General features: G+C 40.8%; 1 protein-coding gene across 5 annotated transcripts; it reads left to right on the top strand.

The window, feature by feature from the left end:
- The first annotated feature begins 34,771 nt into the window (after positions 1-34,771).
- LOC126248033 (R3H domain-containing protein 4-like) lies at positions 34,772-130,784 on the top strand. Of its 5 annotated transcripts, XM_049948642.1 has the most exons (7): positions 45,429-45,660; positions 51,322-51,485; positions 58,884-58,999; positions 88,668-88,838; positions 91,392-91,533; positions 96,279-96,331; positions 125,417-125,552. In XM_049948642.1, exons 1-6 carry the CDS (start codon positions 45,587-45,589, stop codon positions 96,329-96,331), a joined length of 720 nt encoding a protein of 239 aa, XP_049804599.1. In that variant the 5' UTR covers positions 45,429-45,586; the 3' UTR covers positions 125,417-125,552. The 5 variants fall into 5 exon arrangements, with proteins under 5 accessions (XP_049804598.1, XP_049804599.1, XP_049804601.1 ...); XM_049948641.1 differs by lacking the exons at positions 45,429-45,660; positions 96,279-96,331 and adding an exon at positions 34,772-34,952 and having other exon boundaries at positions 125,417-126,065; XM_049948644.1 differs by lacking the exons at positions 96,279-96,331; positions 125,417-125,552 and adding an exon at positions 130,297-130,784 and having other exon boundaries at positions 45,430-45,660.
- Positions 130,785-144,179: the final 13,395 nt, after the last annotated feature.

Genomic DNA, 144,179 nt, shown 5'->3' with positions numbered 1-144,179 from the left:
AAACAAATCACTGTTTATTGTTATTAGGCATGCTCTGGCGATAGTTTACATGAATGGTTCAAACAATCCACCCTGTGCCTCAATACTCATTGCAGACCTCCTTATTAATGCCTGTCCAACTCTGGTGAGGAACTCAAGATTCTGTTGAAGTTGGTGGAATGAATCAGTGACTTGAGCCATCAGTTCAGCTCCAGTGGCAATTTGAGTAATGTAAACCGTACTCATGACAAGACCCCAAAGAAATTCATTAAGGAAGGTCCAAGTCAATTGACTGCACGGGAAACCCAAAAGCCGGCCACTGTGGTAGAGCTGTTCTAGGCACTTTAGTCCAGAACCACGAGGCTGCTATGGTCGCAGGTTTAAAACTTGCCTCGGGCATGGATGTGTGTGATGTCCTTAGGTTAGTTACGTTTAAGTAGTTCTAAGTATACGGCACTGATGACTTCAGATTTTAAGTCCCATAGTGCTTAGAGCCATTTGATCCATTCGAAACCCAAAAGGTCTTCCTCATCCTATCCAACATTCCCCAAATCAACAGTTAGCTGTGCTCGCGCATCAACAATGAAGTGTACTGGAACCAGAGACCTATGAGCACAGCAAGCGGTAATCTGCCCTGCAGTTCCAGAAATGTAGTCTGCAGTATCTGTAACTAATTTACTCCAGTAAATGTAGCTGGCAGCATTACACATCCTAGAAGGTGATTATTCACAATACCCCTCACATGTTTACAGAGAACCTTTGGTGGTGCGATTTAACAGCAAACCGCTTGAAGGTTCTCATAGTCCCAGATATGCACAGCAAAACCTACACACGTATCATCTTGACAAGAGTAGTAGGCAACTGGCGGTTCTGGTGCTATTTTGATATCAAATTGATATCCAAATTAATTAAATTGATCAATTAATCACCTCCACCCCCGACCAAGCCCACCTGCACCCAAATATGATGTCAAGTGTTTTATCAGCTGCATGTGTGGCACAGCCCCCTCCTCCCCCTCCCCCCTCCCGCACCCCAACCTACCCCACTGGTGGAAATTTGGAATTTTGGCGGAAATTTGGAATTTTCGCCGAAATTTGGAATTTTGGCCGAAATTTGGAATTTTGGTGGGAATATCGAATTTTCGGGGGAATTTCTTTGTCCCAGGGTTGTGCTGATGTTCCTACCCCACCCCTCCACCCTCACCCGGGAATTGTCGGGAAATTAAAATTGGCAGTACCCTTTCCAGGACTCGAACCCTGGTCCCCCTGGGTGGAAAGCCCACATACACCCTCCCCCCCCCCCCAACACAATTAAACCATCAGAGGTACTTTAATTTCATGGAAAATTAAAAATAGTGGTGCCCTTTCCAGGACTCGAACCCTAGTGCTCCTGTATGCAAAAGTCCAAGTGCACCCACTAACATATGGAAACTGCCCAGATGTGGGAGAGGAAGATTGGGTTAGTATAATTAATTTATTTTAGTTGGGAACATGAAGCAAATATCGAACCTAATTATGTAATTTATCACAATGATCGCTCCTAATTACACAACTATGTGCATAGCGCTACACAAGGACAGCATAAAATCGCAATACGCCGCAAAAACTGATGATACCATACAACTGGTGTTATCCTGCGAGGAAAAAATTTCGCAATACCACTCGAAAGCAGCGACAAAAACACTCAAACTCTGCCCTACACCTACAAGCTGGCGGAAAAAAGGCTGGGGTGAAGGTACTATCTTTATTCTTTTTGGTGGGAAATATTTTCAACTGACGAGATGTTGGTGTTGGACAGAGAGGACTTTAAAAAGTGTATACCTGTAAGCATACAGTATCTATCCCTGTTTGATGTCAGAGTTCGCTATAGACGCCTACTAAAATATACCCAACAGACCAACTAACACAGCTATCACAGCTGAAGGAAAAAATGCGTTGCAGTTCTAATTACACTTCGAAATTGTCACGGAAAAATCAACACTCATAATGAACAGCTCATAATGTGCGGCACATTTACTGGAGAAAATCATAGTCCTAAAAGACTGCAAAGGGGGTGGTAGTTGAATGTGCATTCTCCTTGATGTACAATCACAAACTGCCGAAAATCGAGGTCCTCTCCCCTCATTCCACCTACAGGGTGGATGGACGGAGGGAGAGAGCTACTCCACCAGCAGCCTCGTGGCTACTGTCCGCATTGAGTCGATGCTCCTTCACTGATACAAAAGCAGGAGTAGTTAACTAAACATTGGGAGATAAAAGAGCGGCTGTTCCGAATGCAGCCTTGTTCGCCTAAGCATAGTAACACAGCTGCCCCTAATGGTTAGGGGTCCCACCTGCAGTTAGGACCTGACACAGACTGGGCAGGTCCTCAACACCTCCAATAGACCTCTCGTTCTGCGATGGAAAACTATTTTATTTAACGTCAACAACTCTTTCTTCCAATCTGTTAAAAGTATTTCTCGTAATGACTGGGGCCCTTTGAAACAACAACGAAATTCCAGAGAACGGTCAAGATGGCCGCCCGCACTCGGCTTTCCACCATCTGCCCACCACCTTAAGGCGACGCCCCTATGCCTGAACAAAAGTGTGTGTAGTCAGCTAAACAACTGGATTTAAAAGGATGGTCGCCTCTCCAAATGCAACTTGTTTATCTAAAATATAGCGACAGAGCCCCCACGCACCACCCCTCCTAGACAGAGAGCAGTTGCGTCCGGCGCCCTTTACTGTTTTTCTGCCGACCCTCATACAGCTGCAGGCCCTCTGTGGCACTAGCGATATGCGCCATGCCTTCAGGCAGCGGTCCTAGACAACACAAAAGGGAAATTAAATGGCATAACCACGCCTATCCATATGACGCTCGAGAAGTGGGCTGTTTGCAAAACAGAAAGCCCCTGCCACAGTGCCTTCAGTACAGAACGCGGCTCCGGCGTCACTCAGAACCGTGACTAATGACCGCTATCCCGAGAGCCACGGCCCCGTAGGTAAATCGCCCGCCATTCTGAGTGGGACTATTTCACATCAACTTGATTCCTATAATAACTGGTGACGACAATAAATAGAGAAAGTCCATTTTTATTTCTTTTTATGAGCAAAATCGGTATAGTTTTTACGTTCGACTGCAGCTGCATCTCATTATTTTGTGATGTCCAGCGAAGTGTACCGCCATCGATCAAAAATGATCAGCAGAGACATAACCACACTGCGTAAAATCAGGAAAAAAACTTCGACTATTTTGATGCAAAAACTACTGATCACTGCAGAATGTCCTCGTTATTTCGAAATTAAATTGATCGTGAGAGTCACTTTGCATGGCGAGTAATTTTTGTTTTTGTTTTTTTGTTTATGTAGTCGGATTACACTCACCAGGTAGGTCAAATGGGAATCCATGGAGGGAATACGATGTTCTTTTCCAGTAACACTATTGAGAAATAACATCTGAAGCTCTGACGTGATTCTACAGCCCACAACATACACCTCGCATAAGGACCGTGCTATTAAAAACATGATCATCGTGGCTACGTTACTGTCGCCCTGCATAAAAAGCGGTCTTGAGTGTACAGGTACACACACGAGCCGCTGATAGTGTAACCCTTTCTGGTAGAAATTCCGTCTGCGATTTGGAATCAAGTGTATCCATTACACCACTTACGTGTGTAGGATCCTGTAGAGACATCCTTTAATCATCACTGCCACTGGTGAATCATATTGTGGCACACTCATATCTCGAAACGAGTCACCTGTTTTGAACCTATCGGCTAAGGCTCCCAGGCGGCAGAAACTCCAACGCTGTTTCTTTGAAAGTCCCTCTGCATCTTGTAACTGCACCTAAGTCTGTGCCCCAGCCATCGATGCAGCTTAGTGTATGTGATCGCCCCAATGTAAATCTGGCCTGTTCGGAAATTGTAGAGTGCTATATCTAAGACCTTCTGCATCGTGTATGGAAACATGACGAGCTGAGTTAATGCGACTGAAGCGCGTGTTGACCACTCAATAGAAATGGGACCACGATGTCATATCTCCGCCAACTGTGTGCAGTGTGTAAGACCAGCACCGAACAAAGCTTTCCCCTGCAACACGAGGTAGTGGGAGAGATAGTACGAGCAGTTATTGTGATGTTTCTTGTTGGGGAAAAATTAGGAAGACTACACATCATACATGGCATGGAGGAAGGACGAACATTTTGCGACACATCTCCAAACCATAATACAGGTAGTCTGAAGGAGATCTGTATCTCTCAGGGTGCATTCATGTCTATCACCCAAACATATGTGGCGATCCTATTAAATAAACAGGTATTGATTCATTGGGACAGGTGGTTAGAGATCGAAGTCACTTCCACAGACCAGTGTAAAGGTTCATCACCTGTACTGTAAGAGGATCATATCCAACAGCTTGTCAGTCACACGAGAGTGTTCCTGTACTGCTCCTTCATATGCAGTTATGACCTATACAGTTAATTCCACAGCGACGGGGTAGTAGTTATCTGTTGTTACACCAAGAACCACTCAAACTACTGTTGTGCAACAGTCTGATACTACTATGGACACCGACCACACCGTGCACAGTACTGCCAGTCAAGTGTTGTAACTACCATCGCACAGAAAGTAGCCCCCAACCAGAAAAGCATAACAGGCATTCAGATCAGACGAATTCGATGGTTAATTCGATGTTTCATCAAACGAAAGTCAATTACATGATTAATGATTAATGTGTGTCGGTTGATGGATATCTAAAATTTATTGAAAAGCGCTAAAGCATTGTTTACTAACTTCGACTGGAACGAGCACGCTCATGTGCTATACTGGCCTGACTGCCGGCCGCTGTGGCCGAGCGGTTCTAGGCGCTTCAGTCCGGAACCGCGCTGCTGCTACGGTCGCAGGTTCGAATCCTGCCTCGGGCATGGATGTGTGTGATGTCCTTAGGTTACTTAGGTTTAAGTAGTTGTAAGTCTACGAGACTGATGACCTCAGATGTTAAGTCCCATAGTGCTTAGAGCCATTTGAACCATTTGAACCGGCCTGACTCACTTCACGACATCAGTGTGACACTGCACTCCTAGTTAAATCGGAGGAGCGAACTTATTCATCCTAAATATGGTGTCATCACTTGAGCTGTATGGGAGCCAAACGAAATCAAACTGAATGACAGATGAGTTGCCAAAGTGGAATGCAACAGGTCCTATACTTTTGGTTACTTCGAGAGAGTAAATATGCAGTTAAATTCTGTCTCTGATTACAACACCCATCTGTTGGTGAAGAGACTCTTATGACACCCCGTACATAGTATTACAGGGAGGGAGATACTGCTGCTGTCATCGAGATCAGCTAGTGGCATCAGTTATAGTGTAAATTGAGGATATATAGTGGGGTACAAGGCTGGACGTAACTGAAATAGATTGAACAAGACTGTGCGGTAGGCATACAAATATCGAAGGCCATTGACAGCTTAAGTACAACACACTCTATCTCTGCATTTGCGTCTTTGGCCGCAATAGTGCTAGTGTATCATTTACTCGCGGTGCATGCTACAATGAAATTAGCAGCTATAGAGGCTACACATTGCGTATTTCTAAAGCATCAAACACACATGCACCACCGTGGTATACTCTGTTGTAAGGGACTCATCTTGTACAAGATGGTGGATATTAGGAGAGAGGGTTTTTTTCTGATTTAACACAGGGTGGGTATGTCTCTGCTGATCACTTGTGATCGGTGGCGGTACACTTCGCTGGACATCACAGAATAATGAGATGCAACTGTAGTCGAACATAAAACCTATACAGATTTTACTCATAAAACTAAATAAAAATGGACTTTGTCTATTTTCGTAGAAAGGACATTTATTATCGTCACGAATATTTTTTTCCTTTTTTAAATAGTTGCTTTGTTATAGGACTCGAGTTGACGTGAAATAGTCCAACGCAGAAGGGCGGCCATCCTTTTATCTCCTATTGTTTAGCTGACTATACACACTTTTGTTCAGGCATAGCGGCGTCGTCTTTAGGTGGCGGGCAGACGGTGGCCAGCTGGACAGTTCTCTGGGATTTCGTTGTTGTTCCAAAGGGCTCCGGTCATTCTGAGGAATACTTTTAACGGATTGGAAGAAAGAGTTGTTGACGTTAAATAAAATTGTTTTCCATCACAGAACTAGAGGCCTTTTGAAGGTATTGGGGACCTGCCTAGTCTGTGTCAGGTCGTTGCTGCAGTTGGGCCCCAGCTGTGTCACTATACTTTAGACGAACAAGCTGCATTCGAGACAGCCGTTCTTTTATCTCCTATTGTTTAGTTAACTATACATGCTTTTGTGTCGGTGAAGGACCATCGACTCAATGCAGCCAGCAGCCAGCATGTGCCACGAGGCTGCTGGTGGAGTAGCTCCCTCCCTCCGTCCATCCATCCTGTAGGTGGAGAGTGGGGAGAGGGCCGCGATTTTCGTCAGTTTGTGATTGTAGATCGAGGAGAATGCACGTTCAATTACCACCAGTCTTTTAGGACGACCATTTTCCCCAGTACCTGTGCTGCATTGGTTCAAATGGCTCTGAGCACTATGGGACTTAACTTCTCAGGTTATCAGCCCCCTAGAACTTAGAACTACTTAAACCTAACTAACCTAAGGACATCACACACATCCGTGCCCGAGGCAGGATTCGAACCTGCGACCCACGTGTTGCATTATGACCCATTCATTAGGAGTTCTGGTTTTTTCATGAAAATTTCGAAGTGTATTTAGAACTGTGACGCATTTTTTCCATCAGCTGTGATAGCGTGTACTGGATTTGGTTAGCTGGGCTGCAGGGTGATTTGTAGTTGGCGTCTGTAGCGAACTCTGACGTCAAACAGCGATAGATGCTGTATGCTTACGGGTAATACACTTTTAAACTCCTCTCTGTCCAACACCAGCATCTCGTCAGTTGAACATATTTCCTGCCAAAAAGAATAAAGATAGTACCTTACACCCCAATCTTTTTCCTGCCAGCTTGTAGGTGTAGGATAGAGTCTGAGGTTTCTGTCGCTGGTTTCGAGTGGTATTGCGAAATTTTTTCCCAGTAGGATAACACCAGTTGTATGGCATCATCAGTTTTTGCGGCGTATTGCGATTTTATGCCGTCCTTGTGCAGCGCTATGCACATAGTTGTGTAATTAGGAGCGATCATTGTTGTTAATTACGTAATTAGGATCGGTATTTGCTTCAGTTTCCCGACCAAAATAAATAAAGTACACTAACCTAACCTTCCTCTCCCGCATCTGGACAGTTTCCATGTGTTAGCGGATGCACTTGTATGTGTGGTCCAATATACTCTTCCTAGACATTTGTCAGTACCTTTTGGTAGGATTCCATATTTCCTTGATACTCTCACTGCTGGGGAAGTGTGCCAAGTCTTTCCTGAGTACATTAGGAAATCTTCAAAAAATCTCGGACTCCTTGGGTTGAGCAATATGAAATTTTCTTGCGTGAGACACAGGTACGTTCGTTGCATTAGGTATTCGAATTGTGATTATTGCTATTACAATGTAATGCTGAAAATCAACATTTGCACCCCTATAGCTTCTAACAGCGGCAGAACACTTACGAGGTGCAACAGATCCACTAAAGAGACGTCTACATTACACTTGTGCGCTCGCTTCTGGAGTATTGCTGCGCGTTATGGGATGCCTACCAGGTAGGATTGAGAGAGGACATCGAAAAAGGTCAGAGAAGGGCAGTTTGTTTTGTATTTTCACGAAATGGGGGTGAGAGTTTGTCACGGAATTGATAAGGCGAGTTGGGATGACAATCAGTAAAACAAAGGCGTTTATCGTTTTCAATCACTAAATTTCTCTTCCAAATGCTGACACCCACCTACATTGGGAGAAACGACCATCACTACATAAAGAGAGAAATCAGAGCTCGGACGGAAATATTTAAGTCATCGTTTTCCCATATGCTGTTCGAGACAGAAACAGAAGAGAATTAGCTTGAAGGTGGTTCGATGAACCCTCCGCCAAGCACTTAAATGTGAATTGCAGAGTAGTAACATGGATGTACATGTATCACTGTCTATATGCAGCTAACAATGCCAGAATAACAAAACGAAGAGTTCACTGAACATTAATGAATGGGACCCTGAGGGAACAGCATACCGTTGCCATTGCTGTTGTCAACAGAAACTACCTTGTGTGAATGGAACAAATCTGCTGCCAAACAAATCACCCAATGCACTGTGGTCGTCATTTGCGCTGCGCTGTTAAGCAGGTATTGTCAGTGCACTACAGATAGAAAGATAAATTGAGTAAGATATAAAATGAAATGAAATTACTCTGTAACTTCTAACTGGAGACAATGTTCCCTAATACTAAAATATTCAGAAAATATCTAAGAACAAACTACTAAAGCTTTTTCGTTGCGTTTAGGTTCACCTCGTATATAACATTCTCATTACTTGGTTGGATTAATTGCTTGAATTGCAGTATCATTTGAGTTTATATTATGACAAAAATGTAAACATGATGAACCTAGTGGGAGTGTATTAATTATTTCTATTTATTGCCTTTGTTTCTATTGACTCACGCCAGTATGATGTTAATACGCTACATGAAACCTCCAATGGAACTCAATGATTAAAAGTATGACGGTCTGAATCACCATATATGGCAGCATTTCTTAGGGTATTTTGCTCAGTGATATGGAGTGTAGTAACTGAAACCATTGTTGGGTTTCAGATTAAACAGTAGTGCAACAGTGTGGTAGGGAAATGAATTATGGGCTAATAAGTCTCAAGTTCATCAATAATTTGATGTTCTGACATGCAGTCATATGTTTTCAGTATTTAAGAACATATTGTAGTTCTGTTTTTCTTTTCCCAAGACAAACTGCTACAAAGTGCCCTCTGAACGAAGTGTTGTCTTTTATTTTAGTAGTGTTAATGACAGATACATCAATGAAAAGTCTTTTAACCAAACTATGACGATTTTTTCTACTAGTATTGTTACTCTAGACACAAATAAACTGTACTCCAATATGGAATAATTACGATATTTGGAACAGATGAGTTTTACGTTTTTAACAATAGTAACACTGTCTTCTTGTCTGAAAGTCACATCAGCAATATAGAATTAAACTTGGACAGTGCAAGCTACTTGTGTTACCGAAATGTCAGAAAAATCGTTAAACAGATGTAAACTGGAGGTCCCAAGACAGAATCAAACAGGCATTACATCACTTCTTCAACCTACCTCAGCGTCTGCACATTGTCAGAACTCCAGTAACACAGAATTCCTACAATCATGTGTTCAAAATTGGTGAGAATTGCACAACAGACTCCATATGATTTCCGAAACCTCTCTAGGGAAGCTTGTTGATGAAATACCACGTAATAGACAAAATACGCTCTCATTTGGCGAGACGATAGTTAGCATAGCCTTCAGCTACTTCATTTGCTACGACCTAGCAAGGCGCCATTAACAGTTACTATTGATGCTGTAAAACATGTACCGTCAAGAGCGATGTTCACCATTTATGGATTAAAGTTAAGTATTCCACAGTTACGTCCTTTTTGCTAGTCTCATTTTCTTGACCTGTTCCAGACCTCACGCCAGCCTGCGTGATCTAAAACGCGTGCCTTTCGGCTTCCTCTCATAGTGGGTTGGCTTTCTTGCCAATCCACAACATTCTTCTCTTCGAACATGATAATACCAACAATACAATCTGCAAACTGCCTGTTCAAGAAACAAGATTTATATTGATATATATACAGTTAACACTGATACGATAAGAAACTGCAAAACCTTTTTTTTCAGTACATCATTTATTCATTTTTTGGTTCCACAACTGTCTTGACTTCACACAGGAAATATTCAGCTGTCAAAGCTTCTGTTCAAGTGTTTCACTCGGGAGCGAGAATTAATATGAAAACTAGTTGTACAAAAAGGAGCAGTAAAGGAGTTTTTGACAACCAAGAGGGAAGCAACCACGGGTTTCCTACGTTTAATGAAGACAGTGTTGCAGTTCATGTGGATGAAAACAAAATAACGACACCTAAAATATTTCAACATGTAGAAATTGCTCTAGAGCTGTTTAAGTTCTGCACCATACCACTCATCCGACCTCGCTTAATTGTGCTCTGTTTCTAATAGTGTCATTGGCAGACAGACATTAAGTCATTTCCATGTACACTACGTCCAGTATGTTTCGGTCGCACTGGTTCACCCAGAAGACATAAACCAACTGGGACTGAATGAAACTACTACTCAAGTCCACAAGACATTTTAACTTTAGGTCCTTCAGCAGAGGAAGCCATGACAGTTTTTATCGCATTCAAGACCCACAAATCTTCCAAGTCCTTAAAAATTCAAAATAGTTTTCTTCAGCTACAACTGATGAATTTTAAAATTGAAAGACAAAGATTAAAGTGAATAGAGATTTCTCTTCTTCTAAAAATGTAAAACAAATATTCTTACTCATTTTCAGAGTCTCTTAAGTGGCAACTGCTCTTGGTGGCCTATAGATGTAAGACTAGGCGATTAACAGCAAATTGAAAAGTTGTCTACCAACAGGGAGTGCTGCACAGCATGTTTGAATGTGGATGATATACTGTTTATCACTACAGTTAACAAGGTTAGGTGCACTTAAAATAATCCCCTGGGGAATGCCATCTTCGGATTGAATATTTCTGCAGAGCAGGTGAGATAGGTCTTGGTCCCTGAGTTGATTCCAGACTCTCTACTGAAAGCAGAAATTTACAAGAAAAATAGCAATAAATCGTTGTGGTGACTACGAAGGGAAGAGAAGGAAGATAAGGTTTACATCGTGTCAGTAACTTGGCTGAAAACCGGCAAGCCAAGTGGCAGGTCTCTTTTCCATTAATATGAGAAAAACACTCTACTTAAAGGATAACGAGGAGGCAGAACATGATGATAATGTTTATAAAAGGGAACTGGAGTGCTGTGATTGTTCCTACTAACTTCCAGCTAACTTCAAATCTTAACTATGTACATTTGAAATGGTTGGATCTTCTTTTCTTTTTGCTTTTGAGAGTGCGTGGTAACAGGGCAGGACGCTGGATGTGAGACAGATACAGCAGTGTCTGATGTAACGAAAAAAGCGGATTGTGACATCCGCAAAGATAGACAGCTTCAAGTGACTCCATGAAGAATACCCTAGCTGGGCAAGCTGCTGGGGCCAGAGCTATTTTGCATTTGCAAACTGCTCCCAACCCTATGGGTGAGCAGAGGGCAGGGAAGGAACCTCATTAGTGGGAGACTGGCGCTTTCCCGTGTTCTGAAGAGTGCCTTCAGCAGATAACGATTTTACGCTTTCCCAAAGAAACATGGCATGCACGAAATAACACCCTAGCCTAGGGGACAGTTTTTTACTTTCAAAGGAGCTCTAATGTATGGCTAGTTCCTTGGAGTGAAAACATGATTCGTAAAAATGTCTGTGACGTCACGAAGACGGAGTAGAAGCAGTAGCTTCTTGAAAAAGACGGGTGAATCAAAAAGTCACTAGCATATTAACACAAGGTGATTTCTTGGTGAGATTTTTGTGCAAGAAGGAATAATGCTATTTGGTGGTTGAGTGTACTTATTCAGCAGTTGGCGAGCATATCCTCTTAGGTAGGAAGAACAGAGCAGTCTGCACAGTACAGCCAGAAAATAAAGAATTTATTTATGGGTCCCAGATGTGTATGGATCGAAGAGTGTGGGGAAGAGTGGGTGCGCTGCACATCTTGACAGCTGATCGGGGTGCAGAGTTCATGTTGGTGGAAGCACAGCCCTCGCCCTGTGCCGCAGAGAAAGGGACAGTGGCATCTTTCTGCATGTCACATGCTGGACATTTACTGTGAGCGTTATTAGCAGTACCAGCATCGTAGGGCAACTCTTTGTCTGCATTTGCTCAGATTATTACAGTTATCTATCTTCCTGGCTAAAGTATGTTGTCTGTTTTACCATTTTTATTTCCGTTTCAAACCTATTTTTGCACGTATCTCAAACCCTTTTACATATCATTTTATAAATACATTTCAGTCGTGAATATCGTATGAGCCTGAGATATTGCCACAAGTTTACTATTTCCTATATTTAGATCACAGTTCGCCTCAGTGATATTAGAATGCTACTGTATGTTTCCAGGACAGTCAATGCAATACTTCATTCTCTCTTGCTTAGATGTGTTGGAAGAAACCAATCAGCGCTAAATATTGACGATCATTCCTTTAAAGTTAGAGTGTACGACATAACATGTAAACCTTAACAGACTCAGTGATGTGCATGCTGTCTACAGAAAGCTTCCAGCTCCAGTCTGCGGCAGATCCACGATTTGAGCCTCTGACTTTGCAGGGGACTCGGAGCCAGTTAGCAGCGACCTTCCAGCAGCACAGTCGACTCGTGCCTGGAGGCAGGGGGTCACATTGTGGCTGCTGCAGAGGACACTCACCAACGCTGTCATGGGGAGCGAGAAGTTTTGTAATAACCGTAGTGAGATTTGTAGTATGAGCAACCTGTCTCACAGGGGTACAAATCCTCATTCTGTGGTGTCTGTAAGATTTGTGGGCCATTCAGCGCCTTGTACTGAGTATGCGCCAGTAAAGTGTTATACACTCCTGGAAATGGAAAAAAGAACACATTGACACCGGTGTGTCAGACCCACCATACTTGCTCCGGACACTGCGAGAGGGCTGTACAAGCAATGATCACACGCACGGCACAGCGGACACACCAGGAACCGCGGTGTTGGCCGTTGAATGGCGCTAGCTGCGCAGCATTTGTGCACCGCCGCCGTCAGTGTCAGCCAGTTTGCCGTGGCATACGGAGCTCCATCGCAGTCTTTAACACTGGTAGCATGCCGCGACAGCGTGGACGTGAACCGTATGTGCAGTTGACGGACTTTGAGCGAGGGCGTATAGTGGGCATGCGGGAGGCCGGGTGGACGTACCGCCGAATTGCTCAACACGTGGGGCGTGAGGTCTCCACAGTACATCGATGTCGTCGCCAGTGGTCGGCGGAAGGTGCACGTGCCCGTCGACCTGGGACCGGACCGCAGCGACGCACGGATGCACGCCAAGACCGTAGGATCCTACGCAGTGCCGTAGGGGACCGCACCGCCACTTCCCAGCAAATTAGGGACACTGTTGCTGCTGGGGTATCGGCGAGGACCATTCGCAACCGTCTCCATGAAGCTGGGCTACGGTCCCGCACACCGTTAGGCCGTCTTCCGCTCACGCCCCAACATCGTGCAGCCCGCCTCCAGTGGTGTCGCGATAGGCGTGAATGGAGGGACGAATGGAGACGTGTCGTCTTCAGCGATGAGAGTCGCTTCTGCCTTGGTGCCAATGATGGTCGTATGCGTGTTTGGCGCCGTGCAGGTGAGCGCCACAATCAGGACTGCATACGACCGAGGCACACAGGGCCAACACCCGGCATCATGGTGTGGGGAGCGATCTCCTACACTGGCCGTACACCACTGGTGATCGTCGAGGGGACACTGAATAGTGCACGGTACATCCAAACCGTCATCGAACCCATCGTTCTACCATTCCTAGACCGGCAAGGGAACTTGCTGTTCCAACAGGACAATGCACGTCCGCATGTATCCCGTGCCACCCAACGTGCTCTAGAAGGTGTAAGTCAACTACCCTGGCCAGCAAGATCTCCGGATCTGTCCCCCATTGAGCATGTTTGGGACTGAATGAAGCGTCGTCTCACGCGGTCTGCACGTCCAGCACGAACGCTGGTCCAACTGAGGCGCCAGGTGGAAATGGCATGGCAAGCCGTTCCACAGGACTACATCCAGCATCTCTACGATCGTCTCCATGGGAGAATAGCAGCCTGCATTGCTGCGAAAGGTGGATATACACTGTACTAGTGCCGACATTGTGCATGCTCTGTTGCCTGTGTCTATGTGCCTGTGGTTCTGTCAGTGTGATCATGTGATGTATCTGACCCCAGGAATGTGTCAATAAAGTTTCCCCTTCCTGGGACAATGAATTCACGGTGTTCTTATTTCAATTTCCAGGAGTGTATATCTAAGACAATAACGGATATGCACCCCATTCTAAATACGTCTGAGACTTTGAATCACTTGGGACACTGCCAGTGCTTTGCGACCGTGGGTCTGATGAGCAGTTATCATCATTTAGAAGTGACTCCAGAGGAACGTCCGAAAACTGAATTCTCCTCACATGGACGTCACTACCAAAACAGAAGGATGCCATTCAGTTTAAAGAATGCTCTCACAATGTTTGAGAGATTGTTGGACAGTGAATTGAGTGGTTTGAAATCATGGCAGTGTCTTGTATACCTAGACGTCATTATAGTATTTTAGATTAGCATGGAACAGTACAGGCAGCGTGTAAGGGAAGCGTTTAAGAGGTAACGAGTGGCATGTTTGACATTGTGCCTGGGGAAGTGTCATTTTACATTGGAAGAGGTAAGATATTTGGCACATATTATTAATAACGATGGAGTGCAGATGGATCTGAGGTTGGTACAGGCAGTGCTGCATTTTCCAGAACCTAAATCAATTAAAGGAGTTCAGTTCTTTCTCAGGATGTCGAATTTCACAGAAAATTTGTGAAGGGATTTGCCGACATGGCATGGCTGTTAACACGGTTGTTGCGAAAAGGTGTAAAATTTGAGTATATGGGGGAGTGTCAGGAAGCATTTGCCAAATTAAAGGAAGTGTTGACATCGAGTCCGGTTCTTATTTTCCTAGTATTTGAGAGGGGATTTATTCTGGCATGCGATGCACCTAATCAGGCACTCGGGTGTGTTCTTAGCCAGGAAACTGATGGGAAGGAGCATCCTGTGACCTATGTATCAAGACAATTGAATGCAGCGGAAAGAAATTACTTGATGACAGAGAAGGAACTGCTTAGTGTGGTTTATAGGGTTACATTTTTAGGTGTTATTTGTACTGGAAAAAATTTCTTGTGGTAATAGACCACGGCACTTTGAAATAGTTACTGAGACTAAAAATTCCACCTAACAGGCTCGCAAGGTGGACTCTAAGGCTTAGTGAGCTCGACTATGAAGTCAAACACAAGCCAAGGAAGAAGCACGGTAATATGGATGCACTAAGTAGAAAAGTGGCAATATTGAAAATCCTGGGTCAAATCTTGCGATATGGCGGAAAATGCAGAACACTGATGACGATTGTAAGCAATACCAGACACAGTTGCAGTTTAACACGTGTGATCGACGTCTGTGCAGAGAAACAAGGTTAGATGCCAGGAAAGTTGAACGAGGAAGTACTAAGAGAAGCGCATGATCATCTATTGTCTGGTCATGGTGAATGTAAGTGGACAAATAGGAAAGTAGCGGAGAGGTGCTGTTGGAAGTGAAGAAGGAATGTCATAGACCAGTATGTGAAGAATTGTGTGCAGTGTGTGCAAAGGGTCGATTTGAGTCAGAATTGTGTGCAAAAAGAAATGGCTCTGAGCACTATGGGACTTAACGTCTGAGGTCATCAGTCCCCTACAACTTAGAACTACTTAAATCTAACTAACCTAAGGACATCACACACATCCACGCCTGAGACAGGATTCGAACCTGCGACCGTAGCGGTCGCGCGGCTCCAGACTGTAGCGCCTAGAACCGCTTGGCCACTCCGGCCGGCAGAATTGTGTGCAGTGTGTGCAAAGGGTCGATATAAGTCAGAAGCAGGTACAACAGCAGAGACTGCAAGAAGCGTCAAATCCATTTTCTGTGTTGGGGATTGATGTCATAGGACCATTCAGTCAAATTCCAGCAGGGAAGAGATTAGTTATGACGATAATAGGCCATTTTTCTAGGTTTGTAGATATGGTAGCCATACCAAATCAGCAGGTGACAATGGTCGTTCAGGTTTTGGCGAACAACTAGATTCTGAAGTGTGAAATAACTGAAACAATTATTACCGACCAGGGCGCCAATTTTATGTCAGATCTATTGAAAGAACTTTGTCGGTTTCCGGATGTAAAGAAGTTCAGGACGAGTGCGCTGTATCTGGAGGCAAATAGGATGATGGAACGTGTGCACAGAACGATTGGTAAGATGCTGGGTTACTATGTAAACTTACATCATCAGGACTGGGGCGAATATGTGGGGGTAAGTTGTTTGCAATTACAACTCAAAGGTCCACACGAATACTGGGTTATCTCCATATGAGATAGTATACAGACGGAAAATGCCATCTCCATTTGACCTGGTAAAGGTAGGAAAGGGAAGAAACAACGAATAAGTGTGAAAGTTCACAAGAACGATTTGGGAAATGTGGAAATGAGTGCACAAAGCAACTACAAGAGCTTTGGAAAAGCAGGAGGAGGCAGTGAGATGAATGTCGAGTTTGCCACAGTACAGAGTGGGGCAATGGGTGTTGCTGTCCAGCCCCTACGCGCCGAAAGAGAAGACCAAGAAATTCATCACCAGGTATCAAGGGCCATATCGGGTAGTAGAAACCACCTCACCTGTCAATATTAAACTTCAGTTCCTCACCAAATCGACAATTGTGCACACTGGACGTCTGTGGCCATTTATGGGCTGTCTAGATATAATTCTGGCTTTTTCACAAGGGGATAAAGGGAAGAAGAAAAAGCGAGAAATAGAAAGGAAATTTGTGGTAAGTTCCTATGGGACCAAACTGCTGAGGTCATCGGCCACTAGGCTTACACACTACTTAATCTAACTTAAACTAACTTACGCTAAAGAAACACACACACCCAAGCCCGAGGGAGGACTCAGACCTCCAACGGGGGGAGCCGCACGAACCTTGGCAAGGCGCCCTAGACTACGCAGCTACCCCACGCGTCGGAAATAGAAAGATATGATTGGGCGATAGCATTAGGTACCATATGTATTGCGATCTGGGAAGTAGTAGGAAGTAAACGCAATTTTTTCTATTAATTAGTAGTGAACGACCAGTCCACTTTGTTGTAATTTAGTTATTGTTGTAACCGCGGCCGGAACGGTCGCGGGGTTGCTGAGAATGAAGCGCGGTGGGACCAAACAGGAGTGGCTCAGGAACAAACAAACGAACAGGAAAGGACAGACGTGGACAGCAACGGATGACTGAGCAAGACCTTACGAACAACAAATCGCAAGAAGCAACGGGGTCACAAGCGACAACCTCACGAATCCACAACTTCTACTCGTACACGGAAACAAAGTAAAGTAAACACTCTGTCAGTAGGCGAAATGTCGATAGACTCACGATAATATCAGACTGCCTCGCTGAGCTAGAGGCAGGCTCGTAAATACAGGATAGGGTACGTTACTATTGGTTGCATGGGGCCATGTGCTCCACCGTGGAGCCCTCACGTTATACGCAGGCCAGGAATGCGCGTAGCCACGGCTTACGGCGCGACAGCTGCAGAGATCTCTAGTGGTAATCGAGGTCGATGACATCTGGTGCGGATTCGAAACCCACAGCGCTTGGTACTAGATCCTTCCCCCTAGAAACTTACGCATAGGATCGGAAATGCCCTGGACAGTACAGAGGTGGTCGGCAGATGGGAGAAGGCCCATGCTCGTCAACTGCCGTTGGTGGAGAGGAAGGGATGTCCGAGGTGTCCATGATGGCTGACCCAGAGGCCAGGGTGGCGGAGGGAGCCGCCGATCCACCTGGGGGTGGGGAGGGCTGGCGGCAGGCCCACAGGGAGGCAGCAATCAGAGGCAGTGTCGGCGACTCGAGGATCACGTCTGTAACTGAAGGAGGTAGTAGAGGAGGAGGCAGTGGCGGTAGTCCCAGGGGGGGGGGGGGGCACACGGATGGAGCTGGTTATGATGGCGGCGCTCCAACCCTTAAGACCTCTGCACCGACGTCACACGCCACCCGTGGGCCGCGACGACTGTGGCGGGCATCCAATCTGCCTTGCTCCCGGACACACGAGCCCACACAGCTGCGCCGGGGGCGTAACGCTGTGAGGGCTGGGAGTGGGGGCAGGAGGGGGACAGCATCAGCAAATGGAGCTGGGTCTGCAGCTGTCGCCCACGGAGGAGCTCCACAGGACTACGTCCGTCATTTGGCATGGTGCGATAGGTGCTCAAAAACAGGGTGAGGGCCAACATGGTTGGAGATGTGTCGACTACTTTTGTCAACTGTTGTTTAAATGTGTGGACAAGCCTCTCCGCCATGCCATCGGAGGAAGGATGGAAGGTAGGGCTATGGATATGTTTGATACCGTTGGCCTAACAGAAGTCGTGGAAGGAGGATGCCGTCAATTGGGGGCCATTACCGGTGACCGATGTGTGATGCAGGGCCAGGGGCACGAGTGTGGCCTCTGTGATGGTGGACGCCATGTGGACGACATATGGGTATTTGGAGTAGGCATCAACGATAAATAACCACATGGACCCCAAAAACAGGCCTGCAAAATCGACACGGATGCAATCCCAGGGCCTTCGAGGCACAGACCAGAGTGCAGACGAGCGAGGGGGGGCTTGCCTGGTGATGCACACACACAGTGCACCTGTTGACCAGGTGGTCAATATCGCCATCGATGCCGGGCCAATACATGTGCCAGCGAGCCAAAACTTTGAATCGGAACATACCCCAGTGCCCGCAGTGTAACAAATTGAGCACTTGATGTCTCAAATCTGGAGGAATGACCACCAGATGGGCATCCAACTCTGTGGCCAACAGAAGGACATCATCGACCACAGAGAGCCTGTGGGACAGGTAGTGCCAGGGGCTGAAATCGGTCCGCATCCAATGAGTAATGTAGGAAGGCCACCCGTGGACCACGTAGCGGAGAACCTGCTGCAAGATAGGGTCTCGGCGTGTAGCCATGGCTATGTGAGCAGCCATAAGAGGCAGACCATCCAGCGCATCCCGGCGGGCAGAATCACTGTGAAAGCAGAGGACCTCCTGCTGGTTAAACGCAGGATCGGGGCCTGCTGGGAGACGTGACAAAGCGTCCACGTTAGCATGGCGGGCGGTGGGCTTATGCTGGATGGTGTAAGCGTAATTTCCTAAAAATAACGCCCAGCGCTGGAGACGTTGAGCCGTCCGCTCTGGAAGGTGAGAGTGAGGTCCTAAAAGCGTAACTAAGGTTTTATGGTCCATCAGGAGGGTGAAAGTTGCCCCAAAGAGATAGGTGTGAAATTTTTGGACGGCGAACACGATCACCAGGGCCTCCTTTGCAATCTGGGAGTAGCTCCGTTGGGCTGGGGTCAAAGTCTTAGATGCATAAGCGATGGGCTGTTCCGAGCCATCAGCATTCTGATGAGCGAGGACAGCCCCAGTGCTGTATGCCAACGCATCAGCTGCCACAACCAAGGGGTGGTCCAGAGAGAAGGGAGCAAGGCAAGGGGCGGACTTCGGCATCGCCTTTAAACAGAGAAAAGCCTGATCACAGGCAGGGGTCCAATCAAAAGGCATCCCTTTGCCACACAAGAGATTGAGGGATTGAGCAACAGAGGCAGCCTGCGTCCGCATTACCATGTTGAGCTGTCGGATGATACACAATCTCGTACTGGTACTGAGACAATAACAAAGCCAATCTTCACAATTTTTGGGCAGTTCGTACAGGAACTGGCTTGGTCGAATAAAACAAGGATTGCAATGGCTTGTGATCCATTACTAAGTAGAATTTTCTTTCATACAAAGGGTGGTGGAATTTGGTGACACCACACGCAATAGCCAATGCCTCTTTCTCTATTTGTGAATAGTTATACTGAGCTTTGAACAACACTTCTGATGGGAAAGCAATAGGCCTGTCTGTCACTAAATCTGTGCGAAAGCACTGCACCAATTCAGTAAGAGGAAGTATCGGCTTGCAATGCAACTGGTTTGTCAGCATCAAAATGAATCAAGCATCGATCACTGAGCGATGCATCTTTAAGTTTTTTTACAACCTTCTTCGAACTCATCTGTCCAAACAAAGGGGGTATTCATGTGATGCAATGGAGCCGCCATTAGTGCAGCATTCGGTATTACCGAATATAATAGTTCATTTTGCATAAAACTGACTGCAATTCTGTGATACTGCAAGGAACCGGCAGGTCACGTATGGCTAACAAATGTGACTGAAGAGGGTGTACACCTTGACTGTTTATGAAATGACCAAGATACGGCAACTCAGGTTTAAAAAATCACACTTGTCCAGTCCACACTTTAGTCCTGCATCAGATAACACACGAAACAAAGCACACAAATTTGCAATGTGTTCTTCAGGTGTATCACCTGCTACGACAATGTCGTCCAAATAGTTTGAACAGTTTGATACTTGAGCAGTCAGGTGTTCCAAATACCGTTGAAAAATGGTGGGTGTGGAAGCACTGCCAAAAGGCAAACGCAAATATTTAAACAAACCGAAATGAGTACTGACTACACACACTTTTTGAAATTCTTCATCGAGCGGCGTTTGAAGATCACGTGTCGCAAATCAGTTTTTGAAAAATAGCGTCTAGCGCCTAATTTGTCCATGAGATCCTCTGGGCGTGGCAATGGATAAGTATCAATGAGAGTTTTTGGGTTGACTGTAGACTTAAAGTGAACACAGAGGCGAATGCGACCTGAAGGTTTGGGGAGAAAAACCAGTCTAATTGCCCATCAACTAGCTGATATGGGCGCAATAACTCCGTTATCTTGCGATTCGTTAAGTTCAGCAGCCACTTTGTCCCGTAATGCAATGGGAACAGTTCTGGCCCGGCAAAACTTAGGCTGAGCATTGTCTTTTGTAGTAATATGTGCAAAAAAATTATTAGCCTTGCCTAAATCTTCGGAAAAGTGTTCAGGGAATTATTTTAGCAAGCTAGGTACACTGTGTTGTCAGTGAGTGCATTCAGTGCTAAAAACATTGTCCTGAATTTTAAAGCCAAACAAATCAAACGCATCAAGGCTAAATATGTTCTCACAATCGTGTGATTGTAGCACAGCGAAAGTCACAGTTCGCATATACATGGCAGGCAAAGTACTTTTTCCAGTAATGGTAATGTCGTGTCCATTATAAGCCGTCAGGTGCATGCTAGTTTTAGACAGGCATGGGGAGCCTTATAGTTCATATGGGTTACTATTCAGCAATGTAACAGAGGCACCTGTGTCCAAATGAAATTTCATATGTTTTCCACTGCGATACAAATGAACAAAACGTTTTTTCGACTGCCGTAGCACTGACGAAACATTTGGCTTGCTAGTTTTACAAATGCTTGCAGCAGGCTTTAAATACACAGCATTTATTACATGGGCCTTGTGACTAGATTTTTATGCGTGGGCAGAATGCGTACATTTGTTCCATTGCAAATATACGGGTTGATGGTAGGAAGCAATTTCGGGGTGAGGCGAAACACTGCATTTCCTACCGTGGCCAAAAAGTAGTACAGTTTCACAGTACCTGGTACATAGTGAGCAGTTACGTGTACATAGTGAGCAGTTACGTGGGCTTCAAACTGTTGCAACCACTTGAGCCACTCTTCTTCTCTATCATTAAACTGGCGAAAAGGCGGTACGGCACTCGGAGCTGTAGGTAGTGATTGTTGTTCTGTATTGGTTGCTCAAGTCGTCAGAAGCTGCTGTACCATGTTTAGCAGTGTTGATATTTGTTGGGTCTGAAACTGAAACATCGGCATTAGATAAGTTGAATCTATCGCTTGCAGCTGAGGTGCCCGAGCAGGGGGTGGGAGAGGTGGGTTGCTCATTTTGGAAGAGACAAATGCAATAAACAGACAAGGCAAGCAATAAAAATAACTACAAAAGCAAAAACAATTCCGCAATGTGCACCTGAAAACACTGATTACCAAAAACACTGTAAGGGACACTATTAAAGCAGGTAAACACTCTTCTGTGAGGAAAAGACAATGTACAATTAAGGCACCAACAAAACACAAGAACCCATGAAATGAAAACAGTGAGTCTGTGGAGGCTGTCAGCTCTGGGTCCTTTTGATAACTCGTCACCAATGTTGCATCCTGCCTACTTGTCAAATATGGGGTGCCTAGGAAACCTGCTTTCTCAGATCGCTCAAATCGTATTAAAGAGTTTTATTACACAATGAATCAATGACAATACTTAGCTTTGATAATAATACAGAAGTGTCACAAGCAAAAGGCGATATGCAAATAAGGAATCTCTTCAGTATATACAATTCCTATTACAAGTGTAGTAACACAGCTGATGCTTCCCGCAGGTCGCTGGTCTTGATGCTTCTCACAGAACTCACACAACTGGCCACTACCAGTCGGGTGCAGCACTTATGTTCTCTTTGCGAAGAGGGCACTCAGCACTGCCATCACGTTGTCACCAAGAGAGGGATCAGTCCCCATACAATTGGCTGACGTCTCCTCCACAGCCCTCTCTGCTCTAATGTTCCTCACTGGCGTGCCAGCGCTTCACTTTACGCTGGAACATATAACACGAATCCATAACTTTAAAAACTAGCAATGCGGATTGACCCTTCCCCTTAAATGAACAAGTGCTCAATATTCTAGGTCACGTTCTTCCCATCAGTATCTAATCACAGAAATAATGCGAGAATGTGCTGCGATGCTCAATGCGTCAATGGCCACTCATTCAACTTGTGTGAACTGCAAGGCTGATAGGGCTATGGCCAGAGCTGTGTATATTACCTATTTTGCTCTCCTACTCCATGACAGGGTCCCCAGCCGGCTGTTGTCGTCATTCTATTATATCGATCGGGTGTGATGTTAGTGCAACTACAGCAGCGCGCATAAACGACACGATTCCGCGAAATTACCTGGAGTTCTAGATAAGGTATACAGCTCCTCCGCAATTACTCCGTATCGCCCAGTACAGAGTACTGCATCCTTATCGGATGGACACTGAAAGGCAAGTGTGTCATCTCTACCAAAATCTAGTGTGGCGTGCTGCTCCGCTGCTGTGGCTGTAAAATCATAACATTTCAACAAATTTTTCACCAATGAGCGTTACTCGTGATCGACTGTGAGTGCGGGAGAAGCTCTGCTGACATTACATCGATCTAGCTAATCGCAGTCGCCTGTGGGAGTCGCCGCACATCCGAAAAATTTTCCAGATGCTTCCTTGGCGCCAGCGTCTGAACGGACACATTCTGCTCCTCTGTCCCATGCTCAAAAACTGTGGAGTGGGGGATTCACAGAGGTAATTACTTGCAAACGATGTCGCCAGCGACGCTTTTGCGAGCCCAGGGACACATGACATAATGTGTACCCCAACGAACATCTGATTTATTACAAAATCATCTCAGGAAAGCAAGATTTATATCTTAAGCACCAAAGAGAGGCAAGACACAAAACCACATTGAACCTAGAGAAAATGAAGATTAAATGTCTTTCCAGACAAGAAAAAATTCTGATTCAGCATCAGAAAATAGTGTGCCTCGAAGTTTTGATGGTAGTATAAATGTTTATGAGGGAAACAATTAACCTGCTAATAATGCTAAAGATTTAGAAGTAGAAGCCTTGATTTTTGGGCTGATACGGTTCTTGGCTCCATCGAAACAGATGGTGAATGAACTTTATGTTAGATACATAGTAACTGTGAACGATGATAATTATTTCCGTAAGTTAATGAGAAAAAATGCCAAATGTGAAAGAACGTTTTTTTTTTTTTCATTGATAGGGAGTGGGGCTTCAAAAAGAAATATGTAGTGCAAGTGTTATGAGCTTCGACATCTGCATTTTTTCTGTACACTACATTTGTGTTTGATATAAATAAAATAAGATTATGTCCATGAAAAAAATTTCTCAAACATTTTTAAATGACATAAATTTTAAACGTCATAAATAGAACAATAAATTTGCAATTTAATGTTAAATATATTTTATGAAGGAAACACACACATAATACTGGTTTTAGATTCTACAGTTTTTGTTATTTATTTCTCAAACTGGTTTTCGGCTGTCACGCTATCATCAGGTAACACATACTTATCTTTGTACCTCATGATGGTAAAACACCCAAAAAACGGCTTGTGAAATAAATAACAAATATTATAGAACATTATGCCAGCGTTGTGTATGTTTCCATTCACAATGTATAAAATATTCTACCAAAAACCAACCGAACAGTCAATCAAAGCACTTAAATATACACTCCTGGAAATTGAAATAAGAACACCGTGAATTCATTGTCCCAGGAAGGGGAAACTTTATTGACACATTCCTGGGGTCAGATACATCACATGATCACACTGACAGAACCACAGGCACATAGACACAGGCAACAGAGCATGCACAATGTCGGCACTAGTACAGTGTATATCCACCTTTCGCAGCAATGCAGGCTGCTATTCTCCCATGGAGACGATCGTAGAGATGCTGGATGTAGTCCTGTGGAACGGCTTGCCATGCCATTTCCACCTGGCGCCTCAGTTGGACCAGCGTTCGTGCTGGACGTGCAGACCGCGTGAGACGACGCTTCATCCAGTCCCAAACATGCTCAATGGGGGACAGATCCGGAGATCTTGCTGGCCAGGGTAGTTGACTTACACCTTCTAGAGCACGTTGGGTGGCACGGGATACATGCGGATGTGCATTGTCCTGTTGGAACAGCAAGTTCCCTTGCCGGTCTAGGAATGGTAGAACGATGGGTTCGATGACGGTTTGGATGTACCGTGCACTATTCAGTGTCCCCTCGACGATCACCAGTGGTGTACGGCCAGTGTAGGAGATCGCTCCCCACACCATGATGCCGGGTGTTGGCCCTGTGTGCCTCGGTCGTATGCAGTCCTGATTGTGGCGCTCACCTGCACGGCGCCAAACACGCATACGACCATCATTGGCACCAAGGCAGAAGCGACTCTCATCGCTGAAGACGACACGTCTCCATTCGTCCCTCCATTCACGCCTGTCGCGACACCACCGGAGGCGGGCTGCACGATGTTGGGGCGTGAGCGGAAGACGGCCTAACGGTGTGCGGGACCGTAGCCCAGCTTCATGGAGACGGTTGCGAATGGTCCTCGCCGATACCCCAGGAGCAACAGTGTCCCTAATTTGCTGGGAAGTGGCGGTGCGGTCCCCTACGGCACTGCGTAGGATCCTACGGTCTTGGCGTGCATCCGTGCGTCGCTGCGGTCCGGTCCCAGGTCGACGGGCACGCGCACCTTCCGCCGACCACTGGCGATAACATCGATGTACTGTGGAGACCTCACGCCCCACGTGTTGAGCAATTCGGCGGTACGTCCACCCAGCCTCCCGCATGCCCACTATACGCCCTCGCTCAAAGTCCGTCAACTGCACATACGGTTCACGTCCACGCTGTCGCGGCATGCTACCAGTGTTAAAGACTGCGATGGAGCTCCGTATGCCACGGCAAACTGGCTGACACTGACGGCGGCGGTGCACAAATGCTGCGCAGCTAGCGCCATTCGACGGCCAACACCGCGGTTCCTGGTGTGTCCGCTGTGCCGTGCGTGTGATCATTGCTTGTACAGCCCTCTCGCAGTGTCCGGAGCAAGTATGGTGGGTCTGACACACCGGTGTCAATGTGTTCTTTTTTCCATTTCCAGGAGTGTATTTAATTACTTTTTAGAATCTCAAGGATGAAGTATCACTTGAGTCATATGGTTGTTTTAAATGAGTGGCTCAAGTATACTCATTTTCTGGGTAACTTTTTAACAAACATGCATTAACCCTACATAGTGATGACTAGTGCACAGCAAGACTTATTACATGAAAGATAAGTGGAAATATCCCAGAGTATAAATTTTTTGTAAGAGCAATCGAGACTTTTGAAGTAGCTGATGTATCCCCAGTCTACAGTTTGTAACTATTATATACAGAACAGTTTCGTTACACAAAAACATATGCACTGACAAAACATGAAAGAGAGGTGATTGACATTTTGATATAAAATGTCTTAATTTATCCGGAAAAGATCGCATAAATGATGCATGAATTTTGTACAACAAACTATCATACATACTAGAAAGTATATACAAGACAAGAACGGCAAGATGGCGGAGCGTATAGAAATTGTAGTTAATTAAATTAAGTAAATTACTTAGCATCACTAAAGTGCATGTTATCAATAAAATCGTGTCAAGTGGCGTCAGAATGTCCTCACTTATGCAGAAATGGTATCATTCACATTGATTCGCGAAAATAGACCAACAAGTTATCTCGTGCGCATGCAGTACGAAGTGCAACGGTCGTTAAGCCGCGATTGAAATGTGCAGTGTGCGCCGTGAACTTAAAGTGCTAGTAGAATTGTAAGACGATAAAATACTTATGCAGACCACCACATCAAGGTCGAAGAAATATCCAGATTTACAGTGACCCAAAACATACAAAATCTAAATCTATTTCAGAAGCATTCAAACTTCCTTCAGGAGATAGAATCCTAAATTTACATTTAGTCGACGAACCTAATACTGTTGAGGCTTGCGAATCAGGTAAAATGCATCAAACGGGATGCTTTAGGCAACAGCTAGCTCACAGTACATTAGTAGAACCCGACTGTCGTAAAGGAAAGGTAAACAAACCATTTAACAACAACACTCAAATGACAAAAAATAATACTAATACAGCTCTACTTGCTGACAGCCAGGACAGAGGAATTACAGGCATGCTTAGATACCAGCAAAACGTAAATACTCGTATTACGTGAAACATGGGGCTGGATGGCAGAGGATTCTGAAGAACTACAACAACAAAAATAGTGTATTACAAAATCAGTGTCTCGTGATTCTAGGTGGCGCAAATGATGTGTACAAAAACGAACTCAAAATTGCAACCACAGTTATAAGACACACACTGAGTAAAATAGACGATCAAAACGGGATTGTGATAGGCATACCACATGGGCATGACCTTATGACATCTCCTCTTATAAACAAAGAGATTCAAAAGGCCAACATGATTTACAGACAGATTTGCCAGTCCAATACAAATGCTTCTTTCCCCAGCATAGATGACCTGCAAAGAAAACACTTTACAGCATTAGGCATGCATCTGAATAAATGAGGCAAATAATTACTTAGTCAGAGAATTAAAGTGTTCCTGGAAAGTATTCATCATAGAAATGAGAACTGTGCATGCAAACATCATAGACAACCAAGGCCATCATAGATCTGCAGCATCCTTCTTTACCAGCTGATCCTGAGGACAAGGAACCTGTCACTGTATATCCACCTGCACTCACAACAACAATAGGATTAGAGCACACTGAAGCACCACCAGCAGAAGAAGAGGAAACAACTGTAAGTCGATCTGCACTCACAGCAACAACAACAGTAGAAGACACAGAAACACCACCAACACAAGAAGAGGAAACAACTACAAGTGAAATGTGTAGTGTAACAAGCAGGCGAAAAATAGTGCCACCATCCCATCTGAAGGATTTTTTAATGTCAGGCCCAAAGAGGAGGAAACCACCACATTAAGTAGAACTAAATGTTAAACAGTATTTCATCAAAATATACAAGCCATAAAGAATAAAGTTCAGTAACTAGAATCTGTATAACCAAACATTGGTGGTGTTGTTGTTGTGGTCTTCAGTCCTGAGACTGGTTTGATGCAGCTTTCCATGCTACTCTATCCTGTGCAAGCTTCTTCATCTCCCAGTACCTACTGCAACCTACATCCTTCTGAATCTGCTTAGTGTATTCATCTCTTGGTCTCCCTCTACGATTTTTACCCTCCACGCTGCCCTACAATGCTAAATTTGGTGGTAGGAAGATGAAATTGTATATTTTGCATTATCATCCAATGATATGGCCTGTTCCTATAATAGAAATGTGAAAAAAGTTGTTGTTGTTGTTGTGGTCTTCAGTCCTGAGACTGGTTAGATGCAGCTCTCCATGCTACTCTATCCTGTGCAAGCTTCTTCATCTCCCAGTAACTACTGCAACCTACATCCTTCTGAATCTGCTTAGTGTATTCATCTCTTGGTCTCCCTCTACGATTTTTACCCTCCACGCTGCCCTCCAATACTAAATTGGTGATCCCTCGATGTCTCAGAACATGTCCAACCAACCGATCCCTTCTTCTAGTCAAGTTGTGCCACAAGCTCCTCTACGCCCCAATTCTATTCAGTACCTCCTCATTAGTTATGTGATCTACCCGTCTAATCTTCAGCATTCTTCTGTAGTACCACATTTCGAAAGCTTCTATTCTCTTCTTGTCCAAACTATTTATCGTCCATGTTTCACTTCCATACATGGCTACACTCCATACAAATACGTTCAGAAACGACTTCAAGACACTTACATCTATTCTCGATGTTAACAAATTTCTCTTCTTCAGAAACGCTTTCCTTGGCATTGTCAGTCTACATTTTATGTCCTCTCTACTTCGACCATCATCAGTTATTTTGCTTCCCAAATAGCAAAACTCCTTTACTACTTTAAGTGTCTCATTTCCTAATCTAATTCCCTCAGCATCACCCGAGTTAACTCGACTACATTCCATTATCCTCGTTTTGCTTTTGTTGATGTTCATCTTACATCCTCCTTTCAAGACACTATCCATTCCGTTCAACTGCTCTTCCAAGTCCTTTGCTGTCTCTGACAGAATTACAATGTCATCGGCAAACTTCAAAGTTTTTATTTCTTCTCCATGGATTTTAATACCTACTCCGAATTTTTCTTTTGTTTCCTTCGCTGCTTGCTCAATATAAAGATTGAATAACATCGGGGATAGGCTACAATCCTGTCTCACTCCCTTCCAAACGACTGCTTCCCTTTCGTGTCCCTCGACTCTTATAACTGCCATCTGCTTTCTGTACAAATTGTAAATAGCCTTTCGCTCCCTGTATTTTACCCCCGCCACCTTCAGAATTTGAAAGAGAGTATTCCAGTCAACATTGTCAAAAGCTTTCTCTAAGTCTACAAATGCTAGAAACGTAGGTTTGCCTTTCCTTAATCTAGCTTCTAAGACAAGTCGTAAGGTCAGTATTACCTCACGTGTTCCAATATTTCTATGGAATCCAAACTGATCTTCCCCGAGGTCGGCTTCTACTAGTTTTTCCATTCGTCTGTAAAGAATTTGCGTTAGTATTTTGCAGCCGTGACTTATTAAACTGATAGTTCGGTAATTTTCACATCTGTCAACACCTGCTTTCTTTGGGATTGGAATTATTATATTCTTCTTGAAGTCTGAGGGTATTTCACCTGTCTCATACATCTTGCTCACCAGATGGTAGAGTTTTGTCAGGACTGGCTCTCCCAAGGTCGTCAGTAGTTCTAATTGAATGTTGTCTACTCACGGGGCCTTGTTTCGACTCAGATCTTTCAGTGCTGTGTCAAACTCTTCACGCAGTATCGTATCTCCCATTTCATCTTCACCTACATCCTCTTCCATTTCCATAATATTGTCCTCAAGTACATCGCCCTTGTATAGACCCTCTATATACTCCTTCCACCTTTCTGCTTTCCCTTCTTTGCTTAGAACTGGGTTTCAATCTGAGCTCTTGATATTCATACAAGTGGTTCTCCTTTCTCCAAAGATCTCTTCAATTTTCCCGTAGGCAGTATCTATCTTACCCCTGGTGAGACAAGCCTCTACATCTTTACATTTGTCCTCTAGCCATCCCTGCTTAGCCATTTTGCACTTCCTGTCGAACTCATTTTTTAGTAGCTTGTATTCCTTTTTGCCTGCTTCATTTACTGCATTTTTATATTTTCTCCTTTCATAAATTAAGTTCAATATTTCTTCTGTTACCCAAGGATTTCTAGCAGGCCTCGTCTTTTTACCTACTTGATCCTCTGCTGCCTTCACTACTTCATCCCTCAGAGCTACCCATTCTTCTTCTAGTGTATTTCTTTCCCCCATTCCTGCCAATTGTTCCCTTGTGCTCTCCTTGAAACTCTGTACAATCTCTGGTTCTTTCAGTTTATCCAGGTCCCATCTCCTTAAATTACCACCTTTTTGCAGTTTCTTCAGTTTTAATCTACAGTTCATAACCAATAAATTGTGGTCAGAGTCCACATCTGCTCCTGGAAGTGTCTTACAATTTAAAACCTGGTTCCTAAATCTCTGTCTTACCATTATATAATCTATCTGATACCTTTTAGTATCTCCAGGGTTCTTCCATGTATACAACCTTCTTTTATGATTCTTGAACCAAGTGTTAGCTATGATTAAGTTGTGCTCTGTGCAAAATTCTACCAGGCGGCTTTGTCTTTCATTTCTTCCCCCCCAACCCATATTCACCTACTACGTTTCCTTTTCTCCCTTTTCCTACTACCGAATTCCAGTCACCCATGACTATTAAATTTTCGTCTCCCTTCACTATCTGAATAATTTCTTTTATCTTGTCATACATTTCTTGAATTTCTTCGTCATCTGCAGAGCTAGTTGGCATATAAACTTGCACTACTGTGATAGGCGTGGGCTTCGTGTCTATCTTGGCCACAATAATGCGTTCACTATGCTGTTTGTAGTAGCTTACCCGCACTCCTATTTTTTTATTCATTATTAAACCTACTCCTGCATTACCCCTATTTGATTTTGTATTTATAAATATGTAATCACCTGACCAAAAGTCTTGTTCCTCCTGCCACCGAACTTCACTAATTCCCACTATATCTAACTTAAACCTATCCATTTCCCTTTTTAAATTTTCTAACCTACCTGCCCGATTAAGGGATCTGACATTCCACGCTCCGATCCGTAGAACGCCAGTTTTCTTTCTCCTGATAACGACGTCCTCATGAGTAGTCCCCGCCCGGAGATCCGAAGGGGGGACTATTTTACCTCCGGAATATTTTACCCAAGAGGACGCCATCATCATTTAACCATACAGTAAAGCTGCATGCCCTCTGGAAAAATTACGGCCATAGTTTCCCCTTGCTTTCAGCCTTTCGCAGTACCAGCACAGCAAGGCCGTTTTGGTTAGTGTTACAAGGCCAGATCAGTCAATCATCCACACTGTTACCCCTGCAACTACTGAAAAGGCTGCAGCCCCTCTTCAGGAACCACACGTTTGTCTGGCCTCTCAACAGATACCTCTCCGTTGTGGTTGCTCCTACGGTACGGCTATCTGTATCGCTGAGGCATGAAAGCCTTCCCACCAACGGCAAGGTCCATGGTTCATGGGGGGGGGGGGGGGGTGAAAAAAGTATTTCATTTAAAATCAGAAAAGATCTTGTAGCAGTGATTGAAGGCGAACATTCTGAATTATCAGCAGTTGAAATATCAAAAAAGAGCATTAAAAAATTAATTGTATTTTGTTTGTATAGATCCCCTAATGGTAATACCGGCATTTTTTTCTCAAAACTCAATCAGAGCTTGGACGAGGCATAGCTAGTCGCAAAATTAACATTCTCATAGGTGGGGACTTAAATATCAACACATGGAATCAGATGATATTAGTAGTACATACTTGAATATCCTCTGCAGCTTTGGTATAACATCACTTGTGAACTGTCCAGCTAGAGTGACTAAACAATCTTCCTCAATAACAGACAATGTGGCAACAGACATAGAAAGAAAGCACTGCAGGTTACTTGTTCAAGATCTAGGCCTATCAGATCATCTCTGTCAGATGTTAAAAACAAACATTTATATAGAAAAGTCTGCAAAACTGAATGCATACAAAAGTGTCTTCTCAGAACCAAACCTATGTCTGCTCTCATTCCAGCTACAACATGAAAAATGGAAGTGTATGCAGAAACAAATGTAAACAAAATGTTTAATAAGTTCATGACAATATTTGAACTAAAACTTGAGGAAGCATTCTCCAAAACATTGCATTCCATTGTAGCATAAAAAAAACGTATATGGTTGACCGGAGGTATCAAAAAATCGTCTGAAACTCTAAGGTATCTTACATCCATCGAAAATAACCAGACTGACCCAGCCTCTTCAGAATTTTACAATAATTACAAGAGTAATTATAGAAAGGTAGTGGTAAGTACAAAAAAAAACTTGCAAACAGTAAAACATTAATGAAGGCAAATGACACAAGCAAAGAAATCTAGAACGTAATCAAACAGGAGACAGCAAATGTTGGACCAACACACCTGGAAACACAGATTAAAAACAAAGATGTGCAAATCAGCAACCCAAAGGAGCTAGCAAACTTCGTGAATGAATACTTCAGCGGCATCGCTAAGAAACTGCAAGAGAAATTTTCAGACACATGTGTTCTACACCACCAGGACCAGCTACCACACTCAGTGGCACTCCTTCCACCAACAGAGAAAGAGGTGCCACTGGTAATACACCAATTAAACAATAAAACATCCACAGCGTTAGATGAGAGCCCAGTCAGCGGTCTTAAGAAATGTATAAACAACACAAAAAACCTTAAAAACAATGATTAATGTATCTTTCAGATCCGTCTGCTTCCCTGAATACCTGAAAAAAGCAAAAGTAATACCAATAATAAGAAATGGTGATCCAGAAAACAATTTCTTTATTATCTCACATTTCCAAAACAACAGAAACCATGATGAAAAATTGACTAATGATGTATGTATATAAATACAACCTCTTATGCAACGAACAATTCGGTTTCAAGCTCACAAGAAGTACACAGCGAGCTATAGCACAGTTTACTACAGTTGTACTTGAAGCATCAGACAAGGGCAAGAATGCAAAGGGCATTTTTTTGGATCTATCAAAGGCATTCCACACAGCTGAGCACAGAATTTTACATCAAATATTAGGAATAAGGAGTATGGCACAGAATTGGTTTAAGTCATATTTGGAAACCCATGTGCAAAGAGTTGAAGTCTTACATATTTCGGAAAGACTAGTGGTAAATCACTTATCAGATCCTAAATATATTAACATAGGTGTTGCCCAGAGAAGTATATTGCGCCCAATGCTCTTCCTTATATATATAAATGATTTTCCGCAGAGTGTCAGATATGGAGGAAAGATGCTGTTTGCTGATGACAGCACTGTGGTGATTACAGACAAAAATTTAACTCGGTTTGCAGAAAAAGCCAATGAAGCTCTCAGAAACATTCATAACTGGTCATTAAGGAATAGAGTAACTTTAAATTTGAGAAAGACAAACGGTATAAACTTCCGTGAAAATTTTGGCAAAGAAGCTATCCTCGGCATCTTATGCCCTGCGAATCCGTGCACCTGTGTGCAGCACTTCACGCTTCAAAGTAGCCTAATTTGGATATATTAATTCAGTCCTCAATTATGGGATAATATTTAGGGTAATAAGTGATGGAACATACAGACTGATTTCAAGATACACAAAAGAGCTGTATGAACAGTAACAAATATCCACAGCTCGTGGTCTTGCTGTAGAATTCTTGCTTCCTGAGCACGAGGTTCCAGGTTCGATTCCCAGTGGGGTCAGAGATTTTCACCTGCCTCGAGTTGACTGGTTGTTGTTGTGTCGTTTTCATTATCATCATTCATCTCCATTATTGTTGGAGGAAGGCAATGGCAAACCATCTCGGCTAGGACCTTGCCTAGTACAGAGGTGTGTGTCTCCTGCATCATCCCCTATGCTCTGTCAAGGAGTATGGGACTTCATGACCATCAATAGCAACTGTAATGGGCAATAGTAGCTTAATGGGGCACACTGTAAACATTTACTCAAAAAGCTAGAAATTCTGACAGTTCCTTGAGAATACATCTATTAAAACATCATGTATATAAGAAAAAAATCTTAATCTTACACCACAAACAGTACAATACATGACCATGGAACCAAACTCAGACAGTGTTTACATCCAAACAGAAGAAACCTGTCAATAACTCAGTATAGTGTATTAATTATCGAATAAAATTGTACAACAGACTGCCACAAGAAATAAAAGATGCACATGATCCCCACACCTTTAGCTACTACACTGTAAATGAACATTGTAAAAAATTATAGATTGTAACTTAATTTCATAAACATTGCACATAAACATTGCACTATGTAAAAATTGTGTGATATGATTAGAAAAGTAGAACCAAGTAAACTACTGTAAGAGGAATGTTTACACTAGTAATTGAACAGTAATAATTGTACAAACATTTGACGTCATCCATAGAATGTATATTGTTCTATGGATAAATGAATCAATCAATCAGTCAAAATATAGAAATAAATTATTTGTCAACAAGGATTTTTTCGACTAATAATGTGGGCTACATGTATAAGCAAAATGAATACTTCTTGTCTGAATGTTTCTGTTGTTCATTTCCCAAGGATTGCACTTCACATTCAACTGCACAACACACTACTGAACCAAGGCTTGTAATGGAAGAAGAGGAGTCAGAGATCCATGCGAATGTTTCGCAGTGTTGGATTTCTGGGATATAAATAAATAAATAAATAAATAAGTGATACGATGAAATGCTGTACATATATACTTGTTAGAGAGCTAGGTGGCCCAGTGGTTTGCACATTGGACTCGTCTTCGGGAGGACGACGGTTCAAACCTGCGTCTAGCGATCTCAGATTTATTTTTTCCGTGATTTCCCTAAATCGCTCCAGACGGATGCCGGGACGGTTTTTTTTGAAAGGGCACGGCCGATATCCTTCCACATCCACATCCTTGACACAATCCGAGCTTGTACTTCGTCGCTAATGACCTCGATGTCGTCGGGGCGTTAAAACCCAATCTTTCTTCCGTTTTATATACCTGTTGCGGTTTTGTGTGTAAATTGAAAACTGCAGTATTGTAGTCATCTTGTACTGACGTTTGTAATATGCTTACATGTGTTTGTGTAGCTTGTCGTGCCCAATACCAGTTTGTAGTATGATAAAAAAATATATATATATTACCACTACTTTTCCAACTGAAGCAATGGGCTCTCACACTTCTGGATTCAACTTCGTCTGCAGGTACCAAGATATTTATGGCCATGAACGAAGATTAAAAACTCTCAAAAATATAAACGCTTTTTATTCAACATCCGCTGTTCATGAACTAAGTACATGCATTTTTATTTCCCGAAAACTGAACAATATTAATTGTATATGAAACGACATGAATCTTTGGTGTCAACTGCTCAATGACACCGATGTTGATAAACAGGTTGCAGTAGCTAGGAGACTCTCCGTTCTGCTAGGAACAGGAACGAGATATACGTTTGGTGTGTAGTGGAAGGAAATGGGTGTGATTAAAAAGAACGATAGTAAAGTCAGCATATTTTCACCGACATCGGATGATTCATTGCAGTAAGTTGAATGTTTATAAAATTATTTTAAATGATAGTTTGTTGTTATAGAGTTATGGAGATCAGTTTCGAAGTCGTAATGCAGTATTTACCATTTTTTTCTTCCAGGATCGTAGTAGAACTTGAGCGTTCAATCTGTTTTCATTCTCATTTAAATTTACATTGAAACAATTTCTTGGAGCTCAGTTGATTATTATCATACTCAGTGTCAACTGGAGGCCTCTCGGGCCAATACAAATATTGGTGCTCTTTTTTTTCCGTACACTTATAAAAAAAATCTTTGAAGTACCTACAAAGCTTTCGTTCTATACTATAAAAGATGACACAGTGGGTTCTTTTTCTTTAAAAGAAAAAAGTTACGTGTTGTGTTTGTGTGTGTGTGTGTGTGTGTGTGTGTGTGTGTGTGTGTGTGTAGGGAACCTAATGCTAGTTTAAAATTTAACTTATTTCATGATAACTTACTGAGTATATTTGAAAACTGTTTCCCTAAGAAAACAGTAAAACATGGTTGTAAGTAACCATTTAAAAAGCCAAGGCTTACTAAAGGGATAAAAAATCTTGTAAACAGAACAGGGAAAAGTATCTTATAGCTGGAAGGAGTAATAATCCATAAACAGTCAAACATTTTAAAAACTACTGCATTGTACTAAGAAAAATTAAAAATCCAGAAGTATGTTCTTTATGTCTGAGATTTGTACCTCTTATAATAAAATTAAAACAGTTTGGAATATTGTTAAAAGGGAAATGACAACTGAGAGCACAGGAAGACCATATTTCTATCCCACTCAATGAAAAGTGTATGAAAAGTCAGAAGTAGAAAATATTTTAATAACTGTTTTAAGAGTTGTAGAGAAAATGGGATCCAGCCCACCTCTCATACTGAAATTAGGAAAAAAATAAATTCACTCAAAACAGAAAGTTTGCATGGAATTCCATGGCATTTCCAACAGAGTACTAAAAGCTTGTTCCCAACAGATAAGTAGTAGGCCTATTCTCAGCCACATATGTAGTAGCTCACTGTAGCTGACTGAAACAGGGTATTTTTCCAGATATACTGGAGTATGCCACTGTTAAAGCATTGCATAAAAACGGGGCCAGGTCTGATGCCAACACTGCCCAATCTCAGCTTTATCCAAAATTCTTGAGAAAGTGACGTATTCAAAAGTAGCTTCACATATTTGTAAAAATAAAATACAAACAAAATGTTGGTTTTTCAGAAAGGCTTTTCAACAGAAAATGCTAGCTATACTTTCATTGATCAGGTATTAAATGCTCTGAATACCTGAACATATCCCACTGGGATATTTTGCAATCTCTCAAAGGCTTTTGACTGTACGAATCATGAAATTCCTCTGGAGAAGTTAAGTAATGTGGTATGAGTGGGATGGTGCACAAATGGTTTAATTCATATTTAACTGGAAGAATGCAGAAGGTTGAAATTAACAGTACAGATAGTCTGCAAAAATTGAGTCCTCTAACTGGGGAGGTATCAAGAATGGTGTCCCAAAGAGTTGTCCTGGGTTCCTTATTATTCTTTATATATATAAACTTGGCACTCTATATTCATTAAGATGCAAAGCTAGTTATTTTTTCTGATGGTACAGGTATAGTAACCCCACTGAACAAACAAGAATTACCTGAGGAAATTGCAAACAATTTTTAAGTCGTTCTCTGCAAGTGAACCTTCACTAAATTTTGCGAAAACACAGTATATATTATTATGTACAGTAAAGAGTATAACACCATTCATAAATATAGATCTTGAACATTGTTGCTAAGGCAGAATATTCAAAATTTCTGGGAATTACATTGATGAGAAATTGAATTTGAAGAAACACATTGCTGATCTGCTGGAACGGTTAGGTTCAGCTACTTACGTTATTAGGATTATTGCAGATATAGGTGATAAACATATCAGTAAATTAGCCTATTATGTCTATTTTTGTTCACTGCTGTTGTAAGATATCAAATTTTGGGGTAATTCCTCAATAAGTCAAAAATTATTCATTGCACAAGAGCGTGTAATCAGAAGAACAGCTGGAGTCCACCCAAGATCACCTTGCAGACATTTATTTAAGGAACTCAGGATATTCCTAGTACCTTTGCAATACATATACTCAGTTATGAAATTAATAACCCATCCCAGTTCAAAAGTAATAGTGAAGTGCATAGCTACAACACTAGAAGAAAGGATGATCATCAGAACTATTCTGGGTTAAATCTGACTTTGGCACAGAAAGGTGTGAATTATGCTGCCACAAAAAAATCTTTGGTCATTTTCCAAACTAGTGTGTGTGTGTGTGTGTGTGTGTGTGTGTGTGTGTGTGTGTGTGTGTGTACACACTGACATGCTGCACATCACTACGAAAAGTAGTATTCATGATCTACGGAACAAGTATTAATGTAATGTAAACACAAATGAAATTTATCACAGTGCAGTAGTGAGAAGTTGCAATCATTTTATGTATTTATTCATTCATTTGTCCTTTGACCATTTGATGTGGTGGTATTGTACATGTCACACATAAGAGAAATAATGTAAGCACATATAGAAAATTCTGAGAAAGATCTATGGGCCAGTTCAGAGACAGGGGATCTGGATAAAGAGACCAACAAAGGAATTGTACAAACAGGCAGAGACAATTACAGACAATATCAGAAAAAGAAGGGCAAAATTCTATGGGCACATTAATAGGATGAATGAAAATAGGCTGACCAAGAAGATTTTTAACATAGTGGTGACGAATAAGGTGAAAACTAACTGGGTAAAGGAAACCATGGAAGACCTCAAAAATCTAAACATCTCCACAGACGAAATATCAAACAGAGGAAAATACAGAGAAAAAATCAACAAACAGAAATTCGAAGAAACACCAAAAGAGAAGAAATCAGGAAAGAAATGGACAGAAGAGAAGAAGAAGAAACACAGTTAATTTAGGAGAGGTTTTTGGGAAGAGAAAAGAAAGAGACAGAAAAAAGTGCCATGAATTTGAAATGTACCAATTTATGTACCATATTGTCATTGTGAATATTGTGTTTTAACACTCTCCTTAATGGGGAATTAACGATGATAATAATAATATAAGCACATATGGCATTGTCAAAGGAACCATCCCAGCATTCGCCTTAGCAGTTTGGGAGAACTGTGGAGAACCAAGTCAGGCTGGCTGAACAGGACACAAACTTCTCTCCTCCCAAATGCGAGTCCAGTGTGTTAACACTGGAAAGGAAACCACATTTACCTAGTATACAATGAGCTAACATCATGCACAGGAAGTACAATAAGTGAAATAACTAAAACTTGAAACTTTGCTGTATTACACTTCTGAAAAACTGTAAGCAAAAGAATACATAATAGAACAACTGCCAATTTGATGTCCATCAAAACTAGTCTTACAACAGCTTCCCTTCCATGAAGAGCTGTATTGCAGTGAATCTGAGACAGGAAACCAGCAAGAGAAACATTGTTTTTCAAACACATGTAGAGCATAGATGGTATGTCTGTTAACAGATTAAAAAGTACCTGACAATGAGGGCCTATTATTTCTGTAAGCCAATGTGTTCACTGTAGAAACACTTATCAAAATAAATGTTTTTAACTCTGCTGTAAGTGTTATCCTTCTCCAGCCACTTTACGTGCATTTGCCGTGTGTTATAAAGAATGACACAAAAGTGGTTTACATGTCTTTGGGTGTGAGTTGCTTTTGCCCACTCTACATGGAGGAACTTACTGTTACCAGTGCTAAAACTATGGTAATCATTAGTTTGTAGGACTCCAAGATTAGCTCACGTCTTGAACACACTTTTGTGTATGTATACATAATATACTTAAAGTCCACATAGTTTTTTATAAAGGGGCTTGCAGTGAGCCCTAGTAGATCTGCACGACAAGATTGAAGTAACCATTTTCCATTGTGTTAAAATTTCATTAATTGACTATTAGTTTCACCCCAAAAAACTATTCCATAAGCTACAAGGGACTGCAGGTAACCAAAGTAAGCCATTCTAGCACCTTCTGAGGAGCATACTTTAGAAATGATTTTTCATGTGGTGTTTTAGTCATTTTTATTTCCTTCCATTCACTTTGGCTTCTTTTTTCTAAACTTCATTGTCATGTGAGTAACCTCTGTGACACACGCTACTTTTTCCGGACTTTAGCCTGCAAATTTTCTAGATCTAAGTGTTCTCATTGTACGTGCTTACAAAAGACCTCGCAAAGAAATGATTGGAGTGTGCTATGCTGATACCAGGATTCTGCTAATCACTGAATATTTCTGTATAGGCTTCAGTTTTCTCATTTTGAGAGCTCTGAAAGATGATCTGCTTTAGTTGGAAAAATAATTCAACAGCCAAGTATTTTTTAATTTAAGACAACTGGTTTCAATGGACATTTGCTGTATCTTAAGGCTTTGAAACTCTTTGTTGTGAAACAGGTTCATTTTACGCTTGACCTCATGCACAAGATGTCAAGTGGGTAAAACTCAGCACATTATAAAAGGTTTATCATTGCTGAAATATTTAATAACATAAAGCACCTTGTGCAAAAGGCCATGTCCGTATACATGCTGCTCACAGATGCTTGTTAGATCATGCAAACACTGTACACAAAAGCACATCAAAAAATGATGCCTGAAATGTTGTCATTGCAGAGTGTAAACAGATCGAAAGGCATCAATATTTTATTATCCAAAGGCCTCTGCAAAATAGCATGAGCTACCATCTTTAAGCTGTTTCTCCAACAACAATAACAACAACAACAACGCAATGAGGTTTTTCATCACTGGTTGCAAAGAAATCCTACTCAACATATATACCAAACTCCTTTTCATACAGACTTAAACTGATAAAATTCTTGTAATGTTTATATTGGGCAGCAGATCCATCACTGAAGTATTGAATGTGCATGATTTCATCTATTGTTATCCTCAAATATTTAATCAGCCTCATTAGAATGCATGGTGAAGGCAGTCACTGGTTACACGAACACTTACATCCTGTAGTTCTTTACTACCAAAGTAAAGTGCAAAGGGGTGTAATGTAGTGTGGTTTTTCTCCCTGTGAAACTCTTGGACAGCATTTTGAATGACAAAAGAATAGTTCTCAGCAAAAGCCATCAAAATAATCACCATCTGCAGTATTTTCTTTCAGGTAGATGAGATTAGATGTACTTTTTATTCCAGTTGACCCATAGTGAGGAGATCCTCTGGGCTGTGGAACATGTCAAAAGACAAAAATATACAATAAATATTAACAAAAGAACAGATATGCTAATGTACCTTCCACAGATCCCAAATGACATTGAAAATCATATTTACATTTAAGAGACTATAAACTTGTCACCAATATTTATTCTTTCTATAGGCTTTTTAATTATTAGTCCTAATTTGATTAGAATTTTGTTAGGATGACATGGTTTGGGTTTGGTTTCTTATTGTTTAGTTATTTATTATCAAAATGTAAAATCTTATAGTGCTGGTATATTAACTGCACTTTCTAAAAATGTTTAACACACTTAGGTGCATAAGATAACTCGTAAACTGTTGTAACAATGCATCATCAATTAAGAAACATTTTACAGAACTTATTTGCAATGATGATCACATCACTGCACCAAATTTGTGCAGAAGTCAGATTGTGCACAATATTCACATTGTGTGATATTATTAACGTATGCGCATCAGTTGGTGCTGCTAAGATAGTTCATCAGTGTGGTAGGAGTTAGACACCAATAAATCCTTTACTCTGTTCTCAAACTGAACTTTACTACTAGTTAAACTTTCTATGGGTGCTGGCATGTTACTGAAAATGTGTGTTGCTGAATAGTGGACATATTTCTGAACCAAAGTAAGTGACCTTAAAACTTCGTGAAAGTTATTCTTACTTTCAAAAGACTCTCACAGTTATAGCTTTCGGCCATTAAAGCCTTTGTCAACAACACACAAGCACACACGGGCGTGCGCGCGAACGAATGCAACTCGCACACACGACTCAGCATCTCCGCTATATGGTGAGTAGCAACTTTCCTTCTCATGATATTGTTACATTCCATCCAGGATTTTCCATTGTTTCATTAGTCTTACGCCCAGTATTGCTTCCATGAACTGAGCTGTTGGTCTGAAAAGATGTATTTATAATGACAGTTTTCTTTAAGGAATAAAAACATATTGGGAAGCACTAGTTAGTATCCACAGTTCCTTAACGCCCTTAGCAGGATGTTCTTAAGTTTGCACAACAAATAATTAATATTGCACATTTTTGGGCTCGGAAAACTTGCTTGGCTTGATGAGTTACCTCAGAAAATAATCCTGTATGACATTATGGTATGAAAGTAAGATACTATGCCAACTTTTTTATTTTTATATCACGTATGTCTGACAATATTTGCATAGGAAATAGATATTCATTTAGGTGCTTCAGCAGTTTTGTGGTCTGTTCCTCCTAGGTGCTCACACATGGACTTTGGTTTGTTTTTAAGTGAAATGGTGGCTTTTCAGACCATGTGATTTTGGAACCAGTTCCTCACTCTTCTACAGCTGCATGCTGCAACTCTAGTGTATCCCCCTCAGTATGAACCCACAGTGTGTGTTGTATAATTTATTCTGGATCATATTATTTGAAAACATCTACCAAATAAGCTTCCAGCTCAGGTTTTCCAGGACATTATTTATTGATTCCAAGCAGCACACAGTTTTCTTGAATAATTTCTTGTAGTTATCATTCTTGATAGGTGTTGCAGCCAATGTCAGTTTGATAGTGTGATGTATTACATGTACTCAAACTGAGCCTGTACTAGCTACATGATCTGTAAAACGCTACTTCAGCCTGGGTTCACAAAATTTTGAGAAGCTCAATTCATTGACATTTTGTTTACTATATGCTGTAAACATTTATTTCAAGTTACAAAGTAGGAGCTGTTTCTGCTTATGAACTTTGTCAGCATTCAACCTTACTGCTATGTAATAACTTTTCCCTGGGCACAGCCGAGAAAATTTATCACCTTCAAAGAACCTGAGGACCTTTGTGTCTGATCTTACATGTAAGCCTTTTTCCCCCTCTTAATTTTTGGGTACTGCCAAGATGCAAGCCTCCATCTTTAGTTCCTCTACCTGCTTCACCATTCTCACAGAATCACTAAATTGTTTTTCTGTGTGTTCTGTACTCCAGCTGCTTGGAGCCAGGGTTAAAATTTGACTTGAATGATGCACTTAAGTTTTAGTTCATTAATTAAAATGTCCATATCCTTAAATTTCTGGCAGTGCTTCACTATTCGTGTTTCCACAGCATCAGTGGAGCTCACACCAGCAGCTACTGCAACAGGCTTGGTGGTGATATCTTGTACATCCTGAACTTTGTGCCTTGTGTAACCCATTGAATCCCATTTGCCAATTCGTTGAAGCCTTAAAGGCAAATCTCAGAGACACACTCGTGAGGTGTTCATTGTGTAACAAGCTTTAACTTATTCCATATAATCAGTAGGCATTAATTCTTGCTCATCCAGATTCTGTAGTTGTTTATGAGCAGATTCTTGTCTACATCTTGGACAAAGCTTGCTCGAAAACTGTAGAAGTCGACAATTTCAAATTTTTGTCATAAGAGACGCCAATTGATACAAACCCTTCTCAACTTTATATTTGTTTTTCCCAAATGGATTACAGCATATATTTTGCAGAAATTGAAATTCTGTCACCAGCAGGGCGTTATAGTATGAACAAATTTGGGCACCTTCTGTAGAGTCAAGTTCAGCTACAAGTTTTAAAAGCTCTTTGTCCAACAGTGATAGTTCATTCACTGGCTCAAGCTGACCACAGTAAAATGGTGAAGGCTTACTACAGTGCCATCTCATTAAAAAAGGGGGGGGGGGGGGGGGGAAGCATCAGACACTTCTTGGGTCGTCATTTGTGTGGGAAACAAATTAGTTCAGTCATAAACTTTTCGAAGAGCAACACTAGCGAGGAACTGACAGTTCAAAGAAAATATGTATTCCTTCAACAGTCGGGTAAAAATGTTTTGGCGATGTTTTCAAGAATTTAATAATGGTGTAAAAAATGCAATAATTAATTTACAATACCTTTTGGGGCAATTTCCTCCATAAGTAGGCATAGGTCTAAAATTTAGCTGTGTACTGTAATTTCTGAAGATACTCAACAATTTTTTTTGTGTCTTAAGAGAAGTTGTATGAGTTTTATTCAGGGATGAATTTTTAAAGTAGGCATGGATTTTCATTTATTTGTTGCTGCTTGCTTGCTCATAACTACACTTGCTTTTATTCAGATAAATGCAGTTTTCACTGGCTTTACTTTCTGTTTCACTGGTTTTATTTTACTTTCTGTTCCACTGGTTTTACTTCCTGTTCACTCATTGTCACATTAGAACATGCACACTGTGTATGAAAAGTAATCACTTCGAGCATTTATTTTCAACCATAATCACGCATGGGCCAAAAATTAAAATATATAGCTACTGAAGCTTACAGAATTCTCTTACAGGATATAGTGAAATAAAAAGGATTAAAGACTGAGATTAAGAGTGAGATATGGGCCCCAAAGCTACCCACAGTTTGGCTACCAAAACGTTTTAATGAAATTTGCAGGTGCATATATTTTGAGGAAGGACAGAGGCTATTATACACAAAGAGCAAGATGACAGAATGGCTGTGTGTCATATTACCAATTCCTGGCCAAATCTGTCCATAAAATTGTTACGGCTGGTTAAAGATTGGCTCTCCAAGTCACACAATGAATTTGAAGAATTTCAGATGTCACCAGTTATATTTAAAAATCTGATCCTTATTATATTCTTATTTACCACAAAAAGTTTATTTAAGTATACAAAAGTGGAGGCTTGTAAGTTAAGATTAACTGTCATAGGAGTTATCCAAAGTTGGCATACATAAAGGTGTTGCCAACTTGGGGCCCCTACCTATGAGAGTCTGTAGAGATTGAACCGATGGAGATATTGAGCCAAAACTTTGTGTGTTGATCCTTGGACATTGTGGAACTTTTTGATAAAATTTCATGACATTTGGAAATGGTCAAGTGGGGACTGCCGGTTCATTTGACAGAGACTGAATTGTATGTAACGACACATTCCGTGTCTGAGTAGCTTCAGCTTAGGTCTGTGGAACATCAGAGACTCAATAAAACTATTCAGTAACTAGTGTATATGCACAGACTGTTCATCTAGGTTTCTCTTCTATACTAATCTGCAAAAAATAACGTTTATGCAGAAATAAAATTTCAGCATTTGTGTACTGCTGTAAAAACATAGATTTGGCGAGAGTAATGAGTTCTCTCTAAACATAACATTTCTTTAAAAAATGAACCTATTTTAGATTGATGCAGGTACACTTGTTAGTTGATGGAGGGTTGGAGTAGAAGTCCTTCTGCCATAGTTAAATGAGCCTGCTAACAATGGACTATAAGTCACTGTTATGTATCACTTAGTCTCGACTGCAGAGGCAGATAGGAGGCTCCATATTGGCAGTTACTGAAGTACACTCAAAGTTGAACATACTTAATCCTAAATATATAGATGACAAAAACTGGATGCAAATTTTAATGGCACAAACATCATATTAATTCTACACTACATAAACAGTCCGCATAAAAACTGGATAGTAAATACTTTGTGTTGTGCACATGCACACCCCAAACCTCTTGAAGAAAACAATTATGTATCTATAAATCCTTAAAACTGCATTGCAATAACTATTGATAACACAATAAAAAATAGGGACTTTGGTATCAGTCATGAATTTTATGTCAGGAATTTTAAAAAAAGTCCACGTTGCACATACTCTTGCTTCGGCTCTAATACAACAAATTACTGGAATGAAGTACTATTTATAACTACAATTGGACAAAAGAATGTAAGTACCCACATAATATGAAGTAGTCACATTTGGCACCTTAAAGAGCTCAAATTTGAAGATGCAGTCACCCCTGGGGTAATGTCTGTGCCGTTGAATGCAAGCAATTCTTAAGTGTCTTTCCTTCTACTGTGGCCATAAGACTCGTTGGAAACAAAGACAATGAGCACACATACCATTGCAGACCCTCCACCATTCCTCGCAATTCGAAGAAGATTGACTCTGTTGTACACATCCCTCAATACTCCTTGTCTGTTAAAACATCCTGCTTTAGGTGTCTGGGTAAAAGCAGGATCATTGAGAAACTGCATTTTTTCCCATTGCTTGGTAGGCCAGATACTGTGCTTCTTGCTAAAGCCTCATGTTCTCATTCCTTTAGGTCACAAGAGCCTTGGAAGTAGCAGCTTTACAATGTTTGTAGCTGCACAATTTTTAGTTGATGCCATAGGGTCACATTTAGTTTAGCAATCATTGTAGAAACAAAACTTATCTCGCTGAAGGTAGCAGTTGTTACTTCCAGCTGTGTTTATCAGTAAATTTTGTTTTTGTTTTAGGATTGTGGTGAGCAGATTTCCTGTGAATCCTGTACACTGCCATGACATGAAGTACTCATCTGTTGCCACAGATTTGATTGATTTATTTATTTTTCTCAAGTTCCAAGAGATTGTGTGAGCCAAAACAACTCAGTTACGGATGGAGTCCCTACGTACTACACAGAATGATGACAAAAAATTACAAAAATTGAAGATTTGTAACAGTATGTAAAGATGAATAACATATTAAAATGGCTCACATGCCACATCATTATTACGGTACGGGACAAAACCGACATCCGGTATTGGTAGGTTCAGCTGACCATTAGGAAGTGTAATCTAGGTGCAGATAATTTTCTTCTTGAGTGTTTATTAAGTGAATGCTGCAGTTCCTTCTGATTATGTACATTATTAAACACAAATCTCATGTGGGGATACATGTACAGGGAGGGCAGTCAGAATTCAAAGGTGCTTGAACAACTGACCATCCTTTCCTGGGCTAATGACCATTCATAATGCAGATTTGCCACAAAATATTACACTGTTGGAAATGATAGAGTGAAAGTAAGTAAAGTGTGTAAGTTTCCACATTTCAGTCACAGTGACAGTACAGATTTTTTTTTTTTCTACAGGTGCAAGCAGTGAGCTTGTAGACAAGATCCTGATTGTGATTCATACATGTGATGCATCTCAGTAGGATGTCTGTAGGAGGTCTGTAGGGTCTAAGACAGCACTGGTAAATTGAATCAGCACGTGCTTACTTTGTGCTTTTCACTTGAAATATTCAGTACATAAACCAAACTTATTAATCTTTTATGTGAAAATCAAATGTTGCATGATGATTGACTAGTCAAAAATCATCCCAGCTGCTAATTTTTGGATAGGTGTGTTTACTAATTGAAGTGTTCACCAGACCTTCATGAGATCCTGATATTCTTCACAAACCTGGTGAATCGTGCACGATGACCCCCTTTCTAATGACGAATCATTACTTTGTTTCATTCCCTCATGGCAGTCTCTGCATAGGTGGCATAGAGGTTTAGGGGCATCCACCACTTCTCTAGTTTTTTCAACCATTTGTCATTCAACCTTTTTTCCCCACACAAGAACAATGAAATTTCTTAGAAAAGCTACATTATTCAATGAATGTGTGGTAGCAGCAGTTGAAAATTGTTCCAGACCAGAACTGGAACCCAGATATCCTGTTTATCATAAGCAATCATTGTAACCATTAGGCTATCTGACTGCACCAAATGAGTGACAGACTGCAAAGTTGAATTTGGAAACAAAATGGAACAGTTTCTTCTTGAAAACTTTCTATTCTGTAGAAATTATTTCTATTTTTGTAATTTGTAAAAGGCATAGATAGAAATTACTCACATGTATATTAAAAAAGACTTGCAATTGCTCAGCGTGTAGCTGTATGTATAAATAAATATGTACTGCAAATGAATGACTTGGTCTGTGTCTTTACAATTAATCATATAAATGATGGTTGAAGCTAATGAAACTAACTACAGTTCTAGTTCTGACTCACTTTCATTGTTAAGTTAGTTTTATGTTCCATCGATCATCTGCATGATAAATCATCATGATGTGGAATCAGTCATTTTACATTCAAATAACAAATTAATTTGTAAATATGCTTACATGCTGATCATTTGAAAGTTTTTTTAACTATGCAAATGTGGGTTAGTAATTCCTATCCACCACCTTTTACACATTGGTCGTGGTGGTGGTGGTCGTAGTCTTCACTCCAAAGACTGGTTTGATGCAGCTCTCCATGCCACTCTATCCTGTGCAAGCCTTTTCATCTCTGAGTAACTACTGCAACCTACCTTCTTCTGAATCTGCTTGTTGTTGTGGTCTTCAGTCCTGAGACTGGTTTGATGCAGCTCTCCATGCTACTCTATCCTGTGCAAGCTTCTTCATCTCCCAGTACCTACTGCAACCTACAACCCTCTGAATCTGCTTAGTGTATTCATCTCTTGGTCTCCCTCTACGATTTTTACCCTCCACGCTGCCCTCCAATACTAAACTGGTGATCCCTTGATGCCTCAGAACATGTCCTACCAACCGATCCCGTCTTCTGGTCAAGTTGTGCCACAAACTTCTCTTCTCCCCAATCCTATTCAATACTTCCTCATTAGTTATGTGATCTACCCATGTAATCTTCAGCATTCTTCTGTAGCACCACATTTCGAAAGCTTCTATTCTCTTCTTGTCCAAACTACTTATCGTCCATGTTTCACTTCCATACATGGTTACACTCCATACAAATACTTTCAGAAATGACTTCCTGACACTTAAATCTATACTCAATGTTAACAAAGTTCTCTTCTTCAGAAACGCTTTCCTTGCCATTGCCAGTCTACATTTTATATCCTCTCTACTTCGACCATAATCAGTTATTTTGCTCCCCAAATAGCAAAACTCCTTTACTACTTTAAGTGTCTCATTTCCTAATCTAATTCCCTCAGCATCACCGGATGTAATTTGACTACATTCCATTATCCTTGTTTTGCTTCTGTTGATGTTCATCTTATATATTCCTTTCAAGACACAGTCCATTCAGTTAAACTGCTCTTCCAGGTCCTTTGCTGGCTCTGACAGAATTACAGTGTTGTCAGCAAACCTCAAAGTTTTTATTTCTTCTCCATGGATTTTAATACCTACTCTGAACTTTTCTTTTGTTTCCTTTATTGCTTGCTCAATATACAGATTGAATAACATCGGGGAGAGGCTACAACCCTGTCTCACTCCCTTCCCAACCACTGCTTCCCTTTCATACCCCTTGACACTTACAACTGCCATCTGCTTTCTGTACAAATTGTAAATAGCCTTTTGCTCCCTATGTTTTACCCCAGCCACCTTCAGAATCTGAAAGATAGTATTCCGGTCAACATTGTCAAAAGCTTTCTCTAAGTCTACAAATGCTAGAAATGTAGATTGGTCTATCCTTAAACTATCATCTAAGATAAGTCGTACGGTCAGTATTGTTTCGAGTGTTCAAACATTTCTATGGAATCCAAACTGTTCTTTCCCAGGGCCGGCTTCTACCACTTTTTCCATTGGTCTGTAAAGAATTTGTGGTAATATTTTGCAACCATGACTTACGAAACTGATAGTTCAGTAATTTTCACACCTGTCAACACCTGCTTTCTGTGGGATGGGAATTATTCTATTCTTCTTGAAGTCTGAGGGTATTTCGCCTGTCTCATACATCTTGTTCACCAAATGGAAGAGTTTTGTCATGGTTGGCTCACCCAAGGTTATCAGTAGTTCTAACGGAATGTTGTCTACTCCTGGGGCCTTGTTTCGACTTAGGTCTTTCAGTGCTCTGTCAAATTCTTCATGCAGTATCATATCGCCCATTTCATTTTCATCCACATCCTCTCCTGTTTCCATAATAGTGCCCTCAAGTACATCGCCCTTGTATAGACCCTCTGTATACTCCTTCCACCTTTCTGCTTTCCCTTCTTTGCTTAGGACTGGTTTTCCATCTGAGCTCTTGATATTCATACAGGTGGTTATCTTTTATCTAGAGATCTCCTTAATTTTCCTGTAGGCAGTATCTATCTTACCCTAGTGATATATGGTTCTACATCCTTACATTTATCCTATAGCTACCATCCCTGCATAGCCATTTTGCACTTCCTGTTGACCACATTTTTGAGAAATTGGTAATCATTTTCGCCTGCTACATTTACTACATCTTTATATTTTCTCCTTTCATCAGTTAACTTCAATATCTCTTGTGTTACCCTAGAATTTCTACTAGCCATCGCCATTTTACATACTTGATTCTCCGTTGCCTTCACTATTTCATCTCTCAAAGAGAGATGCTCTCTCTGAAACACTCTACAACCTCGAGTTCTTTCCGTTTATGCGGGTCCCATCTTCTTAAATTCCTACCTTACAGAATATTTTCAGTTTTAATCTACAGTTCATAACCAATAAATTGTGGTCAGTCCACCTCTGCCCCTCGAAATCTCTTAAAATTTAAAACCTTGTTCCTAAATCTCTGTTTACCATTGTGTGATCTATCTGAAACCTTCCAGTGTCTCCAGGTCTCTTCCATGTTTACAACCTTCTTTCATGACCAAGTTTTAACTATGAATAAGTTGTTCTCTGTGCAAAATTCTGCCAGGTGGCTTTCTCTTTCATTACTTATCCCCAGTCCATATTCACATAATACTTTTCCTTCTCTCCCTTTTACTAATATTGAATTCCAGTCCCCTGTGAATATTAAATTTTTGTCTCCCATAACTATTTGAATAATTTCTTTTAACACAGCATACATTTCTTCAATCTCGTCATCTGTGGAACTAGTTGGCATATATACTTGTATTACTGTGGTAGGCACGGGCTTAGTGTAACATCAACCTATCCATTTCCCTTTTTAAATTTTCTAACCTACCTGCCCTATATGACATTCCACGCTCCGATCCGTAGAACACGAGTTTTGTTTCTCCTCATAACAACATCCTCCTGAGTAGCCCCACCCGGAGATCCAAATGGGGGACTATTTTACCTCCGGAATATTTTACCTAAGAGGATGCCACCATCATTTCAGCTTACAGTAAAGCTGCATGTCCTCGGGAAAAATTACGGCTGTAGTTTCTCCTTGCTTCCAGCTGTTTGCAGTGCCAGCACAGCAAGGCAATTTTGGTTGATGTTGCAAGGCCAGATCAGTCAATCATCCAGACTATTGCCTCTGCAACTACTGAAAAGCCTGCTGCCACTCTTCAGGAACCGCATGTTTGTCTGGCCTCTCAACAGATACCCCTCCTTTGTGGTTGCACTTGTGGTAAGGCTATCTGTATTGCTGAGGCATGCAAGCCTCCCCACCAATGGCAAGGTCTATGGTTCATTTGGGGGGGAGGGGGTGTACACATTACAATAATAGAGTCTCTGTTTTACACATTACAATAATAGAAATTCAGTGGAATAGGAGGAATGTTGACAACTTTTTCAGTGTGTTTCTTTTGAACTGCAGTGCTTTATTTACAATAAACTTCATGTTGGAATAAATGTACTCAGAAGCAGTGGTCAAATTGCCTAACTCCTTAAACAACAATATAAGGAAATGGGACACCATAGTGCTCAGAGCCATTTTTGAAATGGGACAATGTCGGGCCTAAGATTAAGCCCTGTTCTCCTCAGTCAAAAGAAATGTCCGCTGATTACATTGGTTGAATTACTAAGTCCAATTTACTGCATACTTTTGGTTAGATAAGACATTATCCGTTGATTGGCTATACCATCAATCCTGTAAAACATCGATTTATCTAGGAGAATATTGTGATGCATATTCAAATGCTTTAGACAGATCGCAGAAAATATCAACTGGTGCTATTTTGTTATTTAATGCTTCTAAAATGTGGTGTGTGAATGTGCAAATGGTGGAGCAACTCTTCTGAAATCCGAACTGTGAGTTATTGAGGATATTGGTGTTGCTTGGGTGGGTTGCTGTTCTAGAATACATCACATTTTTAAAACTTTCACTGATGTTTCCTCCTTTGACTCATGAACACTACCATCAGAGGTTCTACCATTGAGAATAAAATGGTGTAAACATCAGTGATGATGAAAGTGTGAATGCTTAAGGTTACTGATCCCAGTAAACGGTAAAAATGGGTTTGAGACCCAGTGTGGCACAAATTTTCAGTTGTCACAACATATTCATCACATTGTTGGTCTCTCATGTCTGAATGATTTACACGTATATTGTTCCATATAATTAGATTTTCATTGATCGCATTCCCTCTTCATTTTATTGCAGTGCATTTAATTAATACCTTAGATTATTGTATGTTGAAAATTTACAAACTGGGGTGAACCTATATTGAAGAACACTTTAACACTGATCAGTACATCTTGTCAGGAAGACGTTATTGCTTATGAAAACTTCACTCCTGTAACAATTGTACAAGTGGTTAATTATGTGACATGGTTAACTTTTGCAGGACTGCACAAAGTGACGATGAGCTGTCAATTGCAAGTGTTAGCACTGATGTCAGTACAAACATACCTCAACCAGTACCACAACAAAGGAACTACCCAAAACCGATGTCTTTCCATAACACACGGAGAAGAATGGGCAAGAAGCAATCTAGGCGACATGACAATGGTAATGATATATTTTTTGTAATTTTTGAAATTCAACATTTTTCCATTTAGACTTTTTAATTGCACATTTGCAAAATAATTTGAAAGATTTTGCATTTACTACAAGGCATAGTTTAGGCATGATTTAAATTTAGGTGCTGTACTAGTTAATGTCAGCATAGTGTTGTAAGCAGAGGTACTAGGGCTTGTTTGAAAGGGGTTTTGTATGTTAATTGCTGGCAGCTAGCTAATGTGGGATATTGTTGCTCGAACAGTCCATGGGTATACTGCCGGTTCATAGTGTCCGACTCAGTACATAATAACTTAAAAGTGGATGGGTCATTGTGTTCACAAATCTCGAATAAACTATTTATTATATTAAAACAATGACCAATTAGGAATATGTAGTTCAGGAAACACTCACTACTTTCAAAGCCGGAAGAAACTATTGAGTTTGGCTCATCTGTTTATTTCCTGCAAATGTAATTCTATGTGTAGTGGAAGTTTGTTTTGTTTGTATGTTCCATTCATAGATTTCCAGTGTTGCCGAAGTCAAAGGCACATAGTGCATTTCAATTGTTGTTACAAATTCTTGTCATTTTTCTCATTTTGTGTGACGGAGCATAGTGAATAACAGCATATTGTGAAAGAAAACAAAATATAGTTGTGTGCAGTGTGTGTTATGGACCATTGTCTCTGCAGATATGAAATCACATCTTTAACCGTTCACTTTGTCACATAATCTTTGTTACTTAGAGATTTCCATATTAGTGTTTGTCCCACTTCTCAGCAGCACTGAAAGGAAGACTTCCAAATATTTTTAGAAGATGGTTTATCTCCACAATAGTAAAATGGAAATAAAAGTGGAAGAGATTTATCACTACAAGACTGTCAGAGTGAAATGAAAGAAAAGCTTGAAAACAGCTGCTTTGTAAATTTTGAGCATAAGTACTGATTGATTGAGGTCCTTCGTAGGAAGACGTTGAAGCATATTGTTTGTTCTTGATATGACTGAGGTAGCAGTACAGTAATGTGATATCAAACACCTTATTTAGTCATACACCAATCCCTTGATAACTTGTATCAACACGTCTTAAATACGTTTTCTGAAGGTACTCCTAATGCATTAGAACCCAAAATACTTCCCTTCTTTTTTCAGTTTTTCTGTGCTTTTGTCCTTTCAAAATCTGATGCTAATCTAGATTTACTTTCCTTCTTGCATATCAAATCTGCTCTTATTTCTCCGTATCAGATAACCAATTCGAGTTACAGTTTTGTCAGCCAGTCAATGCCTTGCAGTGAGTACCTACCTATCTCTTTCTTATAAAGAGAATCTACTGAAGTTAGTTTATGATGTGTTTACGTGTAATAAAGATAGCTAAATTGGTTCTCCTCAGGGTTATTAGGATGTGAACATAAATATTCTCAATGATGAAAAGAAACATGTGGAGATCTATACAAAACTTGTTATTGATAAAGATATTGTTCTGAAGATAATGTTAGGCTACAAAGAGTTTACGATATGCTGATTAGAAACAACAGAAGAGGAGTACATCAGTATGTATGAGAACTCAATATAAGCACACCAGAAAAAAAAAAAAATTGTCATACCAGGACACATCACACTAATACTTCATGATAATGACATCAATTTGGTGAGGAAATGTCCTAAAGTTTCGTCAAGTATGCTATATCTATCTGAAGCCACTCATTGATGGTTAGATCCCTTAGAGCTACCAAATTGTAGGGACTTCTGATTGCTGTGTTTCACACATTGTTGTAAATAGTCCAGGGCATTTTCTGTGGGATTAACACGGGCGATTTAGTGGCTAACCAAGGTGCGATAGGGTGCTTGAGGTTCATCAAACAGGGAAGTTATACGTGCATTTCTGTGAACATAGGAAGGCAGGAGTGTTCACAGCATACTTATTCTGGTACCGTGCACCACAGAATTTGAATCCGCGCCAGACGTCATGGATGCCGAAGACCCATAGAGGTCTCTGCACCATCGCGCTGTAAGCTGTGGCAGCGCATGCCTCCTGGCCCACTTTTAGTGTGAGGGCGCCACAGTGGAACACGTGGTTCCAGTGGCCAATAACGGCGCCCCTGATAGAGTACTTAAGCGCTAGCCTCTAGCTCAGCCAGTCAGTCTAATCCCACTTAAGTCTGTGAACACATTGCCTCGCGTTAGACAGCTTACTTACTTGTTATGCGTACGAGTGGACGTGTTTGGTTTCCTGTGACTCTGTTGTTAGATCTTGTTGTTCGTTCGTTCTGTCCTTCGCTGGTCGTGTCCGTCCTCTCCTGTTGTGTTGTTGTTCATGGGCCTATCCACGGGTCCCGCCGCGCTTTCCGTCATTTCAACCCTGCGACTGTCCCAGTCGCAGTTACAACACTTATCATAAAGATGCAGAAGAAAGGGCAGTCTTTGATCACTGAGAATGTTGAAATAAACATTTTGGTTCATGTCCACTGTAACTTCAGTGAGGGAGCCCAAGTCATGGTTGGAAAAACACCCCAAGCACCACAGAACCACTTCTGCCTGAACTACACCCTTCACACACTGAAGGTCAAACACCTAACTGAAAAATGCAAAATCATGGCTCATCGGACCACACTACATACATACTTGCGATCACAAGTGACCCTCATTGATTTAGAGCCTCAAGACTGTCACTAAAATGACAAGCATGTACAAATTCCATGGACAAATTGCACCAACATTGATAAACAGCTGACATCTCATGTCCATTGTTCTGGGTAGTTCTTGAAAAGATCGAGCCTCACACAAGCCGAATATACAGCTTCACAGAACTTCAGCTAATTTCAACGTCTTCTCATGACCTCAGTACATACAAACCAAATACAGTGTATGAAACTATAGACCACTCTATTTTCCTGTTTAATAAACACTCTTCTTCCACTAATGTATTTGGAAAAGTAGTAAACTTCTGAAATGAGTTCTAAGTCTTTGATTTGCTTGATGTCATCATCGGTTTCACTCTTGCTGGCTACACCCAACCTTCTTAATTATCTGTAGTATGTATCCCAACATTTGTTATCCCTGGAATTTTGCCTGTGCTGTCTCCCTCATTGCCACATTAATTATATCAAGATGCCGTAACACATGCACCCCTCATTTTCCTTCTTTTGCTAGGAGTTTTCCATTTGTGTACTTCCTTGCCTATTCTGTCTCTAATACATCTTCATTTCATTTTTCATTGGGAAGTTGTCTTACATCCTTCTGTAACAACACTAGTGAAATGTCTGTTTCTTCTTGGCTGGTTTTTCATTTTCCATATTTTAATTCCATATAATGATCTGTTCTGTATGTACAGCAACAGAAACTGCTTCCTCATTTCTTAGGTAGTGTTTGAAGCCAATATGTTTGTTTTGTTGAACACCTTCATTGTTTTTATCAATCCATTGCATATTCCTTGCTTTATGTGCATTATGTTATCTTGCTTTTTGCATAGTGTTGTTCTTTCATTTCTAGGTGATTCCATTGTTACGTGTATAACATTTGTGCAATAAAAGGTGAAGTATTACCATGAAGATAAAACCCTAAAACTACCCATTTTTTATGGTTAGACCTTAATATGAACAACACACAGCCATTGTTTAGTGAAGAGTGCTACAGATGTAAGATAACGCACATGTACTTGAAATTCTTATAATATCTGCGAGATTCTTCAATACTAAGAGAAACTTGATAGGAGTCTGGCAACAGGAATGGAAAGAAATAAGACACAAAGGCAAGAAGTACACAATAATTCAGCTATCAGTCACCTGCTCCATGAAATTTCATACAAATTTGTTGGAAAGGCATCTCACCTGACCTAATGGCCAGGTCAAAATTTAAACAAGGATGTTTCCATAAACATCTTCATAGACTGCATGTTGTAGACACACCTTTCTGCTCTTGTGGAGAAGAGGATGACACAGATTTTTTTTTTTTGTGCCCCACGACATAGAAGCACTACAGTACTTGTACAAGAAGTTGTGAAACTGTCATCCATTGCCAGCCTGTGTTAACAAACAAAGGATCATAGACTTTTCTGTGTGATGTGCAGATTTACTGTTGCTGCAGTTATCCACATCTGAGACTAACCTATCACTAACAGTGGACTGCATGAAGGTGTTGTTACAACATTTGATTTTTCACTGATTACACAATATTGATCTAAAATATGTGTGTGCATGCAAACACACATACATGCGAACACTAATTTTCTATTTATACGTGTATATTTTATGCAAGTATGAGCTGGCTGCATGGTGTAAGCTTAAGACCAATCAATTCAATTAAAAAAATAATGTAAAATTCCTATAAAAGCAGACTCTCCATGAAGGACATGAGAAATATGGGTGTCCTCTAGTGACCTCACGAAAAGCCAGGTTGTGTGTGTGTGTGTGTGTGTGTGTGTGTGTGTGTGTGTGTGTGTGTGTGTGTGTTTGTGAGAGAGAGAGAGAGAGAGAGAGAGAGAGAGAGAGAGAGAGAGTCAAATGCTGCACTCATTGGCAGAGCAGTGAGCACACAAGAACTTCCCAGGACCCTTGCCTGTGGAACACAATCTTGTATTTGCCTCTCCAGAGCAGAGTTAAGATGTGAATAATATGAAAATAATGAGTGTAGTAAGTGTTGATTGTGCAAGGAGAAAAAAAGAAGTCATTAACTTAAGTTCCCATTATATTCACCTTGTGGCCATTCAGACAGATATATCAAATGAAATCGAAAATTAGATGAAAGTTAACGTGTCTGACAATCTCATTGGGGGTGGGGGGTAAGTGCGGGGGAAGGGAGGGCTGTCAAGAGTGGACCACCGCCTCTCAATGTACGTATGTGTAGACTAAGCTGACATGGCTCACTCAGTAGATATTATGTATACACGAAGCAGCCACATCATTATGACAATTGACCTGTTATCGATATAAACTCGTTCAGGCGATAGCAATGTCATCAACCTAACAAGGCTTCATTGCTTCCATGCCATGATGCGTCGCCACTTCATAGTGTTCTGGTTGATCAGTGTATGTTTTGTGGTTGTGGACATACTGATCTTGCGTTATACTTTCTAAGTTTGAAAGGTGATTGTAAAGGCAGTAATAGAGCTTAGTGATCAGTAAAAGATTATTTTACAAATATTTGGCTTTGTTGATTAAAACAAAATGTTTGACATTTCTGAATTCTTTTTGTCTTGCCAAGTAGCCCTCCTCAGTATTTTAGCAAAACTTTGTTACTAAACTTCACACAGACATAAATGCCACTGTATGAGTAATGAGATACTGAAAAGTCGTGCATGGTAACCACACACAATATGGTATATAATAGAGTTGAAATTATCTCTTAATTTTTTAGTGTCCCTTCCTGGAGTTAACAAACCAACAAATCCCACTCAGGGCTGGCTACAGAGATTTTACGGCCCTGTGTGGAACTTTTAAAGGGCTGGCACCCCCCCTCTCCGGCCCTCCTTCCATGTCCCGTCCCAGGCTGACACCACCTTTCATTGACATCATATTTTTGCATATCACACTTGTATATCTTTTTGATGTGAATATGTCAGCTTTTTGATGGGAATACTTCCAGCTTTTAGATGTGAACACATCCAGCTTTTCAACTTGAATACATATTTAGGACCAGAACCAGAATGAGGTACCAGTCAGTGAAACATACAATGCATTTTGTATTATTACTTCAAAATTAATTATGGAACCAATATTCAGTTATGTCACCAATATTCAATTATGTCACTCACTGACTATACAACTAAAATCTGCTAACTTTTTCTCATTCGCTGAACAGAAGGGAGAGTGCAGTGTGAGACCTGCAGTAACCACCACATCAGAGTTCTACATTGTTGATGGTATCATTGTTACTTCTGTTGTACCAAGTGGAAGGTTATAGGACAATGAGTGACTTATGTATAAATATTTAATTTTTTGTAATGCCTATTTAGTGTGTTCATAGTATATAAAGGAAAAATGGCTATGGTCAAATATTGAGCTGGTGTGCTTCCCGACATGCCATGACCATGATTTATGGCTCAAAACAAGCAGTTATGCAAGAACTTTCATTTATTGTAGCAAGAAGTAACAGTTATATGCTAAATGAAGTTTCTGGAATGTGAACAGTGTGAAATAGAGGGAAACTGGGTAAGCAGCTTGTAGAATGCATTTTAGTTTTGTCAGCTCTAAAATAAGATTTAACAGGTTTTTTCCATAATATCTTTAATATTAATATCTATTGATTATGACTTCAACACCGAGGAAGAAAAGGGATGGCGGAAAACTTAAAAGAAGTTACAGACAAAGCAACAAATTTACTTCAGAGGATTGTGAGAAGAAGAAGAGCAATGTAAATGGTATTAATGGCAGATCCAAAGGATAGGGTGTGGTGGGGGGAAGGATGGCACACATCTTTCCATGTGTTAATGCTTATTAATCACAATGTTTGGATTCAAAAGACAATGGCATGTGACAGGAAGTGCATATTTTACTTATTTTTCCTGTATTTCAAAATGTTTTTCGTAGCGATACTCCTATGGTATTTAAGGAATTGTTAGGCCATCATATGCTGAAATTTTTCTTATTTTTTTTTTAATAAAGTTTATCACTTCCTTAGGGGCTTTCAAGTTGATGCAGGTACATTTCAAGCATTGTGTAGGTGCACAGTAGAAATAACTTGCCAATAGTGCCAGTAGCAACGTTTGCTATTTTGAAAGAAGTGACTAAGGTGAGCAACTCCATCGCTTCCTTTGTCAACTATTCCACAAGAATATAGTGTTTCCAGTTACACTAGATTTTATGATGATTTGAATTTCCAACTTATTCTCACACTACTTCATTCATTTATACAAACATTCATTGTCTTGTTTTTTCGTCCTTTTGAAACTGTGTTAAAAGTTAAGATTTTTCTGCCCAAAAAAACCTACTGTCCTGTGTGGTGGCGGGACAAACCCCCTCCCCCTTCAGCTAGCCTTGCTCGCACCCTTACACATGCATGGCTATGTTGTCCTGGTACTGCAGCCAGACTGGGCTCAGATGTGTTACAGTGCTAGGACGTGTAGCCAACTGGGACAATTGAGACAGGCTTGTGTATTGGGTTAGTCTGTCAGCTTAAAGGAAGGACATTGAGAGCTTATAAATTATTTAAATTTCGCCTGTGTCCGCCGAAAGCTCAATGCCTCAACTGTATGGTGAGTGGTTACCTTTACTACTTCCACAATTTTCCCTTCATTTCATGTTTTATTTATTTTTTGGTATAAATGAGGTAAGTGTTTCTTCGTCGTGTTTGCTGACAGTTGTTAATGTACAGCAGAAGATATTTTTATTTGCATTTTGTTTTGTGTGCTTAGTGTTACGTGTATCTGTGTTGTAAACTATATGCAGTATTATTAAATCCTTGTTTTTACACTTATAGCTATGCTGCTTGAGACATTAGTAGAAGAATCTGAAATCCAGGAAATCACGCTTCAAGATTTAATGCAGAATCCAAGTCCTGGTTTCTCAAGGCTCTTTGAAGATGACAATATGGAGGTCAGTACCTTAAATGATTATCAGAATAGTTTACATCATGGTATAGTTCTCAGTAATGCAAATATATTACAGATTGAGAACATAGTTAGAATTAAAGCTAACACAGTTTAAGTCAACAGAACTAGATCATAACACTGTTTTGTTGAAATTTTTTATTACACGCACAGAATGCTTCAGTGAAAATAATTTATTTTAGTCTTTATGGGTCACCTTAAGACAGCCTTTTAGAGGGAAAAGAACAAGTGTAATTCACTTGAATTACCTTGTGACTGTAACTGCAGTAGGTAATCATTAACAGTCTTCATCCAGACCAGGGACACTGTTGTTACTTACGTGTTTTGTGAAGCAGTGTTGACAGTGCGTGCAGTGGGGTGTGATGGAAACAAAAGGCGATGTGTTAACAGCTGGTTATAAGTATCCAGTGAGATAGGAGCCGACAGATGACAAGATTATTGATGATCAGTTAAAGTAATTGTGCCAAATATTGGTGTGAATAGGGCCTGGGAATGTGCTGTGTATTCAGTAAACCAGTGGTTGCAACCCACAAGTTCTCACAATATTTGCGATAACACTGAAAACAAATGTGACTCCTGATATACTGCTAAAATCAATTATTGAACTGTTCATTAACTGTAGCTATACATTCTTCACGTAACATTTGTTAGCTCTGCCTAATTGTAATGAAAAGACTTCCTTCCAACCTAACGTATATCTTAGGTTGTGCTACAGATCAGTCTGCCATAACAAACTTCATTAAAAAAAAAAAAAGTAGAAAAAAATTTTGGAGGCTGTGACTGTGACAACTAAAGCAACCTCCCATGACACTAAGTAACCATGGAAATATAAAAGGTTTAAATTTTGGCACTCAAAATACATCATCTCATTCTTCCCCTGTCATAGTTACCTAAAGTTATCTTTACATTGGCTATCTAAAACAGACAGGTTGTATCATGTGAGTAAAATTAACAGTGAATGTTACCGTGTTAATAATGTTGTTGGTATGACTGTTAGACATAGTTCATGATTTCATACTGACTTTTATGGAGATATACAGGGTGAGTACAATTAAAGTTAAACTTTCAAAATGCTGTAGAAATAACACCACTGGTCAGAATGACGTCAAATTGCAATGGAATATTATCAGAGAAGGGGGAAAAAAAATATGGCAGAAGAAACAATAGTGTGAAAATTGATCAATAGTGGCGCTGAATGTGTCAGAATACGTAAATGAAAACACCTGTCATGCGCATGACCCATTGAAGTTGGTATAAACCTGCCAGGTACAGGACTTTTCCTTCTCTCACGTATGTGACGACCGCCATGACTGTCTCAATGCAGGATCTCAGGATCGCGCTTTGCTTGTAAAGCTGTATTACAAAAATGATGACTGTGCACACATCACTGTGCAGTGACACTGAAGGGTTTGAAAAAAGGCGTTGGTACAATGACTGCCGTGGGTCTGGAGAAAAGATTCATAAATTCGAAAAGACAGGTTCTTTTGGTGTGCTACCTGGTAGAGGGAGAAAACGAATTGATTTGACATCATTGGAAGCAGTGGCCACAACAGTGCAGGAGATGAGTGGTGGTGTGCAAATGTGTAGTGCACCGAGAGTTGCCTGAACATGGGACATACCAGTGAGCACAGTGTGTAAAATCTTATGAAACATCCTTCTTTGCTATTCATTCAAAATTACCCATGTGCACGAGTTGCTTCCTGTTGATCTGCCACCAAGAGAGACATTTGCTTTAGAATTTCTTCCTCACATGGAAGTGGACAATGATTGGCTGTGGAAGATTTTGTGGACAGACGAAGCCCATTTCCATCTGACAGGATATGTGAATATACAGAATTGTCGAATATGGGCAGTGGAAAATCCACACGTAAATCAACCAGTACCACTTCATCCTGAAAAGGTCACTGTGTGGTGCAGGCTTAACCATTATTTACCGTAGGGCCGCATTTTTTTCGAAGAGTCAGGTGCTTCTGGTCCTGTTACCTGTACAGTCACTGGTAAGCGCTATGGGTGTCTTGTGTGCAACCACATCATTCGAGCTCTCCAGTAGCGCGCGTGGTTGCTTGCTTGCTTGCTTGCTTGCTTGCTTGCTTGCTTGCTTGCTTGCTTGCTTGTGTGTGTGTGTGTGTGTGTGTGTGTGTGTGAGAGAGAGAGAGAGAGAGAGAGAGAGAGAGAGAGAGAGAGAGAGAATCATTTTTATGCTAGATGGTGCACCTCTGCACATTGCAAATCCAGTTAAGCAGTTGCTGAAGTGCCATTTTGGAAATGCCAGAATTACCAGCTGCAATTTCCCTACAGCCTGGCCGTCCCAATCACCTGATCTTAATTCATGTGACTTCTGGCTGTTTGGCTATCTGAAAGATGTTGTGTTCGGTGTTCCAATTGCAAACTTAGCTACATTGAAGGCATGCATTGTGCAACACATTCAGAACTTGACCCCGGACACACTTCGATCAGTTGTGGAACATGCTGTTTTTTTATTTCAACTTGTTGCAGAAAATGGTGGACAGCATATTGAATATGTTTTGCACCAGTCACATGGAAATTAATAGTCGGATTTGATTTTGACTGATGCTTTTTATGTGGTTCTTGGCCTCAGGGCAATTAAAAACTGATTTTTCCCATCCAATGTGATAAGACTTTGCTGTGGTGGATGAGCTTATGTACCCAACAGTATCACACCTGTACATCCATGCACACCGATTAGTACAGTTTGTTTAATGTCAAACGTACACCTTAAGCATTGTTGTATGATTCCTTTGTCATTTGTAGTCAACCATTATTACATTATGATGCTTACAGTGCCATCTATCGCTACATTTCGTAACTTTTTTTTTCCCCTGCCATACATTTTCCCCCTTCTCTGATAATATTCCGTAGCAATTTGACGTCATTCTGACCAGTGTTGTTGTTTCTACTGCAGTTTGAAAGTTTAAATTTAATTGTAGTCACCCTGTATATAGATGAGGTTGCAAGATTCCCTTGTGAACTAAACCTCCAAAAGTCTTACCAGTCCATAAGAGGTGACATAGGAGCCATACAGATCAACTGAGCTTGATGTTGTACTTTAGAATTGGAAGGAAAAGATAAACCTTTCTTGAATTACTTTTGCAAATTGACATACAACTTCCTCCTACTTGTTCTGCACAGTATTCTCCTTGATGTCATCCCTTGCAGCAGATACTGCAGTGCACTGGAAATATTCTGAGCTGCAAAAGATCTGATGCATATGTCTGTGTAGGGATGTTCGGGTAGCAAATATAGTTTAAGTAATAGTTAGGGATGGTATTACAGTGCTTTTATTGTTAAACTTATAAAATACTGCACAGTTATTAACTTTGATACACTCAAATTTGTAATATGCTGAAAACAAAGAGCCATGGTTGACATAGAGTTCAGACCAGGAGCACATCGTAGCTCCATCTGATTTACATGGTGCCCAACAACAATCACTAGCGATTTTGTATGACGCAAGAGGGCTCTGTCCCTTGTCAGCAGCATATTCACCATCATTTGTTACTTACTGCAATTAGTTTACTGCATAGTGTAGTACTAGTAAAGAAACTTTAATGGCTCTTAGTCTGCCCCATGCATTTATTACATTAAAAGTGAGTTTTAATAATTAATGTTTGATACACGAATAGTAGTTGTTTCATGCCATAATGTCTGGTGGTCCACGATGTCAGATTGCTACAGTAGAGATGATCTCATGCCTTGTTTAGTTTCTCACACTACCAGCGTACTTACAATGACATACAGTATAATCTGCCCACTGACTGTGAGAATTGCCTCCCAATACATTGCAGTAGTTCTCTGTATTACTGCTCACAATAGAAATTTAGCCATCTTAGCCATAGTGTTTCAAAATAATGTGAAAAAAATGAAATAGATGGGGCCTGAAATAAGAGGAATGTTACACAAAGGCTAAAACAATGGACCTCCATTTAATATGTGTGGGTTTCATGTTAGCATTGAGATGATTCCTTGAACAGACCGTTTCTACTTTCAGATCAAAGGTCATGTAACTAATGATGGATGTTGAACTCAACATTTCTTCCTTTGTTTGATTACGTGCTTATATTCAAGAACTAGTGTAAAGTACAATAGCAGTTGAAGAAGTAGCAGGTGTAACCAACTTTCAGAAACAATTATTGTTTGCCAGGTATTTTATAGGAGGGTTAAATGTCCCTGTAATTCAGTCTTATAGGAAACATTGATTAGATGATAAGGATATCTTAACTCTTTCCTATATTGTATACTGCCTGACAAACTTAGTAAGTACCCAGAAGGCATGATTGGAAATCACTATAACTTTACACATGCACGCTCCACTGGTGGGTACGTAAGTTATTAGTGTTTCAATTCTTTGTAACAGTTGAATTCCACCAGAGTACATTAGTGGTGTTCGTGTTTAGTGTTGTTACCAGGCATGGTATGAAATATAATGGGGTGTGAAAGTATCAGATGTTGTGTGATCACTGTGTAGGACATGGAGCTGTCACATACTCATGTCAGAAAGCATTGTCAGCACCTGACAGAGTTTGAAATGGGCCTCCATTTGGCTGGCTGATTGTATCTTGAAACATTCAGATTTTCAGGGCATTCAGACATGATAGTGGCCCAGTGTTGTACTGCACGGGAAGCCGTGGGCAAGTATACTTGTCGTCAAGGTTTCAGTTGACCATGTTGGACCACCACAAGGGAGCATTGTTGTGTTGGGCACCAAGCACATTGTAACCCTTTCATCTCTGCACTTGCTATCCAAGAACACATAATGAATATTGTGCAACATTGTGTCATCCTGTACTGTTGGTTGGAGACTAGCAGCAGCAGCAGCAGCAGCAGCAGGTCTAGGGACACACATTCTGTTGAATAGGATGCTGTTGACAAGACAACACAAATGGCTGCCTTTGTAGTTGTGCTGTGAATGGGAAGTATGGACTGCTGACAAATGGCACAGCATTGTGTTCAGCGTCGAATGGTAGTTCTGCACTACTTCAGATGATCACCATTTGTGAGCAGGGCAGTGACCTGGGGAGAGATCCCACTCTCTGTTTTTTATGAGAGGCATAGTGGTGATATTGCTCATGTCATGGTGTGGGGAGCCATCAGGTATAATTTTAGGTTATGAGTGGTAGTGATTGAGGGAACTCTAGTGGCACAATAGTACATCACAGACATCTTGCATTCTCCTGCTAATTTGATAGTACCGTGGTTCAATTTTTTCAACAGAACAGCACTCATCAACACATGGCACATCTGTCCTAAACTGCCTGGGTGGTACTGAGATACTCCCACGGCCTGCGAGATTCCCGTATGTGTGTGGGACAACGTGTGGGATCAGCTCGGATGTAAACTGTCACAGAGCCATTATCCAGGATATCAAGGACGACTTAAAACATTAATTTTGTGGGTCAGCTTGCCTCAGGAAAGGATACAACAGTAATATGACATACCCTTCCCAACCAAATCAGTGCATGCATCCGGGCCAGAAGAGGTGCAAAGTCATGCTGAACAGGAGATACCCTCTCAACCTGTGAAGTTTCATTTCATGGCCTCCTCCCCGCTTGGGTGCTTCACTTTTATCCAGGCAGTGTATTTATGAATATCACTGTTACTCTCATTCTAGCATATGTCAGTGGCATCAAATTTTGCCGTTGACAATGTATTTTTTAAGTATGATATTCATAATGCTCTAACCAGTGCCAACAAGGTGTGTGGTTTTGAACTCCACAGGTAATTCTAATTAATAGCACGTTTAGGAAATCGTACGTGAAGTCGCATAGCGAGATTTTACAGGATGAAGAATGAGCATTAAGTGGGTGAAAAATATAGAATTTTAGATTTCATCTCCTTTCTTTTGGAGGGGCCCTTAAACTGCTTGTTGGGAGCAGTCATAACATTTGTGTGGCCTGTAAAAGTCTTCAAACAGTCTTTCTAAGCAGATTATGCACACAAACAGATGCTTTATTTCCCATAATTCTGTGTAACTAATATTAAGGCTTCAGAATGAAAAAACCATAAAGTTTAGTTTTAAAGCTAGAGATTGAATTTGTAAGCAACACATTTGTGGAATAAAAGTAAGAAACTTTCACACAAATGTCGCATAAAATAGTCTTAGTTTGTATCTAAATCGACACATTTTGCCCCCCCCCCCCCTTCAAAAAAATAACAGGTTATTGAGTAAAGAACAGATGACTGACCTCTACACATTGCTGTGGCCTCCCTCTGTTTCATGTGTTACTGCATATGTTGTAGTAGCTTAGTTTCATAAGGCATGCTACTGGTTCATTTTTTTACATCTTGTGGCAGCCAGTGCAAATCTTGCTTGAGGAAGAAATTTTGATTTTTGAATACCAGTCAATGTGGGTTATAGAAATTCTGATGTAACTTTCAGTGAAATTAAAAGCAAAGGCATCAACATTTAGAATGCCTTAGAAGTTCCACTGTTAAACTTGGAGGAGAGAACAGGTACATGGAAAGAGTACGCTGAAGGCCACTGTCAGGGGAAGGAACTGTGTACTGACATGATAGAAGCAGGAATGGATGTTAATATGAAAGACAGGGGCTGTAATATTAGACTGAGATTGACAGAGCTGTGAGATAGGTAACAATCCTTCAAAATTTCTATAGTCATTGGGGGAGGGGGCGGCAAGCAAACAATTATTCAGGCTAGTGTGTAGAATCTATGAGGCTGGAAACATACCACCAGACATTTGGAAGAATGCCATCCATAAAATCCCAAAGATATGAAAGACAGATATGCAAAAACTATCATACAGTCAGCTTAACAGTTCCTGTATCAAAGTTGCTGATTAGAATATTATAGAAGAGAATGGAAAAGAAAAGTAAGGATCCATAAAATGATGGTTAGTTTGGCTTTTAGAAATGTAAAGGCACCAGAGAGGCGTTTCTGGCATTGCAGTTGCTCATGGAGGCAGGGTTTAAGAAAAATCAAGACAGCATCGTAGGATCTGTGAACCTAGAAAAACACTGATCAAGATAAAATGGGGCAAGATGTTTCTAATTTTCAGAAAAAATGAATGTAGGCTGTAGAGAGAGCAAAAGAACAAAGGCAGAGTAATAAGAAGGGAAGACCAAGAGAAAAGTGCTGGGATTAAAAAGAGACAGCAAGGAAGTCGCCTTTCTCCTCTGCTTTTCAGCCTGCAGTGATGGAAATAAAGAAGGTTTCAGGGTGAAAAGACAACAATGACAATATTCACATATGACATTTATATCCTCAGTGAATGTGACGAAAAATTACAGGACATGTTGAATGAATTGAACAGTGCAGTAATCACAGATTATGAACTAAGAGGGAACCAATGAAAGAAAAAATAAGGCGTAGCAGAAATGAGATTAGTGATAAACTTAACATCAAAATTGGGGATCATAGTTGACTAAGTGAAGCTTTTCTGCTGCCTTGGAAGCACAATAACTTTTAATGATTCAAGGAAGGGGGCTGTAAGAAGCAGACTAGCACATGCAAGAGGCAGTTTATTGTTAAAAGAAGTTAACTTTTACCAAATATTGGGGTAAATTAGTCTAATAAATTTCTGAGAATGTATGTCTACAATACAGCAAAGTAAGCTAGAAAATTAAGGTATTTGCAATGTATAGTGAAGATTAAGTTTGCTCATAACATAAGAAATGAAGTGGTTCTCCACAGAATCAGCAGGGAAGGGAATGTGTGGTAATCAGTGAGTAGAAGAAGACAGGATGTTAGAGTATTAGCAGTGGCCAAAGAGGGCAAAAACTGTAGGGGAAAACAGCAATTGGAACATATCCAACAAATAACTGAAGATATTGAGTGTAACTGCTGCTATGAGATGAAGAGGTTGGAACAGGATAGGAATAGGTCGACTGATGACAGAAGTTTTGGAACATGTCCTCATGACTCTATCTGTGGAAATGAAAGTAGGCCATTGTCAGAAAATTAAACATATAACTTGCCATCCCTCCCTTTTCCCCCTCTCTTCCTTCTATCCTTCATTGTGCACAAATTATCCAGGACATGATCACCAACCTCCCCTGTGTTCAAGGAAGAAAGAAGGAAAGATGCAACATTACAGAACACTTAACTGATCTTTGTACCTTGAGGCCAGAAAGGAGTATGAATATCTACGTCCAGTCAATACGGTAACCGATTTTGTTAATAGTAGGGACTGATGGCCTTAGAAGTTAAGTCCCATAGTGCTCAGAGCCATTTGTTAATAGTATCGCCAATGTTCCACCTGATGCACCAGCCCCAAAATGTCCTCCTTTCTACTTTTGTAACCCTTCAATTAAGTTAGTGGCCTCTCCCTCAGATGGGTGTTCAAACTAAATCAGCAACCAAATCTACAGGGTGTTACAAAAAGGTACGGCCAAACTTTCAGGAAACATTGTTCACACGCAAAGAAAGAAAATATGTTATGTGGACATATGTCCGGAAACGCTTACTTTCCATGTTAGGGCTCATTTTATTACTTCTCTTCAAATCACATTAATCATGGAATGGAAACACACAGCAACAGAACGTACCAGCGTGACTTCAAACACTTTGTTACAGGAAATGTTCAAAATGTCTTCCGTTAGCGAGGATACATGCATCCACCCTCTGTCGCATGGAATCCCCGATGCGCTGATGCAGCCCTGGAGAATGGCGTATTGTATCACAGCCATCCACAATACGAGCACGAAGAGTCTCTACATTTGGTACCGGGGTTGCATAGACAAGAGCTTTCAAATGCCCCTATAAATGAAAGTAAAGAGGGTTGAGGTCAGGAGAGCGTGGAGGCCATGGAATTGGTCTGCCTCTACCAATCCATTGGTCACCGAATCTGTTGTTGAGAAGCGTACGAACACTTCGACTGAAATGTGCAGGAGCTCCATCGCGCGTGAACCACATGTGTCGTACTTGTAAAGGTACATGTTCTAGCGGCACAGTTAGAGTATCCCGTATGAAATCATGATAACGTGCTCCATTGAGCGTAGATGGACGAAACTAAAATGAGCTCTAACATGGAAATTAAGCATTTCCGGACACATGTCCACATAACATCTTTTCTTTATTTGTGTGTAAGGAATGTTTCCTGAAAGTTTGGCCGTACCTTTTTGTAACACCCTGTATAACTTCAACAAAGGCCTCCACACTGGTTCAGTGGAAAGCACTTAGATTTTCTGTGGAATTACTAAAGGTGGAGACACCAACCAGAATCAAGCAGATCAGCACCTTTACACTAGCCAGTGGACCAAAGAGCCTGGCTTGATCATCATCTCGTCCAGAACTCAAAAGCCAAAAAATTACCACAAGCACCCTAACTCCATAAAGCTAAGAACGAAACAAGAAAAAACCTAAACCAAAACCTTACCCTGCAGTTTTACAAAGTGGGGCCAATAAAAATGGCCCAGACGAGTGGCAGCATTAACGAAGAAGCAAAAGACCTAAAGTTTCTTCCAACAGGGTGGAGCAACTGCCCATACAGCCAGCCGAACCATGGAGCACATTTACATAATCTTCACACCTGACAGTTGTTAGCAGAGGTCAGTCTGATTGTGGCCCAAGCTGACCACCAAGGTCACCTGATCTGTCAGTGTGCAATCATTTTGTTTGGGGAACCCTGAAGTCTAAGGTATATTGCAGCACTGAGCGAGGTGGTGCAGTGGTTAGACACTGGACTCGCATTCGGGAGGACGACGGTTCAATCGCGCGTCCGGCCATCCTGATTTAGGTTTTCCGTGATTTCCCTAAAATCACTACAGGCAAATGCCGGGATGGTTCCTCTGCAAGGGCATGGCAGACTTCCTTCCCTAATCCAATGAGACCGATGACCTCGCTGTCTGGTCTCCTTCCCCAAAATCAACGTATATTGCAACAACCTTCATAGTCTTCAAGAACTGCAGCGTAATATTTCGGATGAGACCTGCAGCAATTCCAGCAGTGCAGCTTCAAGCTGCCTTCAGAAACTTGCTGACCAGGGCGGAAAAGTGCTAAGAGATGAATGTGGTCATGTCAAATATCTGCTATTGTCATGTTAGTCCTTTCCTCTGCTGTGTTTCTTTGTACTCTGGCATTATTTTGTTTGGATGACTTTCATTTGTCCCACCCTGTATACTGCCTGGCCCCCCTCATCTAATTCAGAAGGTCATGTGTATTTTGATGTTACACCAACTTCACTTTAGGGGCTTTAACAAAAAAGAAAAAGAAAACTATGACGGTTTATCTTAATTGCTTTCACTTTCCCCTATTTAGTGGTACTACAGTGGAACTGTAATGGTTACTACAACCACCTGCAGAACTGATTACTATTTACCTTATTGTACCCATTGCAACATAGGAACTGAGTTTCATATAATACCATATGCCTCATGTTAGGAATTATCATGTCTGCTACAAATTCATAGTCAATACCAAGAGGGCGCCTGGAGGAGGATGCCTGGTGGACCACCACAGCACTCTTAGTGAGGAATTCCCATGCCCAAATGTCTGCTAGAACACTAATACGTACTATCTACCTTTGTCCTCCCACAAGATAAGAGGCCATGTGGAACAGTTACCTTTAGCCTTTGTATTAATTCAACATGCTCACAGTCCCTTGTGTGGAGCACTATGATCACCAATAGTGGACAATTATTGGACTGACTGCTTTCAAAATTGGAACTATGTTTACTAAACACAGGGGCTCTAGCATATTTTAGTGCTACCTACTTATACTTGCGTGTTTCAAGTTGGTGGTACGCATAAGACGTGCAGAATCTTACTGAATGTTTTCTCAGAAAATTATTTTGAACAATTAGTTCAGCAGCCTACTCGAAGTGTAAATGATTGCAAAAACATACATGACCTCCTATCAGCAATTGGATCGTCATGACAGGTACAGGGATTAGTGACTACAAGGATGTTGTAGTGAGACTGATTACCATAACATCCAAACTAAACAAAAATATATGCAAAATTAATCTAATCAATAAAGCAGATGACAATTGACACTTTCCTAAGAGACAGTCTCCACTCCTTGCAATCTGACCATGTAAGTGTAGACAATATGTGGTTTAAATTCAAACAAACAGTATTGATGGCATTTGAGATATATATACACCAAATAAATTAATAAGAGATGGTACTGATTACCCACAGTAGAAAAGCAGGTCAGAACTCTTTTTCAGAAGCAACGAAAAAGCATGCCAAATTTAGAACAACACAAAACCCTCAAGATTGCTGAAGTTTTACAGATGCTCAAAATTCACCATGAACTTCAATGCAAGATGATTTTAATAGTTTCCACAATGAAACTCTCTCTAAATCTGGCTGAGTAACCAAAGATGTTTTCGTTGTATTTAAAGAACACCAGTGGCAAGACACAATCAATACCTTCACTGTACGATAACAATGGTGATGTGGCTGATGACAGTGCCACCAAAGCAGAGAGGTTACTAAACACAGTTTACCATAATCCCTTCACCCAGAAGATGAAGTAAATATTCCAGAATTCGATTTAAGAACAGAGTTGCATCAAACCAGTCTCAGGACTGAAGACAACAACAACAACAACAACAACTATCATGCATAACTAAGGAGTAGATACCCTCATTGTAGAAAAACAGCTTAAATCATTAATAAAGCAAGGCTTCCAGTCCAGATCGTACATGAGTGATGTTCCTTTCAGAGTATGCTGATGCAATAGCTCTGTGCTTACCATATTTTATGGACTATAAAATGCTACCGACTATCAGACGCACGTTAATTTAAAGCAGTTTTAAAAAAATAACATTTTTATCATTTTTATTATTAGGTTGGAAAGCCAGACTAAAAAAGTTTTTAGTTTATAAAACTGAGCTGACCTTTAAAATGTCTGAAAATCTCCATCTGAGCTTTCTTCTTCTTCCTCTTGATCCTTTTTGTCACCATTGCTATCCTCCTCAGATATAAGATCAGTTTAAAAGGAGCCTGAAAGACTTACTAGTGGCCAACTCCTTCTACTACATTGACGAATTTTTTAATAGAAACCAATGATGTATTGTATATATTCATACTATTAGTATTTCAGCTTAAAAAATTGACATGTTCCACATCCACGAGGATTCCCTCAACACGGATCTATGGAACAAAAAAATAATCTAATCTAATCTAAAAAGATGGTCTTCACTGCCATTGAGAGCATTATTTCTGCCACACTTCTTGAAAGATTTAACAGTAATGTCTTCTCTTACTCTAGATCACGACTCTTTGATCCAATGACAAGCTGTTCAATTGTAGTTTATTTTTAAACCTCCCTTAGGCATGAATTCATATTGGGTTTCATACATCAGCCATTTGTTCCATTCCTCTCTCATATACACTTTAAATGGTTTATTTATCGAGACATCGGGAGGTTGTAATTGTGCAGTACATCTTCCCGGAATAATAGCAAGCTCTGTATTTGCCTGTCTCAGTTTCTCTTTCACGGAATTTTTCAAATGACTACTAAACTGATATAGCACAAGAAGAGAACTCTTCTTCAGTGAAGCACCTTTCCTTCTCTCCCGCACTCTGTTAATCCACAATTTCATACCAGCCTCATCCATCCAACCTATGTCATGTACAAGAACTCCCCCTGTGAGCCCGGTGGTTAGAATAGGCCCGAAGTATTCCTGCCTGTCATAAGAGACGACTAAAAGTAGTCTCACACCTCTTGGCTTTTATGTGATGGTCCCCTGTAGGGTTTCACCTCCATTTTTCAAAATTTTCCTGAAGAGCGAGCCAATTGGGGAAGGGCGCCTTACATGGTGCATTGTGTCCATCATGCATTGGGATCTTCGGTCCACTTTCTTGTTGTGGCATTGCAGTCCCACTCATCCTCCCATCTCTTGAACGAGGACATCTACCTTGGTGCATTTTCTCCCACCCACTATGCAGTGTCGCTTTCTGTGCCAACGAGGACCATGGAATTCTTTGCGCCTCACATCCAGCACAGTAGCCAGTCCGATGTGGTGGGGCCGCCATGTTCCCTGTTGGTTGTAGCCCCTGACAACACAAGGATCGCTCTGCTGATGCTGGCGCCATTAACACCACACGTATGCCATAGAGTAGATGCCCATCTCCCTGGGGCTTTGGGACTCCCGGCAATGGCCATCCTGCCAGGTGGCCCTTGGTGAGGCTGAGTTGTGTCCGTGGGGAGGGGCCCTGGTTAGAGTGGGTGGTATAAGGGTGGATGACACGCCATGAAGCATAGTACGTCATCTCTTGCTGGTGGTCCGCCACCAGCAGTTTCTAAGTGGGCAAAGTCTAACTTCAGTACTAAGAAATAAGACCCCAAATCGTTCCCCTCCCTGGCCACACCATGGGAGGAACGCCAGGCTAAGGATGACAGTGAAGCATATTCACTGCGCTACCTCGTATGTGCGAGAGTTGATGGAGAACCTTTCATGTCCATGAAGCCTCAGTGTTTCGTGGAGCATTTTGAGGACAAGTTTGGGAGGTGGAGGGCTTGTCCAAAATGGGCTCTTGAGTCAGTTGTGATAAAAACAGCATCCTCTGCCCAGTCATGGGCGTTACTTGCTTGTGACAAGTGGGGGGATGTTACTGTTACCGTCACGCCCCATAAGAGCTTAAATATGTTCCAGGGTATTATATTCCACAGGGACCTTCTTTTGCAGTCTGACAACAAGCTGCATGCCAATTTAGAGTGGCGAGGTGTTGAGGTGTTCATTTCGTCTGGCGCATCCATCAGGGTCTGAGGGATAATCACGTTGCCACCGGTGCCTTCATCTTGGCATTTGAGGGTGACACATTGCCTCAGAAGGTCAAGGTGATGGGTCTACCATTGTGACGTCAAGCCATATATCCCTCCCTCGATACGGTGCTTTAAGTGCTGGTAGTTCGGTCTTATGTCTTCCTGCTGTACTTCCAGCGTCATATGTCGAGATTGTGGACATCCATCGCATCCCAATACTCCATGTGCCCCACCTCCCATATGTGTCCACTGCGGAGAGCATATTTCACCTTGCTTGCTAGACTGCAGGATTTTACAGAAAGAGAGGAAAATCATGGACTATAAGACACTGGACCAACTGACCTACACTGAGGCTAAGAGGAAATTTGAGCACCTACATCCTGTGGCTATGAACTCCTCTTACGCTGCCGCTATGAGAACAGTTTTTGGCCCATCAGTTCCTTGCATGTCTGTCACCTCTCAGAACCAGAAGACTACACCTGCACCCTTGATGGTGGGGGGGGGGGGGGCACTGTCCGCACCTCCTACTTCGGTAGCAACACCCCCTCCCCCTCCCTCCCCCCCCCCCCCAACCATCAGGGATATCAGCCCCCACATCTTGAGCCGGAGAAGCATAAGTCATCTTCGGCTCCTCTTGCTAGGAAGGGGTCCCTTGGGTCACTCACTTCCCAGGTTTTTGCTAGTGGGAAAGATGACACCTGCCAGTGGCTGAAGAGCCCAAAAACAACTGGTCGTAGGGCTACACGTTCATCCTCAGTCCCGGAGTCTGAATCATTGAAGTCCTCCCAGCCATGGAAACCCAAGGAGCAGCGGGAGAAATCCAAAAAGAAGGTCTCCAAGACCAAGGAAATAGCGGTGGCACCCACACCAACCTTACCTACAAGCTCTGTGTCTGCGGATGAGGTGGAGATTCTGGCGTCCGCTGAGGACCTAGATCTTGCCGGACCCTCAGGCAAAAAATTGGTGGCAGCAGGTGACCCTGAGGTGTAAACTGCCTCATTGAATTTTCCATGCCTTCCCAGTCTCACTATGACATCCTCCATTGGAATTGCGGCAGTTTTTTTCCATCTCCTGGCTGAGCTACAGCAACTTTTAAGCTTTACCTGCTTTCTGCATTGACCTCCAGGAAACCTGGTTCCTGGCAATGCGGTCCCCTGCCCTCTGCCGCTATAAGGGATACTACAGGGACCGTAGAACTATAATAGAGTGTCAGGTGGAGTTTGCGTCTATGTCCTAAACTCAGTCTGTAGTGAAACTGTGCCCCTTCAAACCCCTCTTGAAGCTGTGGTTGTTAGAATAATGACGACACAAGAAATAACTGTCTGCAATGTATATCTTCCTCCAGATGGTGTAGTATCACTGAATGTATTAACTGCACTGATTGATCAACTCTTTAAACCTTTGATCAACTCTTTAAACCTTTCCTACTTTTGGGAGATTTTAACTCCCATAACGCCTTGTGGGGTGGCACCGTGCTTACTGACAGAGGCAGATATGTTGAAACTTTGTCTCAGTTCGACCTCTGCCTCTTTAATACTGGGGCTGCTACACATTTCAGTGTGGCTCATGGTTGCTACTTGGCCATTGATTTATCTATTTTCAACCCAGGACTTCTCCCATCTATCCACTGACCTGTGTAGTAGTGACCACTCCCCTATCTTCCTGTCACTGCCCCGGCATCAGGCCCATGGACACCTGCCCAGATGGGCTTTAAACATGGCAAACTGGGAAACTTTCACCTCTAGTGTCAACGTTGAATCTCCCTCACACAGTAACATCGATGTGATGGTTGAGCAGGTGATTGTTATAATCATTTCTGTGGCAGAAAACACTATCCCTTGCTCTTTAGGGTGCCCCCAGCGAAAGGCAGTCCCTTGGTGGTTGCCGGAAATCGATGAAGCAATTAAGGAGCATCGGCGAGCTCTAAAGTGGCATAAGTGACACCCTTCCCCGGAACACCTCATAGCCTTTAACCTGTTAAGTGGGTAGTTTGCGCGCGCGTGCGTGCCTCTTCCACAGTGGGTAATATACGCCAGCGCACCCATTCGTGATGGTGCTGCGCACTGTTCTCACGTTTTCCTTCGCATTTTCATTGTTGAATTTAAATTGATATTGGGTGGAAATGAATAAAATATATTGCAGAAGTTAACAAAACTGTATTTTAACAAAATTACATATCGTTTTCAGTGTGAAACATTTTAAAACAAGGTGCTGCACACAAGGAAACTTCACATTTTGCGCACCAGTATGAAGTTTCTTTGCGAAGGCCTTTTCTCGTACACACCACACACACCTCCTTGTTGGTCTTTTCTTCATTGTGGGTGGCAGAAGGTCTGGAAAATGCCTGGCTGTAAGGCGTGTTGCTTTTGGTGTTCGAGGTGGGCGTCCTACTGATGTCCCTTGATGTAGTGAAGATATGGTCAACTGTTCACCAAGACTAATCAGGAAGCTCATTCTACTTTGTTCGCCACCATGTTGCTTGTACAGAATGTATGCATTGTAGCATGCAATGTCCAACAAGTGGCGGAAAAGCTTATGATATTATTTTTTCAGCCTGCTTGCAGAACACAATGTTTTATACTTGAACAATCAACACCTAGAAAATTATAATGTCTCTTTTAAGGAATAGTTACTCAGCATATCTTTAGCTTTGTCAAGCTGTGTCCTCAGGGACTGAAAATACCTGATCAAATGTTGCAACACCTTACACCTTAGCAATAACAGTCAAGAGTATCCTGTAAATTTTTAACGAAACATGGTAGAAGGAGAATTTCCCTCCCAGTAATGGGAGAGCGTCATGGTACCCATCTTAAAACTGTGAAAATGTGTATGGAACATAATTATGGATCAAACTGCCTAATAGCCAGTTTTATGCAAATCATTACAAAGAATAGTTATGACTGGTCATGTGTGGAATCCTGCAGACTTTGATTCCACTGTGCAGTTTGAGAATCCTGGTCCACCAATTATGGCCTTTTTGGTCCAGGACCTGCAAGTACGACATGCATTTTTACTCTGCCAACACCAGATCTCCATGTTATTTGACATGCAAAAAGTGGACAATACTACATGGCATTACCACATACTGTACACCTTATATGAATGACTTTTAGTGACTGCCTGCCCATTTTCATACAAAACTTTGCATCACTCAGTCTGACTCTGCTCAGAGTGAACACAACCTTTATCAATTAACACATCCAAGGGAAAGGGCTCCTGCAGGGAGCATCATAAAGTTCTTCCCTCTTTACGACAGCAACAAACTGCTTCTCTCTTTGCGACAACAATAATCAGTACCATAGCTGCAGTCCAACCAACTGAGGAGACAGGGAAGGTGGTTCAGTATTACTCCACCTATACTCAATAGCCATAGAGGAAAATTTCATATCTTTAAAATGCGAGAAACAGAATGAATGTGTGTCGATGAAACCTATCTGAATTCCCTTTGTTTTATATTGTTTACCTTGTACACAGATAAGCTTAAACGATGACAAGAACAACTTATTGGCATAAATTTGAAAGTAGGATTCAAACTGAATGATATCAAGACTAAAATAATATACACTGGAAAGAAAAATGTAGAAGTTAAAAGTGGTGTTATAGGATCAGTTAAGTTTGTTTTTCAACAATTGATGACAACTAATGCATGGACAAGAAAAGAAAGAAAAATAAAAGTAGAAGAGTTGTATCACAATGGCGTAAACGTATACGCTGAGTACATTACACTAGAAGGAAAAAGGTCTCGGTAAACATAGATCTGCAAATGAACCATCTGTGAGATAACTGTAACTTTGAGGTTACCAGCCACTACTGATATGATTTTATGTAAAAACAATATGTCAGTCTGTAGTGTGGTTTTTGTTTGCATTTTTGAGACATGGAGTTGTAAAAAGAATGGATACACCAATATAGTACACAGAGTGCCAGTCAATTGTTAGTGGAGTGTCAGTTGTGTTGTATGAGTGTTGGTGCTAACATGGAACATTACAGTAATGACTAGTAGGCATATACGCATGTCATGTATGGAAAGGCTAATGGCAATGCACAGGAGGCTGCACACTTGTACCAAGAAGCATACCCCACCTTAGGGGGCCACAGGTGTTGAACATTTACTAGGGTGCATCGACACATCTGGGAACTGGGAACATTGCACATGCTGTGGAAGTGGGTAGGATTGCATGAATTACACACCTGTTCATGAATATGTAGTGCTGGAAACAGTCTAACACTCTTCAGGAATCTCAATGAGGAGACTTGCCACAAACATTTCTGAAATGAATCACACAAATTACCCATACCACCTCGAGTGAGTTCCGTCTCTTACTGAGACAGACTTTGGTCCTAGACTAACTTTGTCAGTGGATGCAACAAGCTGTGGGCAAAACTACAGCTGACAATAAAATTTTGTTTACAGATTAAGTGGGGTTCACTCGTGATTGTGTGTTTTAATTATCACAATTCTCGTGTTTGGAGTCCTCTATGCTCCAACCCACATGCTGTGAATGAGGCTCCACACCAGTGGCATTTCTCGTTGGATGTTTAGTTAGGGGTATTATTTAACATATTACTGGACTGTTCGTGTTTCCAAAGAAACCCAGTGGATAAAATTACCTTCAGTTTCTGTGCCACCAACTTGCAGAATTGTTTGAGGAAGTTCACTTGGAGCAACACCAGAGGGTGTGGAACGTACGTGGTGGAGCAGCAGCACATTTTGCTGCTATGGTGAGATAACACTTAACATACCAGTATGGCCAAAGATGGATTGGGTGAGGAGGACCTCTACTGTGGCTTCCAATATCACCTGATGTGAACCCCATTGATTTCCGTGTGTAGTGAACATCAGTCCAGTTAACACGGTTGAAGTATCGGTGCAGAGATTTGTTGGAGCCTGTCAAGAATTTTGAAATGACCCTGCTGTTGCATTTGGGGTTGATTATTACACGACATTGTGTGATGGAGATGCCAGGTATTGTCAACAACATCTACATCAGTTTGTCTCCAATTTAATAACATAAGTCATCACTTGCATGGACAAGAACTGGAATGCAATCAGTACATAGTTCCCAAGCTCTGTATGCTCAGGAAACAAATGAAATTCCAAAACAGCTGTAGTCATCTCCACCGTCAGTGTTTTCAGGAGATGCTGGGCAAGACCTGACGAAATAGGTCAAAGGATTCAACTGAGTCACCAATTGCAACAGGTGCGATGACATGATGTGTTTCCCAAATGTGTACTTTTACCTGGATGCCATTGCCCAGCAGTATTTGAGAAAAATGAAGAGTAACTTGATAGCTGCGACAAATTCCAGGCCAAATTGAAGAACACATTTAGTGACAATCAGCAGCAAGTCCACTTAGTGCAAGAGCAATTGAATAATGAGGCTTAACATCATAGGGAAATGGCACAGTCTTACAGACAGACTGTTTCAGCCCAATCACACATTCTGAATCACAATATGAGAAAAGCTGAAAATATTTCACACTTGATGAAAGTGGTCACAGAAGACATGTATCAAGCTCTTCTAGTAAAGGGTCTCATAACAAACAAGGAATTAAAGTAGTGCCAGCACATTGTGGAAATGGATGGGAAAATAGTCAGACAAAAGAAGTGTGATGGACTGCAGTGTGGAAGACCACCATAACCTCACCTCTCCTATGCCAGATATTAATAGAAGAGATTCAGCATTTCATGGTAGCCAGAAATGTTAGACAGAATAAGCAACGGTTATGTCAGGAGATAATAGTGTGTGTTGAAGAGATGTTTTGAACTTCAGCACCAATCTCCACTACCAGTTGAAAGTGCTAATGGATTTAGCCAACTCAGACAAAACTGAAGACAGTACGCCAGTATGTTTCCACTGTGAATGCCCAGGACACGTACGCTGTTGCTAAGAAGGAAAACAAGTTTTTGATGATGATTACTATGCTGCCAGATGTCAACCACCAAAACAGTTCTACTCACAAATTAAAACTGTGTGCCGGACCAAGACTCAAACTCGGGAGGTACTTGCGGAATTAAAGCTGTGAGGATGGGTTCTGAGTCGTGCTTGGGTAGCTCAGTTGGTAGAGCACTTGCTCGCGAAAGGCAACGGTCCCGAGTTCGAGTCACGGTCCGGCACACAGTTTTAATCTGCCAGGAAGTTTCGTATCAGCGCACACTCCGCTGCAGAGTAAAAATCTCATTCAATTCTATTCACGTGAGTCAGCTGCAAACAATTATAGTAGACTTGTGCGACAAATCTCATTTTCATATTCTGGACAAGATTGATCATTGACACACTGTAGTGATTCCCTGTAGCCATACAAAGATGGCTGCTGCTTGCCTAGCCGATGAATTCAGGAAAACTTTGCGAGTTAAACAACTATGAAGGTAAAACTATCACAGGTGAAAATCCTCCATGGAAGATCGTTACCAAAATGTCAGGAAATCTCATTGGTGATGTCATTGATGGCCCACCTGTTTGTGTGTTAGCTTCCCTTTCTGTAATGTCGAATGCGTATCATTGGCAACTAAAGGAGACTATCTTCTTCCATGATATGAAAGTGATTGTGCTGAAGGTTGTACATGGAAAATATGTCCATCTGACAGGAACATATATTGCAAGAATAACAATGACAGAAAGGAGCTCTTCAAATTTGCCATTGTAACAGCATGTACTCATAATGTTATTTTTGGATAGGACTTTTTGCGGGCATGACAAGCAGTTACACATTGTGGAAGAGTAGAGCTGCAGATTGACAAAGCTGTTCCAACAAGCACACATAACAAAAATTTCTCAGGGTGTTTGTTTTTTGAAGATGTTGTTATTATGCCATCATGAATGAGTTGAGTTCCAGTGTTGTTTGCAAAAAGCTACTAGTGCTCACAAAAGGAATCCAAATGCCAGTGACTATCAGAAGCATTGCAGATGGTCAAGGAGAACAGTGTATCACCAATTCTCCCTAGCAGCCATAACATGGCTCTAAAGGTTTGTGTAGAAACAGCTGAACCAATCCAGGAAGGATAGGTCAGTGCCATTGAAGAAGAATTGTTGCACAGCCACTACAGACAACACAGTGGAGGAAGCTTCTGTTGAACTGCCAATAGATCCTGACCTGACTGAGGAACAACATCAGTGAGTGTTAGCCATTCTGTGCCAATTTTCAGATGCTTTCATATCCACAGTGGAGAAAAGACAGTCCAAATTGTCCATTGTAAAATTCCATACACCGAAGATCGTTAACCAGCACTTGCATAGGGTGTTGGCTGCTGAGTGGCAGATAACCTTGGAGGAAGTGGAGAAGGTGCTGTAGGATGACATCATTAAACCGTGGGTGCATTTGGTCCTTTCCTGTGGTCCTCATGAAGGAGGAGGATGGCACGCGGCATTTGTGTGTCGATTGACGATGACTGATAAAGATCACAAAAAACATGTCCAGCAATTGCTGTGTGTTAACACCTTATGCTGCAGTGAAAAGAGCAAAAACTACTCAACTATGAACAAGCAGAGAGGCTAATGGCAAATCGAGGTTGAGGAGTTTGGCGGGATAAGATTGTTTTGATACCCTGTTGTGGCCTCCGTAATTTCAAAGTTTTGCCGTTTACACTATATAACACACCAGCTACCTTCAAACGTATGATGGACAACCTGCTTCGATGCCTTAAGTGGACAATATGTCTTTAGTACCTGGATGATGATGTTCTTCAAAGACATTTGAAGAACATCTAAGTTCGCTGACAGCTGTGTTGAGACTGCAGATCTCTGCCTAAATCTGAAAAGGTGCCTCTTTGTCGTCCAAGTAATAAATATCTTCGGGCACCTAGTGAGTTGTGTTGGAGTCTATCCTGATGCAAAGAAAATAAGAGCAGTCATAGATTTTCAGACTCCTCAGCACATTTGTGATGTGAAAAGTTCTCCCAGGATGTGTTTCTACTACTTCAGATTATTCAGTTTTCGTTCCATAGACCCAAAAATGAAATGATTCTCAAGGGTGTGGAGCAAGTCAGAAAGTATAACATAAAAAATGTAAAGCATTTGAATATAATCCTCACTAACCTGATCATTTGTCAGGAGATTGTCAAAATAGGTGAATACATTACAGTAAACTGGACTGCTAGCCGGCCGGAGTGGTCGAGCGGTTCTAGGCGCTTCAGTCTGGAACTGCGCGACCGCTACGGTCGCAGGTTCGAATCCTGCCTCGGGCATGGATGTGTGTGATGTCCTTAGGTTGGTTAGGTTTACGTAGTTCTAAGTTCTAGGGGACGGATGACCTCAGAAGTTAAGCCCCATAGTGCTCAGAGCCATTTGAACCATTTTTGGAACTGCTATTGTTTACAGAACTAATAAGTGTCAGGATAAAACATAGATATGCACTTTTAATAAATTTATCATACACGAAATACCTAATTTTGACTGTTGTGACCAAGTGCTGTCAAAACTGAAATGTAACACACATTTTTACTTAAGCTGGTCTAACAGCCCATTAAGATATTCATCTATAGAGTAGTAGTAGTTGCCTGTCAAAAAGTCTTTTGAACTCTATTTAAACCGTGCTTTACCTGAAACCAAGTTTTTAATGGTTGCTGGCAATTTATTGAAGATGTGTGTTCCTAAATATTGGACCCCTTTTCGGACCAAGGTAAGTGATTTTATGTCTTTATGTAGATTGTTATTATTCCTAGTATTGATACTATGTATTGAGCTGTTGGTTAGGAACAGGGATATATTGCTTGCAACAAATTTTATTGAGGAATAAATATACTGACTTCCCCCATGAACCATGGACCTTGCCGTTGGTGGGGAGGCTTGCGTGCCTCAGCGATACAGATGGCCGTACCGTAGGTGCAACCACAACGGAGGGGTATCTGTTGAGAGGCCAGACAAACATGTGGTTCCTGAAGAGGGGCAGCAGCCTTTTCAGTAGTTGCAGGGGCAACAGTCTGGATGATTGACTGATCTGGCCTTGTAACATTAACCAAAACGGCCATGCTGTGCTGGTACTGCGAATGGCTGAAAGCAAGGGGAAACTACAGCCGTAATTTTTCCCGAGGGCATGCAGCTTTACTGTATGATTAAATGATGATGGTGTCCTCTTGGGTAAACTGTTCTGGAGGTAAAATAGTCCCCCATTCGGATCTCCGGGTGGGGACTACTCAAGAGGACGTCGTTATCAGGAGAAAGAAAACTGGCATTCTACGGATCGGAGCGTGGAATGTCAGATTCCTTAATCGGGCAGGTAGGTTAGAAAATTTAAAAAGGGAAATGGATAGGTTAAAGTTAGATATAGTGGGAATTATTGAAGTTCGGTGGCAGGAGGAACAAGACTTTTGGTCAGGTGATTACAGGGTTATAAATACAAAATCAGATAGGGGTAATGCAGGAGTAGGTTTAATAATGAATAAAAAAAATAGGAGTGCGGGTTAGCTACTACAAACAGCATAGTGAACGCATTATTGTGGCCAAGATAGACACAAAGCCCATGCCTACTACAGTAGTACAAGTTTATATGCCAACTAGCTCTGCAGATGACGAAGAAATTCAAGAAATGTATGACAAGATAAAAGAAATTATTCAGATAGTGAAGGGAGACGAAAATTTAAGTCATGGGTGACTGGAATTCGTCAGTAGGAAAAGGGAGAGAAGGAAACATAGTAGGTGAATATGGATTGGGGGTAAGAAATGAAAGAGGAAGCCGTCTGGTAGAATTTTGCACAGAGCATAACTTAATCATAGTTAACACTTGGTTCAAGAATCATAAAAGAAGGTTGTATACCTGGAAGAATCCTGGAGATACTAAAAGGTATCAGATAGATTATATAATGGTAAGACAGAGATTTAGGAACCAGGTTTTAAATTGTAAGACATATCCAGGGGCGGATGTGGACTCTGACAACAATCTATTGGTTATTAACTGTAGATTAAAACTGAAGAAGCTGCAAAAAGGTGGGAATTTAAGGAGATGGGACCTGGATAAACTGAAAGAACCAGAGGTTGTAGAGAGTTTCAGGGAGAGCATAAGGGAACAATTGACAGGAATGGTGGAAAGAAATACAGTAGAAGAAGAATGGGTAGCTCTGAGGGATGAAGTAGTGAAGGCAGCAGAGGATCAAGTAGGTAAAAAGACGAGGGCTAATAGAAATCCTTGGGTAACAGAAGAAATATTGAATTTAATTGATGAAAGGAGAAAATATAAAAATGCAGTAATTGAAGCAGGCAAAAAGGAATACAAACGTATCAAAAATGAGATCGACAGGAAGTGCAAAATGGCTAAGCAGGGATGGCTAGAGGACAAATGTAAGGATGTAGAGGCTTGTCTCACTAGGGGTAAGATAGATACTGCCTACAGGAAAATTAAAGAGACCTTTGGAGAGAAGAGAACCACTTGTATGAATATCAAGAGCTCAGATGGCAACCCAGTTCTAAGCAAAGAAGGGAAAGCAGAAAGGTGGAAGGAGTATATAGAGGGTCTATACAAGGGCGATGTACTTGAGGACAATATTATGGAAATGGAAGAGGATGTAGATGAAGATGAAATGGGAGATACGATACTGCGTGAAGAGTTTGACAGAGCACTGAAAGACCTGAGTCGAAACAAGGCCCCGGGAGTAGACAACATTCCATTAGAACTACTGATGGCCTTGGGAGAGCCAGTCATGACAAAACTCTACCATCTGGTGAGCAAGATGTATGAGACAGGCGAAATACCCTCAGACTTCAAGAAGAATATAATAATTTCCAATCCCAAAGAAAGCAGGTGTTGACAGATGTGAAAATTACCGAACTATCAGTTTTAAGTCACAGCTGCAAAATACTAACGCGAATTCTTTACAGACGAATGGAAAAACTGGTAGAAGCCAACCTCGGGGAAGATCAGTTTGGATTCCGTAGAAATGTTGGAACACGTGAGGCAATACTAACCTTACGACTTATCTTAGAAGAAAGATTAAGATAAGGCAAACCTACGTTTCTAGCATTTGTAGACTTATAGAAAGCTTTTGACAACGTTAACTGGAATACTCTCTTTCAAATTCTGAAGGTGGTAGGGGTAAAATACAAGGAGCGAAAGGCTATTTACAATTTGTACAGAAACCAGATGGCAGTTATAAGAGTCGAGGGGCATGAAAGGGAAGCAGTGGTTGGGAAGGGAGTGAGACAGGGTTGTAGCCTCTCCCCGATGTTATTCAATCTGTATATTGAGCAAGCAGTAAAGGAAACAAAAGAAAAATTCGGAGTAGGTATTAAAATTCATGGAGAAGAAGTAAAAACTTTGAGGTTTGCCGATGGCATTGTAATTCTGTCAGAGACAGCAAAGGACTTGGAAGAGCAGTTGAAGGGAATGGACAGTGTCTTGAAAGGAGGATATAAGATGAACATCAACAAAAGCAAAACGAGGATAATGGAATGTAGTCAAATTAAATCGGGTGATGCTGAGGGGATTAGATTAGGAAATGAGACACTTAATGTAGTAAAGGAGTTTTGCTATTTAGGGAGTAAAATAACTGATGATGGTCGAAGTAGAGAGGATATAAAATGTAGACTGGCAATGGCAAGGAAATCGTTTCTGAAGAAGAGAAATTTGTTAACATCGAGTATAGATTTGTCAGGAAGTTGTTTCTGAAAGTACTTGTATGGAGTGTAGCCATGTATGGAAGTGAAACATGGACGATAAATAGTTTGGACATGAAGAGAATAGAAGCTTTCGAAATGTGGTGCTACAGAAAAATGCTGAAGATAAGGTGGGTAGATCACTTAACTAATGAGGAGGTATTAAATAGGATTGGGGAGAAGAGAAGTTTGTGGCACAACTTGACTAGAAGAAGGGATCGGTTGGTAGGACATGTTCTGAGGCATCAAGGGATCACAAATTTAGCATTGGAGGGCAGCGTGGAGGGTAAAAATCGTAGAGGGAGACCAAGAGATGAATACACTAAGCAGATTCAGAAGGATGTAGGTTGCAGTAGGTACTGGGAGATGAAGAAGCTTGCACAGGATAGAGTAGCATGGAGAGATGCATCAAACCAGTCTCAGGACTGAAGACCACAACAACAACAAATATACTGAGAAACAGTGGTTAGAATACAAAGTTCCTTTAACAGGTTTCTACATTATGTTTTTGAATTCACAAACAAATGAGACTTGTTACACACTTTTGCACTCTAAAATCTTTTGCTCGGTTTGATGAGTTACCTCAGAATGTGACCCTGTATGATATGATAGAATGAAAATAAGCAAAGTATGCAAGTTTTTTTATATTTGTCTCCTACATCTGATGTCATTCTCACTGCAAGTACAGACTTGTTTAGGCACTTCAGCAATTCTGTGGCATGCGCTTCGCAACTGAATTTCTTGTTGTTGTAATACCAGAAATTTAACACTGTCAATATCTTCTGTCTGCATGTCTTCATATGTTATACACATGCCAGAAGGAAATCTCTTACAGGTTTTGAACTGCATATAGTGAGTCTTTTCTAAGTTTAATTGCAGTGAGTTATTAATGCCAGTGGAAATTTGATTAGCAGCCATTTCTAAATCTGTACTCGACTTGCCAGTTCTTTGCAATGTTTGTATCATCTGCAAACAAAACAAACTTAGCATCTAGCAGTGTAACAGACAGGAGGTCATTAATGTACACAAGAAAAAGCAACGGACCCAGGATGGAACCTTGAGGAACACCACATGTAATTAATTCCCAATCTATTGAAGACTGACTACTTACTGGACAGGTATTTCACAGTGACACATTTTGTTTCTTGTTAGTTTGGTAAGACTTAAACCATTTTGCAGCACTGCCAGTGACACCATAATATTCTAATTTACTTACGAGAATGCTGTGATTCACACAGTCAAAGGCTTTTGACAGGTCACAGAAAATGCCAGTAGTGTCTAATTTGTTTTCTAATGAATTAAGTACCTTCAAACTGTATGTGTAAATAGCTTTCTCTGCACCAGAACCCTTAAAGTACCCAAACTGTGACTTGGACAGTATATTTGCAGTCAGATGCTTAGGAGACGCTTGAACACAACCTTCTCAAATATTTTTGAAAATCCGGCAAAAGGGAAACTGGTTGATAGTTTGATGGTACCTCTTTATCCCCCTTCTTGTAAAGAGGCTCACCTTTAGCGTTATTTAACAAGTCTGGAAATGTTCCGCTGATAAGAGATTGAGTACACAAATAACTTAAGGTAGAACTCAACTCGCATGAGCACTTATTGATTACTTTTGTTGTTACATTATCATAACCAAAATAATTCATAAAATCTAAGGATTTTATAATGGATGCTACTTATTTGAGAGACGAGAGTGTCATTTCCATTTTACTGAAGTTATTTGTAAAGACTGATATCAGATACTCCATTGCAATTTATAAAGAACATCTGTACCAAGATACATCCCTTACAAAACTACTTCAGGGACACACACAATTTTCCTGGATTAAGGTGCAAGGAAGTTCTTTCCTTGTCAATAAAGAAAGTGCAACCATCATTTCCAGCTCTAGCATTGTATGACAAGAATACTGGTAGAGAACTTTACACCAGTGCTAGCAGGAATGGGATAGGGGCAGTTCTAGTACATATTCGAGAAGTGCTCAAAAGGTGATAGCTTATGCTTCCAGAGTACTCTCGCAATATGAGGTAAAGGACTCTACAACTGCCTTGCAGTTCTGTGGGCCATCAACAAGTCCCTGTTATCTTTATTTGGCAAACCATTCATTGTTGTGACAGATGACCACTCTCTCTGCTGGCTGACCAGCATTGAAGGTCCATCAGGTGGACTGCCGAGATGGGCATTTAGGCTTCAGGAGTATGATATCCCAGTGATATATAAAAGTGGCTGCAAACATGAGAACACGTGACTGCCTTTCAAGGAATCTTTTGGCAGAACACAGCAGGGTGAACAAAATCTGGTACCACTGCCTTGAATGATGTTGCTGTTGAACAGAGGGAAGCATTAATGAAAAGAATAGAAACCTTGAAGGGGGATGAACCAACCAAAGGAGAATTCCACTTACAAAAGGGAACAGTGTATAAAAGGAACTATGGTTCAATGAGGTAACTCATGTATGGCCAGCTATCCTGAAGTTTTTCCGTGAGGTTCAACATCTGGTCATCTGGAATTCATGAAGACTCTAAACAGGATCAGATGCGGGTATCACTGGCCATGTCTTTACCAATCTGTTACACACTATGTGAGAGACTGTAAGGAATGCCAGTGATGGAAGCACATGCTGCATTTACCTCCAGGACATCTGGTACCAATTCCACCTGCACAGTGCAACTCCACTGAATTGGGAATGACTTCTTGGGAGGCTGCTGAAGTTGACAAATGGGAATTTATGGACAACAGACCACACTGACTACCCCACCCACTAAACTGTCACCAAAGCTGTGCCAACTGCTGAAGGTCTAGAAATTGCAAGGTTCCTTGTAGAAGACATCATTTTTAAGCATGGAGCACACTATGTGATGATCTCTGATCATGGGAAAATTTTCCAGTAGTGGTAAATTGATGTTGTCATCCCTCACACAATAAATGCTAACCACTCACAGATGAGTGACCTCACAGAACACTTTAATAAGACATTGACAGATATACTCTCAATGTGGATTCATAGTGAACAGAGATTTGGGTACAAAACTACCTGCCATAACATTCACATACAGCCCTATGAAGCAAGGCGCTACATACTTCACACTGTGCTTCTGCTCCATGGTCATGAGGCCAAAGCAGCATTGGATACACTGTTCCAATTTGAACTGAACAGTGCTCAGGATGGTTATGTGAAAAACAACACAAGGACTGAATAACTATGACAGCTGGTTTACCTACAGGCTCTGGACACCAAGGAGAAGGACTGAGAGTGCAATGAAGCTAAGCACCAGCCAGTGAGATATAGGCCTGGAGACTTGGTATGGATTTTTTATGTCTGCAGAAACTAGGGCTACTGGAAAAGTTACTGAAGTGCTGTCTTTCGCCATTTGCTGACAGGAGGGGCTACCTTCAGTGATCATAATAGGGAAAAGGATGTGACAGCATTAACAGAAACTGAGGATCTGCCAGAACTGCTATACAGAAAAGATGTAGATGCTATAGTCAGCTCCAGTGGAATGGGAATGCCGTGTGGTTAGGGCCTCCCATCGAGCAGACCGTTAGCTTGGAGCAATTTTTTCGAGGTAATGCCACTTCGGTGACTTGAGAGTCGATGGGGATAAAATGACAATGATAAGGACAACACAACACCCAGTCCCTGAGCAGAGAAAATATCCGACCCAGCTGGGAATCAAACATGGGCCGTTAGGTATGACATTCCATCACGCGGACCACTCGGCTACCAGGGGCGGACAGCTCCAGTGAGAACTTACAAAACAGCAGGTAACTGTATCCCCAGGAGAGGGAGAAATGTTGCATGCACTGTGGAGTAGTGGTTAGAGTCACTGGCTGTTGTGGCAATTATTTGTTATTTATTATTTACCATTTCTAGAATGTTCTTTAAATTTTTTAGGTTTGTGATTGCATAGTCAGGAATATTTTATGTTTGCATAAATAGAAACACTTGCGTTCTGTCTGTACATTGCTGTTCTTAATGAAAATACTTTCGGTGACAACTGTCGTACTTCATTGATGACCCACATTTGGATTGGGACTTGACTGTGGTTACAATGTGTCAGCACACATTATGCATTGCAGGATCCATTGAATTTTGATCCATAGTTGTTAAACTTGTGAAAAATGGTATGTAAAATAATTTAATAATGATTATATGTGAAAAGTTAAAACTGTGAGGGGGCAGTATTCGGACCAGGATCTGATTTTTGCAGGTAGTGCACTACCAAACACTGTGCTTACAATACCAGAAGGAATTCTCTAATTTAATGATAGTTGCAATAAGTTCATTTCTTTGGCAAATGTATTTTGGTTTATATTTCATATAAATGTGCATTTTTCATGAATTTACATTTAGTATTTACTGTATTTTTTCAGAAATGGTATGAATTCATGGAGAGCAGTGAAGAAGTGCAGAAAAAAATCATTGAACACAGCCCAAAAAAACGCTCTTCCCCTTTTAACTCCTCTCAGAACAGTGCGGGGAAGGAGTTTCAGAGGATTAAAAGTGGTGTCAGAAATGTGCTGAAGAGATCTCATGTACCTGTGGTAAGTTTATTTTTGATACCTTAATTGGAGAATTTAAAATACGTGTAACAAATATGTTAGATCCGTTGTGTTATATTTAAGCTCGTCACTGGACTTAACACTAGATATTTGATTTTAGTTATAAAATAACCATATCAGCTGGCTCAAGCTTCCAACTGATATGTTTGTTCTTTCCTATTCTTCCAATACCATTCGTGATAAGAGTAAGGATATTGTTTCAATTGTACAGACTGATAGGGAATCAAAAGACAATTATATTGTTTTCATAATGCTACACTCTTCATAAGGAAAGAAGACTACTTGAAATGTCTGCTATAGAATTCTGAGTCATCCAGTATTATTATTTTGTGGAGCCTCAGTTCAAGGAAGACTGGGGAGGACAATTAGGTTCACCAATCTAATAACTGAAGATAATAGAATTGCGGAAATATCCATTATGAGATGGGCTCAGATTAGAGTTATAAAACTACCATATACTGCCAAAGGAAGCTTAGTGTACAGGATTTCCCCTGGTAGCTTTGCTCAGTTAAGGTCATACCCACATTACCTGTATATTGGATCTGTAGTGTACTATTGGATGTTATCTCATAATGATCCCTTTGCTTTCTTTACATTTGCAATGAGTGTCTTACTATATTCCCCTAAAATCCAGAAGTGGTGAACCATCTAGAAACTGAGTGAGGCTATATAAAGGGCCAGGGAACCCACGGAACATTTTTGTTCTGCATACTTACTCTCCTGCCTGTAGTTTCGTGAGAATAAATAGTATTTATAGAAAAATTGAAATTATCAATGTTTAATACAGGTTTTATTCAAAAATTGTTGATTTGTAACATGAAACAGAGGGATGTTGTAAAAATAAAGAGAATGATGCAAATTTATCATAAAGCGTTAGAAAAACAAAAGGGTAAAAAAAAAGAAGTGTAACAAAAATATATCAAACATCACTTCAATACTTTGTCAAACTTCTGTAAAACATGTTTCTGTTATTCATAAACAACTTTTGCATTTATTGGTAACAACTCTTTCCTTCGATCATGATGAAGAACATTCTGTTGAGTACAAAATAACGATAATAATTGTACAAATGTTTTTATGTTTGTGCATGTAAACTGTACTTGCATCAGAATTAATTTCTGTGGTTACATAAAAGTGGAGAAGTTATGAAATCAACTAATTTTTATTATTTATTAAAAGACATGCAGTTCTAATTATGTGCAAAACAACCAACCAAATAAATAAAAAACAAAGAGAAGCCATTATATCCTATTTTCTCTCTTAAACATTCATTCATGTTTCTTCCCTACTAGTTCTACCAGTAGTCCTACGCTTTACTATGTCATTTGTGTAGTGTACCAAAACCACCGTACTGTAGTTTTGGTAGAGTGCAATTCTAGTTCTCATTGATCAAACAGTACACATCTTGCAGTGTGTTGGTGTAAAAGACACTGACAGTGCTGGTACACATAGACTGCATTTGCATACCTCAGGTATTTCAAAACATAATACAGAATGCGTATTACAGCTGTGTAACGCAAATATACAGTTTAAGGCATCTCTCATCCACCACCACCACCATCATCATCATCATTATTATTGTGGTGGATAATCCTTGCCTCTACAATTATGTACTAGAAATCACAAGACAAATGTCAACCTATACAAGTATTTTAACTTAACAGCACCAGTAAACAGTGACAGTTGCTAATATCATATTACAAGTCAAATCAAAGTGGCAACCCAAAGAGATACTTGTGAAATACTTGTTGTTTACTCTTCATTCTTTCACTGAGGCATACCACTTGGAGTCTACAATTTTTCTGACTTTTCTGTACATTTGTATAATTTTTCTCAGTCTTCCGTCCTACCTAACTTTTTAATTGTAGGAAGAAAACAGTATATTCTGAATAAGTTTGCTTAAATGATAACTTTTACCTAATAATACTAGTTTGCAGTAAAAGAATGAGCATTTAGTATTATAATGTTGCAGAATCTGATGTGTCAGTGGTTAGTTGAAAATATGTTAAACATTCCACAAACTGTGATAGATACTTCCATTTTTCTGGCAGTATTTTGTATTGCAGTTGTCCAGTTGTGGATCCCGGAGTGGCAAAGCCATGGTCAAGAAGTAGGAGTAAAATAAATTTTAGATATTATCTCTCTCTCTCTCTCTCTCTCTCTCTCTCTCTGTGTGTGTGTGTGTGTGTGTGTGTGTGTGTGTGTGTGTGTGTGTGTGTGTGTGTGTGTGTGTGTGTGAGAGAGAGAGAGAGAGAGAGAGAGAGAGAGAGAGAGAGCAGGGGGTGTACTTTTTGGGTAAGATAAAAGTGTAAAAGTAATTTCTTCCAACTGCGTATTCTTTTTGTTTCTCTTTTTATTATTCAGCATGAAATGATTTTATCCACCAGGCTTTTGTTCCATTTTCATTTCTACACTTACTATTTGTAGAGTTTGTTCTGTTCACAGTATGCTTGTGCTCAATGTGCTGCTAAATTATGAACATTCCATTACATTGATCACATTTGTAATGTTATTTTGTTTTCAATTTTTTTTCAGGGAATGCTTACCTACCTTGAGACTGAGGTTGTAAACTTTTTCTCTAAATCCCCACAGAGTGTGTACATTTCAGGAATTCTGTCCAGTTTTGAAAGATTACTTCTCCATGCCATATCACAGTATCACCAGCTCTGTTCTTTCAGTGAGTACATTTAGAAAGTGGCAGTTTTTACTGTAAATATAGTTCATAAATGAATTCTGACAAAATTTTCACTGGTTTCCACAAAATTAGCCGGTCACAAAAGCTACAACAGTTTATAAAAATGAAGCAATAGACACTGTAGGTGAGTGTGGTTTTACCACAATAGTGCTGACCAAACTACCACACCCAAAAGTGACACTGGAGTCTGAATGAACCATCTGCATATTTGGAGAAATGATGGCAATTGGTGTTTTGAAAATGAAAGACAGCAGCTTAAACGTCAACTTGAGGCATCATTTACCAGATAAACTGTAGTGGAGAGCTATTGGCGAATTTCGCTCCTTACAAGTACTGACGGTGGTTAAATGTTCACCATTCTGCTATTCATAAATTCTGTCAGCAATGTTTAGCTACATGTTGGGATTTAAAATAATTACATAATTACTCAAGGGCTACAAAGCACTGTTATTACCTGTATTTGTTATAAGGACTCGAAGGATTGAACTTTGTCACCATTGACTCAAATGTGTCTTTGCTGTAGCTACCAGAAGGTGATATATCTATTGGAGAATTGAGAACAACAGCTAGGGTAGATCCCAGTATCCCATCCAGACAGTCATTTCATGCAGCTGTTAGTAACCCTAAGGTAGCAGTTTCACTGGATTACTTTGAGCCTCAAATGTAGGTGGGCCGTTTGCCAATCAACACAGGAAGCAGCTTGATGAGACAGTATATTACCCTCTCAGCTAAATTTATTATGGATAAGATTGACCTAATACATTGATCTTGTTGATACTAAACTCTGTGATCGAGAAACGTGCAGGTCCGGTTGGAGACAAATGTGGGCATAGTTTTGTCAAAGTATGGCACTGTTCATATATCTTGCCAAATGCTTGGTGACCTGCAGGCTGGTGTAACATGGATAGGTTTGTTAGAAATCTTACTACCATGTACAAATTCGTGGCACAGTGGATTTGTAGTCCAGATGAAATAATAAATCAGGGTAGACAAATGAGGTGTAATTGTGTGGTGTGCAGTGTGGTATGGGGGGGGGGGGGGGGAGGAGTTGGAAGAGCTGTTCTTCTAGTTGTCAGGATGGCATTTGGCTCTCCCTCTTGGGCGTTGTGGGATTGATGGTATGACAAGGGCTGCAGGGGTCCATTGGAAAAGTGAAGTGGCTGCAGCAAAACAAGCTTAGTGCAGCTACAGGTGTGCACTCTTGCTGTGTGGCATAGCTTGGTGTGGACCCACATCGTCTTCATGTTGGTATCATAGAAGTGGCACCCTTGAAGGTTGCACATGCCGTGGGGTCCCCAGCATCCTGTCAAGGCACTGAGTAGCATCAGGAGCCAACAACTAAAGCTAGCATCGCATTCCGATGGGAGTTCACTTGGCCCAGCTGGCAGTGTGAGGGGCTGAAAGTGAGATTGGCTGGCTGGCAGTATGCTCAGTGGTTAGGAGAACCACAGTTCAACCCTATATCCATCTGGACTCCCTGTGGGTCCGGGGGTAAGAATAGGCCTGCGGTATTCCTGCCTCTCCTAAGAGGTGACTAAAAGGAGTCTCAAACGTTTCGGCCTTAATGTGATGGTCCCCTAAGGGGTTAGACCACTACATTTCAAAATTTTCCGTTTGTGTGTACCATTTGGGGAAGGACGCCTTACGTGGTGCATCCTAAATCCATCTTGCCCTAAGATCTGGCACATCCGATATTGTCATGGAGTTGGACTTACACCGAGCTTCTGGCCACATCAGCTGCAGTGTGTCCCGGTTAGCATACATTTCCTCCATTGTGCACTTCCATCTTCGCCCTTGTGATATACATGGATATTCGACACCCGACATCCAGCATGGTAGCCAGTCCGTTGTGGTGGGGTCGTCATGTACCCTCTTTGTGGTAGCCCCCTGACTACACAGGGCTCGCACTGCTGATGCCTGAGCTGCTACCTCCCCACGTATGCCGAGTAGTAGATGCCTATCCCTCTGGGGCATCAGGACTACTGGCAAAGGCCATCCTGCCAGGTGGTCTTTGCAATGGCTGGGTGGCGCCCATGGTGAGAGCCCCTGGTCGAAGTGGGTGGCATCAGGGCGGATGACCCGCAATGAAGCGTGGCACATCATCTCTCGCTGGTGGGCCTCCACCAGCAGTCTCTAAGTGATCGAGGTCTAACCTCAATGGCAAGAAATATGATCAGGGATCATTTCCCTCCCTAGCCACTCCATGGGAGCAACATATGGCTAAAGACGGCAGTACAGATTATTCACCTTAGTGCCTTGTCTGTATGCGAGTAGATGGTGAATCATTTATGTCAACAAAGCCTCAGTTTTTTGTGGAGCATTTAGAGGACAAGTTCGGGGAGGTGGAGGGCTTGTCCAAAATGCGCTCTGGGTCAATTCTAATCAAAACAGCATCCTCTGCCCAGTCACGGAGGTTGCTCGCTTGTGACAAGTTGGGGGATGTTTCAGTTACCATCATGTCCCATAAGAGTTCAAACATGGTCCAGGGTATTATATTCTACAGGGATCTTCTTCTGCAGTCAGATGATGAACTACGCACCAACCTAGAACGATGAGGTGTTCACTTGGTCTGGCGCATCCATCGGGGTCCGAGGGATAATCAGGTAGCCACCGGTGCCTTCATCTTGGCCTTCGAGGGTGATGTCTTACCCGAGAAGGTCAAGGTGATGGTTTACCGCTGTGATGTGAAGCCATATATCCCTCCTCCGATGCGGTGTTTTAAATGCTGGAAGTTTGGGCATATGTCATCCCGATGTACTTCCGTCATCACGTGTCGAGATTGTGGACGTCCTTCGCATCCCAATACTCCATGTGCCCCACCTCCCATCTGTGTTAACTGCAGAGAACACCATTCCCACTGCTCGCTGGACTGTAGGGTATTCCAGAAAGATCGGAAGATCATGGAATATAAGGGCCTGGACCGCCTGACCTACACTGAGGCTAAGCGGAAATATGAGAGGCTACATCCTGTGCCAATGACGTCAACCTACGCCGCTGCTGCAACAACGGTTCTCCCATCTCCCATGTCGTCACGTACGGTTGGCTCTATGATCCATCAGAATGCACCTGCCTCCTTGATTGTGGGGGGCACTTCACTCCCTGTTGCTCCTGCTCCATCTACTTCAGGAACAAACCCCTCCCCAACCATCGGGGACATCAGTTCCCACTTCCCAGCCAGAGAAGCATAAGACTTCTTCGGCTTCCCTCACCAGGAAGAGGTCACTTGGGGACCTCCCTTCGCAAGTTCACACCAGTGGAAAAGTGGACACCCACCAGTGGGGTCTTGAAAGGTAAGAGATGAGGTACTGGCAGAAGTAAATATTTGAGGATGGGTCGTGAATTGTGCTTACGTAGCTCTGTCAGGAGAGCACTTGCCTGCGAAGGGCAAAGGTCCTGAGTTTGAGTCTGGGTATGGTACACAGTTTTAATCTGCCAGGAAGTTTCATGTTAGTCATGTTTGGAAATACATTGGAGAATTTGAGTATTGGGGCAATGCAGAGAAATTGTTTTCTCTAATGAATAGATTTAAGTGTCAGGAAGTCGTTTCTGAAAGTATTTGTATGGAGTGTAGCCATGTATGCAAGTGAAACATGGATGATAAATAGTTTGAACAAGAAGAGAATAGAAGCTTTCGAAATGTGGTGCTACAGAAGAATGCTGAAGATAAGGTGGGTAGATCACGTAACTAATGAGGAGGTATTGAATAGGATTGGGGAAGAGACAAGTTTGTGGCACAACTTGACTAGAAGAAGGGATCTGTTGGTAGGACATGTTTTGAGGCATCAAGGGATCACAAATTTAGCATTGGAGGGCAGCGTGGAGGGTAAAAATCGTAGAGGGAGACCAAGAGATCAATACACTAAGCAAATTCAGAAGGATGTAGGTTGCAGTAGGTACTGGGAGATGAAGAAGCTTGCACAGGATAGAGTAGCATGGAGAGCTGCATCAAACCAGTCTCAGGACTGAAGACCACAACAACAATAACAACAACAACAACAACAACAATGATATTCATGTTTGTGGAACATTGGACCTAACCATGTTGGTTGCACTGTGACATAATAACTGAATTGTTATTCAGAACAAATCTTTATTTGATATCACCTTAGTTCAGGTAGCTATACTTTATCTAGGTAAATGCTGGGGCATTTCCTTCAACAGACGCATTTTTCAATCTCAGGAAAAATGTGAAGTGATGTTCCATTAATGATTGTACTGCTGATGTGATGTTAAATTCTCGAGAAATGTATAGTAAGAGAGAGGGAGGAAAAAATAAATTCACTGTGAGGGACAGTATCTGACAAACACACACATCTGAGAAATCTGTGGGGAATTTGGTTAGGTTGCAGACCAGTCAAGTCAGCTTGCTTAATATAAAGACTGTTATATACTGTAAACAATAAAAACTTTTATGTGAGTAACAATCATGGTAAAGCCTAACCTAAAAATGTTCGCATTTAAAAAAAACTTAAATACAAAGCTTGCAAACTAAATACATTGTTGAGGATGTCACCAAGTGTTTAATATAGTTGTGCCAAGATGACTTGTGTTGTAATGTAGATTATTTCTGTCATAATGAGGAGAGGACCTGTACATGTTCTGTAATGGATCTAAAGAAAACTGAGAAAGGTTATATTGAACCTATGTGTTTATTACAGATGCACAAGAAATAAATTCATGAAAATGAAAGTGCAAGATAATTGTTAGTGAGATTCATCATTTTTCAGAGCACTGGTCTTCAGAGTTCTGTGGCAGCAGAAATGAGACAACATGTACATAGGTATGTTGCCTCAGGTATATCAAAATGGGAATTATTTTGATTAGGTGATGAAGGGTTTAGCTTGTCCTAAGACATCTTGTGTATGGAAACTCAGTTATTTAACAGTAACCTTTGTTGTTTGACCTGTTTCGCAATAGTAATGGTGTTGGTGGTGGTGTTAAAGAGGATAGGATATAAGCACAGTTAATTGAATATGTGAATATTAGCATCATAATTGTGCATGAACAAAGGAAAAAAATGAGGATTATGATTAGTTGAATATTATTTTGCTTTAGTAAAGCACAATTTGACTGAAGCTTACATCATAAAGCACAAAACTATGGGCTGTAGCTGATACTATGATAATCAGTAATTATTGTAAAGCAGTTTTATCATGTTATATGTGATGTACCATATTTACCCGAGTATAAGACAACCCTCAATAGAAGATACCACCCTTTTTTTTTTTTTTTTTTTTTTTTGGGCTTCTTGAGATAAATTTATTTTTTTAATGTATTCTGACAAATCAAAATTACAAACTTTTATTGATGCAAGGTATCAGCCTGAAAAGGTAACATATCAATTCTAGAACTTATACCATTTACTGTCTTAATTTTTACTAATACAAGGAGAAATAAAAAGAAATTGTTTAATTTTTAACTTCATTGCCATTTTTGTTTACTTAGCTTGTCATCTGTGGTACCACAGTTTTTAATCACCATTGTAACAAGACATCTGCGAAACTTTTATCTTTATTGTCACAAGTAGTTCGCTGAGACCATAGCTGTGTTTTTTTTTTTTTTTTTTTTTTTTTTTCTCTGAACACACAGTGGCTTTCACGTCTATGTTGATGTGAAGATGTTAAAATGTTTCTTGCTTCCAAACATATCATCCACCTCTCATTGGCTGTGTAGAACTAGCAACTGACACACCCTTATCCTACCCGTCATATCTCATGGTTAGCACCAACAGCATTGCTGCACGAAACTTGTAAGTATGCCACTGGCCGTAATCCAGACTTTCAGCATCTTGTGCATAATTGTATGATGTTGTTGAGTATTTATCCAATTTTAAGGTCAGTTCGATTGCATGTACAAATGGATTCAGACAAACTGCCATTTAAACATGGTAGATGTTTATAAACAGTCAAAGTACACAGTATTCATGCTCGTGGTTGGCTGCATGACAAAATTTGCTGCCCACTCAACACTCCCCTCCTGGCACTCATTGTAGTTCCCAGCCAAGCTGCTGTCACTGTCCCTCCTCCAGTGTTCCATAGTGCTGAGCTTGAGCAGCGTGCAGGTCATATGTAACAACAGGTCGCAATTACAATTCTGTCCAGTTCTCTAACTTCCACTCGTCCCACAGTTCAGTGACATCTTATTATGAATATCAGTCAGCTACACTGGTCTGTAAGTTGTTTTTATTTTGTGTCATTCACAGTGAGCCCATTTCGGCACATTGCCATCATCAGGTGCTCTCTAAATACATAATTAGGTGATGGTCTTAATATATTGGTCTGTAACTATGATCAGAAAAGTTATAATACATCGTTAGGTGTTTTTACCTTACATGTAACATCATTGCTATAGTGTCTTTTTAAGAATCGCTACTTTCTCCTAGGTGTACACAGGATATGTATATCTGATTTTAGTTGGTTTCCATGTATACTATATTTCTGACAGCTTGGATGATAGTGGATCAGCGATATTACATGTTCACATAGTTACCAGTATAAATAAGTGGTGGTTTGTTTCTAATCATGTTTTTGCCTGGAGTTTGTTTTAGTTTTATTTGAAATTTTTATTTTACATTTTCAATTTTTTTATAATAATTTTGTTATTGCCTATGATTAATGTTGGTGTTATGTCTTTGTTTTATGCTTTTCATGTCATTATTGCTGTTACTGTGGATAGTGTTATTTAGCGGCTCTGGTTTATTACTTTACCCATTTTCTTGATTTGTAATGTGAATAAAGTTTTCTATGTGCTTTTTGTGCTTTAGGTGGGTTTATTCGTTCAGTAAATTTGTAGGGTTGCTGTATGCATGTGTTACACATGCCACAAATTCTACATAGGACAAACCAGCAGAAACTTCAAAATTAAATATGAAGAGCACACCAGAGATAGTAAAAACAACCCATCCACGTTTTTTTCAACATCTACAAACAGAAAAACACTATGTAAAACCTATAGACAAAGCACTAGAAATCCTCCATATTATGCAGGAGGGAACATCCATGAGGAAATAAGAGATACATTGGCATGCATACATAACTCTAAAAATTTACTGGACGAACAAACTAACCTAAAGCACAAAAAGTACATAGAAAACTTTAAACAGGTAAAGTAATAAATCGGGGACGCTAAATAACACACATCCATAGTAACAGCAATAATAACGTGAAGAATATAACGCAGTCGTAACACCAACATAAATCGAAGACAATAACAAAATCGTTAAGAAAGAATTAAAAATGCAAAATAAAAATCTCAAATATAACTAAACCAAACTCCAGGCAAAAAACATAATTTGAACCAAACCTATAATAATAATAATAATAATAATAATAATAATAATAATAGGCCCGGGAAAAGAATAGGCCTCCGGTATGTTCTGCCAGTCGTAAAAGGCGACGAAAAGAACAAACCACTAATAGGGCTAACCCCCCTTCTAGTGTGATTACTTGGTTCAGGACAGAACTAAAGAAGCCTCGGACAAACGCCGTCATGGTCGGGGACGACGCTTGAACCCTATGTCCGCCCACAATGGTAATGACACTGCTAGCCAACTGGAAAATGATTTAAATCCAAATAGAGGTGTTTTGCAGGATATGCTTCCTGCAACCACCCTGGAAGGAAAACAAAGACAGAGGATGAGATGGTCAGATGAAGTTAATCAACACCTCATGTTCTGTTATTACCAAGCAACAAACCTAGGAACCAACACAACTGGATACAGATCACAAGTATACACAACATTTATTACCAGATACCCGGAATTAAAATTTTTAACAGAACAACGACTAGCTGATCAGATCCATGTAATAATAAAAAGTAACAGTATATCCCAGTCAGAATTAGAAAACATCAAACAACAAGTACAACAAATACTGGAACAAAATAATGTGCAATTAGAAGAAGAAGAAAATACAGTAATGGACTCAAACATCCCAGAGCAAACAAACAAAGAACAACACGCATCAATTAAACAATCAGAGGAAAACGAAATCTTAAGACAGCCACCAGCACAAGCACAAATAGAACATGAAGTGGCACACATGTTAGATATAGAAGAAAAATTTCAGTTGACATATATACAATACAAAGACACAAATACAGACATTAGACCATTCTTGCATAGACCACCAAATAACCCACAAGTCGAAACAACAATAAAAACTATCAACACAATCATACACAACAAAATAAATGAATACACAACTATGGAAGAGTTACAACTACTGGTTTATGTAGGAGCACTCACTACACTAAATATACACACTAGGCAGAGATCAGAACCAACCAACACACAGAAGAAACCCACAAAACCAGCATGGCAACACAGGCTACAGATCAGAATAGAAAAACTGAGAAAACACATCGGACAGCTAACACAATTTATAAGAAATGAAATATCAGACAAAAAACGAAAAAGGTTAGGTAAAATCTCACAACAAGAAGCAATAGAGCAATTAGATGAAAAGATGCAGAAATTACAAGCATTGGCCAAACGACTTAGAAGATACAAAAAAAGTGAAAATAGAAGGAAACAAAACCAAACATTCAACACAAACCAAAAGAAATTTTACCAAACAATAGATAACACACATAAAAATAGACAATCCACCAAACATAACAGACATGGAACACTTCTGGAGCAACATATGGTCAAACCCGGTACAACATAACATGCGTGCACGGTGGATACAAACAGAAACAGACTCATACAAGATGATACCACAAATGCCTGAAGTGATAATTTTGCAACATGAAGTCACCCGAGCAATTAATTCTACGCACAATTGGAAAGCCCCTGGAAATGATAAAATAGCAAATTTCTGGCTAAAGAAGTTCAACTCAACACATTCACATCTAACTAAATTATTTAACAGTTACATTGCAGACCCATACATATTCCCTGATACACTTACACATGGAATAACTTATCTGAAACCTAAAGATCAAGCAGACACAGCAAACCCAGCTAAGTATCGCCCCATAACATGCCTACCAACAATCTACAAAATATTAACTTCAGTCATTACACAGAAACTAATGACACATACAACACAGAACAAAATTATAAATGAAGAACAAAAAGGCTGCTGCAAAGGAGCACGAGGATGTAAAGAGCAACTGATAATAGATGCAGAGATGACATATCAAGCTAAAACTAAACAAAGGTTGCTACACTACGCATACATTGATTACCAAAAAGCTTTTGATAGTGTACCCCACTCATGGTTACTACAGATATTGGAAATATACAAAGTAGATCCTAAATTGATACAGTTTCTAAACATAGTAATGAAAAATTGGAAAACCACACTTAATATCCAAACAAATTCAAATAATACCACATCACAGCCAATACAGATTAAGCGTGTAATATACCAAGGAGACTCATTAAGTCTTTTCTGGTTCTGCCTTACTTTGAACCCACTATCCAACATGCTAAATAATACAAATTATGGATACAATATTACTGGAACATACCAACACAAAATCACACATTTGCTATACATGGATGATCTAAAACTCCTGGCAGCAACAAATCAACAACTCAACCAATTACTAAAGGTAACAGAAATATTCAGCAGTGATATAAATATGGCTTTTGGAACAGACAAATGTAAGAAAAATAGCATAGTCAAGGGAAAACACACTAAACAAGAAGATTACATATTGGATAACCACAGCGACTGCATAGAAGCGATGGAAAAAACGGATGCCTATAAATATCTAGGATACAGACAAAAAATAGGAATAGATAATACAAATATTAAAGAAGAACTAAAAGAAAAATATAGACAAAGACTAACAAAAATACTGAAAACAGAATTGAAAGCAAGAAACTAGACAAAAGCTATAAATACTTATGCCATACCAATATTGACCTACTCATTTGGAGTAGTGAAATGGAGTAACGCAGACCTAGAAGCACTCAATACACTTACACGATCACAATGCCACAAATATAGAATACATCACACACATTCAGCAACAGAAAGATTCACATTAAGCAGAAAGGAAGGAGGAAGGGGATTTATCGACATAAAAAACCTACATTATGGACAGGTAGACAATTTAAGAAAATTCTTTCTAGAACGAGCAGAAACTAGCAAAATACACAAGGCAATCACTCATATAAATACATCGGCTACACCACTGCAATTTCATAACCACTTCTACAACCCTTTAGATCACATAACATCAACAGATACGAAGAAAGTAAATTGGAAAAAGAAAACACTTCATGGCAAGCACCCGTATCATCTAACACAGCCACACATCGATCAAGACGCATCCAACACATGGCTAAGAAAAGGCAATATATACAGTGAGACAGAAGGATTCATGATTGCAATACAGGATCAAACAATAAACACCAGCTATTACAGCAAGCATATTATTAAAGATCCCAATACCACAACAGATAAATGCAGACTTTGTAAACAACAAATAGAAACAGTAGATCACATCACAAGCGGATGTACAATACTAGCAAATACATAATACCCCAGAAGACATGACAATGTCGCAAAAATAATACATCAACAGCTTGCCTTACAACATAAACTTTTAAAACAACAAGTTCCTACATACAAGTATGCACCACAAAATGTACTGGAGAATGATGAATACAAATTATACTGGAACAGAACCATTATAACAGATACAACAACGCCACATAACAAACCTGACATCATACTCACCAATAAAAAGAAGAAATTAACACAACTAATTGTAATATCCTTACCCAATACAACAAATATACAAAAGAAAACAGGAGAAAAAATTGAAAAATACATCCAACTGGCTGAGGAAGTCAAAGACATGTGGCATCAGGATAAAGTTGACATCATACCAATTATACTATCAACTACAGGAGTCATACCACACAATATCCACCAGTACATCAACGCAATACAGCTACATCCAAACATATACACTCCTGGAAATGGAAAAAAGAACACATTGACACCGGTGTGTCAGACCCACCATACTTGCTCCGGACACTGCGAGAGGGCTGTACAAGCAATGATCACACGCACGGCACAGCGGACACACCAGGAACCGCGGTGTTGGCCGTCGAATGGCGCTAGCTGCGCAGCATTTGTGCACCGCCGCCGTCAGTGTCAGCCAGTTTGCCGTGGCATACGGAGCTCCATCGCAGTCTTTAACACTGGTAGCATGCTGCGACAGCGTGGACGTGAACCGTATGTGCAGTTGACGGACTTTGAGCGAGGGCGTATAGTGGGCATGCGGGAGGCTGGGTGGACGTACCGCCGAATTGCTCAACACGTGGGGCGTGAGGTCTCCACAGTACATCGATGTTGTCGCCAGTGGTCGGCGGAAGGTGCACGTGCCCGTCGACCTGGGACCGGACCGCAGCGACGCACGGATGCACGCCAAGACCGTAGGATCCTACGCAGTGCCGTAGGGGACCGCACCGCCACTTCCCAGCAAATTAGGGACACTGTTGCTCCTGGGGTATCGGCGAGGACCATTCGCAACCGTCTCCATGAAGCTGGGCTACGGTCCCGCACACCGTTAGGCCGTCTTCCGCTCACGCTCCAACATCGTGCAGCCTGCCTCCAGTGGTGTCGCGACAGGCGTGAATGGAGGGACGAATGGAGATGTGTCGTCTTCAGTGATGAGTCGCTTCTGCCTTGGTGCCAATGATGGTCGTATGCGTGTTTGGCGCCGTGCAGGTGAGCGCCACAATCAGGACTGCATACGACCGAGGCACACAGGGCCAACACCCGGCATCATGGTGTAGGGAGCGATCTCCTACACTGGCCGTACACCACTGGTGATCGTCGAGGGGACACTGAATAGTGCACGGTACATCCAAACCGTCATCGAACCCATCGTTCTACCATTCCTAGACCAGCAAGGGAACTTGGTGTTCCAACAGAACAATGCACGTCCGCATGTATCCCGTGCCACCCAACGTGCTCTAGAAGGTGTAAGTCAACTACCCTGGCCAGCAAGATCTCCGGATCTGTCCCCCATTGAGCATGTTTGGGACTGGATGAAGCGTCGTCTCACGCGGTCTGCACGTCCAGCACGAACGCTGGTCCAACTGAGGCGCCAGGTGGAAATGGCATGGCAAGCCGTTCCACAGGACTACACCCAGCATCTCTACGACCGTCTCCATGGGAGAATAGCAGCCTGCATTGCTGCGAAAGGTGGATATACACTGTACTAGTGCCGACATTGTGCATGCTCTGTTGCCTGTGTCTATGTGCCTGTGGTTCTGTCAGTGTGATCATGTGATGTATCTGACCCCAGGAATGTGTCAATAAAGTTTCCCCTTCCTGGGACAATGAATTCACGGTGTTCTTATTTCAATTTCCAGGAGTGTATATACAACTACAGAAATCCGTAATTATTGATACATGTTCAATTACCCAAAAGTTCCTAAATGCAATATAACACATACCGTACAGTTAATAGGAAGTGACGCTTGATCAAGGTCCGCGTCACTTTCCATTCTTAACCAGACTTAACGTCTGAGAAAGTAAAGAAATAATAATAATAATAATAATAATAATAAACAACTGAGTTCCCACATATCACTTATTTATAATGGTAACTATGTAAACATGCAATGTCACTAATCCACTGTCATGCAAGCTGTCAGAGAAATAGCACACATTGAAACCAACTGTAATCGGATATACGTCTCCAGTGTACACGTAGGAGAAAGTAATGATTCTTAAAAAAGACACTACAGCAATGATGTTAAATGTAAGGTAAAAACACCTAACAATGTATTATAACTTTGCTGATCATACAGACCATTATATTAAGACCAGCACCTGATGATGGCAATATGCTGAAATGGGCTTATCATGAATGATACAAAATAAAAACAATTTGCAGAGCAGTGTAGCTGGCTGATATCTGTAACAATCATGCCATTGAAAGACATATTTTGCACTGTGTACCCCAAAGAACAAAAGTTAGTGACATCTGTTTGTATGATCTCCACAACAGGCCATTCCTCTGCAATTTATTCTTACAATAACAGTTGTACTCTGTTTACATCTACGTAGATATTCCACAAGCCACTGTACGGTGCTTGGCAGAGGGTACCCTGTACCACTACTAGCCATTTCCTTTCCTGTTCAACTCGAAAATAGACCAAGGGAAAAAACTACTATCTATGTGCCTCTGTATGAGCCATAATTTCTCGAATCTTACCTTCGTGGTCCTTAAACGCAGTGAGTGTTGGTGGCAGTAGAATCGTTTGGCAGTCAACTTTAAATGCCAGTCCTCTAAATTTTCTCAACATGTGTCTTGAAAAGAACATCGCCTTCACTCCAGAGATTCCCATTTAAGTTTCTGAAGCATCTCCGTAACACACGTGTTGTTTGAATCAGCGGGTAACAAATGTAGCAGCCCACCTCTGAATTGCTTCAGTGTCTCCCTTCAATCTGACCTGGTACGGATCCCAAACACTTGAACAGTACTCACGAATAGGTTGCACCAGCTTTCTATATGCAGCCTCCTTTGCAGGTGAACCACTCTTTCGTAAAACTCTCCCAATAAACCAAAGTTGGCTATTCACTTTTCCTACCACAGTTTTCACATGCTTGTTCCATTTCACATTGCTTTACAATGTTACGCCTAGATATTTAAATGACTTGACAAATATTGTAACTGAACATCACAGGTTTGTTCTTCCTACTTATCCACATTAATTTACATTTTTCCACATTTAGAGCGATCTGTCTCCAAATTTTGTCCAAGTCATCTTGTATCTTCCTTCAGTCACTCAACTTTGACACCTAACTGTACACAATAGCATCATCAGCAAACAACTACAGATTGCTGCCTACCCTATCTGCCAAATTGTTGATGGATATAGAGAAAAACAGTTGTCCTATAACACTTCATTGGGGCAATCCTGATGATACCCTCATCTCTGATGGACATCAACCATTGAGTACAACGTACTGGGTTCTATTACTTAAGAAGTCTTCAAGCCACTCACGTCTCTGTGAATTTGTTCCATATGCTTGTACCAACATTAACAGCCTGCAATGGGGCACCATGTCAAATGCTTTCCAGAAATGTAGAAAAATGGAATCTACCTGTTAACCTTCATCTATAGTTCACAGTATATCATGTGGGAATAGGGCAAGCCGAGTTTCACACAAGCGATGCTTTCTAAAACCATACTGATTTGTGGACAAAAGCTTCTCAGTCTCTAGAAAGTTCATTATGTTTGAACATATTATATGTTCAAGGATTTTGCAGCGAACCAAAGTTAGGAATATTGCTCTGTAATTTTGCACGTCCATTTGTAAAACCAAATTGGGATTCAAGCCAGACCTAGTGATTTATTTGCTTTCAAATCTTTCAGTTGTTTCTCTATGCCAGAGGTGTATATTACTATGTGGGGTTGTTCAAGCAAGATCGATGCTATATCAAGGTTTTCTGCATACCTGGAAGTCTTGAGCTTATTTGAATGCGAGATTGTTCAAAATAAATATGTATGAAACGGCTACAGCCGAAGTGTGGCCTACAAATAGAAGACTTTCCCTATATTAACCTATTAAACAGTGTAAAAATTTTAATGACCACAGCAATAGTTTAGTTTGTGAATATAAACGACCTCGTATTTTTTGAATGACAAATTTGGGAAAAACCCTCATCTTATAATCGGGTAAATATGGTAAATATTATGGTAGCTAGATTCCATACTTAGTACAATGCAAACCATCACACATTTATATTTTTTAATTGTTGGTTTTGTGTTGTGAGAAATTTGTATAGTTGATTTGAAACTGTAGTAGTGTGGGAAGTTGTGTAAGTGTGTCACAGAATTTTGGTATTGTCTTGCTTAGTATTGGTAGCTTTCATATTTTCAAACAGTATGTGGCAGCAGACTATTGTATGTTGAATTCAATTCCAGATTCATGTACGTCATGGATCTGAACTATAATAATACTTTCCTAGGACTACATTACTGTGTAGTTTTCTAACATTTAAAAACATAATTATTTTGTCTTTTCATGCTTGGATGGCAGGAGTACTCAAACATGCCACCTCCCACCCCTCGCCTTATTATTTGCACATGCTGTGCATTAGATCAGGATTACTATCTCATAACCCATAACCCCTTTATTTCAAACTGTGGCACAAAGTTACAATGATTGGTTTCATTTCTAAATTCATATCAGTTGAAAGTTCTCTTGGTCGGGCCAATATTTGAGACAGCTCATGGTTAAATGATTGTTTTCCAACTTTATGACATAGGCTATTTTTAGGGCTGGTCATTACTATAATACCCTCAATGCGACAATGTCTAACACCTGTTATATATCTGCTTATTGAAGTCTGTATCAAAGAAACCTTTTGTAAAACTGCAGAGGGTGAGCCCTCTGTTGTGTCCTCGTGTTTGTTTGCTAAGGTATTTTAGGATTTTAAGAGCTTCCTGTCAAGTGACTTTTCTCATTAAGGTATAGATGCCATTTTAGTTTGTCACAAAACACACACAAATCTGAGTTGTTTTAAATTTAAAATGGTACCATTTATATGAGGCTTAACTGATGTAAAATTATTTGAATGATAAAAATACATGCAGATGGATTTTCGTAATGACAATTCAATTTTTTTCATGTCCATTGTTCCAATCTCTTAATTCGCAGCAGAAGTTCATGCAAGGTTGATCTAAGATGTGGAAGAGTTGTGTACAGCTAAACTATGAGAGGGTGTTCTCAAAGTTTGTTTGTTTGTTTGTTTCATTACTCTGTTACTTGCCAAGCTGCTGCTGCTGCTGCTGCTGCTGCTGCTTCTGGTGCTTAGATAATATGGGTACTATTTCTTTGCAGTTTAATGCACACACTGCCCCCCCCCCCACCCTCTTCTCTCTCTCTCTCTCTCTCTCTCACACACACACACACACACACACACACACACACACACACACACACACACATCCATAATAGCAATAATCCAAGTCCACTGTCTCTAATTCTATTTCTTGACATACATCTTTATCAGCACATTATGCAAACTTGAAACTTACAAGAAGGTCAATTTCCAATACCTTTGAACTAGTTTATGTGAAAAATCTCACTTTGTATCATGAGGTTAAGTTTTTTCTTTGCCCATGGATGGGAAACTGTTCTTACTTGTCACTATTGTATATAAAATATTTATCATGTCTCTGATGTTAATTTACCACAAAATATTATTTGTCTCCCCTGCGGGTCCGGGGGTTAGAATAGGTCCAAGGTATTCCTGCCTGTCGTAAGAGGCATCTAAAAGGAGTATCGCACATTTCGGTCTTTGTGATGGTCCCCTGTAGGGTTTTACCTCCATTTTTCAAAATGATCCCGAAGAGCGAGCCAATTGGGGAAGGGCGCCCTACATGGTGCATCGTGTCCATCGTGCTGAGAACAATCGCATCCTTCATTGACCTGGATGTGCACTTCTGCTCATTCTCCAACTGTTGGGCGAGGTCACCCTCCTGGTGCGTATTTTTCCAACAACTGTGCAGTATCATTTTCTACACTGTCATTGATAATGGGCTTGTTTGCTTGGTTGCACCTGATATCCAGCATGGTAGCCAGTCCGTTGTGGTGGGGCTGCCATGTACCCTGTTGGCTGTAGCCCCTGACCACACAGGGATCGCTCTACTGATACCTACACCGTTAACTTCTCACGTATGCCAAAGGGGAAGATGCCCATCCCCCTGTGGCATTGGGACCTCCGGCAATGGCCATCCTGCAAAGTGGCCTTTGCTGTGTGCGGCTGGGTGGCACCCATGGTGAGGGCGGAGTGGGTGGCATCAGGGTGGATGACACGCAATGAAGCATAGTAATCGTCTCTTGCTGGTGGTCAAACACCAGCAGTCTCTAAGGGTTCACGGGCTCAATTCAATGCACAGAAGTACAACCCCAAATCGTTCCCCTCCCTGGCCACACCATGGGAGGAACGTTAGACAAAGGTACCTTGTATGTTCGAGAGCTGATGGGGAACCTTTCATGACGATGAAGCCTCAGTTTTTGTTGAGCATTTAGAGGACAAGCTTGGGGAGATGGAGGGCTTGTTCAAAATGAAATCTTGGTCAGTCTTGATCGAAACAGCATCCTCTGCCCAGTCACGGCCATTACTCACTTGTGACAAGCTGGGGATGTTTCTGTAACCATCACACCCCATAAGAGCTTAAATATGGTCCAGGGTGTCATATTTCACAGGAACCTTCTTTTGCAGTCTGACGATGAGCTGCATGCCAATTTAGAACGGTGAGGAGTACATTTCATTCGGCGTATCCACAGGGGTCCGAGGGATAATCAGGTTGCCACTGGTGCCTTCATCTTGGCCTTTGAGGGTGATAAATTACCCGAGAAGGTCAAGGTGATGGTCTACCACTGTGATGCGAAACCCTATATCACTCCCCTAATGTGGTGCTTTAAATGTTGGAAGTTTGGTTATATGTCTTCCCACTGTACTTCCAGTCTCACATGTCGAGATTGTAGATGCCAATCATATCCCAATACTCAATGTGCCCCACCTCCCATCTGTGTCAACCGTGGAGAGCATCATTCGCCTTGTTCGCCAGACAGCAGGATTCTCCAGAAAGAAAGGAAAATCGTGGAGTACAAGACCCTGGACCGATTGACGTATAGTGAGGCTAAGAGGAAATTTGGGCGCCTACATCCTGTGCGCATGGCATAGTCTTACACCGCCACTACACCCAATCAGCTCCACCAAACCCAGTCATCTCTGAGCCAGAAGACTACACCTGCCCCCTTGATGGTGGTGGTGGTGGGGGGGGGGGGGGAGGGAGGGGGTACACTTGCCTCCCTTTTGCTCCTGCACCACCTACAGGAGCAACACCCCCCCCCCCCCCCCCCGTCATCAGGGACATTTATCCCCACTTCTAAGCTGGAGAAGTGTACAACTTCTTCGGCTGCTCTCGCTAGGAAGGGGTCCCTTGGGTCACTCCCTTCCCAGGTTTTTCCTAGTGGGAAAAATGACACCCGCCAGTGCCTGAAGACCCCAAAAGCAGCTGGTCGCAGGGCTTCAGGCTCATCCTCAGTCCCGGAGACTGAATCAGTGAAGTCCTCTCAGCCAGGGAACCCCAAGGAACAGTGAGAGAAATCCAAAAAGAAGGTTCCCAAGACCAAGGAAATTCCAGTGGCACCCACACCACTATTACCTACAAGCTCTGTGTCTGCGGACCTAGATCTGTCTGAGGACCTAGATCTTGTCGGATTGTCAGACAAAATGGATATAGATTGCTCAGGAAAAAAATCGGTGGCAGCAGGTGACACTGAGGCGTAAACTGCCTCATTGAATGTTCCACGCCTCCCCCATCTCAAGATGACGTCTTCCTCCAGTGGAATTGTGGCAGTTTTTTCCACCGCCTGGCTGAGCCTCGGCAACTGTTAAGCTTTATACCTGCTTTCTGCATTTCCCTCCAGGAAACGTGGTTCCCCGCAATGCGGACCCCTGCCCTCTGCAGCTATAAGAGATACCACAGGAACCATAGTGACTGTAATAGTGTCAGGTGGAGTTTGCATTTATGTCCTAAACTCAGTCTTTAGTGAACCTGTTCCCCTTCCAAACCCTCTCGAAGCTGTGGTTGTCAGAATAAGGATGACACAGGAAATAACTGTCTGCAATGTGTATCTTCCTCCAGATGGTGTAGTATCCCAGAATCTATTAACTGCACTGATTGATCAACTCTCTAAACCTTTCCTACTTTTGGGAGATTTTAATGCCCATAACCCCTTGTGGGGTTGCACCGTGCTTACTGGCTGAGGCAGGGATGTCAAAACTTTACTGTCTCACTTCAACCTCTGCATCTTAAATACTGGAGCCACCACACATTAAAGTGTGGCTTGAGGTACTTACTCGGCCTTTGATTTATCAATTTGCAGCCCAGGACTTCTCCCATCTATCAACTGGAGAGAACACGGCGACCTGTGTAGTAGTGACCACTTCCCCATCTTCCAGTCACTGCCCCAGCGTCAAGCCCACGGACGCCTGCCCAGATGGGCTTTAAACAAGGCGGACTGGGAAATTTTTAACCTCTTTGGTCACTGTTGACTCTTCCCCACATGGGAAAATTGATGTGATGGTTGAGCAGGTGACTACAACAATCGTTTCTGTGGCAGAAAACACAATCCCTCGCTCTTTAGGGTCCCCCGGTGAAAGACAGTTTCTTGGTGGTCGCCGGAAGTCGCTGAAGCAGTTAAGGACCGTTGGCGAGCACTCTTCCCTGGAGCACCTCATAGCCTTTAAGCGGCTTCGTGCTTGCATTCACCAACTTATCAAACAACGGAAGCAGGAGTGTTGGGAGAGATGTCTCGACAATTGGGTGCCATATGTCACCTTCCTAAGTCTGGGCAAAGATCAAATGTCTCTTCGGATACCAGACCCCAACAGATGTTCACGGTGTTAACATAAATGGCGTGTTATCTACCGACACAAACGCGATTACCGAGCACTTTGCTCAGGCCTCTGCATAGGAGAATTACCCCCCAGCCTTTCGCACTCTCAAACAGCGACTGCAAGGGAAAGCCCTCTCATTTACTACACGCCACAGTGAATCCTATGATGTTCCATTTACAGAGTGGGAGCTCCTCAGTGCCCTTGCACATTGCCATGACACAGCTCCTGGACCAGATCCGATCCATAGTCCGATGATAAAACATCTCTCATCTGACTAAAAGTGACGTCTCCTTGTCATCTTCAACCAGATCTGGTGCAATGGCGTCTTTACATCACAATGGCAGGAGAGCACCATCATTGCGGTGCTCAAACCTGGTAAAAACCCACTTGATGTGGATAGCTGTCGGCCCATAAACCTCACCAATGTTCTTTGTAAACTCCTGGAACGTATGGTGTGTTGGCGGTTTCCACCAGGGTCGCTCTACCATTGATAATCTTGTGTCCCTCGAGTCTGCCATCCGAACAGCCTTTTCCAGACGCCAACAGTTGGTTGCCGTCTTTTTTTATTTGCGAAAAGTGTTTGACATGACCTGGCGACCTCTTATCCTTGCCACATTATAAGAGTGGGGTCTCTACGGCCCACTCCAGATTTTTATACATAATTTCGTGTTGCTTTGTACTTTCCGTGTCCAAGTTGGTGCCTCCCATAGTCCCCTCCCCTCCTCCGCCTCCCCCCATATTCAGGAGAATGGGGTCCCACAAGGCTGTGTATTGAGTGTCATTCTATTTTTAGTGGCCATTAATGGTCTAGCAGCATCTGTAGGGCTGTCCGTCTCGCCTTCTCTATATCCAGACAAGTTCTGTATTTCATACTGTTCCACCAGTACTAGTGTTGCTGAACGGTGCCTACAGGGAGCCATCCACAAGGCGCAGTCATGGGCTGTAGCCCATAGTTTCCAGTTTTCGGCCCCAGAGTCGTGTGTTATGCACTTCTGTCGGTGTCGTACCGTTCATCCAGAACCACAACTTTACCTTAATGATGATCCACTCACTGTAGTGGAGACATATCGGTCCTTAGGATTGGTTTTCGGTGCCTTATTGACTTGGCTTCCTCACCTTCGTCAGCTTCAGCAGAAGTGCTGGTATCACCTCAATACCCTCCTCTACCTGAGCAACACCAACTGGGGTGTAGATCGCTCTACGCCATTGCAGCTCTACAGAGCCCTTGTTCAATCCTGTCTTGACTGTGGGAGTCTGGTTTATGGTTCGGCGGCACCCTCAGTGTTTCGTTTACTCAACCCGGTGCATCACTGTGGCGTTCGCCTAGTGACAGGAGCTTTTAGGATGAGTCCGGTGACCAGTGTCCTTGTGGAAGCTATAGCGCCTCCATTGCAGCTTAGGTGTGCGCAACTGTTGGCCAGTTAACGTAGCACACGTTCATAGATCCGGTGCGCATCCGAATCACAGTCTCCTTTCCCCATCCACGGCCGTTCATCTCCCGCATTAGCGGATCAGGTCAGGGCTTCCAATTGCAGTTCATGTCCAATCCCGTCTTTCTGAACTGAAGTCTTGCCTATACCACCTATATTTGAGGTCCAACCACATACACCTCCATGGTGTTCAACTAGGCCGCAGCTTCGCCTGGATCTTTCACATGGCCCTAAGGACTCAGTTAACCCCACGGCTCCCTCTGCCACTTCCTCTCAATTCTTGAGAAGTACTGAGGCCATGAGGTTGTTTACACCGATGGCTTGATGGCTGATGCTCGCGTTAGCTTCATGACTGTCCATGTAGGACATATTGAACAGCATTCCTTGACTGATTGCTGCAGTGTTTTCATGGCCGAGCTGGTGGCTGTATCTCGTGTTCTTGAGCAAATCCGTTCAAGCCCTGGGGAGGTGTTTCTTCTGTGTACTTACTCCTTGAGCTGCCTCCAACCTCTTGACCAGTGTTACCCTCGTCATCCTTTGATAGCGACCATCCAGGAGTCCGTCTATGCCCTGGAACGGTCCGGTTGTGCAGTGGTGTTTGTCTGGACCCCAGGTCATGTCGGAATCCCTGGCAACGAACTTGCCGACAGGCTGGCCAAACAGGCTATGCGGAAACCGCTCATGGAGGTCAGCTTCTCTGCAACTGACCTGCGTTCAGTACTAGGCCGTAAGAATTTGTGGCTGTGGGAGGCGAAATGGCATAACCTCAGCATGCACAACAAACTGCGTGCCATTAAGGAGACTGCAGATGTGTGGCAGTCCTCCATGCGGGCTTCTCGCAGGGTCTCTGTGGTTCTCTGCCGCCTCCGCATTTGCCAAGCTCGGGTGACACAGTTACCTCCTGCACTGTGATGACCCACCTCAGTGTCGGTGCGGCGCCCGGCTGACTGTGGTGCATATCTTGGTGAGCTGTCCTTCTTTGGCTGCCCTGCGACAGACTCTTCAGTTACTGGACTCGTTGCCATTAATTTTAGCTGACAGCGCCTCATTGCCTAATTTAGTTTTAAGTTTTATACGTGGTGGTGAGTTCTATAATTCTATGCAAGTCTTAGCACATGTCCTTTGTCTCTTCGTGTTCTTCACTCTAATGCTTTAGGGTGAATGTTTTAATGTGTTGCAGACTGGCTGGCTTTCTCATTTTTTTCTCGTGGTCGGCCAGCCATGATCACCTGCTCTTATTTTTACCCCTTCTACCTGTTTCTTGCTTCTCTCTATGGTCTTCTGTTCCTGTTTTTGTCCATAGTAGTGTTGGTTGTCTTTCTGTCGTTCTTCTGGTTCTTCCTTTCCCTTGTTATTGTGCTGTACGTCTCCGTTCTTTTCTTCTTTCCTTTGTGAAATTATTTTACTGGGAACAAGGGACTGATGACCTCGAAGTTTGGTCCCTGCACCCCCTCTTTTAAACCAACCAACCAACCAACCATTGTCTTCCATTCATGGGCCTATAACCTGTTGAAATAATGTGTTGTGGGTTGACAAATAGTCCAGACACAATAAACTTTGATTTTTGCTGTTATGGGTCACACAACAAGAGATACAGAAGTGAGGTACAAAGATACTGACTGTTTACACACCAAATATTCTACAAAAACTCAAGAGTGTGCGAAACTGAGAACTCGCCGTAGGACCAATAAGATAACCTTGTAACACACAGTGTTCCTGAAGTGTGCTGAGAAGCTGCATAACATGTTGAAATAAATGATTTATTTGTAATAAAATAATATCAGACATGATGGACTTCAATTTTTGCTATTACAAATCACACAATGTCTGGAACAGAATGCGTTACATGGAGTCTACAAAAACTCAGTGTGAATAGGGAAAAAATCAGCACAGCAAAAATTACATCAAAGAGTTGACAGTAGAGTAAAAGTCTATCGGAATTATTACTGGTTTACAGCCCCTTACCTGATACTGATGCCGCTGCCCCCCCCCCCTCCCCTTTTCCTGCAGGAATGTCTCGTAGGCTGTCGCCTGCTATGGATAACTTACTTGCAGTCAGAACAAAACTCACTACTTTGATGTTTCCTCTGCACTAGTATGATCCTTAAACACTCTTTCTATAAGAGAACATGTCAGTGTCTTGTTACTAGTCACTGTTCTGGAAACCAAATTAACCTTTTTTTGCTTTTATGTTCTATTTGTGACTACTTTGATTTGGAACATGATAGTAAATCTCTTCAACAAAATTTCTGAGTGTGATTTCTTCCTTAACAATATCTTAGCAATATCCTTGGCAATATCTTAATCTTTTTCTCAACTTGTCTTAGTCTAGTTGAGTGTGAATGCTGTGTAAGTCACAGCTTTGCCCACATTCTGAATGGAAATGCACTTTCAGGTACAGAAATCCTGACCAATCTAACAATACTGTTTTCTTATTCAGCGGCTCGATTTTATTGTGGGCTGTATGGTGCAGTTTTCTGGTGCCCCTTCAAACACAGAATTCTGCTCCTATATTGATTCTTAATACACTCCTAGAAAATGAAAAAAGAACACATTGACTCAAGTGAATAAGGCCCAGTATACTTGCACGGGACACTTGGAGAGGGCAGTGCATGCGACAATCAAACGCGTCACAATGTGCTCGGCAGTTGTTCACCGCCAGAGCCAGTGGCAGCCACTTTTGCCGTGGTATACGGAGCTCCTCGTGCGTCTTCAGCATTGTCAGCATGCCGTGACAGTGTGTATGTGAACCGTTTGTGCAACTGATGGACTTTGAGCGAGAGCGTATGGTGGGCTTGCAGGAGGCCGGATGGACATACCGCAAAATTGCACAACACGTGGGGCAAGAGGTCTCCACAGTGCATTGATGTTGTCGCCAGTGGTCAGCAGAAGGTGCATATGCCCGTCAACCTGGGTCCAGACAACAGTGACGCACAGATGCACGCCGAGACTGTTGCACTTTACGAAGTGCCATGCAGGACCACACCGTCACTTCACAACAAATTAGGGACACTGAGAACCATTCGCAACCGTCTCCGTGTAGCAGGGATACAATCCTGCATGCCGTTAGGGCGTCTTCCATTCACACCCCAACATCACTCTGCCCACCTCCAGTGGTGTCACGATAGGCGTTTATGGAAGGACGAATGGAGATGTGTCATCTTCAGTGATGAGAGTCGCTTGTGCCTTGTTGCCAATGACGGGCAAACGCATATGTGGCATCGTGCAGGGGAGCGCCAAAATCTGGAGTGTGTATGACAGAGGCACACGGGACCGACACCCGGAATTGTGGTGTGGGAAGCCATATCCTACACTGGCTGTTCTCCACTGGTGATAGTAGAACAGTGTGCTCTGAATGATATCAATCGAAGACGAGGTAAACATTATGGAGACAAAAAAAAATTTTAACAAAAATTTTTATGCTTCATAGCACTGTAAGCTTCATTAAGTAATGGATTCATCTACAAATGACAGATGAATTGCAATACAATGGTTATGGTGAGAGTTGCACATTAAACTCACTGTACTGTGCATTGTGCGTGACTGCATAAGTTTGGCATTCAACAGTTGTGGCACTGTTAGTAAGTTAAGCCCATCCACCATGACAAGGTTGTACCACATCAGATGGGAAAAATCTGTTTTCCATTATTGTAAGGCTTGGATAGAAAGCAACAATGAAATTGGTTTTTAATTGTTGTGATACTGGCACAAGATACATTCAGTATGCTGTCCACAGTTTTCTGTAACAAGTTGAAATTGAGAAACAGCATGTTCAACAACAAATAACTGTGTCTTAGATGTCACATTTAGAATGTGCTGCACAATGCATGCATTCAGCTCAACTAGATTTGTAATTGGAGCACTTCAACACATCATCAGTCAAATAAGGCCATAGCCAGAAGTGACACAGGCTAAGATAAGGTGTACAATTTTAGTAAACATCAGTTGACTTCGTAGCAGCGAGGAGAGCTCCGCTTACCATCTTGAAGGAGCCGTGGGTCTGATGATGTTAATGAAAAAATAACCGAAACCGGTTACCTATCTCATTGAAACATAAATGGTGTGATCAAGACTGAACTTTAGTCAAAATAAATAAATAAGATAAGGTGATCTGGACAGTTAGGCTGTAAGAAAATGATAGCTGATAATTCTAGTATTTCCAAGATGCCTGTGCACCAGCTGCTTCATTGGCTATGCAATAGGTGGAGGAGTGCCATCTTGCATCTGTTGAAGGTTTGCAATGATGTTGGTGCACAAAAGATTCTCATAGCATTTACCAGAAATGGTAAAGGTAACAGAACCTGCAGGACCTATCTCCTTGGAAAAATATGGCCCTATGATCGTCTAGTATAAATATCTATGGAGTGAGAATTTGCATGCATAGAACAAGAATTCTGTCTGTAACATCTCCTGCAGTTCAAGTCACATTATTTTGGAATGGTGCATTTTAGCCTGTATAGGACTTAGTGCATTTTGAATGTTGTTATTTTGCTGCTACAGATAGATCTCCTTCAGAAGTACTGTGAAAGTTGCATATATGCATTTTACAGACAGTGTAACAATTTGATACCAAGCACTGAAGTTGCATTGTTAACTGCAACAGGCAGAAGATTTGCTTTGTTGGTGCTGCACATTTTAGCAGTTGTGGTCGAGATAAACTTGCACTGCAGTGTCCTTCAGCACGCCAGTGTAAAAGTGTGGACAGAATCAGCTAAGGAAAAATATGTGCAATATGCATGTTAATCTATATAAAAAAGCTGACTTACTAATTTTCCCTCATGTGAGACTGCTTGTACAAGACCGTGTGTTGATTTAAAGTTCTATATTCACATATTTTACTGTTTACATCATTTCCTCTGTGTAATCTTTCATTGTATCAGTACTTGTTCGTATTGTGAAATTTCGAACATTTGCGAGTGCTGTGATAAACTAGTATTGTTACTGTTAATTGTAGGCTTGAACTAAATTGTGCTGTTTTAAAATTTCTAAGGCAGTAGGCCTATTGTCATTCAAAACAATCTTTCTCTGATTTCATTGTACAGTTCCATGAGACATAGGCTAGTTTCAGAATTTTCGGATGCTTCCAAAATTATATTTTTGAAAGCTAGTGATATGAGTGTTGTGGATATATAATTTACTTTGTAACAAATCAGTGTTTGTGGTTCACAGTTCAGCTAAAGTATACATCTCCGCTGAATTTTATTGTGTATCAACGCAAATAAATGTATTTTTGAGAATTTTCAGAACCTACCATCGTCCTTTGTATAATCTATGAGCAATTTGTAACAGATCGGGGTTTGTGATTTAGTTACTGTAGCAGATTTTGTAACTAAAATTTTGTTAAGAGGAGTAGCCCTAATTATTATCTGAATTTATCATAAATCAACTCTGTTTTTGAGTTTAACAACTATAATTAACATCAGAACTTTTAGGAAAGTAGTAATTTTTACCACAGTTTTTGTGTTGCTCTAATGGAAATCCCATTTTGTGTATCTGCTTCAATTCTTATAGGGAATTACAAACTTTCTACCTCTACAAATTAAAAGATAATCAGCAGGTTTAATTTAAAGTCCTCTGTTCACTGCCTTATAATACATCATTAGCCAAAATGCAGCCCCAATGTGACTGCTGTTCTTAAACACAGGATGAGTTAGTTGACGTAAGCAGCTGGAAATGAGCCTGACTACTGTCAAACAATTGACAGCTACTGCAAATAGGTGTGTTGGAAGAGCTCCCAAGAGTCTTGTACTTCTGATGCGTGTACCAGACGTACCTAAAGTACTATTCTCTCCAGTTTATCCTGTCTTCTCTGCAGAAAGTACAGGATCTATCATTACCTATCCACTTGACTGCAAGTGGTATGTCAGTAGGCATCCTGTACAGGGTGGACAGGGACCAGGGAGGATTCAGGGTGTTGTACTGATCCCTCTAACCAATAAGTCTGAAATGCTGTCTCTCACTGAAACTGACACAGTGGGTCTCACTTCAACTGTTGTGTGGAAACCTGTTTTGTTCAGTGTCAGGAGGAGGCAAACGCAAAATGGTAGGGGTCTATTAATCATTGGCAGTTCAAATGTACGATGAATGATGGTACCCCGTAGGGAAATGGCAGTAAGGGACAAGAAAGGCCACAGTGTGCACTCAGTGTGTATGCCTGGGTGTCTCATTAACCATGTTGAAGGGGCTATTCCAGCAACCATTGAGGAAACAGGTTGCAACCAACTGCAGATTGTGATGTCGACATCTTACTTGGATCATTCCAGTGACTGGCAGAGAAAGTTGAGAAGACCAGCTTCATGGAGCGAGTCTCAGCAAAGCTCACAATTTGCAGCGTTGTCCCCAGAAATGATCGTGGCCCTTTGGTTCTGAGCCGAGTGGAAGGGCTGAACCAGAGACTTTGAAAGTTCTGTGACAAACTGGGCTACGACTTCCTAGACTTATGCTACAGGGTTGAGAACTGTAGGGTCCCCCTAAATAGGTCAGATGTGCACTACACATTAGAGCCTGCTACTCAGGTAGCTGACAGTGTGTAGGATAGAAACAGGGTTGTTTTTTTTTTTTTTTTTTTTTTTTTTTTTTTTTTTTTTAGGTGACTGTCTATCCAATCCAGATAATGACAGCTGTAGGAAACCCAGAAATATCAGTGTTATTAAAAGAAATGCCTCCCACAGGCAAGAGTATTAAAATCCTGACAGTAAACTGCGGAAGCATTTGCAACAAAGTGCCAGAGTTTGAAGTGCTCATGAAAAGCATTGAAGCTCACATAATACTAGGTACAGAAAGCTGGATGAAACCTAAAAGTGATAGCAATGAGATTTTTGGAAAAATTTAAGTGTATATCGAAAGGATAGGCCAATGGAAAATGGAGGTGGTGTATTTGTCACAGTAGACAAAAAACTCAAATCCACAGAGATAGAAATTGAAGATACATGTGAAATTGTTTGGGCAAGACTCGGTGGGCATAAAATGATATTTGGATCCTTCTATTGCCCATAAGACTCATCTCCTGATGTAACAGAAAACTTCAGAGAAAACCTTAGTTCACTTGTACGTACGTTCCCCAGTCAAACTGTTATCATCAGTGGAGACTTTAATCATCCAATAGTTAATTGGGAAAATTACAGTTTTGTTAGTGGTGGGTGTTACCTAGTGGTAAGTGTGGTAACACATCCTGTGAAACTCTACTAAATGCCTTCTCAGAAAACTACCTAGAACAGATAGTTAGGAATCGTACTCATGATGGCAACAAATAGACCTGACCTCGTTGAGGATGTCTGCATCAAAACTTGTCAGTGACCATGACACAGCTGTGCCATCAATGATTACCAAAGTACAAAGGACAGCTAAAACAAGCAGAAAGATATATATGTTCAGTAAACTAGACAAAAAATCAGAATTTCAGTATCTCAGTGAGGCACTTACAACATTCAGCACAGATCAGGAGCATGCAGAGGAACTCTGGCTCAAGTTTAAAAGAATGGTTGACCACACGCTGGATAGATGTATACTCAGTAGAACAGTTCATAATGCGAGGGAATCTCAGTGTTATACAGTCACTGTAAAGAAACAGAGATTACTGCATAATAGGTGTAATACAAAACAAAGGTCTATAAATAGAGAGATGCTGAATGTCACACATTGGCTGTCAAGAGAGTAATGCATGATGCCTTCAGTGACTGCCGTAGCAAAATATTGTCAAATGATATTTCACAACATCCAAAGAAATTCTGGTCGTATGTAAAAGCTGTTGGTGGCAGCAAAGTTAGTGTCCAGTCCCTAGCAAATGAGACAGTAACTGAAACTGAAGGTAGCAAAGAAAAAGCTGAAATCCTTAACTCCATTTTCAAATAATCCTTTACAAAGGAAAACTCTGGAGAATAGCCCCAACTTAATCCTTGTACCACTGAAAAGATGAATAAGTATTAGGGTTAGCGATGTTGAGAAACAGCTGAAATCGTTAAAGTTGATCAAAACTCTAGGTCCCGATGGAATCCCTGTCAGATTCTATACTGAAATTTCAGCTGAGTTGGCCTTCTTCTCACTATAATCTACCATAGGTTCCTCAAACAAAAAACTGTGCCCAGTGCTTGAAAAAAGGCACAGGTGACAAAACTATCATCCAATGTCCTTGACATAGATTTGTTGTAGAATCTTAGAACTTATTTTGAACTCAAGCATAATGAGGTATCTGGAACAGAATTACCTCCTCAATGTCAACCAGCATGGTTTTTGAAAACATTGAGTATGTGAAACTCAACTCTCACTTTTTCCACATGACATACTAAAAGCTTTTAATTAAGGGAAACAGTTAGGTGCAGTATTTCTTGATTTTTGAAAAGCATGTGACTCAGTACCGCATCTATGCTCATTGTCAAAAGTACGATAGTATAGGGTATCAAGTGAAATTTGTGACTGGATTGAGGACTTTTTGGTAGAGAGGACACAGCGTATTATCTTGGATGCAGAGTCATCTTTAGATGTAAAGTAACTTCGGGTGTGCTCCAGGGAAGTGTGTTGGGATCGTTGCTGTTCATGTTGTATAGTACTGACCTAGCACACAATACAATAGTAAAATCAGGCTTCTTGCAGAAGATGCAATTATCTGTAATGAAGTGGTATCTGAGAGAAGCTGCATAAGTATTCAGTCAGATCTTGATAAGATTTCAACATGGTGCAGAGATTGGCAACTTGGTCTAAATGTTCAGAAATGTAAAATTTTGCACTAAAAAAAAAATATTGTGTCCTATAACTATAATATCAGTGAGTCACTGTTAAAATCGGCCAGCTTATACAAGTACCTGTGTGTATCACATTGTAGGTAGGTGAAGTAGAATGATCACATAGGTTCTGTCATGGGTGAAGCAGGTGGTGGACTACTGGGGAAGGGCAAATAGTCTACAAAAGAGATTGCTTACAAATCACTTGCACCACCCATCCTCGAATTTTGCTCAAGTGTGTGGGACTTATACCAGATAGGACTAACAGGAGATGGTGAATGCATACAGAGAAGGACAACATGAATGGTCACAGGTTTGTTTAATACATGGAGATACTGAAGGAACTGAAGTGGCAGACTCTTGAAGACAGAAAAAACTATCCTGTGAAAGCATATTATTAAAGTTTCAAGAACTGGCTTTAAATGATTACTCTAGGAATGTAGTACAACACCCTGAATATCACTCACATAGGGATCGTGAGCATAAGATTACAATAATTAGTGCATGCACAGAGGCATTCAGTCAGTCATTCTTCCCACACAGTATATGCGAATGGAACAGGAAGAAACCGTAATAACTGGTACAATAGGATGTACCCTCTGCCATGCACCTCATGGCGGTTTGCAGAGTATACATGTGGATGTAGATGGCTTAAAGATGTGAAGAGCAGTGGTATTGTGCTTTTAGCCACAGTATCATAGCTCGGATTCCCCTTTATTTACAATATTTCGGTAGTGGGATAAGAAGTGACATTCAACTATATTTTTTTATGTTTTCTGTTGCACTTACTCATGTTGTTGAATCTCTGTTCTAATTAATTAAGCTACAATGATGCTGCATAGAGGACTGTCTCATGCAGAAATAATTAGATAAACACAAGGGTTTGAGAATGTGCATAAATTGGAGGAAATTAACCAGTCACTTATAAATTTTAACATAACACTCGAGTGTATACAGTGACTGGCAGTCTTGTAAACACGCACAATCACAGAAATTATCTCTAGAGTACAAGACTTTATAATACTGTCTCTCAATGTTTTTCAACATATAAAGTGCCTCATATCAACATGACATTTACAATTATACATTTTTTGTACATACCTGTGAAAAGTAACTGGTCCCCCTTTCATATACTTCTCTTTTGATCTGCAGCAATGACAGTACTGCACCATAGCTGTCACTAAAAGTCAGATGTGTAGAAACGTGTACAAAACAAGGCAAATATATTAAAGTTTCACTGTTACCAAAAATTGTAGACTAGCAGTGGCATCCAAAAATCATGTGATTAGCCTGGTTTGATGTTGGGAACGTGAGCAGGAGGCTGTGCTAACTCCATAGATATATATATACTGTATGCCTACGATAAACAATGTAGCAGCCCGCACCACACAGTTACCTTTGCAGAATGAAGTGGTACCAGTTGATGTGCGAGTGAATTTTCTGTTGCCCATATTCAGCAATTCTGTGTATTAAGATTCCTTGGGGATGGAAGTGGGCTTCATCTGGCCACAGAATGTTCCATGGCCATTCATTGTCCACTCCTATGTGAGCAAGAAATTCTAGAGCAAATGTTTCTTACTAGCAGGTCATGAAGCATCTCCTTAACACGTGTAATTTTGAAGGGATGGCATTGCAGGATGATTCATAGAATTTTATGCACCATGTGCACAGGCATGTTCAAAGTTTGGGCAATTCTCCATGCACTGCATGTTTGCACATCATCGCTCGACCCTGCTGTGGCCCACACCATCAGATCAACCATTTTTCTCCCTTTGTCACATTGTACTTCAAAAGAACCTGCCTTTTTTTTAAAAAAAAAATTCATATTCATTTACACCAGGCCCTTGGCAGGTAATGGACCAACACCTTTTTCAGTACTTTTGAGTGTTGATAACGTCTGCAGAGCTACTGGCACAAAGTAACATTCTTGCAAAAGAGCTATACCAGCAACTTGTGATTGTGCATTGAAGCAGTCATGCCGAGCACATCAGATGCAAACTGAGGAACATCCATGTACCCTGCATCTTTTATTTTGAATATTGTGGTGTTTACAGTGCTATCTAGAGGTAATTTTTTCCCATTATGTTTCCCCCTCCTTCGATAATATCCTGTTCAAATTTGACATCTTTTGGAGCGGTGGTTCATTTTTTACAGCATTTTGAAACTGTAACTTTAATTACAACCACCCTGTAGTTGTGAGCCCCTCCATTTGACTCTTCATGTGTCTTATCAGACATCATCTTTTGCTGAACTGTGTGTTAGACATGCATTTAATGCTGATCCACAGATAAAAAAAATTGTTGAATAATCTAAAATGGATTAAAGTCAAAGAAAATAACTTAAAAGATATTCTACCTGAAACTCATAACGTTGTTCTCTAGAATTCTTGATGCTGCCCACTGAGGTATCACCATCAGAACTAACGTATCACTATTATCTGTTACATACATATTTATTACTATGATATTCTGCAATAGATTTTGATTACCTACAGAATTGCTTGCATGTATGTCCAATACACTATATTTGCACAAATGTACAGTGCCAACATGTAAATATATATTTTTTTCTGCTGTTTTAGTTTCATTTCTGTCACTATAAAATCCGACATTACTGTAAACTTTCTCCAGTTCATGTTACTGGGATATTGTCCTATCTGGTGCTAAAGCACAGTTGCCAAGTTTTATGATCATGTGACCAACTGAAGGATCAGATGTGTTCAGAGCAATGTTTCCTTCCTCCATCATGTTTTTATGCACTCTTTTTTCCACAATATTTAAAGAGACAAGTCACCTTTAATAGATGTTACTTTAAAATGAGCTTAATAATTATTATAATATTGAGATTAATGCTGGATGTATGGTGGAAGTGCTGGTCTGAATTTCTAGTGATTTCATCTGTTTCAGGGGCACAGGGAGTTAAAAAACAATAAATGGGTCATGTTTTATTTTATGGCTAAATAAGTCACTTTATGCATAATGTAACCCATTAATTGCAATTGTGATGCTAATTATTTAATAATATTTTCTATTGGCTCTGATAATCCAGTGATTTTGTTGTTAGATCATTTCAACTTGATTCTGTTGCTTGGTGTTATTCTGTGTATAGATATTTTTAAAGAACAGTTATGTAATGAACATCTGCGTAATCGAAACCATTTTTATAAGAGTAACAAAGCATTATGATTTGATCATATGCATGATAATTGTGATACTCCTTATTTTCTTGAATATATCAATTTAGAATGTTGTTTCTTCCAAAAATCAATATCAGATATGGTTCTATTCTTGAACTGAATAGAAGTTCAATTACACCTTCTGATTGAACATGCAGTTTTGTGAACTTTCTTCCTTTTTTAAAGTGTTGTTACGTTATTTTCAGTGCTACCTTGGGTAGTTTGTGTTGTGTGATTTGTTGTGTGACAGATTGTTGTTGTTGTTGTTCTATCTAATAACAATTTCACTAAAACTAACATGAATCCATGAGTACATTGCTTAGTATCTTCATACATAATTAGAAAAGATCCAGCAGATTAGAACTATCTTTTCTTACCACTGGAAGCATTTGTGAAACATTTTGTTTGTATTACTGATTCTCAAGTTTATTCTTAAATTATAATACTAAGGTCAGCCAGAAACCAATGTGACTTTCACTTTCTTTTTAGAATGAAAGATGTTCCTACAGAACGCGTTGCCATCTGTGTGTTGCGTCTTTATGTCCATGGATGTCAAGTGACCACACACGAACATTATCTCATAGATAAGCTTTCACAATGTTGAACAAAAAAAGCTGTGCGGAACTTGAGTCTTTGTGGAAAGTTTTCATGTTACAGAAATAACTATTCACATTGTTTGGCACACACTGAGAGACCCACACCACAAGTTGATTTTACATGTCCATTATGTTTGCCACAGACAGCTTAGACATTCCTAAATAAATATCTTGGAAGCTATAATCAAGGAGAGGCTGCAAGACAGGAAAAAAGAAATCTAAATTAAAACTGCTGTTACTATTGTCATTTATATTTAAGATTTGTTGTAGCCTCCAAACAAATATCAATAGCATAATTACCAGTCTTAGGAAAGAAAAAAAAAAAAAAACTATCTTAAAAAGAAAAATGAAGTCTCATGGAAGTAATTTCATAATGAAATGACACTATTGGTGTGAGAGATATTTTATAGAGCTGCAGGAAAATGTTTTATTGTAACTGGAAGTTGTTTCAAAAACAAAAGAGAATTAATGTGCATTAGTTTCTGGTTGTTCCTTATAGATTCTCATGTTAGTGTACACTGAAAAGTGTGTTGTAATTTACAGGTAGAACAGATGAATCCTCTCACACAAGACATGTGCATGTATGGAATGACAATGATGGGTATACCATTCCGAAAATGCTTTTGAGTGAATACTTAGAAAGCCGTGAACAGAAATCAGCAGTGAACTAGATATGCGCGTGCACGCACGCACGCACGCACGCGCGCGCACACACACACACACACACACACACACACACACACACACACACACACACACACACACACACACACACACACACACACACAAAATCAAAATTATAACCTTCAAACAAGTTTCAAATGCTGCATACAGTTGTATTTGCTGTGCTTCACAAAAGTATGCAAAGTTCAGTCATGCAGTAATGCTGATTTGTTTACCATAAACAAATGACTCTTGTTTTACTTTTCTTCCCCACCTTTTATCCTCTTGTTCTGTAGCGTACTTTCTTTTACAACAAATGTATATTGACAATAGTGTATAAGGAAACAAAACTCAAGTTTTTGTGATTTATGTGTACTTCTGTTATTGTTTAGTTCATTTATGGAAGCATTTTGTAAATATTATGTTTTGTTGTGATAATGCTCAGATTATTTTGAAATGTCAGCATGTTGTTCTGTATTTGTAGAGACCTTTTACGGACACAAAATTAAAAAAGACATCACAGCTATCACCCCCATGCTGTTGACAGTTTATTTCACACTTATCCCAAATTTCCAGTGAAGTAGCAACCTCTCCTTGGCCCCAACCTTTGACAAGTGAAATAACGTGAAGAAATCGCTTTTGGACAAATAAATTATTAAAATGGTGGCTAAGATAATGAGGTTGTTGGCACGAAAACAATGTTTTCTGGAGTTGTTACATAGTGCAGAAGAACTTGTACGTATCATGTATTAAATCAACAGGAGGGGGTGGGTTTGAGGAATCCCAGGGTTCATGACTACTCCCAAAAAAATGTCATGGGTGCATTAATATTTTTACGTATTGTATATCAATTTCCAAATTCCATAGCTAACTTTCAGTCAAAAAAAGCATCAAGAAAACTGTCTCAAAAATGGCCAGGAATTCTAAAACTTAAGCTATATTTAACACGAGATACTTGTGTAATAGCTCACCCATGTGGATGGGCTGTCAGTGAGACAGGTAACATTCCAGCAAAGGTGCACAGTCACTGGCTGATGGCACTGGCTGTCAACAAATGCAACACAGTTTGTGTTTCCACAGCTACAACTCGCAAATCACAGGAAGTTTGGTAAGGGAAGACAAAGGGAAAGACAGTCCACTAAGAAGTAAAAAATTCAGACTGACTTGCCAAATGTAGGCAGAAACAACTGCAATAAATAGCATCCTTCTCATTTACCTACCCTAATCAGTCATAGTCTGACACATGTATTCTGAATCACATTATTTAGTGAAATAAGACTAATGGTAAGTGAACACTTTAATTTTATAGTGTGTAAATTATGATTTATCAAAGTTGTGAGAGTCATTGCAATTGAATTAATTGCGTAACATGTGTACAGGGTGGACCAGATAAGTGGCCCACCAAGTGGATACGATTAGACGTGAATGTATGCATATACCCACACCCTGTGATGTGCACACCACGTGATCCACACCAGTACATAGTGCAGGCTGTGTCAGTGTGAGTGGAGCAGTGCAAAGCAGACAGTGGTACTCATAGTGGAGCAGTGGATGTTTGTTGTGTACAGCTACATGACAACAGTCATGGAAACAGCATTGCCAGTTGTTTGCTGAGAAGTTTAATGGTGTCCAAGTGCCAGCAAAGAGTGCCGAAAATGGTGTCGGGCAGGATCTGTTTTAAACAAATATGAAATGTGCCTGCACACCAGAAAATGCTTCAGAGTCCTATCAAATCAACCTGACGCCTGTCGCAAGAGACCAGCATATAGTGTTGATCGTGTGGACAAATACTCCACCTGGATCTGCACTGTCTGTTGTTCATGCATTAAAACTAGAGGATGCTCCTCAGTGCCTGCAGTTTTGTGAGTGGCTGTTTGCTGAGATAACAGTGAATGGCTTGGACTTGGATCTGTTCTTTATGCCCGATGAACCCTGGTTTCACCTGAGTGGTTATTATTAACTCACAGAATCTCACGTTCTGGGTGGTGGAGAATCTGCACAACTTCTGTGAAACACCATTGTATGATCAGGAAGTTGGGGTTGGGTGTGCAGTGTCTGCACACTGCATTATTGGTCCCATCTTCTTTCATCAGATGTTGACTTCAGCACCTTACATTGCCACTATTTGGAAACTATTTGTGGCAGCATTAGCAAAGGAGGAAAAGACATAGTTATTTCCAACAGGATGGAGCAACTGCCCATACAGCTGGCCGAACCATGGAGTACATTTACACTATCTCCATGCCTAACACAGCTGTTAGCAGAGATCAGTCTGGTTGTTGCCCTAGCAGGCCACCCAGGTCACCTGATCTGCCAGTGTGCACTTACTTTGTGTGGGGAGGCATCAAGTCTGTGTGTTGCAACAACCCTCATAGTCTTCAGGAACTACAGCAGAACATTTCTCCTGAGACTGCAGCAATTCCAGCAGCCCAGATTCGAGCTGCCTTCAGCAACTTTCTGATCAGGGCCCAAAACTGCTAAGACATGAGTGGTGGTCACTTTCAACATCTACTATAGTCAGGCTAGTACTGTATTTCCTTTCCTCTGCTGTGTTACATTGTGCCCTGGAACTCTGTTCTCCATGCCACTTTTATTTGCCCCACCCTGTACATGTTAAATTTTTATATGTATGCTTTTCAAAGGGTGTATTTTAATGAATTTCTTGAATTTTGTTCTAAAGCCATATACTGTTTATGGGTGTAAACAAATTACTATTGTCTCAGTAATAAACTGGATAAAAATAAGAAAACATGCCTGGTTAAGGGCAATATAGGCTTCAGGGTCCCTAGAGTTAACACCATTCCATCGGTGTGTGGAAGCAACTGCATTGGTCTGTCCATTCTTGTAGTTTCGTATTGTACAGAATGACACAGGCACATTAAAGAATTTGGATCTTGAAAAATCAGTGGTAGCTGACATAATTTTATGTTATGTTCGGTGACTGTTCCATTTCATATCTTGGGCTGAAGAAATGAGAATGTGCAACAGTTACTTTTAGTGGGACAGCAGTTATGATTTTGATAGTTCATGGAAGCGGACTCTTGACATTGAAATTAGAGAGATTTGGCCAGTTGTATACTACCCAACAAGGTTTCAGCAGCATCCTTCTATTGCCGATATTACATTATTTCTGGCATTGCGAGGTCACAGTGAGGTAGATTGACCAATTACAGGACTGCCATTGCGTATAAGAGACCACCACAGCTACAGGAATGACAGTTAGTTCCCTTTGGTGAAGATGATGGGTGTAACCACAGAAAGTTTCAGTTTTTTGCTTTTAATTTCTTACTGCAAGTGGACTGAAAATATGTAGAATGTTTTGGGTTGTTTCCACTAAAAGAATCTCACAAATAGGCAGAATTTGCACATAATCAGTCCATACAAAACTATACTACTTCACATATAAATGATCTGTTTCTAACAAGAGAATCTTGACAGACAATTATCTGTTATGGTTGAGAGAATGTGGTCATAACTGAAGTTAGTGTTTTTCTTGTAAATAATAGTACTGAGATCTGATGATTTCCATTTGCATTGAAGTACTATGGATGTTGACTTACAAAAGGAATTAATTCTTTTCTTGTTTTTATCATATTTTATAACTGTCGAAATCAACATTTTGCTTTCATTTACATAAATGTTTGTGGAAATTTTAGTCTTATGCATTTTTGATCCAGGGGATTCAGATGTGTTACTCATGTCACAAAGAATGCTTAGTAAAGTTTTAACATTTCAAAAGAATTTTTCACAGAGTGAATTAGAAATTGATAGATCTCTAGTATAGTAACAGCATCTTTCACATGATGTGACACTGACTAGGAGAGACTGTGCATTCTCTCCAGCAACAGGAATTTTTGATGGCTAGTTCAGTCTAATAATAGTAACTGGAAAATAAATCTGTGGACGGGTAAATATCCACACATGTTAACATTTGAGGGAGGCTAATTATCTGGTGATCAGGAGGGTACATTTTAAACAGTTTTGAGAAAGTGTAGTATTTGATGCTATGCAGTGTGCATATAGTACCAGAACAACATTATTGGGAGGGCAGTACCACTGTTAATAAAGTGACCTCAGTGATTTGTTGGAAGGTCTCTCTCTCTCTCTCTCTCTCTCTCTCTCTCTCTCTCTCTCTCTCTCTCTCTCTCTCTGTGTGTGTGTGTGTGTGTGTGTGTGTGTGTGTGTGTGTGTGTGTGTGTGTTTTAATCAGATAAGTTTAAAAAGGGCTCTTGACAGCATTCCAAGCCATGGGGTGTCCCATTGGATCAGTATACCATTGTATGGTACTGCTGTAGGTGTCATTCATGGCAGTTATCCACAAGGTTGAAGTGACATTCAGCAGAAGAGATTAACTGTAATATGATTTTGTTCCTTCTCCCTGGTGACTGACTGTAATACTTATTACTGAAAATGACTTACCTTTTCTTATAATGTTTCTTCCTTTTTTTTATGTATTCTAAACCTGTGGCACTGCATTTCAAATTTGTATCTAATAAAACAAGAGAGAAATATTTAATATTGATAGGAAATAATGGACCCGAGTCCAGAGAATTGATGTAACTCACTCTTTTCTGTGCTTCTTTACAATGATTTTTTTTTGTTTTTCAAAATATAAATATCAATAGCTTATGTGAGGGAACTTGAAAAGGTAAGATACACATATTGACATACAGTAATACAATTGCATTGACAGAAGAGAGTACATATTCTGGGTTTTCTGCCTAGACTGTTTTATTTATTTACTTATTTATTTAATACAGATAACATGTGCATCACAGTGTGGGAGTGAAATGGTGCAGCAACTGGAAACTTACTCCAAAACTGAAGTACGTGGGACAGTACAGTCCCTTTGGATGAAACATCTAAATTGCACACAAATTCACTGTGGAATTCTTGTGGTGTATGGACCAACTACAATGTTTCATCCAGCTGTAGTGAAGTGGCACCTACAATTTGACCATTGCTGCACAGACGTGGGTGACACTGATCAGAAAAGGAGGCCAGTGACAACAGGGTCCAGGCAATTGATGAACTGATCTGCAGCAATCACAGGTTTTCCAACAAGAAGGATGTTCATGCAGCTATCCTCATATGACCCCCTGACCAAGGAGTGGATTTCTGTCACTGGGGAATAGAATGAATGATAGAACATTCTGACTGTTGTTTATAGAGAGTTGGTGAAAATGTTGAACAAAAGTATGCCCATGGTCAGCAACCTCTCTCCTCATTAAACACTCATGTCTGTTGATATATTCTTATGTATGACTTTCAGTTGCTTCTATGAATTGAAAGATCCTAAATCATTGTACAATGATTCAGGATGGATGAATGAACAGCTGTTGCTGCTGGTGCTGCTGCTGCTGCTGCTGCTGCTGCTACTACTACTACTACTACTACTACTACTACTACTACTACTACTAGACACGGGCATGTTCATTGTTGTGCATGTCCTGTTTTATTGCAACCCGAGCCCTCCAAAAATTACTTTCCTGTACATCTGATGTATAAGTAAAGTCTAAATTGTGAGTCATCATTTGCAATTATTTTTTATTGTACATCTAGTTAATGTAACCTCAAAATGCTGAAAAGGAACTGTGTATTCACTGAAGAATTGAACAGTAGTGACCTGTTACTTAAGTCTGAGGTCATATTAACAGATTCAAAATTTTTAGTAGCTCAGGGGGGTGTTCAGGTACCAATAACAACTAAAATGTGTGCAACATGACTTTTCTCGAAAATATGTTTCATTGCCCTTAGAAACAAAATTTGGAGAAGCAAGAAAAAATATGACAGTCACTGTCTTTTTAACAGCTTTTATTTTCAACTACTACTTCCCATTCAGACATTGTAGATTATCTGTCGGAATCCAGAAAAGAACTTTGATGGTGTCTCTGCCGTCAGTTTGCCTGGCTTAATGGCCTGCTGTGTCCATTTAATTTTCATTGTGGCTAGAATTATGTCTTCCATTCCAGTTTGTTCCCTGACCCATTTGTCTGTTTTTCTATGTTTTAGTAATACCCAATTTCTGACTGAGCAACCGTAAAGTTTGCATAATTTTTGCATTTAAAGTCCTTATCTCTGCCTTAAATCAGAATTGGTGATACATACTAAGATTTGTTTCTCAGGCACATTGGAAGATAATGAAGATTCAAATAAAGAAAATGTGTGATGTTGGCAGATTCTTCTAATGGGATAGAAACTCAAACTGTATCAATTGTTGTGCAGTAATTTGTGACAGGTTGTGGGGTGGAGGTTATTCTTCAAGTCATTTCCTGGTGAAGCTGCAGGAATACTTGACAAACATTTTTTTTTTTAAAAAAATTGCGATTTGATACAACATTACAGTCATTTCTTGCATCCTAGTTTCGAAAATCTATCTATCCAGTCTTGTGCATGCAAATCCTACTCTGACAGCTCTTCTGACACATCCCCCCCCCCCCTCCTATGTTTACCAGCGTCTTCTTCTTCTTCTTCTTCTTGTATTAGTCTGAATCCATGCCATCATCATAGGCCATATATTCTCACCCAAATGACATTCGTGCACATACCATCTCAATCATTTTGCTTCAATTTTATCCACTACAGCAGTGCTCAGGCTCATATTCTTGCGTAAGTTTTCATTTTAAATTTTATCCTCCAACAGCAACCACCCCAAAATTGCATCTTCATTGACAATAAGTTCCCCTTAATGTGTTATAAAAACATGCAATGCGGGAGAAAACGATAGCAATAGTTATATTCGAGTTGTCGTGGGGGGGGGGGGGGGAGGGAACAAAGTTGACAGTAGATTTAACCCTTCACTGGTATTGTATGGGTCAAAATGCCACTTCTGCTGTCCTTTAAAAAGCTCTTTTGTGTTTTATGATCTAAATCTCATGATTATGGTACCTTCTGAAATATGTCTCAGCTTCACAAGTCAACAATAAGCATGGTTCCATTGCTGAAATAAAAGGGGGGGGGGGGCATAAGACCTGATTGTTCATCATGACCCATAACAACGTGACTTAAGAATTGCTGACTGAGTTCTTTCATTATCAGAAGTGCAATAAAAGTTCAGCAGTGGCAAAGCAGTTTATCCAGGTTGTTTTTATAACAACAAAAAATGCCTGAGCCTGAACAAAACAATTTCAGTAGTGAAGAAGAAAGTGAATCTGACGAGACAACACATGAAGAGAGTGAATGTGAGTTACTCTCTTAATCGTCTGCTAGTGTGGATGAATAGCCAGAAACATATAACAGTGCTCATTCCTTTGGCAAAGGAAATTTTTTCAGATGGTCACCACAGTGTTGTGTGCAATGTGAGAACACACACAATTTGGTGAGGAAATTTCCAGGCCTGCTGGGTGTTGCCAGTAATATGGGCAGTAATGCAAATGAAACTGAATTTCGGTTCTGCCTTTTTCTCTGATAGTAAGGTGAATGAACTAATAAAACATACAAATGAGAAAATTAATTTTGTAAAGGTGAACTATTCAGAGAACGGCAGCAATATAGTTCCTGAAGGAAATGGAAAAAATTAATGTTGCGAAGGTGAACTATTCAGAGAACAGCAGCAATATAGTTCCTGAAGGAGTCATAATTGAAATGAAAACTTTTTAGATCTGCTGTATTTTGGTGGTGCATTCAAATCAGGACACACAGATCTGAATTCTGTCTTTGCCTCTGATAGAACTGGTGCTGTATTTTGATGCTCTCAAGAGCCTGCTGTTTCTACTCACCTCTCTTAGATGACCATGAGAGGAAAAATGAAGACCCTCTTGTTGCTGTTTCATACATATTCAATAAACTAGTGGCAACAGCCAGGCTCCGGATACTCTGGCCATATTTCTGCACTGATGAAATGTTGGGTGGGTTCAGGGACAGAAGCTCTTTCAAAAGTGTATATACCGAACAAACCCATAAAATATGGACTAAAAGTATTGATTCTGGTGGATGTGAAAACTGGCTACTTCCCTCATGGTTATATCTACAGGGAAAGATAATACTAGGAGAGCATTGAGTGTCGATATGCTGAAACTATCAAAGCCACAACTCAAGCTGTTTTGAGTCTTATAAAACCTGTCTATAAGTCAAATAGGAACACTACAGTGACAACTAGTTCACTTCATTTGCTTTGGTGGAAGGTCTACTGAAAAGAGACATGACACACATTAATACCTGACAAGGACAAACGTGAAATACCAGAAATATCTGTTCGGTCTCTTCCTCAGAGATCAAGAGAAGTAAATTCAACACTGTGTAAAGTTAACAAATTACCTCGTCATCTCACATTTCAAAAAGAACAAGAGTGGTGTTCTGATTTTGAGCATGCACCATCACAAGATATTGATCCCAACTCAGGCAAACCTGAAATTTTAATATATGGCTTCCCGGCCATTGACCACCTTGTGCGAATGCACACGCTATGCCTGAACTCGTACAGGACTTGGTAGATTAATCTGCCACGAGTAATGAGTAAGATGGGCAAACATCTATTAGGCGCACCACGAATGTAGTGGTGTGGACATGTTGGGAATGTGGATCTCACGGGGAACATGCAAGGGATAAGTCCCTGCAGACGCACTATCCTCTGTGCCCGCAGTGGCCGAGATGGATAGAGCGTCTGCCATGTAAGCAGGAGATCCCGGGTTCGAGTCCCGGTCGGGGCACACATTTTCAACATGTCCCCAATGAAGTACATCAACGCCTGTTTGCAGCTAGGGTGTCCATTTAATTATCATTTAAAACCTGAAATTATCGATTTTTATACATCCACAGAAAGTTGGTTGGTAGCACTGGCGCAGATCGCACAGGCTTGAGAATTAAGCTCGTTAAGATAAGTAATTTAATTCTATAATAAGTCAATTAAGTTAATATTACACCATAACGAAGTTAGTCTGTTTTATATTATCTATTGAAAGTTTCACTCATTTCAAAGCATTTCTCGATAAAAACAAAAACGTGACATAAGGCCCGGTTTCCGCGTACTTTAGACGTAAGTTTACACACACATTTAGTAGTGCTGTATCTACTCGGGGAATTAAAGGTTGTAAGTTCTATCTTCTATTTTCTTTCGAAACGCATAAAGAACGTATCGCGCATACACGATCTTAGGCCTAGATTTTCGGGTATACAAGTTTTGATTTTTAACGTTAGGTTAACTGCAGTACATTACTATATTAATAGTATACACGTATATTAGTGTTCCACATAACTTTAGTGACTTTTGTGACCTGTAGTTAATAGAATATTACTGTTCTTGCCTATATAAATTTTGTAAAAAATATTATAAACAACTATGAGCGTGAAGTGTTTGAGCTGCTATAGGAAAGTCAGTTCTGGGGTTCTGTGCAGCTGTTGTGGCAGATGGTGATATTGGGGTGACTGTAGTGGCATGGGAATCAGGGACGTAAATGGTTCTCTTCCATGGTATTGCAGATTATGTTCTAAGGGTTGGAAAATAGCGGAACGGGAAGGAAAGATTAGAGCACTTCAGGCCGAACTGGATGGTGCTGGGGAGGAACTGATGAGGTTAAGGGGGGAGGAGGGTGAAGACAGGTGGGAAGTGGTAGCAAGCAACAGGGCCACAGAAAGAAAAGAGTATCTGACGGTTTCATCATTGGCACAAACGATAGATTTGCTTTGCTACCCCAGTCAGCTAAGGAAGAGGCTCAAATAGATGTAAGTGTTGTCAGCAGATGTAAGTGTTGTCAGCACTCAACAGACTTAAACTAGGAAACCAATAGTTGCAAAAAAAGTGGAAAGTAGGAGGAAGTTCTGTTGTTGTGTAGTAGCCTTGGAAGAGGTGTGGGCCAGATCTTGCAGGAAAAATTAGGTGACAGGTACCAGGTCACAAGTATTTTCAAGCCCAGTGCATGTCTTAGCCAAGTGATAGATGATATAGGATCATTGTGCAAGGGTTTTAAAAAGCAGGATCATGTTGTGGTAGTGGGTGGAGAGGGTTGGTTGGTTGGTTGGTTGGTTTGGGAAAGGAGACCAGACAGCGTGGTCATCGGTCTCATCGGATTAGGGAAGGACGGGGAAGGAAGTCGGCCGTGCCCTTTCAGAGGAACCATCCCGGCATTTGCCTGGAGTGATTTAGGGAAATGACGGAAAACCTAAATCAGGATGGCCGGACGCGGGATTGAACCGTCGTCCTCCCGAATGCGAGTCCAGTGTCTAACCACTGCGCCACCTCGCTCGGTGGTGGAGAGGGAAACAGTATTGATAGGGAGGGATCAGGGCTACAATATTGAGTGTGACCTGGTAAAAATAGCATCTGCAACGAACCATAAAAATGTTGGCTTGGTTCCTGCTTTCATGCGGTAAGAGCGGCCCAAATTGAACAGCTCTGTCAGGAGGGTCAATATGGAGGTAGATCAGCTGCTTCAGACAGCTACTTTGTCACCCATAGGTTCGGTTGCTGTTGATGGTATTGGTAGCTGGGACTTCACAAGACATGGCCTGCATTTCAATAGGAAAGGGAAGCGTAAACTGGCTGGGATGATAGCAAAATTTTTAGGGGGGGGGGGCATGGAAACCCACGGGAGTACTTTTTTAGGCTAAGATCAGTGTCCAATCATCCTACAATGATTGAAATTAAGCTTAATGAGAAGTTCAGACAGACAGGTACTAGAGTTATGAAAGTATCACAAGATTCTCACAGCAGTACAGTGGAAAATAATGTCAGTATGTCACAAGATTCACATAAAAGCACAGTGAAAATTAATGTTCACATATTGCATCAGAATATCAGTGGATTGCAAAACAAAGTAGACGAGCTTCTTGTTTGTTTAGAAGATTTAGAAACGGAGGGTGGAATAGATGTACTTTGCCTGTCTGAACATCATATAGTCACAGGTATGGAAATGGTAAATGTAGGTGGATATAAGCTTTCAGCACCTGTAAGTAGAGACACTATGGAGAGAGGAGGAGTTGCCATATATATTAAAATAAGTCATAATGTGAAAAATTTGGAAACTAAAACATTTTGTGTAGAGCAACACATACAAACATGTGCATGTGAGCTTAAACTAAATAATGGCACTTTTATAATTATGGCTGTGTATAGGTCACCATTGGGAAATTTTCAACTATTTTTGAAAAACTTGGATTCTTTGTTGTGCTACCTGTCAAAGGAAAGCAAATAATTGTGGGGATTTCAACATAGATTTTCTGAAAGAGTCCGTTAGAAAGCTTGACCTTGAAGTATCACTTCGTTCTTTCAATTTGACATCAGTTATTGATTTTCCCACTCGGGTGGTACAGGAAAGCAGCGTACTGATAGATAACATTTTCATAGACCAAGACAAATTTGATCAAATGAAAACTTTTCCTGTTAACAATAGTCTGATCATGATGCACAGCTAGTTACAGGATATGATATAGCTCTATACAGTAATGCAAAACAGTCCTCCAAAGTAGTGCATTCCATTAACAATTTAACAATTCAAAATTATAGGGAAAGCTTGCAACAGTTAGACTGGGATGAGGTGTACACGGAACATGATGCTAATTTAAAATTTAACCTATTTCATAATACCTTTTTGAGTATATTTGAAAACAGTTTCCCTCAGAAAACAGTGAAATATAATTGTAAGAAACCATGTAAAAAGCCATGGCTTACTAAAGGGATAAAAATTCTTGTAAACAGTAAAGGAAAATGTATTTTATAGCTAGGAGGAGTAATGATCCCGAAACAGTGAAACATTATAAAAACTACTGCACTCTAATAAAAAAAAAGGTTGTGAAAAAGTCCAGAAATATGTGCATTATGTCTGAGATTAGCACATCTGACAATAAAATTGAAAACAGTTTGGAATTTTGTGAAAAGGGATACAGGGCAACTGAGAGTGCAGGAAGACTGTATTTCTATCAGACACAATGAAAAGTTTGTTACCAAGAAGAGTGATCACATAAACTGAGGCCCAACCTCAGTTTATGTGATCGCTTTAAGCTTGTTAATACCAGTGCCTAACAATTTTAATTGCATCTTACAGCACTGAGGATGGTCACTAAGTGACCAAAAATTGATTTTGCGGATAATAAAACAAAAAATACGACCAATGTTGTTTCTCCTTCCATTTATATCCATTATCTGGTCGTGGTGCACAGAACACTCCATGGAGTCGCCAATCAATAGAGTACTAAAAGCTTGTTCCCAGCAAATAAGCAGAATTCTCAGCCACATATGCAGTAGCTCACTGAAACAGGGCATTTTTCCAAATAGACTGAAATACGCTATTGTTAAACCACTGCATAAAAAAAGGGATAGATCTGCTGCTAACAACTACCGCCAAGTCTCACTTCTGACAGCTTTATCCAAAATTCCTGAAAAAGTAATGTATTCAAGAGTGGCATCGCATATTTGTAAAAATGAAGTAGTAACGAAATGTCAATTTGTTTTTCAGAAAGGCATTTCAGGTAGAAAATGCTATATATGCTTTCACTAATCATATATTAAATGCATTGAATAACTGAACATCACCCATTGGGATATTATGTGGTCTCTCAAAGGCTTTTGATTGTGCGAATCGTGAAAGTCTTCCAAATAAACTTAAGTATTGTGGTATGAGTGGGGCAGTGCACAAATGGTTTAATTCATACTCAACTGGAAGAATGCAAAAGGTTGAAATTAGCAGTACAGATTGTCTGCAAAAACCAGCAGAGTTCTCTAACTGGGGAGGTATCAAGAATGGTGTCCCACAGGGTTCAGTCTTGGGTCCATTATTGTTCTTAATATATATTAACGACTTGCCACTCTATATTCATAAATGTTCAAAGCTAGTTCTTTTTGCTGATGATACAAGGATAGTAATCACACCCAAGAAGCAGGAATCAGCTGAGGAAATTACAAATAATGTCTTTCAGAAAATTAGTAAGTGGTTCTCTGCAAATGGACTCTCACAAAATTTTGAGAAATCGCAGTTTATACAATTCTGTACAGTAGATGTCATAACACCATTGATACATATAGACTATGAACGGAAGTCTTTTGCTAAGGCAGAATACTCAAAATTTCTGAGTGTGTGAATTCATGAGAAATTTAATTGGAAGAAACGCAGCGATGATCTGCTGAAACAGTTAGGTTCAGCTAATTGTGCTATTAGGGTTATTGCAAATTTTGGTAATAAATATATTATTAAATTACCCTACTATGCCTGTTTTCATTCACTGCTTTCATATGGCATCATAATTTGGGGCAATTCGTCATTAAGAGAGAGAGTTTTCATTGCACAAAGGCGTGTAATCAGAATACTAGTTGGAGCCCACCCAAGATCACCTTACAGAAATTTATTTAAGGAACTCGGGATAATCACAGTACCTTCGCAGTATATATATTCACTTATGAAATTTGCCATTAATAACCCATTCCAATTCAAAAATAACAACGAACTGCATAGCTACAACCCTAGAGGAAAGGATGATATTCACTATTCTGGACTAAATCTTACTTTGGCACAGAAAGGGGTGAAGTATGCTGCCAAAAAAATCTTTGGTCATTTGCCAAATAGTATTACAAGTCTGAAAGATAGCTAACCAACATTTAAAAGCAAATTAAAAAAAAAAAATTCTGAGTGACAACTGCTTCAACTCAATAGATGAATTCTTAGATGTGAAGTAGTAACTGTAAAAAAAAATATATTGTGTAAAGAAAACTTATGTTAATGTGACACGTTCCACATCATTACGAAATGTCGTATTCATGATCTGTGGTACAAGGATTAATGTATTTATATGTGTGTGTACTGTCAATAGTCATGACGAGAAATGTACAAACTATTCTGTAAGTAGGAGAACTCGTCAATGGCCAGTATCTTTCTTCTATGCAATTGTAAATATTGCTATGGTGAATGAATATGTTCTTTGGTACTCAGCAAATGCAGACAAGTAGTTGACAGAACTAAAATATCTAGGAATGCAGTTGAAAAAGCCATCACTTATGAGGCCACATAATCTCCATTTGCCTATGGAAATGCATCATGCCATTGATGGGATACTGCATACTCCTGTCACTCTCAAAAGATCCGTACAGGAAAATTCATCAACATCAAGGAGTAGATGTTATATATGACCTTCTAAACTGAACAGGAAGGTGAACCAGTTCTGCAGTACTTCCAACAGACCCATATGCGGAATGTGCACTGGGTGTGTTTGTAAAGTGTCTGTGCCACAAAGTGAATAAGAATGAATATAAAATTGTAAATATTGCTATAGTAAATGACTATGTTCTTTGGTACTCAGCAAATGCAGACAAGTAGTTGACAGAACTAAAATATCTAGGAATGCAGTTGAAAAAGCCATCACTTATGAGGCCACATAATCTCCATTTGCCTATGGAAATGCATCATGCCATTGATGGGATACTGCATACTCCTGTCACTCTCAAAAGATCCGTACAGGAAAATTCATCAACATCAAGGAGTAGATGTTATATATGACCTTCTAAACTGAACAGGAAGGTGAACCAGTTCTGCAGTACTTCCAACAGACCCATATGCGGAATGTGCACTGGGTGTGTTTGTAAAGTGTCTGTGCCACAAAGTGAATAAGAATGAATATAAAATTGTAAATATTGCTATAGTAAATGACTATGTTCTTTGGTACTCAGCAAATGCAGACAAGTAGTTGACAGAACTAAAATTTCTAAAATATCTAGGAATGCAGTTGATAAAGCAATCACTTATGAAGAGGCCGTCGACGTGGAAGCATGGCCAGGATATCCACATGATTTTTTGCGTTTAGGGTTATCGTAATGAACTCATTTTTTTCGTTCCCGGTCACAATGCGATACAGAAATCCCTTTTCACAAACACCTTTTCACTTTCATGCATTGTATACTGTAATTTTATAAGAAAAGAAAGAGTTTGAATCACATCTTGTTGCAACCAGTACATATACAAGGTGTACAACTTTGCTTCCGCCGTTTTTCCCCCAACATTTGAGGCTTTAATGAAACAAATTGGTTACACATGCATCATTCAAAGTATTTTGCATTACTGGCCACTACTTTCTCCCATATTTCGGGCAGTGTACGAATCCAGCATCGAAAAAAATTTTCATCTTTTGAAGCGATCCATGAATCGATCAAATTTGTGACTTCTTCATGAGATCGGAAGTGTTGGTCAGCCAGGCCTTGCGCCACTGATGTAAACAGGTGATAATCAGAGGGAGCAATGTCTGGAGAATACGGCGGGTGGGACAGGACTTCCCATTTTAACGTTTCCAAGTACGTTTTGACCTCTTTTGCAACGTGGGGTCTAGTGTTGTCGTGCTGCAAAATCACTTTATCGTGCCTCTCGCTGTATTGCGGCCGTTTGTCTTTTAATACTCTGTTTAAACGCATTAATTGCGCTCGATAACGAACACCTGTGATAGTTTCACTTGGTTTTAACACCTCATAGTACACGACGCCGAGCTGGTCCCACCAAATACACAGCATGATCTTGGAGCCATGAATATTCGGTTTGGCCGTCGACGTGGAAGCATGGCCGGGATATCCGCATGATTTTTTGCGTTTAGGGTTATCGTAATGAACACATTTTTCGTCCCCGGTCACAATGCGATACAGAAATCCCTTCTGTTTTTGCCTCGGAAAGAACTGTTCACAAACACACAAACGCCGTTTATCGTTTCTTGGTTTAAGCTCACACGGGACCCAAGTTCCGTCTTTCTGAATCATGCCCATAGCCTTGGGACGTTTTGAAATGGCTTGGTGTGTCACTCCCACTTATCGTGCCAGTTATTCTTGAGTTTGATGCGGGTCTTCACTCAGCAGTGTCTCCAATTCTGTATCTTCGAAAACATTCTCTCTTCCACCACTATGCCGGTCTACGACGTTAAAATCACCGTTCTTGAAGCGGTGAAACTACTCACGACACGTTCTTTCACTAATAGCATTCTTACCATGCGTACTTGAGATCATTCTATGATACTCAGTCGCCGTTTTCTTCATATTGAAACAAAACAGTAACTCCTCCCGGAAATGACGAGAATTAGGCTCATAAACTGACATTTTCAATCAATTTTTTTTTATATAATCCATTATGGAGTCGAGGTAGCAGTTGTCGTTATACTGATTATCACTGCTAGCATTCAACCGCGATTCTTATACATATTTTAACAACGCGTTTCAAGAGACAATGCTCTCATCATCAGGTTGTAAAATCTATGTCATGAATTAAACGGACTAAAAAGACCAAATATCATCACCAATAGTGGGGAAGTCCATAGAGTAAACAGAATTAAAAGTATATTGGACTGTGAGTCCTCGTCTTACATTGAAGTTGTTGACACAAGTCAATGGCCGTCCCATAGCTACCAAATATGCTGTCGACTGCGCCGGCTCGGGAGCTGTTGTGGACTGACGTGCCTAGGTGTTGTGGCGTGGTTACAGCCGTATGCTTGACGGCAACGCTATGCTATTGGGCGCCTCATTTCCTTATTGCATTGGTCTGCCATCGTTAGCCTATCGCAACTCCGTCATTGACATGCTACAAGTTTAAAGTCGCATGCCTGCCCTAAAATAATTCTAAAAACCCGCTAAAAAATCTCATTTCTTTAAAGTTATCTTGTACATTTAGGATATTGCTTTGTTTCTTTTCATGGATAGCTATCTCGAATTCCTCTAGTAAATCAAGTTTCCTCCCTTTCTTTTCTACATGCAATATTTCTACGTTGTCTTCTATGCTATTAAGGGGATGGCCTGTTTCATATATATGGTTCGCAACAGCTGATTTGCCATAATTCCCTAACCTGAACGCATCTTTATGTTCTTTATACCGGATCGCGAATGATCTTCCTGTCTGCCCTATATATTTTGCATCACAAGTTCTGCACTGAATCTTATAAACTCCCGATCCTTCAAACTTATTTCTCTTCTCGCCAATATCGTGCTTAAGGCTATACCTCACTAGGTTATTAGTCTGAAAAGCTATTTTGACATCGTATGGCTTAAAAATATTTGCTATCTTTTGTGAGACTTTTCCGTAGTATGGCATCGTGATAATTTTCACTTTCTCTCCATCAGGTTTATTCTTTTTGCGCTTATTACTTTTCCGTAACAGTTTTTTAACCATATCTATTCTGTAACCGTTGTTCATCGCTATTCTCTTAACGGTATTGATTTCAGTCTCCCTATCTTTTTCACACATAGGTATATTGACTGCCCTATGCACGAGACTACGGAAAGCAGCTTCTTTATAAGCCTGCGGATGGCATGAATCATTCGGGAGCACGGCATCAGTAGTAGTTTGTTTTCTATAAACGGAGAACGCATGTTTGTTGCCCTGCTTTTTTATATTCAGGTCCAGGAACTGTAAACTATTGTCAGTTTCATACTCCACGGTAAATTTTATTTTATTATGTGCGTCGTTGAACTTTTTTACTATTTCCTCAATGTCCTCACGGGAACCATCGACAAGTAACAGGGTGTCGTCTACATAACGTTTGTAATAAACAATTTTATCCATAATGTTATCGTCAGAATTTAGAACTTTATCTTCAAGGTCATTGATAAAAATGTCTGCCATAGTTCCTGAAATACTGGACCCCATGGCTAACCCATCGTCCTGAATATAAAATTTGTTATTAAACGTAAAATAATTAAAACTTGTAATGAGCTGAAGGAGTTCAGTAAATTCAATTGTCTCTTGCATTGAAATTTTACCGTATTTCAGGAAATTTCTCTTAATGATTTCTATAGTTTCGTTAACCGGAACACTGGAGTATAAGTTCTTAACATCCAACGAAACCAAACGGGAAGTGTCAGTGACTGGCGTATCTTTAATTTCACCTATCAAGGTCATACTACCGCGCACCGAATAATTATTATTATACACGTAAGTCTTTTTCAGAATTTGGTCCAACATTTTCGTTATTTTATATGCTGGACTATTTCGACCGTTAACAATCGGACGAACCGGATGCAGATCACAGGTGAAGATACATAAAGATCTGTATCCGGTTCGTCCGATTGTTAACGGTCGAAATAGTCCAGCATATAAAATAACGAAAATGTTGGACCAAATTCTGAAAAAGACTTACGTGTATAATAATAATTATTCGGTGCGCGGTAGTATGACCTTGATAGGTGAAATTAAAGATACGCCAGTCACTGACACTTCCCGTTTGGTTTCGTTGGATGTTAAGAACTTATACTCCAGTGTTCCGGTTAACGAAACTATAGAAATCATTAAGAGAAATTTCCTGAAATACGGTAAAATTTCAATGCAAGAGACAATTGAATTTACTGAACTCCTTCAGCTCATTACAAGTTTTAATTATTTTACGTTTAATAACAAATTTTATATTCAGGACGATGGGTTAGCCATGGGGTCCAGTATTTCAGGAACTATGGCAGACATTTTTATCAATGACCTTGAAGATAAAGTTCTAAATTCTGACGATAACATTATGGATAAAATTGTTTATTACAAACGTTATGTAGACGACACCCTGTTACTTGTCGATGGTTCCCGTGAGGACATTGAGGAAATAGTAAAAAAGTTCAACGACGCACATAATAAAATAAAATTTACCGTGGAGTATGAAACTGACAATAGTTTACAGTTCCTGGACCTGAATATAAAAAAGCAGGGCAACAAACATGCGTTCTCCGTTTATAGAAAACAAACTACTACTGATGCCGTGCTCCCGAATGATT

The sequence above is a fragment of the Schistocerca nitens genome, chromosome 3 (genome assembly GCF_023898315.1).
Source record: "Schistocerca nitens isolate TAMUIC-IGC-003100 chromosome 3, iqSchNite1.1, whole genome shotgun sequence".
In the NCBI taxonomy this organism is placed as follows: Eukaryota; Metazoa; Arthropoda; class Insecta; order Orthoptera; family Acrididae; genus Schistocerca; species Schistocerca nitens.
Note: the sequence above shows the minus strand (reverse complement) of the source record. Positions and strands in the feature narration are given on the sequence as shown.

Bases quoted from the DNA above. Each gene is read 5' to 3' on its own strand.
- LOC126248033 (XM_049948640.1), top strand. From the start codon at position 45,587: ATGAATAACATATTAAAATGGCTCACATGCCACATCATTATTACGGTA. The intron at 45,661-51,321 runs GTAGGTTCAGCT...TAACTTTTGCAG, and splicing joins AAAACCGACATCCGGTATTG to GACTGCACAAAGTGACGATG. The intron at 59,000-88,667 runs GTCAGTACCTTA...GTATTTTTTCAG, and splicing joins TTGAAGATGACAATATGGAG to AAATGGTATGAATTCATGGA.